The sequence below is a fragment of the Diadema setosum genome, chromosome 9 (assembly GCF_964275005.1).
Source record: "Diadema setosum chromosome 9, eeDiaSeto1, whole genome shotgun sequence".
NCBI lineage: Eukaryota > Metazoa > Echinodermata > Echinoidea > Diadematoida > Diadematidae > Diadema > Diadema setosum.
In genome coordinates, this window is record NC_092693.1 from 37,822,413 (window position 1) to 37,966,591 (window position 144,179).

The window sequence follows — 144,179 nt, forward strand, 5'->3', positions numbered from 1 at the left end:
TGCATTCGCAGGTGCAAATTCAAAACATACCGTATGAGCTTTATGGCAAGATTTGCGACCGACATAACAAATTGACAGCATCTATAATATCACAATAATGAAATAATAAAAAAAAAATATTATCATTCATTGTTTTTGGCATTTAGTGAAAAAAAAAGACATCAACACTATAAAATGGCATCTTTTACACAAGGCATTTTGAATAATTTCGCTTTTTACAGATTTAGAGCGAGTGATCATAATATCGTATAAAATACGAGTTAACCGCTATGATGGGGCTCAGTGACGTGCTTTCGCGCAAGATTGTCTTTTCTTTAAAAACGGCGGGTCGTCGTTTAATAGCCGCTTTGTTCACGCGCTCGTGCGTATGGAGCGCTGTTTGACCGCAGAGCTGAGAGTCACATGACGCAAGGACAAGTAGTAAGGAGTAGTTTGAAAGTACCGCTATGTAGCGAAATAGGGAACCCCCACAGCTTGAAACTATAAGGTGCAAGTTTACAAGCTTTACAGAACGATTACACATCATAGGTATAGAGCGAGTCCACATACAGCCACTCCAAACTACACTTGACATGCTGTAAATAAACAGTAATCCCCCATTATACGACCAGGGAGGTGGATGTTCCATCTCCCTGTGCTCTCATCATGCATCTTCATTTCCCACAGCTTCCGTCTTTTTCGAACATTGCATGATTAAGTTTAATAGTAGAATATAAAAATAGTAATAATGGAGAGACTGTTATAAAGTGCTCATTCTACCTATATGCTATATCATATACACCCGATCAGAACGGAACCATTGCTTTTGATTGGCTTTCAGACGACATCTGGTATATTATCCATTTGTCTAGATACCCTACTAATCTGTAGGCCTTTAGGCCCTATCAGTGGCGGATCCAGAGGGGCGCACCGGGCTCGCGCTCCTTTTTTTTTTTTGTTAAACCCAAAGAAATAAACAGGAAAAAAAAATGACAGGGAAACCCGAAAGTGGCACCAGATTTTTTTTTTTTTTTTGCTCCTCCCCCCCCCCCCCCCCCATCCCTTTACGGATTTCCTGGATCCGCTCCTGTATATTAAATCAAAGTTGAAAACGGTAGGCTCTATGTATAATTTCACTTCGTGTGTATAATCAGGGAGGTGCCCTCACCTCCCTGGTATAATGATCCGTAGCTCCACGGCCACTTCGTCCTCAATATCGTACTCGTGTTATCGTCCTCTTTTGGCTTGTTTCATTTTTTTTTTCTTTTGTGAACACTAATCATTCAGTTCACACGATCGTGAAATCATGATGATGATGACATAAAGACAACAATTCTTAAGTTTTTGGTATTTTTTTTTTCTATTATATTTCAGAGTAAGTATATAGGCTGTATAGTAGAAAAAAGTATAATACACATTTTGTAAATTGTATTTGTCAGAAAAAATAGAGGGCCTATATAAAATTATACCATCGCAAACTTGCATTTTCGGGAGATTAACCAAGCACTGAGACTATTAAGCATTTTGTCACGGCAAGCATATTCGAAGTCGGGTGCTGTAACAGCAAGATACTGTATAATGAAAGCATGGGAATCCGTCAAAAAGCATAACTATTATGCCCCCCCCCCCCCTACACACACACACACAATCGATGCCAAGAACAGAGTTTGCGCACGACGGACGGGGCGCTGTTTCAGCTCTCTTTGAACTTTTTGACTTAGGTGAGATATCCTAGAGGGGGGATCAGTTTATGCAATCCATGTCATTTAAAGTGCCAAAAAGGATAGGAATACAATAGAAATGAAAGACTATCTCAAAACAAAGAAGTTACCTTCAAAATATGTGGAGGGACCCAGCAGGTAGGTCTCTTTTCACTGCATAAAGTTACACCAGGAATTGTTAACCGAAGATGTTAGGCTATTATTCGCCTTGGGAATAACGGAACTTGTTCCGTTGTACAGCAACAATTTAACGCGCTGCCCATGATAATGGTGGTTCAGCATGCTCGTGGGAACTTCTCTGATTAAATGACACTGTGAACGCCGTGTGCAACGTCACGTTCAAGCTGAAGTTCTCTGGTACACAAAGAAAGATAACCTGTAGTTGTATAGCAGGCTAATCCACGTGACTCAATAGCTCCTATGTTCTTGTGCGACGAAGGATCATGCTGTTACTTTGATGCCCGAATGGTCCGATGCATTTTGCAAAGAGTGGCGCTCTAAAAACAGGTTCATTGATCTCCACCCTGCACACAACATGCCGCTACCCACTAATTTATTGTTCTTGTTCTTTTCATCCCTCATCCTTTTGTCTCTCTTGCAGGCCTACCCGTACCTTTTGTTGTTTGCATGAAAGTTCAGTTTAGTGATGTGTGAACTTGGGAAACGTCAACTCGTCTCGCACAATAATAGTTATATAGGGCCTAGGCATCGATAAAGTTCATATGCTTGGTGCATTAATTTAGAAAGGTATATCACATCAGATCCTTGGGTGTATTACATGCAGCTACTATAGTTGCTCAATGATGTAATATAAAAGTGGGATTTCATTTATGTATGTATGTATGTATGTATTTATATACGTATTTATCTATCTATTAATTTTTTATTTATTTATTTATTTATTTATTTATTTATTTATTTGCTTACTTATTTATCTGTCTATTGGTCTTGTTTTCACAGGGGGGCTCCATCAGTAAGTTGGACATTGATGTTCGTGGAGGCCCTGTAATATGGACAATAAACACATGTATTCATTAACATCAAAACAGCATGATATCCACAGGAATAATTTCAATACAAATAGGATACATACACAACGTATGATAACATATAAATGAAATGTAACTATATAGAATTTGTGACTGCAAAACTATGTCTAATACAGTACTTCTGATATACCACGCCACTAACCCCCCCCCCCCCCCCCCCCCGCTCCTCGCGATCGATGTATATACCCCCTCCCCCGGAAAAAAGGTTCATTCTCAATTCTTTGGAAAAATTGCTTTTCTTAATTTGTTTTTGGATATCTCGGCCATTTCTCAACCGATTTTCATCAAATAAACTTTCAATTCCTCTAAGAATTGTAAGCTCTTTTTATTCCTGATAAGTTGTTTCTAATTATCTTTTAGAAGTTGAAACCTAAATCCCCATCTCGACCAAAACCGTTACACCATCCCTTTATAGCTCCATCACAATAATATAGGAAAATAAGAAAGTGACGGGTTTTCAGACCTTGAATTGATCATGACTGTGAATGTGTTCACGAAACAGTAATTCGATCTGTCACTGCTTTCATACAAAAGGTAGGAAAACATATAGGCTTAATCCCTTTTGATAATCCGAAACTCCAAAACTCTATTTTCAGAAGTCATCTGTTGCTGAATCAAGACAATGCTTCTTCTTCTTCTTCTTATTATTATTATATATTCGGCTTTCATTCACAAATTTCATAGTACCTATTTCGAAATCAGAACATACACTGGAGTGGTAAGGGTGCACCAGGTTGGGCAGCCCGGGTCTGCAAAGAGCCAACTAAATGACTTGGGCCCTCAGGCCATCCTCCCCAACCCACCTGGTGCACCCAAAACAGTCAGTTAAAAAAAAAAATACAAATTTCATTAACAGGCGTATATTTAAACAAAAATAAAAACAAAACAACCTTCATTGATCTTTGCGTTTATTTGTCTTATTGTGGGGAGGAGAGAGTATACTGTATGCTAAGTCTTTCCTCTTATATTTCAGTTTATAAGAGTTATGATTGTATAACCTAGAAGTTGCTGACGGTTGATTGGCACATTATTACTGTAACTTCGTTTCGGCAATTCACTCTTGGAAATGTCCCAAACTATTATAAAAGAGCTGGTGGAGTTGTGAATCTCCCAAGAAGAGGAACTTGGACGAGGAGAAAGCTTGTGTGCAGCTGAAGACGTGTCAACACACATGACATATTATAGCTTTATGACGAAAGTACTCTCACTATGAACCCGGCAGGAAATGATCAATTAATGTAAACATGAACTGTCTTCTGACTTCTCATTCTGTGCTAATGTAGCTTCATAGCGGTGAGCGTTTGAGTAACTCCGTCAGCGACAAAGCCAGTGTCAGCTTTGTCACAACCTTACATAGAAGTAAACGTTGATATTAGTGACCAAAAGACCCTACTGTCCGTGAAAACATGTGAAATTCTATACTTTAAATGTTTTTCCGGTTTCTGTTAAATTCAGTAATCTATCTGTCAATACACTCATGCCTGTTTGAATGTGATCATTGAAATAGTCTGATAAAAAAGTAAAATCTTACAAGTTCAACTGTAAAATATTTGACTGAAATCAGATAAAATCGGACACTCGCCCTCCCGGTAAGTAGCAGTCTTTCAGTTTGGACCCAGACTGGATCTTGAGCATTATCAAAGTTAAAGGTCCTGTTTACCTTTGGGAGCAGTAATTCAAAAAATGTTAAAGCTATCACATTATTTTGATGCATATATTATAGGGTCTGTTGTATCACAAAACATCCTACCGTATGAAATTTTCGCAATAAATCCTAGAATATAAGGAAATGTCAGTATTTTTCTAAATAAACCATAACTGCAGACGGTTTTGTAAGGAAACTTTTTTTTAATTATAATTACTTACATTTTGTGTATTTAACAATACTTAACATCAATGATACGGATTCAATTTTTTACAGTGGTTGTTTCTATCCCTAAATCAGACACTTAAGAACTATTTTAAAGCAGTTATGCTGTGTTTTTGTTTCATCTGCAAATAGTAAATTGTGCTTTTATGATGCAATAAAGTCACAACCATGCGTATCAGGTTTGTGCAATCGCCTGAAAACAACTGCGAGTGCTCACAAGATACCAAGCGATCGGTCGTGCGATACCTAGAAAACAAAAGACTAAAAAAAAAAAGAAGAAAACTGTCTCAAACGGTCCCAAACTGGTTGCAGCAAAATCCCCTTGAGAGGGCGCTCTTCCGCTGACGGAACAACATGAAGATTGAGGATGCAGTTAAAAAAAGTGTCCATAGGATCTCAGTCTTCCAAGGACCGCATGGTCTCTGTAGAAATAGGGAGAGCCATCAGTTTTAGAATGATATCAGAATGAAACTGAGCATTTGGACCATCCCTTTAAAGGGATGGTACAGTTTTCCGTTGAGTTGGGACTTCGGGTTTCCAATTCTTATGATGATTTTTTTTTTTTTTTTTTTGGGGGGGGGGGGGGGATGAGACACCCTTTATGAAATTATGAAAGAGCATAATTCTGAGATGAATTCAACGTTCATTTGATGAAAATTGGTTTTGGAATGGCTGAGATATCCAAAACAAAGCGATACTAATAAAAGGTGGGACCTATCTTTTTTAATTAGGATCGCCTTGTTTTACTTAGTTTTTTGTATAACACTTCCCAGTCATTTCAAAACTGATTTTCATTAGATAAACTTCTAATTCCTCAAATAGACTTGTATGCTCATAAACATTTCATGAAGTGGTTTCTAAGTATCTCGGAAAAAGTTAAAAGCTGAATCCTCCCTTAAACCAATATATTCCATCCCTTTAATCCAAAAAATGAAATAAGGTTAGTTATTTCGAAAAGGAATTTTTTTTTTTCAGTGACAAAATACGGTGTTGTAATTTAGAAAATGGTAAGACCACCGTACTTCATTTTTGGGCTATCGAACCTTAATTCGAAATAGCAAATTCTATTTAATTTTCAGGTTAACAAACCTGGGGAATAAAACCCACAAATATAAATATTGAAATTAATGAACTCTATTTCATTTTCGGATTAACGATCGAAGGTTAAAAGATTTTTGTAAATGTCATTTTTCATGAAAAGTGCATTTTCCATTAATTTGATAATGTCTTACTTTAAGGTTTGAGGATAATTCGCCCTGCTTTCTAAAAGAGGTAAGGCATGGATCTTTCATTATGTTGGAAAACTGAAATTATTTTGAATTTTCTTATTTTCTTTATACCGGGATGCAAAATGACGTCATGAAATGTAAAAATATCTTTGTCCAGCAGTGATGGCACCAAAACTTTATAATTTCATAACTTTCGATTTGACTGTCCAATTTTCCTCAAAGTTAATAAAAACATTGACTGATGTGTTCTAGTAGTATTGCTGCGGTCACTCGATTTACATGATTTGTATTAAGGCTTTGGTTTCCATTAATCCGATAATGAAAAATTGTAACCTTCGGAATTAGAGTTTTTCTGTCATTTTTGTTAATAAACCTTAAGAATGACGAGCACCTAATTCAATTGTCGAATTAACGAACCTTAGGAATAACGAACCTCATTTCATTTTCAGATTAAAGAATTTTTGGAATAACGAACCTTCTAAATAACGAACAGTAATCGAAGACTCTTGACTTCTGAGAAACAGTGTATAGAAAATATCTCCGACATCAGGGATCATATCAGTCGATTGTAGTGGTCTCACAGCCTGAAAAATGTAATCTGTATTCCATAAAGGACAAGTTAACTTTTATAGACATGTGGACTGAATGAATGCAGCAATATTAGTAGAACACATCAGCGAGGGTTTGAGGAAAATCGGACAATCCGTTCAAAGTTATGAATTTTTGAAGTTTCTCCTGGATGAGAAGACTACTACAGGTTGTGATATCACATGACATGGATTGTGTAGAACGATATTTTTATAAAGAAAATATATAAAAAGTTCGACACATTTTAACTTTTCTCGCAAAATAAAAGAACACTTGACTTGCCTCTTTCAAAAGACAGGGGAATAATGTTACCCTTAACATACTGCTACGTCAATGAGAAGTCATGGAATCGTGCACTTGAAAAAAAAAAGTAATAACCTTTTGTGAATTTCTCTTTATATTTTCCTTATCATAATTCCTTATAATACCGATGCAACAAACGCACAATAAAGAACAAACAGTTTCTAACTTGTTCGTAATATCCCTTGATACAGATTGAAGAGGCAGCAGAAGAAAGGAAAATGAAGATGCAACTTACACAAAAGGGACGTCTCTGAGTCGTAAATGAGGATAGTTATAATTCATAAAGCGGAAAGAACATTCAGGAACACCAGCACATTGTGCAAATTTCAATTTCAATTTCAATTTAATTGTCAATTTGATTTTATATTTTTCTTTGAAACAACAAAAGTAAACATACATAATAGTTGACAATTTATAAAAATTCGAATCTAAATGAAAATAAAAGATGGGCCTTACATAACGCATAAGCTATATACCTTCTTAAAGGGGATGGCTAGTAACTGATCTGTGGGAATTAGTGGGAATGCTGGAGGATGATTGTTCCAATCCTTGTGGGATTCATTTAAGAGTACATTATATATCTATTGTTGTTTGAAAATCATTTGCTTCAGAATGGTCTCATATTCAAGTAATGTGCAGTTTAATGTTTCCAGGTTAGCGTGCCTGGTCAGTGACGGGGCATTAAACTGCACAATACTTGAATATGAGACCGTTCTGGAGCAAACAATTTTCACACAACAGTAGATATATAATGTACTCTTAAATGAATCCCACAAGGATTGGAACAATCATCCCTCAGAATTCCCACTGATTCCCACTGATCGGTTACTAGCCATCCCCTTTAAACACGGTTTGCTATCTCAAACAAAGGAACATTTTTAACTGTATTGGAAATGACGTATAACTCGTCTAGAAACACACAACTAGTGAGTAGGCCAGAATACAATAGATTAAGATATGAGTCCACCATTCAGACAGAAATGATAACATAAGTGCTGGAGGGGAGACTGACGTCAATGATGGATATAGCTTTAGTGATTTTTTCTTTCTTTAACGAGTGATTGGTTACTTTCCAACATATTTTTTCTTCGCTCTCTCTTTCTCTTTACATCATCACCATGATCACTGTGTAATTCTCACTGCACTTCTCCCCTCCAGCTCTTATATTAAAATTTCTGTCATCATTAACACTATAATTTTGTAGCAGCACTATGGAGGGGTATGTGTTTAATGTTTTCTCTGTTCACTGGTGTAGGAAAACATATAATAATTATTATATGTCCGCTCCTTGTTTTATGGCGACTGTTAATATTGCTTGTTTGCGTGAAAAAAAAAAAATAGGGGAAGACTTTTTATATGGATGAAGAACATGAATTGGATATAGCTTGCGGAGTTCGAAATAAATTTCAAACAAGACCACATCTATCAGAAACATAAAGTGAAGTAATTAATGAAATTCATTATATATATATATATATATGCAATTGTATTTGCAATCCCGAGAGACCATGAAATGTAGAGAAATAGTTTACAAAACAGATTATATATGTGTATATATATATATTGTATATATATATGTATATATATATATATATATATATATATATTGTATATATATATATATATATATATATACAATATATATATATATACAATATATATATATACACATATATAATCTGTTTTGTAAACTATTTCTCTACATTTCATGGTCTCTCGGGATTGCAAAGTTAAGATGCACTTGAAACACAATAGGGAGCTTTAGATTTACGACGCGGACGTTTAAGGCGACGATTGCGTTGTCCGTTCTTCTCTCTCCCTGCGTCTTGTTGCAAAGTGGCTTTCCACATTTCGCGAGGACGCAGCCTAGCGTTACACGAAGTAAGATGGTGTCCCATTGATCAGTGCATCAGGTAGCTCTCTGTGTCATGAAAAAAAAAAAAAAAAAATGGCCCAGGGCCGAGAACGCGCTTCACATACATGTGAAAAATTAGCCAAAGCGAGATCAATTTTGATAAGCGGTTGTGCGCATGCGCAGAACAGTTTTTTCCCTCTGAACGTCTGTGCGCGAAAATCTAAAGCTTCCTCATGAAGGGAAATGAAGATTACAATATTTGCTGAGGAAGGTCTAGGGGATATAAGGACACTTATATATATCTTGTCAGCATCATGAAAGACACTCGTGAGTACTTTAAATACGTCAAATTATTCCCACGACAGGTTACTTGTACACACTATCAGTTTAAATCCCGTATTGCAATTCCAAATCCTTCTAGTAATTCCTATGACGTTATTTCAAAACATCATCTACATTATATCTTAAGTAATTCAGTATTGCGATATTGAGAATTTCTAACTCTATGAAAGACAAGAAGATTGATTGCAGTCACATTAAGTATGCATTCAGATTTATTGCTAATATATTATTTTGCCTCATTTGAAGAAAAATCATCGATTCTAATTGGTTGTGTCTGAGGGGGATAAAGGCTACAATAACTTGCCTTCGCCAGCCCCATAGTACTGAACCACCCTCTTGTGGTGCATAGTGGTACGCACTATATGCCCCATAGTTCGTCTCATAACTGTAAATAATTCTCCATTTACACAGATGTCACAAATTAAAAAAGAAAGCCCAGAAAATCATACGAAAATAAATGAAAGATTCAATGTCTTCTATGTTTCATCTCGGAGTTACACGTAGCTCCATTCTGGTTTCATATTAAAGAGGCGACCATACAGGCACAGGAGCACTCCTTTGATTCCGTCCATACTGAGAGTAATCTCCCCCTGAGACCATACCAATTGGCTGATAGATAGAGCCAAAACAGTCATGATGATTTTGTGGCAACATACCCGAGAGCAGGAGATCTTCGAACACAATAATATCCAATACACATTGAATTCTAAATCCCATTAACACTATATTACTCCGTACTGCTTGTACCTCAAAATATGTTAACATAATTTCTCTCATGTACCTGTACTGTGTCTACGTCTCTGTCTATGTCTATGTCTATGTCTAAGTTCCATTAACACTGATTAAGTTTAGTTATCACCGATTCGCCATTTCAGAGATAAACCATTGCTGATTTGTCACATTTCTTATTTATTTAACGTGCAAGTGGACAGAAACATAATGTACAGCTGCCAGTACATCTCTGTCTCCAAATCTAGGTAGCACGCTTTCAACTCGGGTATTTAAGGCCTACATGGCCGGCGCCACGTTTTTAAAAGTGGCTCCAGGACCATATTTCTGGTCCCACTTCCGGGTTTCCTCAGCTGACAAAAAACAAAACAAAAACAAAAACAAAAACAAAACAAAACAAAAAACCTTCAGTGCAACTTTCTGCTGCCACTTCCGGGTTTCTTCAGCTGACGAGGAAAAAAAAAAAGGAAAAAAAAAAAAACGGTTCTGCCTACCCTGTTCATACGTATGCACCGTAGACAGTCTGTTACCTAGCCTCGAAAGGGGCAAATTTTTAGAGCGCTTCAGGGCCCTGGGGCCCGTTTCATAAAACTTGTTATCAGTGACAACTGCCACATTTCTATGACAAATTTGTTGCCAGCTAATCAGATGCCAGGATTTCAGTAGCTTGTCACATCTATGACAACTTGTCACTGATGACAAGTTTTATGAAACGGGCCCCGGATGTCTGTTCACTTAGAGCGCTCAAGAGCACTTCAAGAGTTTCACAAAACATTTCTTTTCCATTTTTTTTTCTCTTCGCTGTATTCAAGACTGTGTTGAATATGAAAAAAAAAAAAAAAAACAGAGAAAAATGGAATGTGGACTTTGTGGGAGTGGCCAACTTTAGTTATCGGACAGGTGGCTTTAGGACAAAAAAAAAAAAAAAAAGGTTACAGGAAACCCTAAACACAAACCTGCAGTCGTGCAGGCTGACTTTCACTGACAGATCTCATCCATTTCAGTAAGGCATTCAATGTTCCTCCATGTTAGCAGTCAAAATTTGGAAAAAAAAAAATGGGCAACCTGCCTTTGTCGTATTCAAAGTTAATGTGCTCGGTCATCCATGAAATTTATCAACATAAAGAGTTTTTCTTTCCTCACAACCAATATTTCGCTCTCCATTTGTTAGCAATAATGAAATAGCAGCCCTCTGATGTTGGATCACCTTTTTATATGCACTATATATATATATTTTTTTTTGAACCCATTTTCTTTGCTCAAAGTTTTCGCTATATATATATATATATATATATATATATATATATATATATATATATGCATATATAGTGTGTGTGTGTGTGTGTGTGTATGTGTTAACAGGTGTGATGAGACACGCAAGTACAAAAGTACTATCTGTTATATCTTTACTCCTCTGGGCACATGTAAGACAGTAGAGTTGATATGCCGCTGGAGATGACATCGCTGACAGGGTGAACATTATCCTTGTTGGAGTACGCTACAGTCATAGACCACTGGTCAATGAATCCTATGTTGGAGTAGTTTGCAAAGACCTTTCTCATTTTGAGGTCCAGGGAGCGGGCGTACCAGTCGCTGACGGAAAGAGCGGATCCCGTTCGTGTGTTGGCGCTTTTCAAGACGACGAGCGTTTTAGGACTACGTTTGTGTAGTCTTTCCACAGCAGCTCGGATCTGTTGAGCGCGATCTTCGTAGTGACTCATGTTCACAGTGGTGAGATGTGCCCAAAACGTAAAGGAATATACCGTGTCTGGTGAAGCGTCTAATTCATCCAGTGCATCGACAATATATTTCACCTCTGTCGCGTTAGTCAAGTTGTTACGTATAGGATAACCATGATGGCGATAGTGTACCGTGAAATTGTGTGTTTTACTTTCAGCTAACGATGGACCTACCTTCCAATTGGATTGCTTAGTTGGTGGATTTGGGGAGAGTTCCTTAAGGTTGCTGACAAGAAATTCATAGTACTGCCTGGATGTGGAATCACCATGGAAATACAACGCTTTGTTTCTAAGACATTTGTAAGCTTCTGGGCTCTTGAAAGTACGTAGTCGGCAGTAGTTGGAAAACCATCTGCCTTTGAGAAAAAAGCCAGCAGCCATTGAAGAAGAGTTGATGAGAGATCCAATTCGACAAGGAGGAAGGTTCTTGTTTGGGCAACCACGTTCATCAGAGTATTCTGAGAGTAAAAAAGTGTTGAAAGCAAGATGTTATGAAAGCAAGATATTATTCGGGGGGGGGGGGGGTTCAGGTGTGAGTTTCTTCCATTTGTCTCCCTCTACCAATGGAATTTGATTAAGATCGCAACTGCTGATCTGTAAATTAACAAATGTCGGGGAAAAAAAAGGAACCATACACGGGACTCGAACCTGTCATCTACTGCTTTCCGGGCTGCGACACTACCAGCAGGCTGACCCTGGATGCCGGCAGTGACACGATGAATATGAAACATTAATGCCCAAGCTCCGAAATTCCGACATTGTTATGTTAAGTAGTCCAAAGTGGATTCAAAAGCATATTAAAAATGAAAGCAAGATATTATAGGATTATAAGAAATATAGTTACAACAGGGAGGTGCACTTCCCTGGTTAACAAGAATGAAAGCAACAGTGAGAATGGTGATAAAAAAGAGTTAGAATTTGAGGGCAAAATGAAAAAAGAAAAAGAAAAGGAGTGACAAAGATGAACAGGAAAAATCGAACAATCAAAATACACGACATATACTGTATTTGTAAATGAAAGTACACTGTATGCTCAATAATTGGATCAGAACAGACAAGTTGAACCATTACAGTAGTCAGTTTTGTTGAACTGGACACCCAAAAAGAAACAAGAGATTGGGCATGGGACCATCCTGTCATATTTCATGGTCGACCATCCTGTCATATTTCATGGTCGACCGCCCCCATCGCTCCCCCGCTACGTTCTGCTGTGTTTTGTCAAGTATACACTTCCTGTTAAAGTCAATTTGAATTTTAAGTGGGGCCTACGTATATCTCCTGCAACCCTTTAATCTTCTCCATGCGTTTTATATCTGTTTGATGCACCACTTAGATGTGTTTTGTGGGCAATTGAAAAGGAAGATAATCATGAATATAAACAGGTATCAGATTATTCCATGTACTTGGCTTCATCTTATTGCGTCACACAATTCAAAGAGAAAGCTGATGTGTGAAGGTTTCTACAATCACACAGAACGACCACTTGCATGCAAAATTAGGAAGTCTAAGTAATTAATTTCAATTTGTTATAAACCAGAATGCACCTTATTTTGCTTTTTATATATTAAACTTGCTCATGTCACTTTGACCCTCGAATTAACAGAGACGCGCTATCTTATCTTCAGTCCCACCCATGTTTTGCCCAAACGATACAGGTTTGAAATTCATTCTCTGGTCGAGACTTGTTGAAAATCTAAAGGTTATGACCATTTCAGAATATCCTCTACATTACAATCCAGAACAGATATGATAATGAAAAAGCAAGATATACTTTATCTGTGTTACACTTATCATAATCTACTTACTGCTGTACTTGTTGGAGACATTCACATACTGGGGTCCATGCACAGGAATTGCTGCCTTAACACTAAAAATAAATAGTGGGAGAGAACACACGCAATATACCTCGTTAGTTTGTAACATCAGTTCTGAACATGCAGGATGTTACTGGTCGGAAGGGGTGGGCCTACATAAACCCTTACAATAAGTATCGTAATGATTTCTCAGCAAACAAATTCAGACATCTGTTCAAATGTTTTATTTCATGCCATTTATTTAGTGATGATATCTTTGATGATAATAATAATGTAACATACACTTGATTTGTGCTGTCAATTAGGTCATAATAGAAAATACATTGCACCTGTATTTTGCCTTTGTATTCACGTGTACCTAAAAACAAACAGGAGTATACAGTCATGTTTGTGGGCGTACAGATGTATATATATGTATATATATACATTGTCAGCAAAACTTGCACGAGAGACGTGGCTGTGATGTTGAGTAGCAACCCCTTTAATTGAGCTTTCGGGCTAATTGCCCGTCTTCAGAATCTATACAATGATAATGTATATATAACAATAGCATTTCAACAAAATCAACCACAGTGTAAAATCATACTAAACTTAACTAACTTGCAATATATCAATTCTATACACGCAGAAATATACTTAAACCTAACACTAACTACAAAACATATACGAAAAATGCAACACATTTTTAACAAATACCAAATAACAAACAGGCATAATATTACTAAATACAATCACAGAACGGTTGCTGATGAGTACGGTCTCATGTATGTTGTCTGTGTAAGGATTATAACCGGGTGTATGTGTGTGTGTGTGTGTGGAGGGGGATTCTGTGATGAGGCTCGTTCCCATTTAATCTATCATTACCTACAAATACTCTTTTTTTAAACTTCCAACAACATAAAAAAAACATAAAAAACTTTCAAAATGTTATCTAGTACACTGCTTATTATACATACATACACACTCGTGAACATTAATAATTCATACACATAAATCTATTTACCCATATACCTACTTACATACACCAACATTACTTCAAGAACAGTTCAACCTTCCCTTATTATATATGATACATTACATATATATCTACATACATTTATTTAAACCTCTACTCGAAATTCTCAGTTCCTATCTAACCAAAATATATTCTGGGCATCTCAATATATATAAATATAAATATTCATTCCATACTGACATTTGAGTTATCTATATACTATATCTACATAATACACATACATACACCATCTGCTCAATACTTCACAATAATTCAAATAATTAAATACTACACATGATATATTTACATACATACCTGCATCTACTTAAACAATAATTCAAAATTCTCAAAAACATATACATATATTTACATACACACTTACATCTACTTCAACAATTACTCATAAATATCAATTTCTAACAAATAAGAGGTGATATTATGGTTCCACATTGATTCCGTTTGGGTGGAGGGTCTTTCTTGTCAATCCAGAAAGATTCTCTGCGTAGTGTTGTGTCGTGTGTTTTGCTTTCGATTGCTTCAAAGGCTGTGAGTTCTTACTCACAGCCATTGAAGCAATCGAAAGCAAAACACACGACACAACAATGGAGCGAACACACGACACAACACTCCATTGTTGAAGAATCTTTTCCCTCATTTCAGTCTTGTTTTGCTGATGTGCCTTTTTCAGACGGAAAGTCTTTGAATAAATACAGATGATGAGGAGCAGCAAACCTGAGATCATGACAATTTTTTTTTTTTTGTAATTGCTGATTCGCACATTTTCGCACACGCATAAGACCTTGCCTAATGGCAAGATATACCTGTTCTCTACCATTACCGTCCCTATTTCACTTTGCTCTGGAATAAGCTGCGGAAAAGTGAAATATTGAGATCACAAATGACAATCATTCTGCAAAAATGTTAGCTTTCTTTTAAAAACTGCCTGCTTCTTCCCAAGCGAAATTGTTTGAAGTATGATTTCCTAACATACACCACAACTGCACATTCACTTTACTTGTTTTTTGCGAGTTATTTTCTTCTGCGCATATAGTTTTAGATTTCTCAAATCTCTTTCTTGTTCTTCTCCCGGCTTGCTGGCGGTGACGATCATGGGATCAAAGCAGTGAAGCATGCTAAAAATGTCTTTGTGGCGCTTTTGAGATATGTACAGGTGCATTATGCATTATTTAACGATACGATGAATGTCCATGTGTATTAGGTCCATGGTGTATGGGAGTGTTTTGTGATGTGAGGTGTGGTACGTAGTTACGTATTTCTGATAGTGTGTTGTTGATTCTTGTGTACAGTGTTGTTTCTGTTTTCCCGACGTACTGTTTGTGACAGAGGGAGCATGTGAGGAGATATACGACGCATCTGGATTTGCAGTTGATGTGTGAGAAGATCTTGAATTGTCTACCTGTGGTTGTGCTTTGGAATGTTGTAGTTTCTACGATGTGTTGGTGGAGGTTATATCTTCGTGAGTTACAGCGGAAGAATCCTTAGGTTTGGATGATGGCGTGCTGGGAGAGGGATCGTTGGCGTCCACGGCGGAAGGAGATGGTCGGAGGTTGGGGGAATAATTCCCGGGTGTTGTCAGATTGTTGGAGAGTCTGGTGGTGTTTGTGTATGATGTGGGGTAGTTTGGCGGTGGCAGCTGTATAGGGAGTATAATATGATTGGAAAGAATATGTCCTGTTTGTCTGTGTCGTCTCCGTTCCTGCAGGAGAGAAGTTCATCACATGATGTGTGTCTTGCCCGTGTTATCTGGTTATGAACCATTCCTTTGTTGAAACCTCGTTGGGTGAAATGTGGTGCGAGTTGTTGTAGGTGGTGTTCCAGTGAGCATAATATGCGTGTGACGCGTATAAGGGCTTGGCTGTAGACAGTACCCATGAAAGAGTGTGCTGGGTAACAGGATGTGGGGAGGAGGTATGTGTCGGTGTCAGTGGACTTGTCGTAGAGTTCTGTGTGAAGTTGTGAGTCTGCGTGATTGACTGTGACTGTGACATCGAGGAAGTGTGTTTGTTTGGGTGAGGAGTCATAATGTATGTGACTTTTATGGTTGGGTGTATATTGTTCATTTTCTCGGAGTGATGCAAGGGAACGGGGTGAGCCATTCCACGTACATTCAGGAAGAAGATGTCATCAATGTAGCGTCGCCATGAAGTTTTGAGGAGAGGGAGATTTGTCGACGATAGTATGTCATGTTCTACTTTGCCCATAAAGATGTTGGCGTACGTGGGGGCTACCGGTGTTCTCCCATAGCGGTCGCTCCCTTGGATCTGTAGGTAATGTTCACCATTAAATGAGTGTGATTACGAGATGGAAGAGGCGGAGGAGTTGGTCTGTCGGTGGGTGTGTATTTGTTCTCGTGTGAAGAGAGCGGGGTGTGGTGTGTGTTGATGTCGAGGATGTGGTTAAAGAAGTGGGTTGTGTCTTTTAAGTAGGATGGGAGTCGTTGTGCGAGTGGTCTGAGGTAGAAATCTAGGAACCTAGAGATTTCTACAGTTGGGCACGAGCAGCCGGATACGATCAGTCACCCTGGGTTGTTTTGCTTGTGAATCTTTGGAAGGAAGTATAGACTTGGACATACTGTTGTTGTTTTTGTTTGTTTGTTTGTTGCTTCTTCTTTTTTTACCAGATACATCTTTTTTTGTGTGTGTCAGAGTCCAACATCCAATGACTGAACTGCATCTTTCACTTTCTGAAAGTGTTGTGGGGTGGGGTCTGCGTGAAGTTTTGTGTACGTGGTTTTATTATTGATAATTGTCTGTCTCCTTCTGCAATGTATATTATGTGGACATGACGACAACCAACGCACTTTATCAGCCGGTTTGATAATAATGTCTTTATTGGACTTCAGTGCCCTCAGTGCTTTCCGTTGATCTTTTGTGAGATTATCATTGTGTCGCGATGAGTTATACGATTTAGCATTGTTCTCCATTTCTGATTGTATATTGCTGAGGTAGATGCTCAAGTGGGGGTTGGTGATATTATTGTGGGTGACCACAGGTTTGCTGGTTTTGGTGGAATGAACGCGTGTGTGTTGTCTTGCGTGTACCGAGGCAGGTCTGAGGACTGGAGGTGTTAGCGTTAGCGTTTTCTTTTTCTTTTCTTTTTGATCTGTGCTAAAATGGGTTTCAGAGACATTTTCCGTTTAAACGATTCAAAGTCTTTGTTGATAGATTGAACTTCAATATGTCATTATTGTTGTTACATCAAGACCTCTCAACGCAAGCGGACACATGGAAGATTTAGAAGGAAAAGACAAGGAAGAGAAACATAAACATGTAAGAACAGTATTTTTTATATTGTCAAAATGTACCCCCGGACTCCTTAGTTGAGAACTCCAAGGTAGCCACTGTGAACCTCTCTCACCACAAATTATAACTAGCAGAGACGAGTTTACTCTCTAAAAGTCTGAATTTTGTCCCATGCCCCCTCAAATTGATGTATGTATGTATGTAAATAAATGTATATGTTTTTGAGAATTTTGAATTATTGTTTAAGTAGATGCAGGTATGTATGTAAATATATTATGTGTAGTATTTAATTATTTGAATCATTGCGAAGTATTCAGCAGATGCTGTATGTATAGATAACTCAAATGTCAGTATGGAGTGAATATTTTATTTTATCATTTGATATGCTCAGAATATATTTTGGTTAGACAGGAACTGAGAATTTCGAGTATCATATGCATAATCTATGTATTATTGGAAAGGTTGAAGTGTTGTTAAAGTATTGTGGTTGTATGTAAGTAGGTATGTAGGTAAATAGATTTATGTGGATGAATTATTTATGTACGCAGATGTGTATGTATGTATGATAAGCAGTGTGTTAATGTGTAGAAATTGTACATAAAATTTTGGAAGTTTTTTATTTTTTTATGTTGTTGGATATTTAAGAAAAATGAGTATTTGTATAGGTAATAATAGATAAAATGGGAATTCCCCCTCCACACACACACACACACACACACCTATATACACCCGGTTATAATCCTTACACAGACAACATTTTGTTTTTTGTTTTTGTTTAAACTGAACTTCTTCCCCATAGAGCACTATTGATCAGCAGAGTATCATTTATTTCCGCTTCTGACGAATTAAACAACATACCAGCTTACATTTAAATCAGATTCTAAAAATTTTGTATAAGATAAACAAACGGCTGATGTTTTTGACGATCGGGACAAATTCAATTGGTCTGGATTTTCCTAAACTACCAGTAGATAATGTATACAGAATGAATTTTTTTTTATTTTTGTCAAGACAGTGTCCGTACACAGTTATAAATCACTCAAGAATGTCCCGTTTGCACTCTTGTAAACTTGTGAACCCTTTCATTGTAGTTTGACACAAGAATTTTCCTCCAGATGTACATTCCTCCTTCATGTCTCACCTTCACTAGGGAGGTGTAAATGCATAGACGTTCGAAGGGGCTTGTCAGCATGACTCTGTTAAACAACCAATCTAATTTTTTTTTACCTTAACTGTTAGAACACCTCGTTCGTATACTATTATTGGAGTAATTCTATTTCTGTTATTACCATATAAGCGCCTTGTCTTCTTTTATAATCATTGTTATTTCATATTACGCATACGAATTTACCTCACCAACGTTAAGTGTAGGAGGATTCCATTTACTTTTGTAGACATAAATTTAGCGAGACTACATGATGTAACATTTGTTCTATTGTATAACATAAAAATTCTTTATTTTTGTCAAGACTGTGTCCGTGCACAGTTATAAATCACTCAAGAATGTTCCGTTTGCACTCTTGTAAACTTGTGAACCCTTTCATTGTAGTTTGACACAAGAATTTTTCTCCAGATGTACATTCCTCTTTCATGTCTCACCTTCACAAACTATCTCTACGTAAATGCATAGACGTTCGAAGGGGCTTGTCAGCATGACTCTGTTAAACAACCAATCAATTTTTTTTTTTTTACCTTAACTGTTAGAACACCTCGTTCGTATGCTATTATTGGAGTAATTATATTTCTGTTATTACCATAGAAGCGCCTTGTCTTCTTTTATAATCATTGTTATTTCATATTACGCATACGAATTTACCTCACCAACGTTAAGTGTAGGAGGATTCCATTTACTTTTGTAGACATAAATTTAGCGAGACTATATGATGTAACATTTGTTCTATTGTATAACGTAAAAATGTATCAGTATCATTATTGTTATTATCAACGCACATGCACTGCACACCCCCACACATGCACACACTCACATTTACATTCACGCACAGACATTGCAACGTACTACACAAAATACATGGCCCCAGAACAACCATTCTCAACTTTGCACTCAAATCCTCATGACTCATAACAACGATCATCCTGACCAGGGTATCATAAGTAATCACAGTAAATACTACACTATTTCGGATTTCAATAATATGTTCCAATCTTCACTTGATTCCACTGCAAGTCATGTTAATAATTCCTGTAGCAATTCCACAAATAGGAATGATGACACTAATTATAACCCCATTAAAGATTTTAGCTTATTCCACTGGAATGCTAGAAGCTTAAACAAAAATTTTGATTCATTTGAATTACTCCTTCTTTCTTTACAAAATTTTCCCTTTTCCGCAATCGGTATAACTGAAACTTGGCTAGGGCACATGTCTCCAAATTTGTTTAGCCTTGATAGATATAAAATATTTCGCTCTGATCGTAAGAGAGGTAGAGGGGGAGGGGTAGCCCTATATATATATAAGGAATTGCGAGTAAAAATAAGAACTGATATTGATATTGAAGGTTGTGAAAGCCTGTTTGTGGAAATCATTAATGATAAAATGAAAAATAAGATAATTGGTGTTATATACAGGCCACCAAATCATAAAACCGAAATGTTTTTAGAAAATTTTGATGAATGCCTCAACACGATTACACAAGAAAATAAGGAAATTTATATTATGGGCGACTATAATATTGACATGACGAAAATAGATACTTTAGCGGTAAAATTAAAAACTATTCTTTTTTCATATGCTTTCCATTCCCATATTGATAACCCAACAAGAATATCCCAAACATCTAAAACCTTGTTGGATAATATTTTTTCTAATAACTTTTCTGTAAATAAATTCATTAATGGTATCTTATATTATGATATATCTGATCATTTACCGATATTCATTATTCTTCGTTATTCTGAAAACGTCAAAAGTATTTCAAAACCAAGGCCGATAATGTACAGAAAAGAATCAGACGAGAATATTGAATTACTTAATCTTGATTTAGTGAAGGAAGAATGGCAAGAAGTGTATCTTCAAAATAACGCCGATAAAGCTTATGATATTTTCTTAGATAAACTTTTATATTATTATCGAAAAAACATTCCTTTAGTTAAGAAAAAAACACGCAGAAAGAACAAACATCCCTGGATTACAAAGGGAATCATCAATTCAATAAAAACCCGTAATAAATTGTATAAACTGGCGATTACTACCCACAATACAAAATATTTTACAGATTACAAAAAGTATAGAAATATACTCAGTAATTTGATTCGTATTTCTCGTAAAATGTATTATTCCGATAAGTTTGATAATCAAAAGGATAACGTAAATGGTTTATGGGAAACTATATATGAAATAACAGGTAAAAATAATAAGGAAACATCGTCCGTTTTTTATAATGACAACAAAGAACTCATAAACCCTGATGAAATATCTGATGCTTTTAACTCATACTTCGTAAATATTGGCCCCCAATTAGCTTCAAAAATAAAAAACAAACATGTTCATTCAAACTTTACTGAATTTCTTCCACCAAACTGCGACAAATCCCTTTTCTTTACCCCAACAGATGAGGAAAAAATACTGGAGATTGTTAACAGATTAAAGCCAAGTAGATCTAGTGGCCATGATGAAATAAGTGTTTATATACTGAAGAAAATCATCAAACAAATAACCACACCTTTATCTTACATTTTCAATCTTTCACTGTCTTCTGGAATATGCCCGAACTCATTAAAAATTGCGAAAGTAGTTCCAATTTTCAAAAGAAAAGACGACCCTTCTCTTTTAACAAATTATAGACCAATATCGTTATTACCTAGTATTTCTAAAATTCTGGAAAAAATTATTCATAAACGCCTGTACATTTTTCTTCATGTAAATGACCTACTTATACCTAATCAGTTTGGATTTAGAAAGGGCCATTCCACCGATTTAGCTATAATTCAATTGTTAGATAAGATTACTGAATCTTTTGCAAATAAAAAACATTTTATAGGAATTTTCATGGATTTATCAAAGGCTTTTGATACCATAGATCATGATATATTAATTTACAAATTAAAAAGATATGGTATTCGTGGTTTACCACTTTCTTGGATTATTGATTATTTATCCAACAGAAAGCAATATGTACTATTTATGTCATCTAAATCCCCGAATTCTAATATTGTATGTGGTGTTCCCCAGGGATCAATTCTTGGCCCCCTACTGTTCCTTGTATATATTAATGATATAATAAATACATCAAAAACTCTTAAATTTATACTTTTTGCGGATGATACTAATATTTTTTACTCCCATGAGAACCTCGAAACACTGTTTAATACTCTGAACACGGAAATAGACAAAGTCTCCCGATGGTTTATATGTAATAAATTATCTCTTAATGTCTCTAAAACAAATTTTATATGTTTCAAACCTACTGCTTCACAGAACATTAACAGCAGTTATAATATCAATATTGATGGATTATCTTTAACTGAAGTAAGATCTACTAAATTTTTAGGAATCACAATTGACTCGAGTTTAACTTGGAACGATCACATTCATAATATCCACACGTCTGTCTCAAGAACTGTAGGAATTTTATATCGACTGAAAAACTTCATTTCTCAAAATTCCCTGACTATTCTATACAATGCATTGATCTTACCACATATCACATACTGCAATATCGTTTGGGGAAACTGTGGCTCAACTAAAATTAATCCAATTCTTACTCTCCAAAAACGTGCTGTACGTTTGATTACCAATTCCCGTTACTTATCCCCATCCAATCCCCTATTTCATCAACTAAAAACATTGAAAATTGAGGATCTTCACACCTTTCAAACTGCTGTTTTTATGTATAAATATACATTTAATTGTCTTCCAAAAATTTTTGATGGCTTCTTCACTCCAAATTTCACCGTTCATTCATATCCAACACGTCAGTCGTCCGATTACCATCTCGAAAACCCCAGAATCATTTTAGCTCAAAAATCTTTAAAGCACAATGGACCAGATATTTGGAATTCTTTACCCCCTAATTTAAAACAACGTACGTCGTTGAACATTTTTAAACGAGAACTAAAAAACACCCTCATAATCCAGTATACTTCTGACACATAAAAATATTCATACCACCTGGTCAACAAACACCCTAAACAATGAGTTCACGGCCATAACTGAAGTAATATTCACCTCATCACACTGATACACAAAATAACACTCAACGTACAAACCAAGATTCATCCCAACACAATGCACACCGCACTGCACCGCACGCCCTTCGCACAATTACTTCCCACTCAGTGAGTGGCAAGATTTTCTTTATGTATCTCTTCGTTGTGCCCTTTACACAATTACCCCCCACTCAGTGAGTGGCAAGATTTTCTTTATTTATGTATCTCTTTACCTGGGGCCATCTTCCTCGTCAAGCTTAGCTTATGATGATGGTCCCCTGCATTTCATTTTTATCATTTCCTATTGCTTCCTTTCATATATGATATTCGTTCTTGAAAAAAAAAATGTATGTAAGATCCAAACGTTACGAATATTAGCTGTGTAAATGACTATGTAAGTATTTTGTTGATCTGTGGATTTGTATTGATTTTGAAATGCAGAAATAAAAACTGAACTGAACTGAACTGAACATATACCGTACTCAGCAGCAACCGTTCTGTGATTGTATTTAGTACTATTATGTCTGTTTGTTATTTGGTATTTGTTTAAAATGTGCTGTATTTTTGTATATGTTTTGTAGTTAGTGTTATGTTTAAGTATATTTCTCAATGTATAGAATTGATATATTGCAGGTTAGTTAAGTTTAGTATGATTTTACACTGTGGTTGATTTTGTTGAAATGCTGTTGTGATACATTGTCATTGTAGATTCTGAAGAAGGGCAATGAGCCCGAAAGCTCTATGAAAGGTGTTGCTATACTCAACATCACAGCCACGTCTCTGTGCAAGTTTTGCTGCCAATATATTTAACTGTCCTTGCACCGCCCCGCCATGTTCTGGTTTAGTCCATTGCAGTCGCTATATAATATATCATCATCACCATCAAAAACAAAACTGAAACCAAGTTCATGCTGTGTTCACCAACAGTTTATTTCGGCACACCTTTAATTTTCGAGCGATTCGCTCTTTCTCAAGTGTTGATACTCAACACTTGGAAAAGTGCCACTTGAAAGTATCAATACTTCGCAGGGCTGCCAACATTGGCCAACTCTCACGGAATGACCGTGAGAATCACGGATTTTGACTAAATCTCACGTTCTCACGCTGATTTATCATCATCTCACGCACATGTTATGCAAAAAAAAAAAAAAAAAAATCACGGACCTTTTGATACATCCGTGTGTGCAAAAACCCATGTCAGCATCGATCTTTAACGCATCCGTGCACAACGCAGTCGAGTTAGTTTTCCCCCTTATTCATATCACAGGCATACTTTGCTCTCGTACCGCTGGTTTACTGCGCAATCTAAAGACCAAACAATTTGATTGGCGGTCATTACATTATTGTATACGTGTGCGTCACGTTCATATCGGGATCAGAGTCATTTATGTGTTTGATTTCGCGAATAGCACCTGACTCGCGAAATTCGCGAAAAACAAACAAACAAACCTCGCAAAATATTTGGCATATACTCGAAAGCAGTAGGCCTTTTTTTTTTTTTTTTTTTTTTTTTAATGAGACGCGACTCTGGTATTGTCTGCTTCTGGCGGTGTTTCCAATTTCACTCCGGTAAGTTCTTTTTTTTTTTTTTGTTTTTTGTTATGACATTATTTTCTGTTTTCTGTAAAATATACCGCTTTCAGTAACTCATGCATTTTTGGCCCGCTCCTATCCGAGCTAAATTAGCCCGCGCCAAGCCTCAAAAATTGCGTTCAGGAGCTATAGCAGGGCCGCGCTACTTTTACGATGATCCATGCATAAACTCGGTCAAGTAAGGGATAACTGCCATGGTAACTGAACACCTCATGGACAGAGCGGAAGTGCATTTTCGCGCATATTTTTCGCACATAATTTTGATGTGCGTGCCGCGCGCTTATGAGCTGAGCAACGTAAGCTTTGACCTTTGACCGTGAAAGGAATTTTGGCCCGCACTCTGGTCCGCGCCTGGTGCGAGCTGCAGCAGCGCCAAAATAGTCCGCACCTGGCGCGGGCCACTTTGGCCCCATCCATTCATAAACTGAAAATTTTCGACTTGGTCCGCTCCTGGTCCGAGCCAAGAGGGTTACTGATACCACTTTCAGTAACCCTCTGATGCTGAACGAATTTTCTCCTCAAAAGAATATGACTCAACAAACAAAACGTAGATAATTATTTTATGGTCTACATCAGCAACTCCCTCAATTTGATGGAACTAATGATTGATCTGCTGCCGTAACTCATCAAACATTCTTGCCAATAAAGTCTTGACTTGCCGTATCAGTTACTGAATTATAATATTTTATAATGAATTGTTGATTTGACTTAAATTGTCTTACTGTAGGAGGAATGTTAATCTTATGCATACTTTCATTTTCAACTCCTGTCCTTTGGAGTGAGAAATGCACATTTTATTTTTACTACATTGCAGAGGCAGAGTTAAGCAGGATAGACTAGCTGTGGACGTATCGTCAACTCAGGAATACACCTGTACTTATAAATGGTCAGCAAAAATTTTACTATATACTCTGGAAAGGCGTATTTGCTAGTCAGCAACATTTTTTGTTTTTGTTTTTGTTTTTTGTTTCCGATGCAGTTTTAACTTATTGATTAACCATTGTGAACTTGTAATTGGCCAGCAACTGATGTTTTATCACCAATTCCAATATTAATACTAATTTTTATAAGTATATGCTGAAAAAAAAATCATTTTAGTTTGCACCAAATTTTAAGATATAAAATGCAAAAGCTCCCTCCCTTCTTGCCAATATATTCTTGACTTCCGTATCAGTTACTGACTCCTAAAAAGTAAATAACTTATGACTTATGGGTATACAGTGTATGTTGTCGTGCATGCTGAAGGAGGAATGTAATCATTCATACTCTTGTTTTCAACTTCTGTCCTTTAGATTGAGAAGTGCACATTCTACTTTCTTACTGCATACTGAGACAGAGTTACAGGCTGTGAGGAAGATTGACTAGCTGTGGCAGTGGAAGTATCGTCAATTCTGGAATAAATTAGTATTAAAATGGTCAGCAAACCATTTTCTTTAAAACTATGTACTCTGGAAAACTTGTAAATGGTCAGCAATTTTTTTTTTTTTTTTTTTTTACTATTAAAATTACTCTGGAAAGTATACTTGTTGCTAGTCAGCTATATGGTTTTTTTTTCCTATGTAATTTAACTTACGTGTACTTATCAATAGTTCTGGAAGGTGTTTATGTAAAAAGATGGAGAGGCAGAGTTTGTCATAAGTGATGGGCTCTGGGACCACCTATCATCAATGCAGAATGCATGCAGTGACTGGTCTAAAAATGGAGAGAAAAACTTCTTACCCTGTGCTCTGGAAAGGTGTAGCTAGTCAGCAAGGTTTTTTTTCTATGCAATTTTAACTTACTCATACACCATGCAGAACTTGTAAGTGGCCAACGGAGGTTTTAACACCAATTTTAACATACATGTTCATTTTAGGAATATACCAAATTTCAAAAAAGGGCAAATTTGGTGGCCCGCCTCGGACCACCAAAATATCTTGAAAAGTATGTCAATAAACTCGTAACTTTTTGCGCCGGAAATGTTGAGGTTTATTTATGAGTAGATATGTCCAGCTTCCAATTCTTACTATGATAAAACTTTTGACTCATTAAACAAAAAAAAAAGGACTTTTTATGTTTTTTGTTTTTCTTTTTCGGGCCACCAAATTTTTCTCTCGGGCTACCAAAAAATTTGAAATTGATGAATTTGGAGGCCCCATCGGGCCACCAAAAAAAAAAGTTAGTGTGGAGCCCTGACATATATATATGTTATGATACAAAATAATATTTCAACACGTATGCCCCCTTTACTACTGTTTATTTCTGTGTATTTTTCTGTTAATGCGCATGCGCAATTGTTTGTTGTTGTCATAGAAGAAATCATAAATCGCTTTGACCCATCCAGCTTATCCGAGTCCAACGTTACCGGACACCCCGCACTCTCGTTTGTTTTTTGGATAATTAAACCACATTTAACCACAGTTAATATCGGTAAGTTTGAACAAATGTTAAGTAAATATCATTTTATTCATTATGTGACAATGTATGCAAATATTGATCATTTACATAGTTATTTGAAGTAATTTTATTGAAATTTATAAGGCACTCTGATGCTGAAGTAAAGTAGAGTCATTGAACATTGATAAATTACACTTTGTCGAATTCTAGCCGTAATGAATTCATTTACAAGGTTAAATGTGTGCCAGTTAATTCAAGATAAAGAATTTCGTTGACATTTTTTGAATAAGTGCATCTTGTTCAGATCTTTCCTGCCTTTCTGATGATATGATTTAATTGATGTTGTATTGTCAATGCGAAAGATTGAATTGCTGTAAATGTAGATTTATCTAACGCAAAGAATAAGAAATTTGTGAATTTTGCCATTTTCGTGTGCGGTGTGCCGGTGTCCAAATGCGCTGTGTGGCTTACTTTGGGGGCACGCGCGGGGTAGCGCTTTCTTGATGCGCGCATCCTTGTAGGTGCATGCGCGTACCCCTGCTTGCTAGCCTGGATGGGAATATGACGAAATAATGGTGTTATTATGACGTCAACAATATTATTATTATTATGTTAACAATGATCTAATAAAGGTATATTTTTGAAGTTATGGTCGAAAGAAGTAAAATTTTTCTTATTATTCTCTTTATTTTTCTTGACCTTTAATCGCAAATATCTCCATTTATTTTGGCAAATATGGACTTATCGGTTTTTGCAAACAAACTCTTCATATGTTGCGTAATGAAATTCCTTTTGTTTACATTGCATTATTTGCATGTCATCTACTTAACAATAAGTAATAATGAAATAAATATGTTTTACAGGTGGCTGAGGCATACTCTCGCCATCACGGAGCTTTCCAGAAGGACTTTGTTGTCTGTCTCCTGTTTTAACGGTAGTTATAATCTTTGTAAATTGTAAATATTCTTAATACAATACTACGTTGGCGAGGCTTATATCCAATATGATTTTATGAATAGTTGTACCCTTGTTTTGCATAGGTCGCCAATAGTTTGTCAGCTGATGTTAGAGGTTTTGCAGGTCTTTGCTTTCATTGGTGTATTCCCTCATTTCTTGTTAGATGTATCTTATTATCGACACACTATTACGTTAGGTTTTGAATAGTGAAGATAATACTTAAAGCTTGGTTTTTAGAGTTCAAATGAAAATGTATTTCATGCAGGTCAATAATTTTCGTATGAATGTATTCGTAGAAGTAATACCAGTTGTACCATAATGTGTTTCATTGTAATAATTAATGTTATCCATATTATTATTGATTTCTTTTGTTAAAATAAGTGAAAGTATTATTTTACTTCATCGCTATCTTCTTTTCCCTCTTTTTCTTCTTCGTCTTCTTCTACTTCTTCTTTTTTACTTCATCTTATTTCCTCTCTCATTATCATGATTATCTTATCGTGTATTCTTCTTATTACAATTGTTATCATTATTATTAACAGAATAGTTGTTACTTTCGTTGAGACGTGGATCTGTCTCTTATAATATGATGAGATATTCGCTAAACTATTTTTGTATCATTTTGTTTCTTCTGATGTACACAGCCTGGATCGCGATGGAGATGGTTTAGCTCTCTACCTTGAACACAGTGTTGCGTTGTTTTAAGTTTAAATTTCAATTTCATTCTTTGTATTCTTGTATTCCAAAATATATTATTTTGTAATTGTTATTCAGAATTTCTAATAAGTAAATAAATAAATAAATTTGATATTCAATTTAAAAGAATTGCTAATAATGCGTCGTTCTTTCTCCTCCAGTCTTCTTATTTGAACAACGGATTTAGAAAATAGCTCTCCCACTTTAATATTTATATTTCTTTTGTATTTACTTAAATACCGAGTGGACGCCTATTTGTCCCGTCGGTGACATATATATATATATATATATATATATATATATATATATACATATACATATGTGTGTGTGTGTGTTTGTGTGTGTGTATGATACATTTACCCACTTTTTTTTTAATAGTGTTAGTTCTTTATCCGCAATTTGAGTCGTATAGTTTACGTATTGTGTATGGTACATGGATTGTTCTAGGTGTTCAAAACATTTTCCAAGTTTGATCCTGTATTGTTCGAAAATTATATATCAGATAACACTGTCACTGATATGAGTAATAGCTGTGAGAGCATAAATCAGTCTCATTAAATCCGTGATTGATTTTAAAGCTACGTTCCAGATTTTGGTCAAATTTTAACCCTCTGCTCTACAAAACTTGAATTTCACATAGGAACCAATGATGTGTATGTGAATGTGTATACTTACAATGACCCTGAACAATGGTCATGGATAGCACCTGTTCAGAGCTCTGCTGACTACAGGCTTCTGATATCTTGCTCAAAGGAACATGAATGCTTTGTTGATAATTAATGCATTATTGCCCTGGGCACTGATAGTCTGAATTCATGGTAAAGGTTAATATGCCTGAAAAAAGTATGCATATGTTTTCGTGTGGTTGCATACGATTTAAGCTTATTTCCGAATTAACTTAAACAAAATTGTACACTATTCAGCTATTGCTCATATCAATGTCAGTGTTATCTGATATATATTTTTTAAACTATTAAGGATCAAAAGTTGGATATGTTTTTTGTAACACTTAGTATATGACAATAACACCGTTCAAGTTATCCTACTATATAAAAATGTAAGTCATCTTTTATACTTTGACACACTGTTATGAACATTGACGTGTGCATCTTATATTTAGGCCCTGTAGGGCCTATATATTCGGATGTGTAATTTTCATTAAAAACTTGATATAGAAATACTACATAAATCTTGAAAAGTCCAAGTTCGCTACACACACAAGATAGAAGAAACTAACAACCAGTCTGCGCAGCGAAAATCAGTATCTTCTAACATTGCTCGTATACACTACTCTCCCATATTCTTATCAGTGATTTAGAACGTATCGGTTGCATTTTTCGCACTTAATAGCGTTATGTGCCTGAAGTCCAATCTCGCATCGAAAGTGCAAATGCACAGGTTTGTTGCATATACTTGATTTGAACAAAAGATTTGTTAAACAGTTAAAGGCAAGCAAATAAAAGCATAACCTAAATGCTATATAGAAGAGAAGACACACAATAGACAAAACACACATACGCAATACAAACCACTGTAATCATGATATTCGCATTATGGCATGAAACATATCAGAATATCCTGAAAAGTGATATTTTCCATTTACCCGGCAAATAACTTCTTGTCCATCTTGCGCAGCCTGGGCTGTAAAATCTTGCCGGCATATTTCTTATTTGCGCAAGTCCAGGCGAAGTCGGAACAATTGAGCGTTGGCGGCGCTGAGCAGAACCAGGGCCCTCTCGCCCTGTGGTTGCTGAAGTCACACACTGGTCCCTGGTATGTCGGAAGAAAACGATTCATTTAATTTTATCTACTCATTCATTTATTTTCTTCATTTCATTCTGCAGGGGTTGGCCTATTTAGTTGTAGAAAACTGCTTTCCACAGGCACCCTGGAGTTTTAAAATATTATTCTACATCACTAAAATGCATTGAACATGACTATTGTGATACATAATTTACAAAAATAAAACTATATATATATATATAAATATATATATGTATATATATATATATATGTATATATATATTATGTTAAACTACAGATTGTATCGAAGAAAACAGCTTAAAAATGTATTATGTAAATGTGCATGTATCAGAATATCAATATTACAGAAGCGTAAAGAACCGAAATATCCAAGTGCACTCAACAAAATAATGCAGAAATACTACAAAAAGGCAGTGCAACCCATCCGCATTCATCGAACGCACACAGACGTACGCATGTCCTTAAGCTCAAATGAAACGAAACTTTAAAGCTGTACATTAATTCGAAAATACGGACGGATAGGGGATTCGGAACTGTACGAGGGAGTGATTATTTTGAGATAGCGGCACGCGTGTAATTAATTTTTATATAGATATTCCGTCCTTTTAATAGAGAGGCATATGGATATCGTGTTCCCTCAGTTTAGTCATGTCATATTGTTGTCTCTGTTGGTTATTCCATTTTGTCTTAATTATTTTTGTGTTATGTACTTGTAATTGCAGTAAGTATTTTTGAAGAAATTCTTGAATGGTCCACAATCTACAAGCATTGCTTTTTAGTGGACCTCTCAGTTGTTTTTTTCTCCTCTAAACACAACTTTGTATTTTCCGGTATGTATACATAATTTATCTTTATTAGTTTGTTGACTATCGTTTTTTTTTTCGTACTTTGTAATGTATAATTATGTGCTTATGATAGAATTCCTGATTTACCATGTGTTATGTTTTGTTGGAAGAAAAATGAGAATGAAATAAATGAAATAAATTGAATTGAATTGAATATGGCACTTTAATGAGTATCATTGTGTTCTATAATGGTTACTATTGCTTATCAGCTATTCCAAATTGGTGCTAACATTCATTTTGTATTATAAAAGCAAAATCACAGTATTGACATTTGATGCGTTCCTCTTCTGATTACCATTTTAAAGAAGCAACAAACAATGATACTGGGATGGTCAATAATCCTTAATTAAAGTTATTCGCGCATACTTATTCTGAGTTTTCGTATTTCCATTCAATTTCAGTTTCAATCTCTATATATTGTCCATCTGAAAATTCTGAAAAGTTATCCTTTTATTGACAGAATGGAGGCTTTTCTGAATTCTGAATTTCTGAATCATCGGATCATCCTTAACGTTGTATTATTCATAACCTAGCAGACATCAAAGTACGTGTCATCTGTGTGGAATTAGGTGAGTTTCTCTAAAACCTATTTTCTGTATGCCAGTGATTGTTGCAGACTATTTTTTTTTTCATAGTTTCTTTCACATTCTTCGTTGAATGTTTCATATGTAGGGCTCTATTATGATAGCTATCTGTGTGATTTTCTTGAAAACTGCAGTATTATTTCCCCATTATCAGAAAATAAAGTTGTATTTTGAATTCCGATGAATGGAAAGAGATGGTTGTTCTGTTTCAGTGCATAAGAATAGCCTCATCAATCAAAAGGTTTCTGGGTTCAAGTCACCTGAATGCAAACGTTGATATCCTATAGTGGGGAAAGAATATTATCCTCATTGCCTGTATATTGCACATTTATTATATATATATATATATATATATATATATATGTATATATATATATATATACATATACATATACAACCATCCCTTTTGCAATACTGGCACATGCTCATGTACTGGGTTTTCACCGGTTACTTGCCTGTTGTGGTGGTGACTTAACCTGAATGATAACTCGTATTATAGGCCGCTCTGTTCGCTGAGTCGGCATATAGTCTGCTGTCGTATTCGTTTTGGAGCCACCAGGGGCGCGTTTTTTTCTCACATTTTTCGTATAGCTGGCAAATACAGCTGTGGTTGGATATGCTTCTGCTAGGGTTATCTAGGTCTATCATGCTTATTAAAATGTGTATATCACAGCGGCATGGGTTCTGCCAAAATTACTTGAATATTGGTTTTTTTTTTCTTTTCTTTCTTCCTGTCAACATGATGCAAGTCATTTACAAATGGTACAGACCGACACACCGTTTTCATTAAAACATCATGATTATTTCAACTTATAAAAAATATGATAACTAAAAGTATCAGGTAGTATTCTTGTGTTCCTTGAAGTGTTGTGTGTTATATCGAATGTTTGAGCTTTTCTTAATGCGTTGCTGTTTGCTCTCATTTGTCCATATTTTATAAAAATATGTTGTCACTTTCGCAATACGAACATATATTCATATTCTGGTTTTGACAATAATGGCACTGATTCTGTTAGTGTTACTGAATGCTAGTTATCTGTTTGTTTGTCATTTTCTCTCTTTCTTTTTTAACCATCCAATGAGAGTTATTTAATGATAGTAGAGGCCGAGCCGCTGGCCATTATTTGGTTATAGGATTATTACAAACACACACACGCACTACAAAAGGTGTATTGTAGCGTTCTCTTAACTGTGTGTCACTAGCGTAATGTTTTGGCATATTGGGGAAAATCCCAATTGTGTTCTGGCAAGTGTCTGTGGGATGTGCGTGTTGAGGCAGAATCATCTTGTTCTCTGCGGGTTGGGTTTAAATGTAGAGTATATTTACTTTGTTTGTTTTTTTTTTTTAAATAGGAGCATGATGGTTTATACTGCGAGGCATCATTTTTTCCCCTTGGATATGGCCACTACATTATTTAATCAAAGCCTCAGTATTCACCTATTCAATGCTTGGCAATGCTCTATACATTGTTATGATATTACAATCTCCTTCGCGATACGAGCACCCGCTCGCATGCTGCTTTCGAAGATGCTAGTTTCTAGGTTTCGTTTAATCAAGAAACCAAATGATGTGTATTATTTGATATTCACTATTAATTCGTCATTAGTTATGTATCATGTTACTCTTTTGCCATTTGCTTTCGTGTATTTTTGCTTGCTTCTCAGGATTCCGTCGAGGACTCCAGTCATATTACAACAGGACAACAAGATATATCGGAACCCACTATCTATGCCTTTAACTACGCTACCTCCTTATCCCACCACTTTTAATAGCACCTGAGGTCAGGCATTTGTTGTTCGTATACTCCTTCGGCTTCCTTTGCCACCGCTCTACATATTGACTACTTTGTTACATGTCTTGTCTCGGATTGTCGTTCCTTTGTTGTGTTTCTCATCAGGTCTACATCTTAGTTTATCGAACTCGCACCAATGACATAATACAGACTATAGTGTTTGTTTTCTTTCATCATGGCTCAAGCCCTAAATTTTCCTTTTAAATTATTGAATAATGATGAATGTTTTGAAGTAGTCAGGCAGAATCCCGCCACAACTGAGATGCATCATGAATTTTCCAGTTTTGAAGATGTCATTTCAACAACAGCTAACACCGCACCTGATTTGGATTATAATCGTGGCCAAGATGACTGTATTCAACCTCTATCTTATCATTTAACACAAAATAAGTTTTAACAACAAAATATTAAATCAGTTGAAAATTTTATGCTCTTACATTCAAATATAAGAAATACTGATAAACATTTTGATAATTTAATTCATTTGTTAGAAAAGACAAAAGACAATTGTGCGGCCATTGCTTTAATCGAGACATGGCTTTCACAACACTCCAGAATTGATACCCTCCCTGACTTTGATTTGAGTGTAAATAATAGATTAGAGAGAATTGGTGGAGTTGGAATTATTTACCAAAGAAATATAATTACTTAGTTCATGAAAGACTTGACTGTATGAATAATATAGTTGATCACTGTTTACAGAACTTATAATCCCAAATGGTAAAAATATTTTGATTTTGATACAGACCCCCGAATTCAAGCGTCAATGAGTTCACGCTTTATTTGCAGGACTTACATTATTCAATATTTGAAAATAAAGATTCGTATTTGGTTGGTGATTTCAATATTTATTTGATGAAGTGCAACTCCTTGAATACATCACAAGAATTCATTGAATTACTAATGTCCGCCTCTTGTTTTTCATATGATTTCCAACCCACGAGAATCACAGAATTCAGTGCCATTGTAATTGACAATATTTTTACTAATAAAATTTCTCCTCCTGAATCAGCTGGTATTGTGTTATCAGATATATCCGACCATTATCCCATATCTATATCTTCAGTTATGAAGTTATAGCTTCTGTTATTTTCTGTTATGAGTGAGATTTGGAAAATAATAAACACTGCTATAAATAAAGAAAAAGTGACAAGAGACAAGTAACAAGAGTCGAGTTTGATGATAAGGGAATAAAAGACCTTGCGTCGATTGCTAATGAATTTAACCTTTATTTCTCTCAGACTGGACATGATCTCGCCAATAAAATTCCTACATCTCAAAAGAAATATTATGAATTTCTTCAATCACCCCAATCAAATTCATTCTTTTTTGATCCGATAATTAGTTATGAGGTAAAAGATATCATTGTGAGTTTGAAAAGTAACCTGATTGAGATTATAATGTTATTTTGAAAAATATAAATGAGAATATTGTTGAACCTTTAACTTATATTTTTAATTTGTCATTGAGTAATGGTGTTGTTCCGTTACGAATGAAAATTGCCAAAGTAATTAAGTAATTCCAATACTTAAGAAAGGTAACAAAGAAGATATTTGTAATTACAGACCAATTTCATTATTGTCATCGTTTGCAAAACTGTTAGAAAAAATTGTTTATTCAAGACTCCTTAAATTTCTTAATTTTTATTATTTGTGATTCACAAATCGGTTTCAAAAAAGGACATAACACTTGTTAAAAAATTCTCTGCTTTATCAAAAAAAGTAGCCAAAACTGTAGATAGGGATCATCACACAGTGGGTGTCTTCCTGGACCTCTCCAAGGTCTTCGATACCATTGATCATAAAATATAATTTTATAAATCATGTCACTACGTTATTCGTGGTTAGGCCTTGGAGTGGTTCAGGAGCTACCTTACAGATCGCAAAACAATCATACGTTTCTTTATCTGATGGTCAAAATTCCTGCAACCATTCTGTCAACTGTGGTGTTCCTTAGGGTAGCTTACGTGTACCGCTTTTGTTCATTTTGAACATAAATGATATAACAAATGCTTCTAATATTCTATTTTTTGTACTGTTTGCTGATGGCTCAAGTGTTTTTCTTTCCCATTCAGATCCTCACATTCCGGTGGATGTGTAAAATTCTGAAAAAAAAAATGACATGTTGGATAAGGCCAAATAAGTTGTCTTGACATTTTCTTAAAACTAAATGTATGTTATTTAGTAATACTTTGAATAGTCTCCCTAATGATATAAAAATAGATGATACAGTTATAGATGAAGTTTCATCAATGAAGTTTTTGGGTTTGGTTATTGAAAATAAGTCTCTTGGAAGTCACATATTGATAGTGTTTGTTGCACAATATCTCGAAATATTAGTGTCATTAGTCATTTAGTAGAGTTGAATATTATTTTCCCACTCCTACACTTTCAATGTTATATTCAGCTTTAGTAGTTTGCTTGGCCCACAACTCTTTATAATTTATATCAATGATTTTCACAGGTCTTCGAAATTATTATCGCTTATCTTGTTTTCAGATGATTCTAATCTTGTTTTTTTTTTCGTCAAAATCCTTATACTGTCTTGCATACCCTGAACTCAGAATCAAAGAAGTTTCACATTGGATTAAGGCTAATAAACTTTTCCTTATCGCTAAATCTAAATTCATGATTTTTCATTAATTCAATAGAAATACTGCCTGGGGACATATTTATTGATGATTTTTTTTTTTTCTTGAGCAAGTCAGTACAAAATTTCTTTGTATATGTGTGGATGATAAACTTACATTGAAAGACCATGTTGATGTTCTCTATAAAAACAAAAATATAGATGTAATTAAAAGACCATCTTCCACATTAACTATGCTTTACACCAGATTTATTTTACCGTATCTAAACTATGGAATTTCCGTGTGGGGCAACAATTTCTTTTGGAAAAAAAATTTATTATTGCAAAAAAAGTCATTGAGAGTAATATTTAATTTGAATCCCCGTGCTCATACTGAAGTTTGTTTTGTGATAACAAATCATTGAATATAGATGATTTATATTTATTTCAGTTGGGTCAATTTATGTTTAAATACAATGATAAAAATCTACCACAAATATTCGATCAAATTTTTCGTCGCCACGATGCGGTACACAATTATCCTATTCCTCGACGTTCCAGTGAATAACACATTACTACGAACAATTCTCGCCAAAAAATACATTCGTTTTCACTGGCCCGAGGTTCTGGAACAACCTTGACAACACTTTGAAAGATGCTCTGACTTTTCCTTGTTTTTGTTTGTTTGTTTGTTCATTTTCCATCTCAGAAGATGGCTGGATAGCCCATATTCAGCTACGTTAAGCTGGTCTTCCATGGGGTCCAGTTGGATGTGAGGTGGGACCACTTCACCGGGTTAAATACCCTGCTTTTTGCGATGAATGAATGAAGCGCGATCTTTTACGTGCATGAGTTGTTACTCTCTCATACACGGGACGTCCATTTTATGTCCTACCGAGGGACAGAGTGTTTTGCCTCTTTGCTAGAGGGGACGGTATGCTTACACACAACATTGCTCAGTCCAGACTCGGGTTCGAACCCGGGCCGCGTGATCGTGAGGCAGACGCGCTACCGACTGAACCAACTCACCTCCCTTTAAATCCTATTAATCAAGACTGAAAAAATTCTTTTGTCATCCTCACAAAAAAAAAAAAATATATATATATATTAAAAAACTTTGTTAACATAAAAATAAACAAATAAATAAACAAATGATAAGTATTCTTTAAAACATTAAGAATTTGTGTTTTATTGTTAGGCAAATTTGTATAGAATTTCAAGTTCTTACTCGTGCCTTGGTGACTTTTCCAGAAAACCGAAATGTAGACACCTGTTTTTGTTTCTCTCCTTTTCTTTGTTATGGTTATCTTTAGCTTGTTTTCCTGCCTGTTCCGTCCTTGCTTTCGGTCTTGTTCATGTCATAGTCCTTTCGTTCTGTTTGTTTCGCCTGACGTCATGATATCAAAATTTTCATACATGGACTCCTTGACGATCTTGAGATGCCCTCATTCCCTTTCAGAGTAATTCACAAAATTTACGAGCTATGCTTCTCTTGTGAGTTCCTCTTTTCCATAATATAGAGTTACAAAATGGGATTGTATTGCTCACTTGTTTTTTTTTCATCTAAAAAACAACAACCAAAACTGATATTATTACAATATTGCATCCATGTTTTGTTGAAGCTTATGTGATTCAAAGTTCCTTACAATATCATGTACTAGTAAGCGTTATGTATATTGCTTTGTATTACTTTATATAGAAATAAAATCACTTGAATTGAATTGAGTTGAATTGAACATTACATCTGATTTCATGATTATGCTTTCAGGATAAATGGAAATGAATATCGGAGATTAGACAAATAGAAACACTTTATCAGTATTTGCCTTGTCCAATTTTGTACAAAAATTTCCCGGTTTACGTCATTTACAGTAAAGAATGTAACTTATCGTCATGAGGGTCTGGGTTTCCTGCAAAATCTAATTTCGGGACAGGTCATGTATGTGGGACTCTCCTCACACTCACAATAGCACTTGTTCTAAGTCTGCTCCAGACGAGAGTCAGTCAACAATGATTGTCATATGATACATCTTTTAGATCAACATCATACCATCTCGGTGTAAAGTCCATTCTTCCCTATAGGAGACCAGCATTAGATAACAGACTAACATTGTAATCCTAACATTAACAACGATGAAACGCAGACTTTACTTCCGCATAAAGTTTAGATAACAGACATGGGATATATCAGTAACAAAAACTGATTAAGAGGCGTAAACCTATTAGTTTTGAACTCTATCTATTTTAACCGACAGTGGAGAATGTTGCTATGTAGTTGAAAAGCCTAATCGAAATAGAAACTTTAAAAAATATTACACAGTAGTGTCTATCTTGCTAAACTTGCTAAAGATCCAGTTCTATTGCTACGAGCCATTCGTAACCACGCTTTCACAACACTTTCATTGAAGTATTACGCGTATTCAGTGGCGGGTAGGGTGTTAGTTGTTTAAACCCCCTTTGGCTCTTTTTCTTTTTGTTTGTCTTAATTTTTTTTTTATTTTGGTTTCGTTGTTGTTGTTGTTGTTGTTGTTGTTGTTTTTTTGCTTGTCCTGATTTTGCTTGTAACCACCCCCCCCCCCTTTTTGGCAAAAATATAGATATAGATCTGTCCCTGTATTGGCAATTGGTACCATATTACAACCTTTTACAGCACCTATTTTTTTCTGTAATTGGGAATAATACCATGTAGGCCTACCAATGAGTTAGCGTTTGTTTGATTTCGATTCTATTTCTGCAATTCCCATGGAAATCATACTTGAATTAGTAATAAATGTATTTGAACAAACATCTGCAATATAGATTCACAGTATCATAATCACGATAATCTTGGAAGTACTTAAACAAAAGAGAATGAAATCAATAAAGTCAACAAAAAAATCAATTTCCAGTTTAAGAGAGGAAAAATGCAGAAGCCTGTCATTTGAAGCAATATATTGCTTCACAATGATGGCAGCCTTAAAAACAAACAAAAAAGAAACATAGAGACAAATGGGCAATTTATCTTTGAAACTTGTCTCCTGCTAACTTAGAGGGGCATTCCAGACGATTTTCATAATTTCACATCATGTAGTACATAAATCGACAGCTCCGTGTATGGATTCGTGGAATTCATTGTTGTCCTTAAGCAGAGAAACCAATAAACTGAATACACTGAACAGTGATGATGGCATCAGAGCCTCACATATTTAAAAAATGTAGCAGATAATAATTCCATTACAGTACCACCTGCTGTGAAGAATCTATGCATGCCTTGTTCTTTTGTTTGAATTGATTTGATTTGATTTGATTTCTGCCTTTTTCCAAATCACACATAACAAAAGAATACACATATTTAGAAATTAACATTACTCGACACATAAGCAAGCATACTGTCTTACAAATTAATTCAAAGTACATATATATACACACACACTATGAACATGACAGTATTCGATGTATAAGACGTGTAGCATATCATTCACAAAAAAAAAAAAATGTTCAGAGGCGAATCGTTGAATCAACAGTTGTAGATTATGTAAATAATAATTGATTATTCATTCAGAGTATATCATGTCGTTCCAATGAACGAATTTCAGATAAAGAATTTCACAGAGGGGGATTTGAATAAATTGATTTTTAAAATTAAACATTTTTGGTTATCATAATAACAGCAAAGCAGGAGACCGCGATCATAAGCAGCAGCTTGACATGGATCGAGACCTCGGGGTAAAATTCTAGACTTAAAATCGATTTACATATCTGTATGACGAACGTGTCTACAAAATATAATCAAGAGTCAAATCCAAAATATCCTAGTAGTTTATGAAGTCAAAAATAAAGGGAAAATTCAAAATAGTTATCGTTTATTTGTTATTAATAGGCATTTCTTTAGTATAATACTGTGCTGAGGTGAGTGTTGTGCTGTGCTGTGTTGTGCTGTGCTGTGCTGTGCTGTGCTGTGCTGTGCTGAGCTGTGCATGCGATGAAATACAATTTTGTTAATTCAATGTTTGGGCATATATACCTGATAGAGTTGCTTCTGGTGTATCTTTGTGTCACATGTATGTCTGCTACATACTTCTGTATAAAATATCAACAATTTTGATGTGCAGCAAATTACTAAACTGACTATATATAAACTGTTTATGAGTGAACATAAAATCCCCAAAACTTGTTTTCACTCCTACATCATTATATTTCGATAAAAGATATTTAGTGGTTGTCTTGATTTGCTCAGGGAGATTATTCCAAACGTCAGGTCCATGGTGTCTAATTGACTTATGAGCTATCATTAACTTGGGATTGTGGAGGTGATAATCTTTGGAATGTCGAGTTTGGTAAGCATGGACGCTGGAGTTCACAGTGAATAGGTTGTGGAACGAGGAAGGGAGGGTGTTGGATTTGTATTTGTACATGAATATTGCGCATTGTAATGTATGAATATCGTTGATTTTCAGAGTTTTCAATTTAGAGAATAATGGTTCATAGTTTGCAAGATAATGTGCGTTGTGGCAAATGCGGAGTGTTCTTTTTTGGAGAAGGTGAACTGATTGAATTTTTGTTTTGTTAGAATTTGACCATACCATATTGCAATATGTGATGTATGGTAAAATCAGTGCATTATATAAAATGAAAAGAGACTTTTCTATCAAAAGATCTTTCAGTTTGAACAATATACCGATGTTTCTCGATACAATATTACTTATATTATTTACATGTTCATTCCAGGTAAGATAAGCATCAATGTTTACACCAAGAAATTTAGTAGACTTTTTTTTTTCTACAAGGGGTAACCAATCAATATATAAATTACATTCAATATCAGAAGAATGAACATTTTTGAAATATATAAAACTAGTTTCATCAATATTTAAAGATAATTTATTGCATTTGAACCGAGAAGAAACTTTACATAATTCAAAATTAAGTGTGCGGATAAGTATTTGTGGATCTTTATGTGAATAAAATATACTTGTATCATCTGCAAACAAAATGTAAGTTAATATTGGTGAAACATTAATTATATCATTAACATAGATAAGAAATAACAGAGCGCCTAAGATAGACCCTTGTGGTACTCCAAAATTGACTTTTAATCTCCTGGAGGAAGATGAATCAAAATCAACATATTGCTCACGGTTAGATAAATAATCGGTGAACCATAGCAGAGGTATTCCTCGAATTCCATAATATTTTAATTTGCGAATAAGAATTTTTTGATCAATAGTATCAAATGCCTTACTCAGGTCCATAAAAACTCCAACAATATATTCCTTATTAATAAAAGCTTCAATTATTTTATCACAAAATTGAGAAATAGCGTAATCTGTAGAGTGATTTTTCTTAAATCCGAATTGATTCGGAATAAGAATTTCATTTTCATTTAAAAAAAGAAAATAGTCTTTGATAAACAATTTTCTCTAGAATTTTTGATATGCTTGGGAGAAGGGATATTGGGTGGTAATTTTTTAGTTGTGTGTGATCGTCTTTTTTATGGATGGGAATCACTTTTGCGATTTTCAGTGAGTTTGGGAAGCGGCCAGCTTCCTTGTTCTGCTTCCTTGAGCCTCAACTGTTAGTTGAGCTGGCTCAGTCGGTAGCGCGTCTGCCTCACGATCACGTTGAAGTTGATGGAATGTGTCATTTGAGTCTTTTGAGTGGGTGCCTCCATTTTTTTTTTCGCAGAGTGTATAGAGTGTATGTTTCTTTTTGCACTGAACATGTAGACATGACACTGCATGAACATGTTGTTATCCCTGTCTGGCTATGTATATTATAAACGACTCGCATGTCAAATTTATCATATTGTTTCTTGTACATTCTGTTTTTTTTTTTTTTAAGTGAAAATAAAGTTTGAATTTGAATTTGAATTTGACTATAAATTCTGAAACTCCGTACTCAGTTTAAGTAACTTATAGTTGTTCAAATGTAAAAGTCTGAAAATCATCAATGATTCACTCTTTGAGCACAATGAAAGAGCACTTGACTAACAGCTTTCAGGAAGCAGGGGGAACTAGAAAAGCACTCCGAGAGAGCAGACCTCCGCCAAGCATGCAGCTCATTTTCCAACACTAATCTTGTTCTTCCACGAGAGATATCAGTGATTTCTACCCATACGTACAAATGTACTTATAGCATGCATTGGGTGATTTCAAGTTCGGTGCTAGTGCTAGTGCTAGTGCTATCTCAGCACTAGCACCGGCGATAAAACTGAACTTGAAATCACGTCGGTGTTGGGAGTTGACCTCGAAATTATGACGTATTTCCGGTAGTTTGTGCTGGGCTCGGTGTTGAATGCCGTTTGCTGAACCGAGCTCCGCCGTTTGTGTTAGCGATTTACGTGCTCTTTCCTCATTGACTAACACTAGCCCCTAGGGATTATCATTTTCATCATTTCAAGTTCGGTGCTGGCAATAGCGTTGCCGTGCGAGACCCGTATTCACTTCCGTAGTATAGATGCACGTTTTACGTTCAAAGTCTATGCTAATGCAGTGGTTGCCCACGTAACGTACACGAACACTCCAGACATGGCTATTTAAATCTGAGCCTGGGAGCAAAATTAAAATAGTTGTATTTTGGGGAATGGATGAAATTTGTGGCATTTTAATCCGTCTTCCTTACTATATGTCTTAAACTAAGCAGTTTTGGCTACATCTTTTAATATTTGACTGTAATCACGCGCCATCGTTTTTTTTTTTTTTTTTTTTTTTTTTTTTTTTCGTCGCGCAATTCCCGCGGAGCTCGCGGTGCTGTGATTCCAACACCTAGTGCCTAATGCTGGTGATCGGTAATTTTGATCGGTATTGCCTCGTTAATCGGACCGTCGGTGTTGGAGCTCGATTTAACGCTGTTATTTGGCGGCTAGCACTTATAGCACTAGCACTAGCACCGAACTTGAAATCACCCACTGTGTGCTGAAAGTCGCTCGATTTCCCAATATAGAAGCCTTTGTTACGTCATAAACCCTCAGGTGCACGGCGCGCCTCACCCTAGCAATGACAATGACAATGACAGTGACAATGACAATGACAATTTTATTTATCTCATGTCACCCAATCAGGGTATTGGAGATAACCATGTAAATTATACATTTGAGATTACATATCGACAAAAAAAAAAAAAATGAAAAAGTACAATGAAGGTACATAAATTTAGTGGGGGAAAAATCGTATAACGTTATGCAATAAACCAAATAACCAAATAACTAAATCTGTAACATAACTGTACCAGAAAAAAATAATAAAACAATGCAAAAACAGGGATGGTCCTGGTTGGCACCAGTAAATGATGATATAATGCGGAAAATTGATACGTATTCAAAAATGACAAATCAGACAGGAAATTAACATTATAGCAATAATTCAATGTTTACCATAAGTTTTCTATGAGTTCTTGAAGAAAATCATTATTTTATGACAAAACTTAACTAAATTAGAACGTGTTCTGGGATTGCAGGAGTTAAACATTTGTTCCATTTTCAACGTATTGGGTCTAGTAACAAAATACTTTTAAAGATATAATTGCCTATCGTTGTCGAAAACAGGGCATTCAAATAGGTAATGAAATTCGTCACCCAGTGTATTCATAATCACAAAGACTAGACTTCTATCTCTCTTCGGGAGTTCAATCAAATAATTCTCAATATCAGAATTTAGTGATTGTTTGAATATACGATAAGTCTTGGTTTGTGAATTATCAAAGATAGTGGACGACAAATTTTGTTTGTGTATATCAACGAGTCGGCGCTCTACCGATGCTTTGATCCACTCACGACTTAGTTTCACACGTGTTCCGCAGGTTCTTCATGCATATATTATTAAGCGTCGTGTGTATTTTCATGAGCCATGGTGAGCGATAGATATTTCGTTCAAAATGTAATTTCAGTGTCAAGTAGATTTTACCAGATAGTTTACTTTGTCCACTATGTACAAGATTGCACCAAAAGTTTATCATTCTACTTTCAATGTATTTTTCTAATTTCAGCCTTCCTAGCTCGCCTAGAATCATACAATTTACATTATTTTTTCGAACGTGTAATATTTGTTTACAAAATTTCATATGAAATATTTCGATATCATTAACGATATCAAACCCCCAAATTTCGCTTCCATAAGGCAAAATTGCACCCTAAAAACAGATTGGTTAAAAAAATCAACCAATCTCATTGGTTAACCCGATATTGGTTGTTTCAGCCATTATATTGGTTATAAACTAACCAATTCGTTGGTCAACCAGTAACCAATGTAATCGGTTAGGCTAGCTAGGGCCTGTAACCAATCCACATTGGTTGCCGCGCTGAAAGTCATGCAGTAATCTTATTTCTTTATTATTATTATTATTTTTAGTTGTAAGCGACATTTTCTGTTGTTTTGCAGAGTTTGTTTTAAATAGTTTAACCATATAAGGCCGGTTTATCCATCTCACAGTAAAACAACAACAACAACAACAACAAACACTATCAGTAAGTTTTGTATAAAACTTTGTCTCGCGGGAAGTGGGGAAGTGGGTCACTGGACCCACGCGGTCGGCCATTCCTAAATAACCTATACGAGCGCGATATCAAAAGATGCTTCATACTTGATCTACTTCGATTTTCTTACAGAAAATTGTAAGAAAGTTGTGAAAATAAGACGCTACTATTCAAAAATGGTTAAACATATCATATCATAATAAGGGTGTGGGAGGTGGGTGTCCCCCCTCCCACGGGAAGAACTTTTTGCATTTTGATGTTGTAAATGGTGCAATTTGATGCATGTTTTGCGCGTTTTATCGACGAGAAACAGTCCCACTTGTTTAAGGTAGCAGTATATTTTAGTGTAGATTATTATTGAACAATTTGCCTATAAAATTAATGGTATCATTTAAACACACTTCTCAATATTAATTCTTTTCACTGAATATCATGAACGCGACTGAACCCGAGCGAGCGGAGCGAGCGAGGGGTAGGGTGTGGGAGGGGGGTGTCCCCCCTCACACGGTAAGAACTTTCTGCATTTTGATGTTGTAAATGGTGCAATTTGATGCATGTTTTGCGCGTTTTATCGACGAGAAACAGTCCCACTTGTTTAAGGTAGCAGTATATTTTGATGTAGATTATTATTGAACAATTTGCCTATCAAATGGTACAATTTAAATACACTTCTTGTGTTAATTCTTTTCACTGAATATCATGAACGCGACTGAACCGTGAGCGAGCGGAGCGAGAGAGGGGGGAGGGGAGGGTGTGGGAGGGGGGTGTCCCCCCTCACGGTAAGAACTTTTTTGCATTTTGATGTTGTAAATGGTGCAATTTGATGCATGTTATTGCGCGTTTTATCGACGAGAAACAGTCCCACTTGTTTAAGGTAGCAGTATATTTTGATGTAGATTATTATTGAACAATTTGCCTATCAAATGGTACACTTTAAATACACTTCTTGTGTTAATTCTTTTCACTAAATATTATGAACGCGACTGAACCCGAGCGAGCGGAGCGAGCGAAGGGGGTGGGAGGGGGGTGTCCCCCCTCCCACGGTGAGAACTTTTTGCATTTTGATGTTGCAAATGGTGCAATTTGATGCATGTTTTTGCGTGTTTCAACGAGTTGAAACAGTCCCACTTGTTTAAGGTTGCAGTATATTTTAGCGTAGATTATTATTGAACAATTTGCCTATAAAATGGTATATCATTTAAATAATCTTCTTGCATTAATTTTTACACTGAATATCATGAACGCTGTCTGCAGTTCAGCAATCAAACAGAAAAAGCATGCACACGAGGGTGTAGATAGGGGCATATCCCCTCCCACACGAAGGTGTTTTTGCGTTTTCAGACCTGAAATTCAGCGATCTGGTGCAAATTTTTGGTGCAATAGGGAGGGGAGGGTGTGGGAGGGGGGTGTCCCCCCTCCCACGGTAAGAACTTTTTGCATTTTGATGTTGTAAATGGTGCAATTTGATGCATGTTTTTGCTCGTTTTATCGACGTGAAACAGTCCTACTTGTTTATGGTAGCAGTATATTTTAGTGTAGATTATTATTGAACAATTTGCCTATAAAATGGTATCATTTAAACACACTTCTCAATATTAATTCTTTTCACTGAATATCATGAACGCGACTGAACCCGAGCGAGCGGAGCGAGCGAGGGGGGAGGGTGTGGGAGGGGGGTGTCCCCCCTCCCACGGTAAGAACTTTTTGCATTTTGATGCTGTAAATGGTGCAATTTGATGCATGTTATTGCGCGTTTTATCGACGAGAAACAGTCCCACTTGTTTAAGGTAGCAGTATATTTTGATGTAGATTATTATTGAACAATAATTTGCCTATCAAATGGTACAATTTAAATACACTTCTTGTGTTAATTCTTTTCACTGAATATTATGAACGCGACTGAACCCGAGCGAGCGGAGCGAGCGAAGGGGGAGGGGAGGGTGTGGGAGGGGGGGGTTCCCCCCTCCCACGGTGAGAACTTTTTGCATTTTGATGTTGCAAATGGTGCAATTTGATGCATGTTTTTGCGTGTTTCAACGAGTTGAAACAGTCCCACTTGTTTAAGGTTGCAGTATATTTTAGCGTAGATTATTATTGAACAATTTGCCTATAAAATGGTATATCATTTAAATAATCTTCTTGTATTAATTCTTACACTGAATATCATGAACGCTGTCTGCAGTTCAGCAATCAAACAGAAAAAGCATGCACACGAGGGTGTAGATAGGGGCATATCCCCTCCCACACGAAGGTGTTTTTGCGTTTTCAGACCTGAAATTCAGCGATCTGGTGCAAATTTTTGGTGCAATATTATACTTTTTCATCGAAGTGTTAAAATCACGGAATTTAGCTCTTATTCCGAATGTGCACCATCTGTGTGTATGTATAAAGTCTAGTGAGGTAGAGCTTAGGGGAAGGGGGATTCCCCCTCCCGCTCGCGGAGCTTTTGCGTTTTTAGAATTGAAATAAAGCGATCTGGGTATAGCCACAGTCTACTTCTATGCATGGCGGAAGGGGGGGGGGGGAGGGGCGGGCGAGCAGGGAGAAGGCGTGGGCGAGTGTTATCTCCACCCTTCCCTTCCGATGGAGCTTTTGCCTGAAATTGAGATATCTCGTATACGCATAATTGATGGAATCAACATTTGGGAAATCACAAAAAAAAAAAAAAAAAAAACTGATGGGGGGGGGGGGGCTGAGGGAGGAAAGGGTCGATTAAAAGGGGAAATTCCCCTTATACATGAGGGAACCTTGAGTTTTCGGAATATAAGTGATAAGTCTTGCATGTGCACTCAGAATTATTCATATTTTTTTTTTGTGTGTGTAAATCTAAAAAGTGTACTAAGCTAGGGAAAGAGGCACAGAGGGGGAGGGTTTGGGAGGGGGATACCCCCTCCCAAGCACGAGAAATTTTGCATATTTTGAATTGAAATTCAACGATCTGGTGCACACTTTGAGTGAAATATTCAAAAAAATATCTTATTTGATGAAAGGTTGCAAAGGAGACCCGCTTCATGTGCATGCAAACAGTATACACGCATTTTTTTTTTCCGCCTCCCAAATCCCCGGTCCAAATCTTAGGGGGGGCGACCGCCCCCATCGCCCCCCCCCCCCCCCCCCCGGCTACGCCAGTGGGTTATTCCACCCAATCTGTTTTTAGAGTGTGGTAATACTAATTGATCAAATAATTCTATATAGAAGAATGTCAATAGGCAAACGTAAATGATACGTTTTTGATAAAGGCCATACATTGCCCTTCTCGCTTGATTGAGTTGTTGGGATTGTGTCTTACGGAACTTATTATTGTAATTAAAGGTGGTGCCAAGATACACGTATTCATCAACAACTTCTACGATATCACCATTAAATTTAAAAATGGAAATGTTCCGTACTTTTCCACGAGAAAATATGAAAACTTTTGTTTTACTCGTGTTCACTTGGAGGTACAATTTTTTACAATATTCTGATAATGCATTGAGAGCATTTTGTAGTTCATTTTCAGAATTAGCAATTAAAGTCATTTAAGAATAGGGCGAATAACATAGGTGATAAATTTTCTCCCTGACGTACTCCAATGTTGCATTCAAACAAATTTGATTTTCCAGATCCAGTTAATACACATGATTTAGCCTGCTTGTACATATGATTGATTACTTTAAAGAAATTACCATCAATATTGTGTTCCAACAATTTGCACCAAAGAGAGGATCTGTCAACCAAATTGAATGCCTTCTTATAATCAATAAAAGCACAATACACTCTCTTTTTCTTATATAAGTGTAAATAATCAATGAGTGAAGTACGAATATGTGGTCTAGGGTAGAATAACCATCACGGAATCCAGCTTGTTCATCACCGAATAATTCATTATCTTCAAGGTAAGAGGTCAATCTCTCATTCAGAACAGCGGAAAATAATTTTCCAAAACAGCTTAGTCGAGTAATACCTCTGTAATTATTCGGATCATTGGCATTTCCTTTTTTCTTATAAAGTGGACGAATAAGGCCTGTTGTCCATGCCGTTGGGACAATACCACTTTCTAATACAATATTAAATAGTTTGACAATAATTTCCAATAAAGAAGTTGTACTCAGTTTTAAAAATTCATTCAAAATCATATCTTCACCGTGAGCTTTTCCATTTTTTAGACGTTTAATTTGCTTGATAACTTTTTCACTGGCAATGGGACAATTCAATGCATGGTTGGTTGAGGAAATGTTCTTATATTCAGCGTTGATATATCCAGTTAAATTAGTATTCTTAGATTGACTTAAGTCACGAAAATGTTTTTCGAGCGTCTCAGTATCGATTGGAATTGTCTGAGCTTTCGTTCCGCTTGAGAAATTTATAACATCCCAATACGCTTGAGGCTGTTTCTTTTTAAGTCCCCTAAGATCATTCAAGAATTTCGTATCAAATTGTTTTTGGGCAGAACGAAGAGTTTTTTTTTTTTTTTTTTTTTTTTTTACATTTTCTTGGCTTTTGTGAGTGCATTGCGAATACTGATTGAATTTTCCGATTTAACTAGGTTTTTCAAGCGAAAATATTGAGCACGTTGTTTTGCACAAATTTCATCAAACCATGGTTTTGAATTCCTTTTATTTTTGTAGTTATTCTGTTTGGAATAACGGATTATGGAGTAAGATTTTATCATACCACTTTTATGGGCTGCATCAAGATAAATATCTTTGATGGAATGAGCAATATTATCAACAGAATTTTGGTTAACATTTTGACCCTCCATTCTGTTTACTTCTGAGAGCAATAAGTCAACTGCATTGCTCTCAATATTATTAAAAAATTCATTCCCTTCATCTTTCTTCCATTTCACTTTCAAAGTTTTCAACGTCTGAACAAAATTTTCATGAGTTACCTTTTTGCGATTGCTCAGGTCCACAAACTTTAAAATAATTGGATTATGGTTGTCAGAGAGCAGAGGGTCAAAAGTATCAACCTCAAGATTATCAAGGAACTGGACTAAATCTGATGATGCAGCACAATTTAGTGCGCGCATGCAAACCTCAAATACGCGCAGCCCGAACTCCCAAGTTCATTGACCCTACCTGCCAAAATATCAAAAATCCTTCATAAATTCCCCAAAACTTTTTGTATCACTCCCAAAAGTTAATCGTTTGTTACTTGTGTCATTCTCAACCTTTCCTGCAAGTTTTATCCCAATCCGTTTGCTACGTTTTGAGTTATTTTGCACACAGACAAACTAACAAACGAACAAAGTAGAAAAGCACTCCGAGAGCGCAGACCTCCGCCAAGCAATTACTTTCCACCGATGATCTTGCTCTTCCATAGAGATCAGTGATTTCCACCCACTGAAAAATTGCCCGATTTCCCAAAATAGAAGCCTTTGTTACGTCATAAACCCTCAGCTGCACGGCGCGCATCGCCCCAGCAGAAACTAGAACACGAACTTTAGTGCGCGCAGGCAAACCTCAAATACGCGCAGCCTGAACTTCCAAGTTCTTGTCTTCCTTCTCTCTTTCCTTCTCTCTCTCTCTCTCTCTCTCACTCTCTTTCTCTCTTCTGGGTCCTGCACCATTCTGTATATTTTGTATATTTTGTAAATATGCAATTTTCTGTATATATATGTAATTTACAATGTATTAATGTATTAATTAACTGATTTTATCTGTTACGGTGTTTATTTTTGATTTTCTTCAATACCCTGACGTTGGGTGACATGAGAAAATAAAAAAACCATTGTCATTGTCATTGTCATTGTCATTGTCATTGTCATTGACCCTACCTGCCAAAATGTCAAAAATACTTCATAAATTCTCCCAAAATTCTTGGATCATTACCAAAAGTTAATCGTTTGTTACTTGTGTCATTCTCAACCTTTCATGCAAGTTTCATCCCAATCCGTTGAATACTTCTTGAGTTATTTTGCACACGGACAAACTAACTAACTACTAGTAACTAACGAACGAACGAACAAACAAACCGACGGTAACGAAAACATAACCTCCTCCCTTGGCGGAGGTAATATTGCTACTCTTATATAATATACAATATGTCTGTTTGAAGTTGATGGAATGTGTAATTTTCATGAATAATGAATTTTTGTGGAATTCCCTTTAAATTTTCCTTATTATTGTCAACACATAACGTCATAAGCTAGCAGTCTCCTCATCCAGCGGTTCTAACACCAAAACTTTAAAAGTTATAACTTTTGCATCGATTGTCCGATTTTCTTCAAACTTTCACTGATGTGTTCTACTAATGTTGCTGATTTCACTCAATCCAACTTTCTCTATGGGTTTTGGTTTCTTTTAAGTGGGGAAGGAAGAAAAAAGCAACGTTAGAGGCTCAGTGTGCAGAGTCGTGAATTAGGTGAATTATAGGTGCATTTTGATATATACTTATTCTATTACGTAATATCAGTGACAATGTATTTTGTCTGAGTGGACAAAAGCTTAGAGTATACACGGAAGGCCAACATCCAACGCACATGTTACTACTTTGTTAATCTTTTCATATCGCTATCTTGAATCGGTGGTCCATCATTATTCATTCATTCATTTTTTTTTTCATCTCCAACAGAACTTGTAAATACATTTTTTTTTTCACATAAAGCATAAATACATATATGTGTCAACATTACTAAATATGATAAATGAAATTTATGGATAAACAAATGACAAGGTCAAAAAAGCACAAAGATCATTCTGAAGTTTAGAAAATGCAGGAGATGGGGAGGAATGCTGAAGAAGCAATGCTTGTAGGGTGCATTCCCCCAAAACAAAGTAACACAATTATACATCAATAACATTGATCTTCTACTTTGTACAAGAAACTAAATTTATTAAATGAATTACAGGAATAAAAACCTAACTAGCTCTAGACAAACACCCAGAAAAATCCAAACACTAGGTCACTGTCATGCAGAGAATAGAACAGGAAAGAAAAGACAAAGAGATGAAGAAGAAAAGATAACATGGTTGGAAAATAGGAGGAAAAAAGATCACTGTCGATTGTGAGAGTGAACGGAGCCGCTAAGCCATATACGCATAATGTGAAATAAAAAATGAAAGTGAATATTCCAGTACTTCTACAATCATTGAAAATTCAGCAGAATTTTGTCCTTTTTTTATTTGAATATGAATATATATATATATATATATATATATATATATATATATGTTATGATACAAAATATTTCAACACGTATGCCCCCTTTACTACTGCTTATTTCTGTGTATTTTTGTTAATGAGCATGCGCAGTTGTTTGTTGTTGTTATGGAAGAAATCATAACAAAAGAACGATTCCATCCACTGAGCTGATCCGAGTCCAACGTTACCGGACACCCCGCACTCTCGTTTGTTTTGTGGATAATTAAATCACATTTAACACCAGTTAATATCGGTAGGTTTGAACAAATGTTAAGTAAATATCATTTTATTCATTGTGTGACAATGTATGCAAATATTGATTATATACAGAGTTATTTGAAGTAATTTCATTGAAATTTATTAGGCACTCTGATGCTGACGTAAAGGAGAGTCATTGAATATTGATAGATTACACTTTGTCGAATTCTAGCCGTAATGAATTCATTTACAAAGCTAATGTGTGCCAGTTAATGTAAGATAAAGAATTTCGTTGACATTCTTTGAGTAGGTGCATCTTGTTCAGATCTTTCCTGCCTCTCTGATGATATGATTTATTTGATGTTGCATTGTCAATGCGAAGGATTGAATTGTTGTAAATGTAGATTCATCTAACGCAAAGAATAAGAAATTTGTGGATTTTGATTTTGCCATTTTCGTGTGCGGTGTGCCGCCGGTGTCCAAATGCGCTATGTGGCTTACTTTTGGGGCACGCGCGGGGTAGTGCTTTCTTGATGCGCGCATCCTTGTAGGCGCACGCGCGTACCCCTGCTTGCTACCAAAGATAGTAGAGATAATAAGATACGAAGGCGCGCGATAACAATGGACACAAAATGGCTACCCTACATGACGATACAAAAGAGAGGTAAGTACAAACTCAGTACACCTAGGAACATCATTCATTTCCAAAGGTAGTGGTATCTTTATTATCTTAAAAAGATTTAAAAATTATAGTCGTAGCTTTTTTTCGATTAAGGGGATTATTTTGAAGAACGAGATTTTAGAGTAATAAGGATTATTTCGTGGAGGTAAACATTTGGCAACGACATGATCTCACAATCAAAACGCTTGATAAACAACAACATCTTCAAAGACAGCGCGTCTCAGGCAAAGGCACACATCACCTGAGACGCGCTGACCCTGAAGCCGCGCTGCTGTTGTTTATCAAGCGTCAAGGCAGCGCGTCTCAGGTGATGTGCGTATACGCTTGAAGACCGCGCGCTGTCCATTTGTTTTGTACAGGATTAGCGCGCACTTTCGTGTCTTATTAGTTAAGCGTCTTTGCTTGCTACCCTGGATGGGAATATGACGACATAATGGTGTTATTATGACGTCAACAATACTGTTATTATTATGTTAACAACGATCGAATTAGAATAATTATGTTGTGTAATGAAATTTAATTCTGTTTACATTGCATTATTTGCATGTCATCTACTTGACAGTGAGTAATGATGAAATGGATATGTTTTGCAGGTGGCTGAGGCATACTCTCGCCATCACGGAGTTTGTCAGAAGGACTTTGTTGTCTGTCTCCTGTTTTAACCCTATAAAGCCCAAGCTATTTTGACTCTTCCCAGGCCCAAGGGGGGGGGGGGGCACATTGTGCCCCCCCCCCTATATAGATTTGTTATTGTTTGATGTTTCATCGTCATATTTGGCACATGGGTAGAGCAACTCATACTCTACATGACCGCATACTTGAATTTTTCAAGGTCACCCATAGAGGGCGCCATTCACCAAAATATAAAGAAATACATAGGAAATATGCTAAAAACATGATTTTTCTGTACAATTTCTTTATCCCCAGTTTATATGTCTGATCATGGACCAATATTTTTCATATCTGCCACAAATGATGTGTAAGTCAAAGCTCATTTTTTGTTATGGTTGAAATTTCTCAAGGTCACCACATGGGGGCGCTATTCATAACAGAATAAAGAAATACATTATGAGACCTGTGATGTATTGTTTGGGATAGGTACATGCATAGTTATCATATTTCATATTCCCATAATATTGGAATTTTAGGTTTGCAGATTGATAATGTGATAAACAAATGATATTAGAGGTATAATGCGGGTGAATGAATCAAAATGACAAAAAATAGAACAGCAATCTTTGGAAAATACTGTTATTTTCAAGTATCTCTATTGTTTTATGCCGTTGTCATAGAAAAACAAAGGAAATAATAGGAAAAACATTTCAGGGCCATAATTACTTCACATTTTGCTTCTTCAGCAAATTTCAGCCAAGAAATGCCTATTTCATACATTAAAATATTGTTAATTGGAATTGGAACAGAAAAATACGCAAAATCTGACTGACATGGTTGTCAGTTTATGGTTGCCATGGCAACCAGCAATATCAAATATAGCTAAATTATATATCAAAATGTTCGGAATAAGATTTTAGGAAAATTCACCAAATTTGGTTAAGATTGGATTAAGGGCGAAGGAGTGGCGAATGAAAATCTGGTGGGGGGGGGGGGGGGCACAATGTGCCCCCCTTGGGCTTTATAGGGTTAACGGTAATTATAACCTTTGTAAATTGTAAATATTTTTAATACGATACTACGTTGGCGAGGATTATATCCAATATGTTTTTATGAATGTTTGTACCCTTGTTTTGCAAAGGCCGCCAATAGTTTGTCACCTGATGTGCGAGGTTTTGCAGGTCTTTGCTTTCATTGGTGTATTTCCTCATTTCTTGTTAGATGTATCTTATTATCGACACACTATTACGTTAGGTTTTGAATAGTGAAGATAATATTTAAAGCTTGGTTTTTAGAGTTCAAATGAAAATGTATTTCATGCAGGTCAATAATAATTTTCGTATGAATGTATTCATAGAAGTAATACCAGCTGTACCATAAGGTGTTTCATTGTAATAATCAATGTCCTCCATATTATTATTGATTTCTTTTGTTAAAATAAGTGAAAGTATTATTTTACTTCATCGCTATCTTCTTCTCCCTCTTTTTCTTCTTCGTCTTCTTCTACTTCTTCTTCTTCTTTTTTTTTGTACTTCATCTTATTTCCTCTCTCATTATCATGATTATCTTATCGTGTATTCTTCTTATCACAATTGTTATCATTATTATTAACAGAATAGTTGTTACTTTCGTTGAGACGTGGATCTGTCTCTTATATGATGAGATATTCGCTAAACTATTGCTGTATCATTTTGTTTCTTCTGATGTACACAGCCTGGATCACGATGGAGATGGTTTAGCTCTCTACCTTGAACACAGTGTTGCGTTGTTTTAAGTTTAAATTTTAATTTCATTCTTTGTATTCTTGTATTCCAAGATATTTATTTTGTAATTGTTATTCAGAATTTCTTTAAAAAAAAAATAAATTTAATGTTCAATTTAAAAGAATTGCTAATAATGCGTCGTTCTTTCTCCCCCAGTCTTCTTATTTGAACAACGGATTTAGAAAATTGCTCTCCCACTTTGATATTTATATTTCTTTTGTATTGACTTAAATACCGAGTGAACACCTATTTGTCCCGTCGGTGACATATATATATATATATATATATATATATATATATATATATATATTCAATGATGACGTTCAAATGAATTTTTAGAAATATGTAAAAAAAAAAAATTATAGTTGAGAAATCACGACTGTATCAATTAGAAGCGACATTTTCTCCTATTAGACCGTCAGAACTTTGCAAGGAACTGTACCACTCACTCTCTACATCCAATGAAAGGCCATATGGTTGATATACTATGTATGTAAAGGCCTACCACTGCAATGTATAATAAGATTGTGACTGTCGTTATCAATTTGTCGCAAAGCAAAGAACAGATCATGGAACTACTATACAATTCTATATAGTATAGGTCCATGAACAGAATGGACACATGTCGTGACTCGTAAGAATTTAGAAATCATGATTATGAAAGCTTTGATGAGAGCTTACGTTTCCTGGTGGTATGATGTTGCAGAGAGTGTCTTCTGTGATCAGTTTGCCATCGATGTTGCGCTCGAAACGGCCTAGGTAGCCGTACCTTGTTGGGAGGTCCTCCTGAGCTTTTTGGAGGAAACGGACGGCCTCTGCAGAGTGTACCAGTATGACCCTTACGAATGCTTGTCCGGCCCAACGAAGAGTGAAGTATGCCTGTAAAGAGATAAATAGATATATAGATAGATAGATAAATAGATACATAGATAGATAAATAGATGAATAGATAATATAGATGGATAGATAGATAGATGGACAGATAATATAGATAGATAGATAGGGGTCGGGTATCCCAATCATATTTCCATCCATACTCGAACAGAAGCACCATCTATCATCAAAGCGTTGACGATCCATCAGGTCAATAAATCTTGTTAACGTGCAGTACACTAATTTATTTTTGTTTTGTTTTGCTTGCATGCACACATATCATATATATCGGTACATTCATGTAATGCATACACACAGAGCAAAAACGTAGTTACGTAATAGACATGATAGACATAGACTATAAGGCAATACAGTGTCAATGTCAATGTATACCTGTTCGGCTGTTCTTCGTGTCAGTAGTAGCTTTTCAATTCCCTGTCTCCTAATCAATATCATTCCCTGCATTTCTGTTTATTTTGTACAGTAACTTGCAAACAAGCAGATCTATTGTGGATGATTAATGTTTACCACTTTGAAACAGTTGAAACCAACTAATATCGCTTTACCTTGTATCGGCCATCGCCAACGTACTCCACATCACGGTCGGCTGACGCACCGGCCTTAAGTTTGTCGTTGAATAGTCGGACACGAAAGTAGTCCCCTCCCGTCAGCTTTCGCTGGTTTTTCACATCCCGAGCTTCGATTACTACCTCAATTTGATCACATAGTTGATACTCCTTGCCGGGATCAGAAATCATGAAGAACGAAAATTTGGGGCTTGTGATTCCGTGTATTTCAGTGATATTTGGCTGTAGGATAAAGACAAAAGATGAGAAAACACGAGGTCATTATGGGGAAAGTTAACTGAGAGACAACAAAATGACTGGAGACAGTGGGGACTACTACAGGATGTGGTGTTCGCACTGGTTCTTGTAGAACACGGCATTTGGAGTCTAAGCTTCAAAATGTAATTTAATATCAAGTTAAAATCGGACAATTAAACTGCTAAAATCGGACACAAAATAAAGTAAGTTATAGAGTATTTTATAACAGGTTTTCTATTTGGGTTGAGACCGTGAATGAGAAGCAGCTTAGAATTGATGATTTGTTAGATCACAGGGAAACATCATTTGATTGAAGGTACATGTTATTACAAGTGTTTCGTAAAAAAACATGTAGAATTATTGAGTTATCATTAGTGTTATAGTTTTTGTCAATATTATCATTGGTATATTTTTACCAGGCATTTATCGTGAGACAAAACAAACAAGTCTGTCACAAATGTACACACAAGTAGTTATGTACATGTATCAAGGCTGTATGCATGGTTGTTTTAATGTGTATGTACACAGGTGGACCAGATTAATGGAGAACATTCTATATGATATAGATATAGTACATACAGGCTGACCAGATCAGTTGAGAATTTTCTACATGGTATATAATTTAGCTACAGTACACGTATGCATGTGGCAGGAAATACATTATAGCTCACTCAATCTAGAATGATTTCACCCATTCCAGAATATTCTGGGAAGTGCGTACATATTTGGATGAGTGAGGCACTGTCCCTGTAGCCCAATGTGATTGGTAGTTAATTTTGGCAATTATGTTATGCACATAGTTAGACAGTGAGTCATCCAGGATTCCTGGAATTTGGACTTGCTAGTATGTTCAGGTATGTGGCCCCAGGTTGGAGAAAATGACAGAATGTACTAGAAAGGGGTGAATGGATAGTATATAAGCTGGAGAAATTCTGCAGTAGGCAGAGTACCCAACACCTCTGCTCTGAGAGTTACGTCACTTCTGGCTCTGAAGCGACTTGTTATAGTCAGTCCTGTGTTACCTGCTGACCTGCTATACAAACTGTGTTTGTGGAGATAAGGCCTGGGAGACATTTTGCCTGCAGAGAATTAATTTGCCTACATTGGAGAGAGACTCCATATTTTAGTGTCAACGGACATTATTACGGCAAAGCTGTGACGGGCTGGATTCCTTGCTGGACATTATGAAGTGAATCATCATTCAACGCATCAACTGGACGTGGTCGTCATAACATTTGGATTCTACACGTTTCGCTGTGAACATTATACCGTGGACCTACATCGTGGATTTTACCCCGGATTTATACTGTGGATTAATGCAACCTGTGCCTCTGGAGTTACGTCGGAGGAATCATTCATCGGCACGTCAAGGATTATTCATTTGTGCATCGAACATTGCATTTGGACCTTTTCAATTAAAGGATTACCTGATATCAGCTACGTGTAAGTGATTCCACTACTGATTTATACTTGTTTTATTGATCATTATTGTACTGATGTGAAAACCGATTACAAATCTGTACCCACGATATCACTGTTAATAAACCGCCTGAACATTAGTTGATTGTTTCTTTTGTGCGATCATTCTCAGAGTGATTTTGGTCGTAACAAAATTGGGGGCTTGTCCGGGAAGTGAATTTAAAGCCAAAACTTAGAATTTGGAACGTTCCGGAATCCAGAATATTGGTACAGACAAAATAGCAGTGAGTTGACTGTTCAATTGTATATTGTGTGTATACATTGTGACAATGTCAATCAGTACAATGGATGTTCAGGCATTTGTTCAGAGGACAGATTTGTCCCTCAAAGATTTGCAAAGGTTACGCAAATGTGATTTGACTGCTATTGCACAGCATTTAAATGTTGATGTTCCACAAGGTGTAAGAAAGGCAGAGATTCTTGACTTAGTAGCTAGTCACATGGAGCTCAAAGAAGAAATTGACACTTCAGATCAAGCCCAAATGTCTGATCAAACACGGCTTGAGCTTGCTAAAATGGAAATGGAGAAAGAGAAGATGAGATTAGAAATGAAGAAACTTGAAATGGAACAGAAGAAATTTGAGGTGGAGCAACAGGTGAAATTGCGTGAGATGGAAATGGCTCATGAACAGACTGTTGGAAATCGTGAAAGGGCTCCCTCTGAATTTGATTTGGCCAAGAACATTCGATTGGTGCCAAAGTTTGAAGAAAACAGAGTTGATGCATATTTTGTGTCATTTGAGAAGGTGGCTAACAGTTTGAACTGGCCACAGGAATTTTGGCCCTTGCTCCTTCAAAGTGTGTTTGTCGGCAAAGCTGCCGATGTGTACTCATCTCTCTCTGAAGAGCAATCACGTGACTATGCTACAGTCAAGAAGGCAATGTTGAATGCTTATGAGTTGGTGCCAGAAGCGTACAGACATAAGTTCAGAAATTCGTACCGCAAACCAGGCCAGACACATGTTGAGTTTGCTCGTAAAAAAGAAATGATGTTCGATAGGTGGTACAGTTCCCTGAAAGTGGGTCAGGACTTTGATAACCTACGTGAGGTTGTTCTCTTGGAAGAATTCAAAAAGAGTGTTGCTTTCAGTGTGAGGTTGCATCTGGAAGATCACAAAGTGACAAGTTTGCATAAAGCAGCCTTCATGGCTGATGAGTATGAGCTGACCCACAGACATGAAAACAGACCACCTTTCAGAAATTTCTCTGGAAATAAGAGAGACAAAAATCAGTCGAGCAACCAACAGAATGCTGGTTCAGGAATGTTGTCGGCACCAAAGCCTCAATCTGACAAAGGGTCCAGTACAAGTGCAAATGTCATCAAATGTTTTCACTGTAATAAGACAGGGCATGTGAAGTCACAGTGTTGGAAGTTGCAAAACAAAACAAAGAAGGACATGGGATTTGTCATGTCAAAAAGTGTCCTACCCGAAAATAGTGTCCCGTTCAGTGAAGCACAGGCCATTGAAAATCGATCTCCCAAATTCAAAGATAGGACTAAGCAGGTGGATGAGAGCTATCGTAGCTTTTTGTTTGATGGTGAGGTGACCCCATGTACTTCTGGTGAGGCAGGTAAGCCAGTAGTCATCCTGCGGGATACGGGGGCCTCTCAGTCGTTGATGGTGGATGGTGGTATGACTTTTCCACCAGATAGTGCAGTAAATGCAAAAGTCTTGATTCAGACTGTTGATGGCAGTTATATGTCAGTTCCGCTGTATAGAGTGGATTTGAAGTGTGACCTAGTTTCTGGTCCTGTGACTGTTGGAGTTGTTCCTGAGTTGCCCATGGTAGGCATTGACTTCCTGTTGGGGAATGACTTGGCTGGGGACAAGGTGGTTGCGTGTCCAGTTGTTTCGGATAAACCAGTGGTGGTTGCTGAAACTGAGCAGTTGCAGGAGGAGTTTCCTGGGATTTTCCCAGATTGTGTTGTGACTAGGTCTCAGGCTCGTAGAGCTGTTCAAGATGATGCGGATTCTGTTGATGTGGAGGAGAATTCCGGTGTTTGGTTGGCAGAAACCTTTTTCAAGGATTTGAATGATGGGGTTGCTGTATTAGGCTCCGAGGCTAACAATGATGGGCTGTTTAGCAAGTCTTCCTTGGTTGAAGCACAGCAGGCAGACTCTGAGTTGAAAGGCTTGTCTCAGACGGCGTGTTCTGAGGCTGAGGCTGAAAAGGTCCCTGAGTGCTATTATGTCAAAGATGGCATTTTGATGAGGAAGTGGAGACCTCCCCATAGGCCAGCTGATGAGGATTGGACAGTGGTCCGTCAAGTTGTTGTCTCTCCCAGTTGCCGCAGTGAGATCTTGAGGATTGCTCACGAGTTACCAGTTGGCGGCCATTTAGGCGTCAGAAAGACAAAAGGATCGGATCATGAGGCATTTCTATTGGCCAGGGTTGAATGTGGATGTGGCTGAGTTTTGCAAGACTTGTCACACATGTCAGGTGACTGGTAAACCACAGCATTCAGTGAAGCCGGCGCCATTGATTCCGATACCTGTGTTTGAAGAACCATTCAGTCGGGTTCTAGTTGACTGTGTTGGACCTTTGCCTAGGACTAGGTCGGGTCATAAGTACCTCTTGACAATCATGGATATGTCTACACGGTTCCCAGAGGCTATCCCATTACGAAATATCACTGCCAAGACTGTGGTAGATGCTCTAGTGCAGTTTTTCACTAGGTATGGGTTGCCCAAGGAAGTGCAGTCTGACCAAGGGTCAAATTTTATGTCAGGCATATTTCAAGAGGTGATGTATCGTTTGGGTGTGAAGCAGCTGAAGTCGTCAGCTTATCATCCCCAATCCCAAGGTGCGTTGGAGCGCTACCACCAGACCCTAAAGACAATGATTAGGGCATTCTGTGAGGAGTATCCCGAGGATTGGGATAAGGGCATCCCTTTCCTGCTGTTCGCAACGAGGGACTCCCCAAATGAGTCGACGGGTTTCAGCCCATTTGAGTTGGTGTACGGTCATGAAGTTAGGGGCCCATTGAAGCTCATCAAAGAGAAATTCATGACTGAGGATGATGAGGTCCACCTACTTGACTATGTGTCAAAGTTTCGTGAAAGGCTTTCAAAGGCTTGTGAGGTAGCTAGGGAACACTTGAAAGTGTCACAAGACTCTATGAAGAGAAAGGCAGACAAAAATGCCAAAGCCCGAACCTTCAAACCAGGTGACAAAGTTCTTGTACTGCTGCCCATACAAGGTGAACCACTGAAAGCCAAGTTCAGTGGCCCATACTGTGTCAAAAAGAAATTCACTGATGTGAACTACAAATGTATGTGATCAGCACACCAGGCAGATGGAAAGAACAGAGAATGTGTCATGTCAATATGTTGAAAGAGTGCTATGACCGAAAGTCAGTTGGTGTGACATAGATAATGGATAGCACAGTAGAAGTTAAGGGTGAAAAGTTTTCACTGGCATATCACTTTTACAGTGTATGTGTTTAGCATGTCCATTAATGTATGCAAAACAGTTTGACATGATTGTATAAGCTTCAAGAATCCAAGCAATATCAATGTAAATGGTATCCATGAAAAGAGAACATGGAATTAATGCAGCTATTCAAAAGGCATGTGATAGTATGTGATTATTGTTGCTTGACTTGGATTTTACCTCACATTCGTTGTAAATAACAATGAAAAATTGTGAAGGTAAAAGAAACCCTTGCTACGGCAAGGCTTTCTTTTTCCCATGGGGGATGGTGTCACAAATGTACACACAAGTAGTTATCCGACAGGAAATACATTATAGCTCACTCAATCTAGAATGATTTCACCCATTCCAGAATATTCTGGGAAGTGCGTACATATTTGGATGAGTGAGGCACTGTCCCTGTAGCCCAATGTGATTGGTAGTTAATTTTGGCAATTATGTTATGCACATAGTTAGACAGTGAGTCATCCAGGATTCCTGGAATTTGGACTTGCTAGTATGTTCAGGTATGTGGCCCCAGGTTGGAGAAAATGACAGAATGTACTAGAAAGGGGTGAATGGATAGTATATAAGCTGGAGAAATTCTGCAGTAGGCAGAGTACCCAACACCTCTGCTCTGAGAGTTACGTCACTTCTGGCTCTGAAGCGACTTGTTATAGTCAGTCCTGTGTTACCTGCTGACCTGCTATACAAACTGTGTTTGTGGAGATAAGGCCTGGGAGACATTTTGCCTGCAGAGAATTAATTTGCCTACATTGGAGAGAGACTCCATATTTTAGTGTCAACGGATATTATTACGGCAAAGCTGTGACGGGCTGGATTCCTTGCTGGACATTATGAAGTGAATCATCATTCAACGCATCAACTGGACGTGGTCGTCATAACATTTGGATTCTACACGTTTCGCTGTGAACATTATACCGTGGACCTACATCGTGGATTTTACCCCGGATTTATACTGTGGATTAATGCAACCTGTGCCTCTGGAGTTACGTCGGAGGAATCATTCATCGGCACGTCAAGGATTATTCATTTGTGCATCGAACATTGCATTTGGACCTTTTCAATTAAAGGATTACCTGATATCAGCTACGTGTAAGTGATTCCACTACTGATTTATACTTGTTTTATTGATCATTATTGTACTGATGTGAAAACCGATTACGAGTCTGTACCCACGATATCACTGTTAATAAACCGCCTGAACATTAGTTGATTGTTTCTTTTGTGTGATCATTCTCAGAGTGATTTTGGTCGTAACAAGTCCGTTTGCCTTGATTCGAGATTATGATAATATGGATGCATGTATTTTAGCCTCGTAACAATGTGAATATAAGGAGACAAATGAAATCTAGATAGCTATGTGTATAAAGAGCATGATCCAGCTCTATCTCTCTCTCTCTCTTTAGTTGGCAAGACATTGATTGCCTTTATGAGTTGTAACAATCGAAGGCCTTATCTACATTGATGATACATACAAAAATAATAATGTGTGACTTATAATGTGCCACATCCGCTCTTTGCGCTCTTTGCACATTCACACACTTTGATAAGTGTCTGAAAAAACAAACATACTAAAGATACTGTATAGTGCCATTTATTTGATTGCAAACAGGATATAAAATATACCCCATTACTTCTGCCAACGTGGTCTTGCACATGATTTTTGTTTTGTTTTTCTTCATTTTTTATTTGGAAATGGATTGAACGTGGAACGGTGTGGGACGGTGTATACCCTTTTGGTTAAAGTTATTCCGAAGATTAGTTATTCCGAAGGCTCGCTAATCCGATCATAAAATAAGGTTCGTTATTTCAAAGATTTAAAAAAAAAAACCCACCGAAAATGCCTAAAAGGGGGCCCTTATTCTCAAGGTCGATTAATCCGAAAACAATGTAAGGTTCGTATTTCCGATAGTTCGTTAGAACGCACATCCTTTTCATGTTCACTTCGAGACTAACATTCGGAGTTATTAAAGAATCTTCGAAACAACGTCATGTTCGGATGAAAGGAACTTCTAATACGGTCAAATCTGTCTCAGCGACCACCTGCTGTATACGACCATTAAAAGCAAAAGCAATCTCCTCAGAGAGAAAAAAAAAAAGCATCATAACGAACCTGTCTGTATAGCCACCTGTCTATAACGGCCTCCTTTTTTCACCCTTAGATGGCCGCTATAGACAGGTTTGACTGTATGGGTTAAGGGGAAGACACAGTGGTGTGTTTTGGAAAAACGAAAAAACGAACCTCACCTCCCTTTCACCTGGGACTCAAACACTAATAGCAGAATGTTGTTTAAATTGAATAGTACCACAGTCAATTTATAGCGTGCTAAAAGTTGGAAAGGTATAAACAAAATAATCATTGATAGCGCTCCTTGAAGAATGACTATAATTTATTGATAGTCTAATTAGTCAAAATTTTCCCTTTCAAAAGATTAATTCCCTTTTACAAGATTCATTCAAGTATCAGTTTTCTTTTTCAGAGCAATCAAATTCAGAGGCACATATTATCATTACCTTAAAACTCCTACGGTTTTTATGTCAGTTATCATTACTATTACTACTACTTTACAGTCATGTACACTCCTATTTATATTTCCTCACATTTTTTTTAGAGGGGGGGGGGTGGTACTTTAATCGATATCTGCTTATATGAGCTTTAAAATGTTAGCAGGAGTATACTAGCTGTAAAGAACCTTATTTGAACACGAAAGACCGAGACTATATAGGGGTAAAGAAACGCTCTGCTTGCTGTCTATAGTGTTGTGACAATAAGAACAAGTGTGAAGTCTGATTGGTGTGATTCCTATCGGTGAGAACTGCTCATTCACTTCTCTTTGATTAAATTCAGTCACTTGACTTCAATACACACAGTCATTACAGGAAGTAAATGTTCAGCGCTCTTGCTTTGAACATTTCCAGGTCTTGCTCTCTCTCATTTTTTTTTTCCATCATGATTTTTTCTTAATGTATAAATTCCGTTTGTGCTGATATCACAATCTGCTTCGAATCTGCCTAAAATATTGGCCATCCTTTCACGTCCTGTCACACCTTTCCGGGCAAGTTACGCGGGCTTGTTGCGTGTATGGATTTTCCAGCACGCAAGCTAATTTTCTGTGGGCGGACAAGGATTTGGGCGAGTTTCGCGTGCGTCTCACCTGCTGGTCGTGTGCTACTTACGTTATACTCACGTTCTAGTTACGGGCAAGTTGCGTGGGAGTTGCCTGCGACGTGCCCTCCGGCCCTTCTGATGTTCTGCGTGGACCTCTGCGGGCAACCCCCGCGACTAACCTGAAGCAAGTTTGAGCATGCTCAAGACCCGTCACACCTTTACGGGCAAGCATTTTTTCTTCTAGTCTGCTGCATCATTAGCACTGACACTTGACAGTGAGGGTCTTATCGTCAGCGTACATATCTGTAAATAATAAAATGACACCTTCTTGAGTACACTCAGGTAGACTGTTGACATAAATTGCAAATAAAAGGGGACTGAGAATTTATTGACCCTTGTGGTACACCTAATTTGATAGTTGATGGATGGGACTTGGCTCCTTTGAATTGGGTCACTTGCTGTCTATCACTTAAATATGATTTGAACCAATCAACAGTCGTCTTGCCACACCATCACTTTAATTAATGTAAAAGTAGGTCTACAGTATCAAAATAACGCCTTCCGAAGATCTTAGAAGGCAACTCTAGAAATATGATTATTATCTATATTCACTGACAGCTGATCCACAAGTTTTGCACGAGCAGTTGTTTTGGAATGAATGGTCTAAAACCTAGATTTTACATTTTCAGACCAGAAATTATAAGCAATTTGGTAAACACTGCATATAAGCGATTTTTTTTTTCCTATATAAAAAAGTAAGAAAAATTAATATTTAGAGAAATGTCATCGATTAAGTGGCGGTATCTCGGCTCTTGTTCCGCGTGTGCGTCATCACTGTGGACTACGTGTGCGGGGTTGATGGGTATCTCCATCCCACTCGAACGGAGCTTTTGCATTTTTAGAAATGAAATAAACATATCTCGTATGCACATTTTGATGAAATATTTGGGAAATTCTTTGTTTGTTTGTTCATTTCCATCTGAGAAGATGGCTGGATAGCCCATATTCAGCTACGTTAAGCTAGTCTTCCATGGGGTCCAGTTGGATGTGAGGTACGTGGGACCACTTCACCGGGTTAAACACCTTGCTCTTTGCAATGAATAAATGAAGCGGGGTCTTTTACGTGCATGAGTTGTTACTCTCTCATACACGGGTCCTATCCGAGGGACAGAGTGTTTTGCCTCTTGCCAGAGGGGACGGTATGCTTATACACAACATTGCTCAGTCACGGGCCAGACTCGGGTTCGAACCCGGGCCCTTAGAATCGTGAGGCAGACGCGCTACCGACTGAGCCAACTCAGTCAATCAAAAAGGTGATGATGATGATGATGATGATGATGACGAAACAGCATTTATATATATAGCGCCATTTATCTGTAGAAACATTCAAAGGTGTGCTATAGATCTACGGTTGGGAAGCGAGTAGGGGTACTGGTTAAACAATAATAGTAAGAGGATATCCCCCTCCCACATGAGGGAACTTTTGACTTAGTTGGAATTGAAACAACAGATCTGGTGTACTATTTTTACTTAGATATTCGGAAATTTATTACAAGGAGTGTTTAGTGTATGGAGGTATAGGCCTAGACCTAACAGGGGAGAATGTATCCTTTCCTCATAAGGGAGATTTTGCATTTTCAGAATTGAAATTCACCAATCTGGGCCCAATTCATAAACAAGTTCATGACAGCAACTCTTGAATGGCAGTTGTCAATAATGACAAGAATCTAGCTTCTGGATTGGCTGTTGCTATGGAAATTTGCCATTCCAGCACGATTTGCTATTCTAACATATTTTATGATATGGGCTCAGGTACACAATTTGGGTGAAATATTTGTCCCATGGCTAGCCCACTTTTGATGTAAACGCACGCAGGTCCAAATGCGGGACCAAAATACATCAAAAATGATTTAAAAATGTAGGCCTATAGGGCTATACGTATCCGGCCAATTACCCCAATCACAGAGGGCAATTACCCCCGGCTAAATACTGGTTAGTGGTAAGGTTAGAGTAAAGATTAGGGTTAGGGTTAGGATTAAGGTTAGGAGTTTGAGTTAGGGTTAGTAGGTCCAGGATTAGGATTAGGATATAGCGTATGTATAGGGCCAGGGGAATTGTCCGGGGTAATTGCCCAGGGGGTAATTGCCCTAGACCCCTAGGGCTTTATACTTACGTGGGGCAAGTCATGCGCATCATGATGCCATGATGGCAATACAGTACCACAGTCTGATACGCATTTTGCAAAATGTTTAGGTCAATCCAATCCCAGTTCATTTTCTTTGCTCCAACTACGAAATATGAAATGATAGACATTGTTACTGTAATGAATAATAAACGGAGTGCCGGTTATAATGATGTAAGTAATTTCATTATAAAGGGAGCATATTGCTGATCCACTTTCTCATATTTTTAATAAATCCATATTACATGGTGTTTTTCCTGATTGTATGAAAATTGCTAAGGTTTTTCCTTTATTTAAAAAAGGAGGCAGTTTTGATGTAAGAAATATTACAGACCTATTTCTTTACTTTCATCCCTATTTATACTTTATATCTAAAGTTTTAGAAAAATTGATATTCAGAAGAACGATTAAATTTCTTAATTATTATAGTGCTTTTACGAATTCCCAACTTGGGTTTCGTCAGAAACACAGCACCATTCATGCTCTTTTGAAGTTTATTGATAACGCCGCACATATAGATAACCATTCTCATCTTGTTGGTATCTTCCTGGACTTCTCCAAGGCCTTCGATACAATCAGTCACGAAATTTTACTTCTTATTGTCTCATTATGGTATACGAGGGAAGGCCGTGGAGTGGTTCACGAGTTGCCTGCAAAACCGAAAACAATATGTATCTTTGAACGAGCACAGCTCTAGTCTTGAAGTCATTGAATGTGGCGTCCGTCAGGGTAGTATATTAGGACCTTTACTTTTCATCATTTACATTAATGATTTTTGCAGATCATCCGACATACTTTCTTTTATACTTTTTGCCCATGATTCAAATATTTTCTTCTCCCACCAAAATCCAATTACTCTTGTCCATACTGTCAATTCTGAATAAAAAAAAGTAACTCAATGGATAAGAGCCAATGAATATCACTAAATCTTCAGAAAACTAAGTATATGTTATTTATTAAGTCTATAGAAGTTTATGACGTTCATTTAGAACGTGTATCTCACATAAAGTTTTTCGGTATCACAGTGGACGATTAACTTTCGTGGAAGCCTCATATTATTAATATAGTGAAATAATTTCGCGTAATATTGGTATTATTAATAGACTTAAATCTCACATCCCGTTGTCTTTTTTGTTGACGTTGTATTTTTCATTAATATTACCTTATCTTAATTATGGACTTTTAGCATGGGGTAGTGCCCATCAAACTTTATTAGATAAACTATTGTTATCACAAAAAAGGCACTTCGTATTATTTGTGGCGTTTCTCCACGTTCTCATGCAGATCCATTTTGTTGAATATAAGATTCTAAAAATTAAAGATTTGTTTTTCTTTCAGCTGGGTCAGTTTATGTTTAATTATAACACAAGTGCACTTCCCAGCATTTTCAATGCAATGTTTCCACGAAATCAATCTTTTCATAATTATCCCACCAGGCGATCTAATGAGTTTCATTTACCCCTTCTGAGAACTTTATTGGCTCAAAATACATTTATGTACACTGGCCCTAGATTCTGGAATTCTTCAAGCTGTGATATAAAAAATTTATTTTTGAATTCGTTTAAGCGTAAGTTGAAACATTTTTTTTTTGGTTGAATTCATACTAAGATAATATATACTATTCATTACATAGCTGGTCTCTACAACCTAAGGGTTCATCGTCAATCATTGAATTCATCATTGTGTATTTTTTTTTTTACATTATCTTATTTGTACAAACTTTGCTCTCAGCTGCTCGAGCTCTGAAGCACCTCAATTCCCTCTTCCGATCCCGATGTTCAGCGTGTTGGCTTTTCCTTTCATTTCCTTTTTTCTTTCTTTCCTTTCTTTCCATTATTCTTTTGTGCTTTATTACTGTCATTGGTATACCTTTCTGTAAAGTCATGTAATGTCGTTGTGTTTCTCCTGTCTTGTTCTGTCCTGTCTTTGCAAACAAATATGTTCACAAGAATCCTTTGAGTGGTTCACAATTTACAAGCATGCTTTTCAGTGGACCTCTCAATTCTTTCTTCTGTTTTGTCCCCGCCGAACGAGTTCGAGCAGGGGACTATGAAACGGGCTCCGTACGCGTGTGTGTCCGTGTGTCCGTCCGTGTGTCCGTGTGTGCGTCCGTGTGTGATCAAAATGTTCAATTTGCTACTTCTCTGTCATTTATGAGCCGATTTTGATTCTGTTTGCTTTATATGAGAGCACTACATGGGAGCTTTGAAACTTCTACACAGAATTTCAGTTGTGACCTTTGACCTTGACCTTTGACCTATATTGTACATTTTGCTACAAAATGCTACTCCTTCGCCATTTCTAACCCGATTTCGATTCCGTTTACTTTATGTGATGGCACTAGGTGAGGGCTTCAAAACTTCTACACAGAATTTTGACCTTTGACTTCTTTGACCTTTGACCTTGAATTTTTTACCTGTATTGTACATCTTGCTACAAAATGCTACTCCTCTGCCATTTCTAACCCGATTTCGATTCCGTTTGCTTTATGTGATGGCACTAGGTGAGGGCTTCAAAACTTCTACACAGAATTTTGACCGTTGACTTCTTTGACCTTTGACCTTGATTTTTGACCTATATTGTACATTAGCTACAAAATGCTACTCCTTCGCCATTTCTAACCCGATTTCGATTCCGTTTGCTTTATGTGATGGCACTAGGTGAGGGCTTCAAAACTTCTACACAGAATTTTGACCGTTGACTTCTTTGGTCTTTGACCTTGATTTTTGAACTATATTGTACATTATAGCTACAAAATGCTACTCCTTCGCCATTTCTAACCCGATTTCGATTCTATTTGCTTTATATGATGGCACTAGGTGAGGGCTTCAAAACTTCTTCACAGAATTTTGACCTTTGATTTCTTTGACCTTTGACCTTGATTTTTGACCTATATTGTACGTTTTGCTACAAAATGCTACTCCTTCGCCATTTCTAACCCGATTTCGATTCCGTTTGCTTTATGTGATGGCACAAGGTGAGGGTTTCAAAACTTCTACACAGAATTTTGACCTTTGACTTCTTTGACCTTTGACCTTGATTTTTTACCTATATTGTATATTGCATGGCTACAAAATGCTACTCCTTCGCCATTTCTAACCCGATTTCGATTCCGTTTGCTTTATGTGATGGCACTAGGTGAGGGCTTCAAAACTTGTACACAGAATTTTGACCTTTGACTTCTTTGACCTTTGACCTTGATTTTTGACCTGTATTGTACATTTTCTACAAAATGCTACTCCTTCGCTATTTCTAACCCGATTTTGATTCCGTTTGCTTTATGTGATGGCACTAGGTGAGGGCTTCAAAACTTGTACACAGAATTTTGACCTTTGACTTCTTTGTTCTTTGACCTTGATTTTTGACCTGTATTGTACATTTTGCTACAAAATGCTACTTCCGGCGGGGACATATATTACGCACCGCGTAATTTCTACTTTTCCTTGTACAATATGTACAATAATGTACAATATAGGTCAAAAATCAAGGTCAAAGGTCAAAGAAGTCAACGGTCAAAATTCTGTGTAGAAGTTTTGAAGCCCTCACCTAGTGCCATCACATAAAGCAAACGGAATCGAAATCGGGTTAGAAATGGCGAAGGAGTAGTATTTTGTAGCTAATGTACAATATAGGTCAAAAATCAAGGTCAAAGGTCAAAGAAGTCAACGGTCAAAATTCTGTGTAGAAGTTTTGAAGCCCTCACCTAGTGCCATCACATAAAGCAAACGGAATCGAAATCGGGTTAGAAATGGCGAAGGAGTAGCATTTTGTAGCAAAATGTATTTACAGGTAAAAAAATCAAGGTCAAAGGTCAAAGAAGTCAAAGGTCAAAATTCTGTGTAGAAGTTTTGAAGCCCTCACCTAGTGCCATCACATAAAGTAAACGGAATCGAAATCGGGTTAGAAATGGCGAAGGAGTAGCATTTTGTAGCAAAATGTACAATATAGGTCAAAGGTCAAGGTCAAAGGTCACAACTGAAATTCTGTGTAGAAGTTTCAAAGCTCCCATGTAGTGCTCTCATATAAAGCAAACAGTAAAAAATCGGCTCATAAATGACAGAGAAGTAGCAAATTGAACATTTTGATCACACACGGACGCACACACGGACACACGGACACACGGACACACACACGTACGGAGCCCGTTTCATAGTCCCCTGCTCGAACTCGTTCCGGCGGGAAATATATTATGCACCGCGTAATTTCTACTTTTCCTTGTTTTTTCTCCAGACATAACTTTGTATTTTGCTGGTATGCATGTATAATTTCGTATTCACCATGTAAAGTCGAATACATGCCTATGTTATATCTTCTGATTCATTTTGCCGAAAAGAAAGAAAGAATAAAATAAAATAAAAATTGAAATGAAATGAAAATTTAGCTGTCTTGATTTTCGTCCGTCTGAATTTAATACTCACATCAAAAAAACATTCCAAAAGTATATCATAATTTCAAGGAATCACTATTATCATTTTTTTTTTAAAGTCGGTTAGGTTTCGTGTTCTTCTTTGCGGGAAATTTCGTTGATCAACAGTTACTGTGTGTAAGTCGCATTTGCAAGCATGTTCCAAACTCGACACCATTACATCATAAAAACTGTATTACTAAATCAATGTCCCACGCACCTCTCTTCATGTAATACACTTAAGTGTAAAACACAATTTACTGAGGGCGCAGGTGCATGACTTGCAGTGAAAATCGCAGGAAAATACAAACTGTAACTCGAGATAATAAGAGTGATGATCATTCGATCCATCATCGATGGACTAAGTAAATATGCGAGTAAACAAAATTCTCGTATATTACCACCGCATGGCATCACTGCCAGGAAAGTTGGCCCGAAATCGTTGGCGTAAACGCACAAATTTCTGACACGAGTACCGCAATTGGAGCGTCCAAGTTCTTGATCAAATCTGTATAATGTAAAAGTGGAAATTTTCGCGCATTTCGTGAAACCAGATACTAGCGCGAAAATAAAAGCACGCGAATATTTTTGCTTGCCATATGTTCCTGTTCCAACTGTCTTGATTCCGCGGAATTAGAAACACGTGGAAACTCTTCTTACCAGGTAAAGCGAGAAAAATTAGTCGCGCGAAAATATCCACTTTTACAGTATATTAGCGAATAAGAACTCTCCCGGAATGCATTGCGTGTCAATTGCGTGACGCGGGCAGGCTCACTTCAGTGTATTGCTGCAATTAAGTTAGAAACACTCGAATCCGAAAGTGTATTGTGCTTTCCTGATATCATTTCATTACACAAAGCTGTACATTTCGATATTTCGAGGTGAGTGAAAAAAAGATGATATGATCAGACACTATAATTATTTCATTGATTCTTCTATCATGTAATCATTGACTTGCGTTGAGGTATAGGACAGAAGAAAGGGCAAACGGAAATTAGAGGTTTGACTGCTTTCATCAAGATTTAAGGAAAATGCAGTATAGAAAAGCCCTTTTCATTCTTGTCCAAACATTTGCGTTTTTCGGAAATTTAGCTTAAAGTCTTTATCACAGATATCAATACGAGTATTTTGTCTATATGACAGAGAAAGGGACGCCTATCCCACCTTGCAATTTCGAACCCAGAAAACGAGGTGAAACTGAGGATTGGGAATTCTGTGGATCAATATTTTATATGAATCCTTTGTGAATCGGCATTCATGCTAGGTCGCCGGATCTGGATCCGACACGGATGCGGACCACATCTTTGGAAGAATTCCATCACCTTGTTGCATATCTGTTTGAAGCATTGCTCCTCGGAAGGGTCTTTACAGACGACCTGTTTCTTGCGAAGTGCGTCCGTTTCTGTGTCGTATTTTTCGTACCAATATCGCACACCCGTAAACATGAACAACTGGCATGTTGATGGTATGTGATAGCCTACGCCTGAAGTATCAAGGTAGAATACACGAGAAACGTCATACGTCACAGGCACGTCACACGATCAAAGTCATGAGAAAAAAAATGCAGGCATACAGAAAATTTGACGTTAATAATTACTGACATAATCCGATTGCAAATCATTCTGACGGATCCATTCTTTAAAAATAAAAAAGTATGTCGAATGTTCGATTTACGTATAATCTGGTGATTTTGCCAAAAATCGTAGGAACCTATCCTTTGAAATAATAATTAATGATATTTTTGTAAACCAAGTTGAAAACAACAAATAAATATATGCCATATCTCCTCACATAAAATGACACCAAGGGAGCAGAAAGGAGCAGGATACGAAATTCTTAAGTTAGACGCGATAGTTATCATGACAGTGGTCAACAGCAAATGAGAGAAGGAAGTGTGTACATAAGGTCAACTTAAAGATATCGTTCCTTGTCAGTTGTGTGTGTCCGTGTGTAATTTTGGAAGTGTATAATGGTGGGTATTTGTGCCCATGTGTGCAAAGGTTATATTTGAGTTATATCAAAGTCCATTGATCGTATATAGTGAGGTCAGCCCTGACGTGACTAGTGTGAAATGCATGATGAAATGGTGAAAAAAGTTTGGAATTCCTACAGTGTTAGCCCATATTTTATATGAATTAACAAGCTGAAACATTTGTGTGTGTGTGTGTGTGTGAGAGAGAGAGAAAACATAAGTCAATGCATTAAGAAAATAGCTGCATTAACATAGTCAACCTAGCTGTTGTAAATATCCGAACCTGACCTTGATCCAATCTTTGCTCGGATATAAAACTTTGAAATTATTGACCTGACCAGTTGGAATTGTGATAATGAGCATTGTGATTTGATGTGCAGAATTGTCAAAGAGTGTAGGCCTATAGACTTGAATTATTTTCGACATGGATTCCGGTCTGTGATGCAGATGTTGTTGACTTTATGTTTGTCTGGTCGATATGATATTCAATCGATCTTAAATTGCTCTGATATAATCGGGGGATTATTGGCCTGATCAGTTGGACTTGTGATATGAGCATTGGGATTCGATGTACAGAATTGTCAAAAGAGTGTAAGCCTGTATATACTTGAGTTACTTTCGATATGGATTCCCGTCTGCAATGCAAAGATGCCATTTGCTGTATGTTTGTTTGCTCACATGGTGCTATTTACTTTGACGAAACAGAGAATGACAGTGCGATAGGCCTATGTAGCGAGATAGAGAGTGCACATTCGGAGAGCTCACGTTTTAAATGCTGATTTATTTCCAGTTTGTTTATGCTGCAGCAAGTCTAAATAAATTTCAAGTAAACAGTTCATTTTATGAAGGTGAAAGAGAGTTTGAACCCAGTCAGGTACAATACATTAATTTTCTTACAAACGAAAATACAGCATTCATTTTTTTATATGTGTGATAGAACGACACTTCCTTAACCAATATGTTCATTTATTTTCCGATGATTCAAATTCAAAGGTTTTATTTTCACTTCTTTCAACAGAATGTACAAAAAGTATAAATTCGACATGCGTTTGAAGGAATGATACATAGAGAGCAAAAAAAAAAAATAACATTTAGCAGTAGTCATTGCAAAATGAGGCATTTTCAAACAAACATATTTATACATTCTGCGAAAAAAAGTGGAGGTACCCACTCAAAAGACTATGCTTGTACAATGTGGGCACCACACAGGAGAAAAAAAAAGGTGAAAACTTAACTACAAGTGTGCGGGATGAAAAAAAAAAAGAAGTGGAAGAGGGGAAAGGGAGGAAACAGAAAGAGAAGTAAAGAGACGAGACAACTAAAAACAAAAAGCCTAGATCAATCAATACATTCAAGATCAAACCAACAGAGACTATTAGCCATATTAGAAGTGTAGAGCGTTGAAAGCGACGAGAAAATGATATACATATGACAATTGTATGGAATTGCTGATAGCGGAACATGTTAATCAGGATTTTGTTCTGTGAAGGCACGTGTAATAGTATACAAGTATGCGATAAAATAATCAAGGGATGTGATAGTGGAATGCCGCAAAAGACGCGTCCTAACATGCCTACGAAATATCAATAGCATCCTGGTGCTTACAAAACCTACTAAAAAGATTAACATACAAACTTAATTTCCTTCTGTTACATTATAAGACTTTAGGAGGAATAATTCTCAATCTTTTTTTTAAACGAATACAAAGAAGGAGCATTTTTTATGTCTGGACTAAGGGAGTTCCAGACCTATATAACCTGTATAAATAAATGTCTGCTGAACTAACACAGTTCTAAGCAGGGGCAAATGAAATTCATTAGACTGTCTTGTTGGGTAACTATGATATGTCAGGTTACGAGGAAACATAGAATCAAATATAAGCGGAAGACAGTTGTTATTATAACTATACATAAATTGTCCTAAATAAAATAAGAACAAATCTTTAATTTTCAAAATCTTATTTTTAAAAAACAAAGAAGCCGTATGAGAGCAAGGAGCGGCATTACAAATGATTCGAAGTGCCTTCTTTTGTAACAATAAAGCCCTAACTAATAATGTTTGATGCGTGTTTCCCCATGCTAAGATTCCGTAATCTAAATAAGGTAATATCAAAGACGAATACAGTATGAATAATGAGTGTTGGGGAAGAAACAATTTAAACCTATTAATGACGCCTATATTGCGTGAAATAATTTTACAAACATAATCTATATGAAATTTCCAAGAAAGTTTATTATCTACTGTAATTCCAACAAATTTTGTATTTGAAACACTTTCTAAAACAGTATCATCAAAATGAATATCCATATTCAAATTATCTAAAGTGTTGCTAAAAAACATATACTTGGTTTTATTAATATTCAGGGACAGCTTATTAGCTCGTATCCAATCACGTAAATTTTGTAACTCCGAATTTACTGTGTGCACAAGAATATTTGGATCTTCATGTGAAAAAAAGACATTGAGTCATCGGCGAAAAGTATGAATGATAACACTTGGGACGAAGCACATAAATCATTAATATAAACAATAAACAACAACGGCCCCAATATACTACCTTGTGGCACGCCACAAATTAATTCTCTCATATCAGAGTTATGAAACATATTGTTTACGATCAGTTAGATAACTCCTGAACCACTCCAAGGCCTTCCCACGTATACCATAGTGGGACAACTTATAAAGCAGTATATTATGATTAATAGTGTCGAAGGCCTTGGAGAAGTCCAGGAAGATACCGATCAAATGAGAGTGATCATCTAAAGCATGTGCAACTTTATCAATGAAATTCAAGAATGCATGAGAAGTGCTATGCTTTTCTCGGAAACCAAACTGGGAGTTTGTTAGAACACAATGCGTCTTCAAAAAATTCATTGTTCTTTTATATATAATTTTCTCTAAGATTTTTGATAAACAAGATAATAAAGAAATAGGTCTGTAATTACTAATATCTAAGTTATCTCCATTCTTAAATATAGGAATAACTTTGGCTATTTTCATTTGTTCCGGAAACTGACCATTTAACATTGACAAATTGAAAATATACACCAAAGGATCCACAATAGAATATATAGCTCCTTTTAAAATCATACTGCTTATATCATCATAACCTGCACTTTTTTTATTTTTCAAACCAGAAACAATATCAATAACCTCATGCCTAGTGGTAGGAGTAAAAAATATAGAATGTGTATTATGCTGATTCAAAAAATCAGTAAAATGTTTATCAGTATTGGGAATTTCTTGAGCAATATCTTCTCCAATAGCTGTAAAATATTTATTGAAAATATTCGCAATATCCAGAGAAATATCAATAACCTTGTCATCAAATCGAGTTTTCGATATACCAGACATTTCTGTAGAAATATTCATAGCTTGTTTTAATACATTCCACGTACTTTTTATATCATATCTATATCTCTGCAATTACTTATGATAATATTTTTTCTTTTCTATACGTAATATTTTTGTGAGGGTATTCTTATACAAAGTATATTTCAAACGTGCTTGCTCAGTTCTTTTCATCTTAAATGAATAAAACAATTTATTTTTTCTATTAATAGATCGCAAAATGGACTTTGTAATCCAAGGAAGCCTTGGTGTTGTTTTATAATTCCCCCGTTTATATTTTCTTTTAGGAATACATATATCCAAATGATCATTAAAAACATCAAAAAAAAAAAACAACAAACAAACAAACAACTATTCAAAGACAAATTAATGTCATGTGTTTTTAAATCAGGACATCAACTACTGGAACATATGGCATGCAAAAACATTTGTGTGCTTTTATTTTTGCGCTAGCTTCTGGTTGCGCAAAATGCGCACAAAATACAACACCGCGAAAATTTCCACTTTTACAGTATACTGTGACAGTCTATGTATTGCATATATGAATGGAATACAAAAGACACTCTGCTTTGAAGCAATCTATGTGATCATGATACAATGCTGAATGAATAGGCACATTTATCCCTTCAGCCATTTTGAATGAGAAAATCTCTGACAAAGTATTGACCGCGCCATTGATGCTAACAGGGAGAAACCATATAACAGGAAAGTCGACGCGACAGACACCGCACCGGATTTTGCGCAAAGTGAGATGGTAGGCAGGCGCCATGTGCGACAATGAAGGGTACGTGCCTTTCACAGGCATGCAAACAAGATGTTCGGGCTAGTTGGCTATCAGCAAAACCAGGGGTACAGATAGGGTAGTTAAAGACAAAGAAATAAGAGGAGCATTGAACAGTCAAGATAATATAAAACATGGCTAATGGCCCTCATGGCTCTGTAGGCTTACAGTTCGTTATAAAACACAACATACATAGAAAAGAAGAGAACAAAATGTTGTAAATACACATAATCATTGATAATGGACAATGATCTTACACGATACACTACAGTACAGGTAAATTTCTCGTATGTAACGAGGGTGTAATCCCAGTTGTAGGTAGAGCTCCCGCCAATAAGTGTTGAAAAAAACATCAACAGCTGATTTATAACGACATACACAGAATGAGGTAGGCCTTTGTGAAAAGGAGAAAAAGAAAGTGGGATAATTGATCAAGAGGGTGAATAGTGAGAGTATATCATTGTCAGAGTACCTTGTATTTTGAAAAGAAATAAGTGCGGCGGGGAGAGTCTCGTCTCAGTGGACTTGGAATGTACAGAATGACACGAAATGAACCCAAGGGCTTCGAAAGGGTAGAGATTTGGGGGACTTTGACGTATTCTTTGTTGAGTAACAACAGCAATAAAAAGAAAAGATCAGGAGAACTCTATACGGGTTAAGAAAAATGTGCATACCGTGTAACATGTAATAAAGCATGTACATCTGAGCAATTTATCGACATCACCAATCATCGATAGAAAATCATCAAGCATCGGTTGACTCCCAATAATCAAGTTGGTCAGTGATTGGCTATATTTTGTTATATCAAAACCAATATTCTAATTTCAGTGAAGTCAAATAATAAAATATTGTGCGAAAATCAGCACGAAGATAAGACGTCACGGTGTGAACTCAGTGGCGTGAGCAGATTTAAAAAAAAAAAAGACGGTTTTGTTTCTCAACAATGGATGAAATTGCACGTTTGCGTCTTTTGAAATATAATCAAAATTAACCATACGAGTAGAGTCGACAAAAAAGCAACAATAGGAATACCACAAGGTGGGGGTTCTCGGACCAGTACGTTCTTGCTCTTTATCAATGATATCAAATTAGAGTGTTAATTCAGGTGTCTGCAACATATACGCTGACGACGTTGCAATCTACACTTGTACACACATTGTGCAGGCGCAGTAACATCATCAGGAAAGGCGTAGGCCCTCCTGGCACTCTTTGCTGCAAGTAAAGGGGATACTGTGAGGCATCGTGCTATATTTCAATATGAAGAAGATGAATATACCATCATAATTATATATATATATATATATATATATATATATTAGGAAGGGTCTCGGAAGGGTCTTTACAGACGACCTGTTTCTTGCGAAGTGCGTCCGTTTTTATGTCGTATTTTTCGTACCAATATCGCACACCCGTAAACATGAACAACTGGCATGTTGATGGTATGTGATAGCCTACGCCTGAAGTATCAAGGTAGAATACACGAGAAACGTCACACGTCACAGGCAAGTCACACGATCAAAGTCATGAAAAAAAAAATGCAGGCATACAGAAAAATTTGACATTAATAATTACTGACATAATCCGATTGCAAATCATTCTGACGGATCCATTCTTTAAGAATAAAAAAGTATGTCGAATGTTCGATTTACGTATAATCTGGTGATTTTGCCAAAAATCGTGGGAACCAATCCTTTGAAATAATAATTAATGATGTTTTTGTACACCAAGTTGAAAACAACAAATGAATATATGCCATACGTATCTGCTCACATAAAATGACACCAGGGGAGCAGAAAGGAGCAGGATACGAAATTCTTAAGTTAGACGCGATAGATATCATGACAGTGGTCAACAGCAAATGAGAGAAGGAAGTGTGTACATAAGGTCAACTTAAAGATATCGTTCCTTGTCAGTTGTGTGTGTCCGTGTGTAATTTTGGAAGTGTATAATGGTGTGTATTTGTGCCCATGTGTGCAAAGGTTATATTTGAGTTCTTTTACGTATAATACTCGTATAAGTCTTCAGAGGTTAGCATTTCCCAGGCGTTTAAGGCAGTGAAGTCACATAATGAAATTCAAAGTAGGTAAAAATTCCAGGCAGTCCCAGTTGGCTATAAATACCCATGTCAGTGAGCAGTAAGCATCTTTTTCAAGTGTGACGGCAGTGAATTATACCAGGGAGGTGAGACACCTCCCTGATTATACATCTCAAACTCCAATGTCTAGTGATCAGGAAGACGACGCTACCTCTCAGCCCCCATCCCCGCGGGGAGATCAGGGCATGGAAGGCCGCCTTGAAGCTCAACTAGAGAGACCGAGATACTCTCCTGCTTCATGGATAGGGCGGCGTAGTCCCGATACGGGACTCTTTTCTTTTTTCTCACTCTCTCATACGCCCTCATTGGCGGTAGCGCGAAGTCTTCTCGATCGCGACAGTCCACGCATCGCGCGAGTCCACAAATTGCTGCCCCCCGAAAAAAAGATGTCTTCGGGGGTCTCTCTCCACTGATCTCCCCTCTACACACACACACACACACACACACACATATATATGATAATTGTAGTCCGCGTGTTGGTACCAGTATATAAAAGATGAAGAAGAAGTAGAGTGGTAATGCATTTTGACAGTCCAACAGTGCTATTTATTCGAAAATTTGGTCTGAATGAATAGCACTGTTGGACTGACAAAATGCATTACCACTCTACTTCTTCATCTTATATATATATATATATATATATATATATGTGTGTGTGTGTGTGTGTGTGTGTGTGTGTGTATTGTAGTACCCTTTTCTTTTTCTTGTGTAGAATACATTCCCAAACTCTGTAAATTTTAGATAATCATTTTGCCCCTCAGTCGGGCAGCACTTTCAATTTAAATGTGCTTTGAAATCGTTTCATTCCTTTGCTCTTTTGCTGCTGTCTTTCTTACAGTAATCCCCTGTGCAGGAAACGCTAAAACGTCCTATATAGATGATAATAATGATTATTATCATATATATAGGACGTTTTTGCGGCGCATTAAGAACGCGTATTGTAGTCCGCCCAATTTTTACTGTTCAGTATCAGAGCATATTGAACGAAACGCATAGGCCAACGTATTAATTCCCCATAGGCTACCGTTGTTACTTGCCGTTCAAGATTATACAAAATGATGCACAGGATAGAGTGTGTTAGTGAAGGTGCGGCGCGCTCGAGAGTATTGACAATGGTGCGACATGCACGAGGCGCAGCCGAGTGCATGTTTGCAACCGTTGTCAATACTCGAGAGCTCGCCGCACCTTCACTAACGCCACGAAATAATCCTGTGCATCATTTGTTTTATAAAATGGGTCGAAAACTAACAACATTATTCACGTACCTTTGTGGGTCAATACCAGTCAGCTACATGTAGCACTCGCTCAAAAGTCAAGATGTCCGAAGGTGTTCGTCCCAAACATTTACGCACGTCGCACTCGGAAATCCCGCACATAAGTACTGTACGTACGCGTAAGAGTATACGTACGCCACGTACTGTTATGCACAAGAAAGGCCGCCGGCTGTTGTGGCAGCCCGCGGCCCGAACTAGAAGTTGTTTACAGGATTGACAGCGCGTATAGTAGCGCGTGACGCACTTGTAACAACTGATTGAGTGCGCACTGCCAGTGTAAACATTGTGACGTACGTCAGGCCAGGGAGGTGGAAGAGAGACTCTTCTTAGAGTGCATACCTGAAGAAATTAATGCACGCACACGTGACTCATTTCAGCGCTTCCAATTGGCTACATTCTTGAACCCATTTTATAACATACCATATTCAATTCTGTCTCGTCTATTGCGCGAGCGCTTGCTGAATGCGTAAACGCTTGTTACTAGTGCGCGTCGTTTTTGTTACAATTCACAAGCGCGCAAGCATCTTGCTAGCTGTTTGTTTCATGTACGCAGTTTTAGGGGCTTCCCCTTTTCAGCGCTGGGATGTGACTGCCGAGTCACTTCAAAGACGAGTAGAAGCCGGGTAATTTTGTGCAGTTTATGCTTGCTCTACTTGATTGTATAGATGATAATAATTATATTGGATGGCCTTGATTCATGGAATACCAGGGAATATTGCACTCGTTAGGGCCAATATTGCACTCATCTTCGATTCGTGCAATATTGGCCCTAACTCGTGCAATATTCCCTGTTATACAACACATGTATGGAATCTTGCCATCTGATTGGATAAATGCTGGTCACATGACATTCAGAGGAATCGGCTATCCAACGCTCACACTCGATGGCAGTGCAATAGTCGACTATTGAACGGTACAAGAGAGCCGGCAGTGCAATAGACCCTAGGACACACTGAACTTGTGTATCGTACAGCTAGCTGGCATTGATGCATACGCGCACCCGTAGGGTTTGCGCTACGCCAGCACGCAACAACCGTTTATGTGTACCATACCACCACCGGTCACCTACGCACGTCGCACGGCCATGCCACTACGTTATCATGGCTACGCAGACCTACCTCTTTTCACCCGAGCTTTGTTCTCGTCTCTGATGAGGATCTCAGCGCATTGCTAATCATGAGTGAAATGCAGCAGCAAATACTAAGAAAGTTATCAAATACAGTATGCTTTAAATAGAGGTAAGCAAACTCTCTAGACCTAGCTATATAGGGTTTAGTTAGACCTTTTTCAAGACCTAGGGGGCCTACCAGAGATCGAGCCAGTGGCAGTACGCTAGTTGGCCTAACGTTAGGCGTAGGCTTTCGCATACGTAGTTCTCGATCTACAACCTGGTCCAAACTGTAGGCCATGCCTAAATATTTCGATATCATGTGTTGTATAAAACAAATATTCAATGTTTATCATTCGTGCGACGGTACCGAATATTACATTCGGTACAAGTTTAACCGTTCTATTCAACTCCGCTTCGCGTCGTTGAATATAATAGAACGGTTAAACTTGCACGCTCATGTAATATTTGGAACCGTCGCACTCATAAACATCGAATATTTGTATAGTATCCCATTCATAGTCATCCAATATAATATAAATATTACGATAATGATAATAATGATAATAACAAAGAATAATTCCTTTCACGAACATAGCTCGTGCGAATATAACATATCTAGCTATAGCTTTCTATACTGCTTCCAGTTCTCTTTTGGGTAGCGTTGTTAGGTTAGGATGTGAGAAATTATAAACAAACAAACAAACAAACAAACAAACACACGGAAACATGAGACAGAGAAAGCATTATATACATGTATACATGCCGCTGTCGCGCTGGTCGTCATCTTGCACAATAAATATGTTTCTAAATAAAATTCTCAAACGCTATGTTTTGTCCATTACAATTTGCGTCCACCAAAATCGTTGGTCGGTAGAGACGAAACTCCTTATAGTCTATATGCTTTATCTGTAAATTCACACAATAAATTCTAAAGATTTATGAAATAACATGATCCGCATAATTGGCACTATTTTATCCGATTCATTTATACTTGGTACGACACACACAATCCCTATAAACATATCACCAAAATATTTTTCCTTACCTATAGGTGATTCTATGGTACATATAGGCAACACTACACCGTTGTCATAACGTTTCAGTTAAAAAGAGAATGGACTTACTGAATCCTGATCGCTCGTCATGTTTGTCATTCCTGCTCTTAGTAGCGACATTTCTGACTTTGGTACTGGCAGTTTACTCCGATTATTAAAGTGCGATGAGTAGGATAAAAAGGCGCTAATCATGAAGACAGAAGTCATAATATTAAGGACAAAGCAACTCTGCTTCCAGTGAGTATCCATCGTGCCAGGATATACAGTGCCCACAGATAAGTAAACCCAAGCAACAGCGCCCCACTTTACAACACCATGGGGTCGAGCAGACTCGAACTGCGCAGGCGCAATGACATTCTCAGGAAAGGCGTGGGTCCCACTGGCACTCTTTGCTGCAAGTAAAGTGGATATTGTGAGACATCGTGTTATATTTCAATATGTAGAAAATGCCCAATCAAAATATGTCATCATATATATATATATATATATATATATATATATATAATGATTTTATACATTAAAATGTATCTCAATTTATAGATATACTTTATGCGATAAACGAACCATTGCGTATACCTTATGGAGTATCATGTCTCTATTTAATGTATGTAAACTAGAAAAGCACTCGGAGAGCGCAGACTCCGCCAAACAGCTCCCTTCCGCCCACAAATATGCAAATACTGAAAATCGCTAAAACGCAGCTTGAACTCCCAATTTCACTTGACCCTATCCCCCCTCAAAAAAAAAAAAAAAAAAAATCCTTCAAAAATTCGTAAATACTACGGATCAGTACCAAAATCTATGATCTGTTCCTTGTGTTATTATCAACTTCTCCTGCAAGTTTCATTGAAATTCGTATGCAACGTTTTGAGTTAGTTTGCAAAAAGGCAAACTAACGCCGACACTTGCATAACCTCATTCCTTGGCGGATGTAATACTGTAGTATAGGGGAACTTTACATTTTCAAGACGCGGAAGTTCAGAGGAAAAAAGAAATGTTCTGCGCATGAGCATATTTGCTTATAAAAGTCGACCTCGCGTCGTGAGCATGGTGAGAATTTGTTTGCACGGTCGGTTTATACGCCGATTGTTCTGATCCATTTTTGCGTCCCCTCAAATTCACATCGCAGAGAGCTACTTGATGCAATGATCTTATGGGGGCGCCATTTTACTTTGTATAGTCTGCCTCCTCGCGGATAGCCTGAACCAACTTCCAACACAACGCAGGGAGAGGAGAGAGCGGCCAACGTTAATCGCCGTCTTATACGTCCGTGTACATGTCACTGACATTTTCACTAAGTGGAACGATCGACCAAAATCCCCTAAATTTTTAATTTCATGATTTCGGCATATACTGACGGCCCATAGCAAGATCTGCAATATGATAACTACTTTTTTAAAACTCAAAATCAAGTTATTGTGTAGCAATCCCTTTAGTTTCATTTCGTGAAAAGTCAGACTCCGATAGCTGGACCGGATGGCGAAGCGGCACCATCGCGTATACTTACGCCAAACCTCAACAAAATCCAAATGCATTACCCCTTCTTGCACATTATTATCAACCGACTTCGTACGCGCACGTTACAAAATGGATGCGACCATGCACATGAGAACCAGACAGACAAAACTGGCAATGGTACATATGCACATTCTTTTATCTTGCCTTGTATTTTTTGGGGTAATCTTTCATTAGGAATTAGGAACTAAGGGGTAAAATATTATACAGTAGACTTTTGGTAGTACAGATCTCGATGGCTTCGGTTGACTTCGGAGCAGAGTGGATCAAAAAAGTTTCTCCAGCCAAATCATTACTATACAAAGCATAGTAAAGCAACATATTATAGGTTTACAAAATAAACTTCTGTTATAATCTATATATCATATATTAAATCTATACATTTCTTAGGACTACTTGTTACGAACGACAAGAACTAAGAAATATAGATTCTCTAATTATCCGTTTTATCATATACTATATCTAAACTTAACAACAACAAAAACCAACAACATCAAATTCCAGTTTTCCCCGAACCGTAGGTGCAAAGTAAAAACGAAACCGGAGAAATAGGCACTCGTCTCCTAAAGGTTGTCTCCAGTGTCCAAACTATATACATACCTCCTATATACCAAATTTCAGTACATGCACAATGCTAGTGACATGGCCTTTCAATGTGTGCACAGTTTGGCATGTCCTGTTTCCTTTAAAACCTATCAAAAAAGGTTTCTTATCTATATGGAGCATCTATACATGAGATGTTTTTAACGTGTTATGATTACGACCCAGAGCCACAACAGCATAAATTATTTAGCTTACTTTTGTTCAATTCCATAAGGGCAGACTGGTCAAGGCTTTTTAACACGGATAATGTGAGTAAATCAGATATTTTTAAAGATATTTCCTACACAAGATAAAAGAGGAGCTAAAAATAAAAGAGCTCAGAGACTTCTGAGAAATTCGAAATCTATTCTTAGAAATGGGTCTTATTATAAATGCGAGATTAGAAACAAAACCGGAAGAATCTGAAAAACAAATTATGTAATGGAAGAAAAATATTCGATTCTATAAGAAAAATCCATACTTGGAAGATACTGTAACAAACCATGGATATTTCAAAAGAGAAACGAAATTTTACAAATATAGGATTTCAAGAGGAAATCCACCTCAGAAATAGATAAATTTCAAAAGAAAGAGAAATATATTCCCTATATCAGAATGATACAAAAGAGGACAAAAATCAGATAAAAAAATGAGAAAGATATGACATTTTGAAATTGCACATTTTTTCAGGAAACATTTCTTGACCAGTCCTTACGAATATTCAAAATAAGCAAGTTGATGACATCTTGCTTTCACAATCCTTCTTATTCATTTCATATACAGAAATGATGAAAATCTCATACTTCAGTTATATGAATATAACACTTGCCTTAAAAACCACCCAAAACAAAAGAAGAACAAAATGTTAACTCTGACATATCATGGTATGAGAACATGCCTTTACTTGTATTAGCTAAAAGGAATCTTTTTTTTTCCGAATTCAATACATAACATACATGAAAAATTGTGAGGATAATATGACATCATCAATTCGCTATTTGAATATTCAGAAGGACTGGCCAAGAAATGCTTTCCGAAAAAAAGTAAAATTTCAAAATCTTCCTTATTTCATATCCATTTTTTCCCCATTTTTTGTATCTTTCTGTAGGGAATATTTTTCTTTCCTTGAAGTTTATTTATATTTGGGTGGATTTTAACAATGAGATTATTGGAAGCTTCAGCTATATAGTGGATATTTTTATTCTGTATATAAGCAAATAAATTGGTTTAATTTTTTTCAAAACATCCAGCAGTCTGATAAACAGAGTTTTCAAACCACCTTAAAACTAATTCCTTTCTTGATTCCACCAGTTGTGGAGAACGGGTTACTGCAATGAATAACAAACACAGCGCAAGCGTTGATGATAAACCTAATATTCATTCTAACAGACATGTCTTCCATTCTCTCTTCTCTCTTCAATTAGATTTCATAGGTCTATTATGTTAGATTTTGTTATCATGACCAGTTGAAATTTGCCGAGGTTTTCCATTGTTTCTTTGCTTTCATCATTATAAAAGTCTTTGAAGAATTACTATTAACAAGAACAATAGACTTTGCAAAAGGATATTAAAAAGAGGGATGACCGTTGAGGTTTGAAGTTTCTTCAATTTGTCTCCCTCTAAGAAATTAACTTTGTAAGATCGCAGTAGATGATAGGTTCGAGTCCCGTTGTTCCTTTTTTCCGACATGTTTGTTAAATTACAGATTTATAGCAGTTGCGATCTTACAAATTTCAATTGTTAGAGGGAGACAAATATGACACTTCAAACCTCAAGAACAATAGATTTTTTTTTCAATTTTCATGACGTTTCACCAGTAATTTTCAATTTGCATTTCGACAGAAACACGGCAACATTTTCGCTCTTTTGCACTTCATTGATATGTCGCACATATTATTTCAGATAGTCATCTCTTTTCCAAGGCATTTGATTGTCATGAAATCTTACTTCACAAGTCAGCTCATTATGGCATACGTGGCAATTATATGCTTTTGGGTGGTTGTGGATTACATCCAAAACAGATAATAATAAAGATTTCATTTGATGCCGAGTTCCACGGGTAGTTTTCTAAGCCCTTTATTGCTTAGCATTTATATAAATGAATTTTGCAGATCTTCGAATATCCCTTCATCTAATTGTAGAGTAATGATTGAATTAGTGTTCTTCTCTCGTCACAATCCAATTCTCGTGCGTACAATAGATTCTGAATAGCAAAAAGTGTTCTTTAGTAGATGAGAACAAATTAATTGTACCTAGTTAGTACTTTTTGAAAATGAATAAGTATACATGCTTGTTAGCAATACGTTAGATGTTCTGCCAATAAATATCTGATGTCACTCCTTTGGAAAATGCATCTGAAATTAAATTTCTGGATGTCACTGTCGACAATAAAGTACAATGTCTACGAGAGCACGTATAGTCAGTATCAGTAAAACGGTATTACGTGGCATTGTTATTATTAACAGACTAAGCATCCTTTTCTTTGTTGATATTATAATCTTGCTTAATTTTACCATAAATCATTAATTCTCAGCCTCATAGGGAAACACCCACCAGAATTTATCAAGCTGCTGTTATCACAAGAAAGGCGCTGCGATACGCGCTACGCGTTATAATATACCTTGGATAACATGTAGGGCCTACCTTGGATGTTATCCAAAATTTATGAAGTTGCTGTTATCACAAGAAATGCGCTACGATACGCGCTACGCGTTATAATTTAGATGCATCATTCTTTGATGTAAGATTAAAAGATTTTAACAAAGATGTCAGTGTCAGTTGAGACAATGCATGTTCAATTTATAGTAATAATACACTCCCAAGTATTTCAGCAACGTCTTCCCGAGAAACTAATCATTTTATAAATATCTACAGAAGGTAACCTGACGACTTTTATGCACCTCTTTTAAGGACTTTATCAACTAAAAATACATTCATAATACGCAGGCCGTATAAATTTTGCAATTCTCTGGACTCCGAAATAAATCATTGTATTCTTTAGGTGCAAGTTGATTTTTCTTTTTTTGTTTGAGTCCTACCGACGGAGTTTTATTTCGACGAATCCATTAAAGACGCAATTGTCATCATGCCCAGATAATGAAAGACATACTTTATTCCATCAGCAGCTCTTTAAGCCACCCTTTTCTTTTTCATCCTTGCTCCAGTTCCTCGGAAGCAGCTGTTCGTCTTGTTTTTGAATCATTTTATAATATCATTTTGTAGGATTGAATGAGTTGTCGATCCACAGTATATAAAAGCTCAGCTATTTAGTGGACCCCCCCCCCCCTTTCTCTTTATGTTTCCCTCGCAGCATGGATAATTTAACAAGTTTTGATATGAAACATGCTTTCAATTCATTGTCTGTATTTTTTATTGTAAAGGAAACTATTGTGTATTCAAGATCATTCGTAATTTTCTTATACCATGTAAACTATATTATTTTCCTTGTTTGAAGAAGAACAATAAAATAAAAATGACATTGAGCTGAATGGGAGCGAATTAAGGAAAGCGCAGCTGTGCTTGTACACCTGCATGCACTGTCCACCGGGAGCTAGTCACATGGCTTCGAGCGTCGCAACGCATGTGGCCATAGAAAACTTTAGGGACAGATATATTGTGAAGGAAATTGATTACCCATGTTAAAGCCCATGATCTCGGTAACACCAGGGAGATGATCTTCCATTTCCCTGGTAACACTGAACGACCTACCATTAGACCAAAATGCTAGTTTGGGAGAGTATAAAGGTGAGAAATAAAATGTTTTTTTACGTTGAAATGATAAATTCTGATGAAAAACGACGAAAATATATATCTGTCTTCCAGCCTTGCAGCCTCGTGATCATCTCTGGCACTTACACTTTCAGCTTGTAAAGAGAAATATTTTCATAAAACCTAGAAAACTAAAAATCTCTGAAACCAACGTTCTTCTGACAAACTCTGCTGATTACTTCTACGCTAGCAGTTTCTCACCATTTTAAGTATAAATTGTGAGAAAATACAAGCTAATTGTCCTATAGACTAGAGCAAAGTGAAAAGATCCGAGGGAAACTGAATTGGTGTTTCATTCTGCTCCATCTACTTTAGCCTGACCGTGTGATATTGGACCAGATGTGCATCACTGTCACGACAGTCCTATAAGTGCCATGTATGAGGGAAACCCAAGCCAATCCATTACTGATTTGACTTTAGAGATAATTCAGTATATTTTAAGGCACGGTGATTTAGGAGATAATACGTTTTCAACAATTATCAATTTTGATGTAGGTGTTATAAAAACAAATCTCCCGCATTTGATCTTTAGTATATCGATAACTATCAGATAACAGCATCATTGGTGTGAGTAATAGTTGAAAAGTGTACAATTTAGTTGAAGGTGATTTGAATATGAAAGCAAATACAGTTTCATTAAATCCATTATTAATTTTAAAGTTAGGTTCAAGATTTGTGTCGAATTCAATCATCTGTACAAAAGTTGAACTCTACACCAGTGTTACACAGGAACTAAAAATTTGTATGTGAGTGTGTGCTTACAATGACCCTTAATGGGCATGAATATCACTTTTTTTCAGAGCTCTGTTGACTATTATTATTAGAATGGTTTATTACGTAAAAATTTGCAAAATCGTAGCCCGAAGGCTAAAATACATTGCAATGACAACCAAATACATTGAACTGTCGTACATTACATCCACATTAAAAATCACAATTAGACATAAGATATATTGCACAAGACAATTACCACACCTTACTACACAAAAAAAAAAACACAAATGTACATAAAAATCTATTCATATATCACAAATGTATAAAATTATATAAATCTGTTTCAGTCAATAATTCTTTACCATAAATATTTATAACTACATACTACTAAAAAAAAAAACATAATTTCTTTAATCCAACAAACCATTTCAAATTTACGCAGGCATAATCACATATCAACACTTGCATTCGCACATTTGCTCTAACTCATGTCAAGACACTTGCACGCATATACACACAAACATACTCACATATACGCCCACGGGCGCACGCAACTGCAGACAAGATCCAGCACATGGAGAGATCCAGAGACACATACCCGCACACACTCGCACACACTCACAAGTACATACCTACATATATCTATAATAGTAAAATTATTCATATAAATGTACATAACTTTCATACAGACTACAAACTCATGATAATCTTTAACTAACCCATTAATACTATACAGTAATCACCGTATTCAATCAATATTGTGTTCCTGAATGGGATAAAATACTGTGTCTTCATGTTTCCGTGCTGCATCTCAATATATAAAAAAAATAAAAAATTATTAATTTATATACCACAACTTAAAGAAAGAATATATATATATAATATTCCAAATTGCAATTATACATTTTTGTGTGCATTGCAACATGATTGAGATCTCAAAAAGGCATAAAACTGTCCGTGGTCAACCGGGTAATAACAGCATATTATACAAACAGATTTTAGAGGTATCTCATCACCATATGTTTCCTTTGATAACAGTAGAAAAAAAAGAGAGAGAGAGAAAAGAAATCATACAACCATTATACTGATACATCACAAAAAAAAAAAAAAAGAAGATATGAATGGGGAGAAGGTTCAGGTGCAAGCCTCCCCACTCTGCCCCCTCCACCAACCAAACCTGCCATGATCGCCACCGCCGACCCGCAAACCAACAGACATGTCGGAAAAAAAGGAACCAGTGGTTCCTCTCTCAGACACGCCGGCCAATCCGTAGATCAGCGGCCGCGACCTCAACAAATACAATCCGTAGAGGGAGACAAACCGTAGAAACCCGCACCTAAAAGATCCTTTTGTATGTCACGACTTTAAAAAACAATATTCTTAATTACACTTTTTAATATATAATCGTGTGTGCACAACGTGATTGATATTGCGAAAGAAAAAAAGTTAACGCTGACCATATGGTCAAACGGTGTGCAGGCTTCTGGACTCTTGCTCCGCGGTTCCATGGTGTATCAATAATTCATTGTGGATTGCCCTGGGCACTGCTAGTCTGAATTTATGGAAAAGGGTAAACTGCATGCGAATGAAAAAAAAAAAAGTAAGCACATGTTTTCATGCGCTTGCATATTGCCCATTCAAATCTTGCCCATTCAAAACCAATCTTTCATTTGTATAAGATGCTGCAATTTTATGATATTTATCTTTTACAGTTGGGTATTTTTATGTATTTATGTTACAAAAAGTTCCTTCCAGAATCCCTTTTAGATTATTTTTCGCTGAACAGCACTATCCATAATTACGAAACAAGAAATTCTGCAAACTATCATCTATATCACATGCGCACCTCATTTTTCAAAAATTCAGTTATATATCATGGCCCTCATATATGGTATTCTATCCCTAGAGAAATTAAAGCATCAAAATCCATAAATAATTTCAAAATTAGATATAAACACTTTTTATTGGAAGATTACAAACATAATTAATTCAAGGCGTATTTTTGTTGTTGATGTTTTCTGTGTTGTTATCGTTCATACCTCCGTAGTTTTCTTTTGTAATTATTGCATTGGTTTGACTTGTTCTGTTTTGTCAACTTCACTGACATTTTTTTTTTCTTAGATATGTCAAAGGTATGTATGTTACAGTAATATGGGTCAGCTACTCACAAGGGCTTTTCCTTTCTTGCTGCTTCCCCCACCAATGGCATTGTCTCTGTATGTAGTCATACCGCCACATTATTTTTACTTTTATGTCGTAATTCTATGTCCTATGAAATTTTCTCTCTTTGTATCTCATTTTGTACACTCATGTTTTATTGTATGCTCTGTATATTTTTAATGCTTGGTGCAAATAAACTAAACTAAACTAAACTAAACTACACTGCATAAAGGATGAATAAAGACTGCATTTAGTGGAATTGCTCGTGAATAAATGATATACAAATAATGAATGTTTATGAGTGCAATGGACAGAATATATCATGAGGTGAATGATCCATTCAACGAGGCGCAGCCGAGTTGAATGGATCAAACATTTCATCTTTCACCGAATGAAATATTCTGTCCATTGCACGAATGAAAAACATTTATTATTTGTTTTATATAACGCCTAAAATAGATCCATGTCATTTGATGTTTTGTAATAATTAGGAACAAGAGAGATCGCGAGAGTGCTCACTGAGCGCTTTACGCTGCGCTAGCGCGCTGTCGCATCTACTATCTTTGCACACTGCAAACGCAAGCGTTTTACACGCGTAGTTTGTCGGGTTCTCAGAGAGCGTGCAATGGAGCAAATCGTATGGATCCAAAATTGCACGGTAAATGGAACCATAATTGCACGGATGATGACGTCATAGTTAAATGGGCAGAATGATCAATGTCAAACAACCAATCAAATGACAAGGATCTGTTCAGGCGTTATATAATAAAGCATTCAAACCCTGACCATTGTCTGGGTGTTAACCATGGACACTCCCATACCCACTAACTGATCCCTGTGCAAAGATAAAGTTTTGAACAGAGGTTGAAAATAGAGCAAAATCTGAACCCTAACTTAAAATTAATCTTTCATTCAATGAAACGGATTTATGCTTTCATCTTTAAATTACCTCCGACAAAAGTGTACACTATTCAGCTATTGCTCATATCAATGTCAGTGTTATCTGATATATAGCTTTTGAACCATTAAGGATCAATCATGGAAAAAGTTGTTTGTAACACCCAGTATGAAGCAGAGATTTTCATAATCCTACATACATGACGATACATGTATCCCTGCAGGGTTCTTGGCGCATGAGGTTATAAAGTAAATTGACAACAGCGTACGTACAAGGTAGATTAGATGAATGTGTTCCGCTTTCACCTGTATTCCTCCCTGCCGAGGTAATTCTGCTGGTGCACGTCATTTTTTTCACCCGACAACCATGTGTCATACAGCCCACGAGTCATACAACCCACGCGTCTTATACAACCCACGAGTCATACAGCCCACAAGTCCCACAACCCCCGAGCTAGACACTAGTGGGCTTTATTTGCCTTGTGTCGAGCTGACGGTCCTTTCTTGCTTATGCGACGTTCCCACAATCTCGATTGGCGCCACTTACTGTAATCGTGGTCTCAATCGTGCAGCAATCGTGGTGATCTTATTAGATCGTATCAGATCTTGAGGTCAATCATGGCAGTCACGTTCATCGTAGAAAAAAAAAATTGGACGGTTCCTGAGAATTTCTGCGATCAGCACAATCAATGTTTAATCGTGATTATCGCATCAGATCGTCTTGAATCGTAACAAAACGCACAGGATCTCATCTAATCGTGCTTCATAATCGTGTTGATTAGGATAAACTTTTTCACTTCCTTTCCGCTCATTTTTTTTCACATTTTCTTTATTTTACTTACAGTCTATGTTGTAGTCCCCAAGGTGAACCCAGTGGTAGCCTGCATCTTTATCATTTCCAAAGGATGGGTTTGAATATAGAATATTATTTGTGAGGTTTATGTTATAACTAAATTCTTAATTATTTCTTGAGATTAGTGTTGTATTAAAAATTGTTATATATATTTTATATACATATGTCATTACTATTGTTATCATGTCACTATTATATAGATACACAAAAAGTAGTTCCCCCTTTTTAAAACGACGTAACTTTTTAAAGAGAAGAAATAGCAGCCCCCTCTCAAAACTTGCATGTCTGCACATATTAACTCAACATCAGTACAGTATAGAAATGAGAATGATTTCCTAAATCGTGTATGCAACGGTTCCGTGCCCCCTGTATTGACATGCACATGGTCATTTCACTTGAAAGACATTATCCTCACATATTTCTACACTCTCTCGGGAGAACGCTCATCTTGTGCTCAATCAATCAAAATTTCCCATTAGTCCAACTCATCACCGAATTATATACGTGACTATTGTACATGTATAGTAGCTCGTCGCGGCGCCATATTGCGTTGGCAGGCACACAGCGCCGTTGATGCAGACACTGATGCTAATACTGGCCGTGTGTGGACGTGCGGTATGCAACGCATGATACGCCATTATAGCACAACAGCGGGTGATGCAAAGGACTATCCTTCGTGAGTATGGATGTTGTGTATGCCTGCAGAGTGCATGAGTGAAATCCTGGGCAGGACACGCAAAACATCAAGCAGCTAACAGAGTATCAGGACAGCAAGATATCACCAGAATCAAAGAAGTAAGTACCCTTATGAGACCAGGGTGCATAGTAGTGATGAGGTTCTTTGATGTTATCATGCATGGAGGTTTCATTGCTTTATTCGTATGAAAAACATACTGGGGAGCAGCTATACAGAAAGCGTTCCGAAGAATATGACTGTATGATGCTGAGACGATATTGCAATAATACCTTTGCAAAAGCATGGAGGTATATCATGTACAAACAATGCCAAAAGCATTCGTAACATTTATATGCCTGTCCCTGCTGCAGGCATTTTATAATGTTTATCAGCTAGACGGAATATCGGGGATTTTAGTGGAGAGTAATATTCACCACCGCATGTCTCATCGAGATGTCTGGTATATATTCATCACTTCAGATATTCAAAGGTGATGGACAGTGCTAGAATTGACGCTGCATGGAGACCATTTGTTGTAATAGACGATATTTAGTAAAAATGTACATCAATATAACCTTGTCGAACGCTGTGAAGTCTGAAATAGTTCTATTTTAACAACTAGTACTACATGCATGATTCTCTTTTTTTTATATTAGTAATCGAGATTGACGAGAACCTATCGTGCATATACATATACTGCAATACTGCATGCTTACACATTGTAAAATTTAGTTTATTTAATATTCTTTTCTGCAACCTTCTCACGGTACAAAATATATCGAAAGAAAATATAAAGGCCATAAAGAGCAAACGTTTTGCGTAAATGCATAATGACCAAACAAAATATACATTGATGAATCAAAGACGTACATGAAAATATACATGTGTCTATGTTTCATTTTGTTTCCATTTAAGCAAAAATAATTATGTAAAAGAAGAAACCGTTTAATGACGTCACAAAGAGAAAGTTGCTTGATTGTATAGATGTCCACCCTACATACCTAATAGTACATTGTAGTAATAAAAATATGGAAAGTTAATCTATGGATTTAGAGACAAAAACAAAAAACAAAACCGGATCTCCCACAATCCAAAGCTTCCAAAAAAATACCTGCATGCGTGTTGTAATTTTGCAATCCTTATGGCAGTGTTTGACGTTTGAGGTCACCAGAGCAAATTCAAACGTACCCAAACTGATAATAGTAACTGACACGTTATCCATGTCTCTCGTAATATTAAACTTGTCACTATACCCTTAAGGCAAATCTCAGAAATACACCTTAGAATTATTATGCACCTTAAGTATTTCAGGGGTAATATCTACTCTCACATGTTTAGATCAAAATGATGAATGTGTTAACATAATCTATTATACCCTGTTTTGACCATGATATTATAGCAAACTTGTACAATGGAAATACATAACTTGATATATTTTAACATTACACTGGTAACTAATACCGTATATATTTCCATCCGTTTGTGTAGAAGGACAGTATAATGTTATACAGAATTACGTTCATGTCAGTATGATAATCAACGATTCCATCTTCTCTTAGGTGTGTCAAGATCATTCGGCTGAATTACAAATTTGGACATTGCGTTATTACTGACATTGGACAAATCTTTTAGGAAATATTCTATATTTTTAATACCTTCTCTTCTAGACCAGTTACGTCTATTCTAATTCCTTTCACACATAATCATAAAACGAGCTACATAACTTTGTACAGCACATCGATTTTGATACATCGTTTTTGTGTAATCATGAGTGCAGTTGAACAGCCAGTGACAGCACATGCATGCATTTTCTATATTATTGTACATACAAACAAGCATATTATGGCCTACACGATATTCAGTAAATTTAGAATAGGCTGTCGTAATATTAAAGCTATACTTCCTTGGTCCTCAGAAATTACCTATTACGTCATAAGCGATAGAATTTTCGTCAACTTTTTTCTTCTTTTTTAGCACTTGGAAAATTTTGAGGTGATGGCATTATTACCTCACTCATTTGCATATCTACATCACATGCTCCTGTGCTGTTTTGCATAAATCAGGAAAATTGCCCAATTTCATAACTTCCCTGATTTTTATCCGATTTTGATCAAATTTTCAATTCTCTATGAGCACATATTATATCTATTTTGTGCTCTTGTGTGTCATACTTGCATACGATAGCTGTCACTCAAAATCCAACCTTCATGTACATTCCTCAGTATACCGATAAGAAGCTGTAAAGGGAACTCATAATGACTTGACTTTTTTTTTTCTTAAAGGAATATGGCATATAATATTGGTTAAGGTGAGGATTCAGCTTTTAATTTTTGGTGAGATACTTAAAAATCACTTTATAAAAGATTTAAAAAGCACATAATTCCAAGAGGAATTCAAAGTTTAGTTTGATGAAAATCGGTTTTGAAATGGCTGGGACATTCACAAACAAAGTAAAACAAAGCGATTCTCGTGTGTAAGGTGGGTCCCACCATTTATTCCTTTTATTAGGATCGCATTGTTTTGGAGATCTAAGCCACTGCAAAACCAATTTTAATCAAATAACATTTAAATTCCTTCTAGAATTATACGCTCTTTCCTGTTTCATAAGAGGTTTCTCATTATCTCAAAAAATTGTCATCAAAAAAGCGTTGGAAACCCAAAGTCCTATCTCAACCGAAACAGTACATCCCTTTAATGATGTAAAATTAGTACTCATAATTTTGAAAGGATGTCAACTATTATTTGAGCTAGCTATTTCGTATAGTTTTATTAAGTATAACTGACAGAAAATGAAAATAACCAGTTGACAACAAGGGTTGCAATAAACAAAAAAAAAAAAAAAACCCACAATATTTCATGATTAAGTTGTGTGCATCACAATTGTGTGTCTATATTGTTATGTTTGTCTTTTGCACGTTCTGATTAATCAAGAGGCTAAGTCCGCTATATCTTATCTATATCTTTGACACTCTGAAATATCTTCAGCAATAGAGACTAGGTGGACGTGGTGGAACACTCGAGGGGCCAATGACAACGTTGGTAGTCGTCGTCGTCTTCGTGTTGGCAGTCACTGACCTCACACTTGCCCAGCGTAAGTAGGCCTACTTCCAGTGGCCGTATCCCCTCGGGACAACAAAATATATTCCTTTGCTTTCCATAAAGTGTGTTTACAAGACGTAAGGTAACTTTCAAGCCGACGAAAACTATTTTGATCAATAAAGTTGACAGTCCTATGTCATCAACATGATAAAGTAGTTATCACGTATAGATTAATAGAAATCTCTTCATCGCAAATTGACCTATGAGGAAGAGTTTGATTTGATTTGGTATTTGATTTCTGAATTTCTTTTTCATACATAAATGAAATACAAAGTCAATTGAACGAACGAGGTTTGGGTACTTTATTGCATTGGAATTCATCAGTTCATTTTTCCCCCATGGGCAATCCTGAATTTAGTTTTGAATTCTTGTCCTTTATTTATGGAAGTCATCATTTTATTATCAAGAGTGTAGAACATTAGGAATGAACTTGTAATATCTGTTGCATGCAACCATAATGCTTTGTTTAACCCTATGTAAGCTAAATCTGGACGAAGTGAAAGTAGTTTGGAGTAAAATCATGGGTAGGTGTATTGTAAGAAACTCTTTGAATGAACATCGAAGGACGCTACTTGCTGACGTCAGTGAAGGAAGAGATGACATTTAAAAAGTTTTTAAAAAATCCCCAAATATAACATTTGCAAAGATTTTGGTAGGTGCCATATTGTATGAATTCACCCTTTCTGCTTTCCCTTTTAATAACTAGGAGATGGTGACGTGCGGTTAGTCGGCGGTTCATCCCCTCGGCGCGGTCGCCTTGAGATGTTCGGGGGTTCCTCCTGGGCAACGATATACAATGGAGGCGACTTCGGACGTCGAGAGGCACTGGTCGCCTGCAGGCAGCTGGGCTTCATCGCCTATGACTCCGACAACGTCGACGTGTATGATAGCGGAGTGTACGGCAGTGGCTCGACCGGCATGAGGTTGGAGTGGGTGTATTGTGATGGACGTGAGAGACGATTGTCGGATTGCATGTACAGCCTTTGTGAGGAAAAGAAATGCCCTGGCGGAGAAGACATAGCAGTGGATTGTGGAAGTGGTAGGTTTTGAGAATCTTATATTTTATCGTGGGTGCGTTGTGGCATAGTGGATAAGACTTTCGACTCCCAATCGGAGGATCCGAGTGCTTACATCCTTGGACAAGATGTTTTTACCCACCATGTCCCTCTCGACCCAGATGTATAAATGGGTACCTGGCAACGCTCGGGTAATAATAATGGCAGGGCCCTCTGCTAGAACAGTGGCAACACTGTAGAGGCTACCCTGGATAAATAAGACCCTATTATCATTATTATTGTCATTATTAATATGGATATTATCATTATTATTATTATTATCGTCTTTATTCATTTTTTTTTTTTTGCTTCGATAGTATTTTTTTTTTGTATTTTTGTAAAAATTCAAATCTTCTAAATACTGGCCTTTCTTGTTTCCACAGTGTTCAACCTCCTCGTCATTTATTTCTGGCAACTTCCGGTCTTTACTTCCAGCAATTCTTCTCTCTCTCTCTCTCTCTCTCAGTTATGAAGATAACACCACTGACGTTTTGGGGTAAATTAATGAGACCTTACAGACATGACAAAACAATAGCACAATACGTGAAAATACTTCTCTCAATTATCTCTTGGTTCGTCGACATATCTCAAACATCAGATATTCTAATTCTTAATTTATTGTTCTTAATTGTTCGACGAGGAGAACTGATAAGAACATTGAGTTTAAACATCATAACCTCACCCATACAACTAAGGTGAACAAGTTTTAGATCCTATAGGAACTAGATAAAGTGAAGGTTTAATTATATAATATTAAAGAAGGGAAAACCTTTCGGTTAATTGAGGAGATTATATTTGATAATGACCTCTTCTTTTACCAATTTATTACGAGGGAATTTTTAATCCCGAATCGATCAATACATGTACTTGAGTTTTCGTCAGTAAAACGTTTCGGTAGATTCTTTATGAAGGAATTTAATGAAAATGAAACAATAACTTTGCATTGAGCCTCCCCATGCTACGTCAGAAGTGTTTTAGTGTACAGATTATGCATTTTATGAGAGCAGTCCAACTGGTTCCAGCGCAAGCGACAAATTGCCAACAATAACAATCATAATCTTACTTTTAATGCTTTAAATAAAATGCTGAGAAGTGCATAATGTCCTTCAATAACATTTTTATTTGTTCGTAAAGGTGGCAGAGTGTTGAGTGGAGCAACTGAGCCTGGTCGTTTGAGTGGCTTCATGCTGCTGACGGTTGTAGTCTTCTTCTTTGGCCACGCCTACATGCGCCGCAGAGAATGGGGTCCCACTGGCCGATCCCTCCTACCAATCCCTCGGTACAGGCGCGGGCGTGTTCCTGCCCCAGGTTTGGATGATGCTACCACTACATCCCCGTCGCACGAGGCTCCTACGGGAACAGCTGAGAATCAGGTTCGGGATGATAGAGGGACCGCCGTTGCAGCCGCTACTTCCTCGCTGTCGACGTCCGGGTCCGACGCTTTACTAAGAAGTTCAATGGTTTCCCCGGTAGTGCTTCAATCTTTTCCTGCGACATCGCCGACTGTTTGTACTGGACCGCCACCTAGCTATTCTGACGTTTCAGCACACAGTTACTTGCAGAGCCCCGACTGTGACTTAACACAAGAAATGATGCCCCCTCCCTCGTATGACGACATAATAGCAAAATGATGCAATGCTTACAAACCAATCTCTAGCTAAATCTATGCTGGACCTTTTACCGATCCTGTTTTGGCCGTTGATGAACAGTGTACATCTTGGACATTCATTTTAGCCCTGGTTTGTACATCTTTCTGTGAATGAGTGTGAGTTCAGCGTTCTGCTCTACTTCCGCTTGTTGAAACGATATTTTCATTGAACTGACGTGGCCATCATATATTTCCATAACTCCACTGGAAAAGTCGAGCCTGAAGTCTTTTCAAATCTGAAATTCAAGATTGTCCGACTGCGGAAATCAGCGGAGAAACACACTGCCCCTGAAGAGGTCGATTAAGATGTCCTGTGAACACTTACGTTGACTTACGTTTTTCCCATGCTCCCCTACATTATCTCCAGCCTGGACAATGATTAACCACAAGTTTACTTTTTCTGGAATAATTCAAGATAACATACGTTGTACAGGCCTACATTGCAATTTTATCTTCAACGTGTTATCTAATGCTTTGGTCAGGGCTAATCATTGGCAAAATGAATCTCCACACCATATCAATATTCCGAGCAGAACCACGGTCACGATATATGGCAGCAATGGACTAAACTTAAACATGGTAGGGCGGTGTAGGCAATATATATACCTATATATATATATATATATATATATATATATATATATATATAATTTATTTGTTTATTTATTTATTTATTTATTTATTTATTTATTTATTTATTTATCTATTTATTTATTCAATGGGACAGGAATTAAACCATCTTATCCCGTGAAGAAGTAATGATGGCATTCGTTATCACAAAGATACACACAGGTCAGATTTACGTGTGCCACGTGCGGCACCCTTTTCCACCAAGGCCTTCTTGAAGAATGCGAAATTCACACCACATCAGACTATGCCTCTTTTCAAACAAGTGTATTGTTTTAATGGTTGATTTCAACTTAGAAAGAGAGTGGGAATATCGTCCTCCGTCCAACCATGATTACTGGACAGATCAATCTTGATCTGTATGCAAACGTTCATTTCAGAAATTTCATATCTTCACACATAAAGTTTTCTGCTCCCACTATAGATATGCAAGAATTTTGCTCTCTCTCTCTCTCTCTCTCTTTTTTTTTTTGTGCAGGATCAGTCAAGTGGAGGATAGCAGCAACTTCACCTTAAAAGGTGTCTGTGACAATTATTTATCTATTTATGTTTTCTTTAAAAGCAGGGTTGTCCCGTTCAGAGCCACAAAGGCCTGCTTTACAAGGGAGCCCTAAAGTTACAAAATAAAATACGGACTTACAAATAATATTATTATCGAGTAACATAACATTCATATATATACAAGTGGAAAATAAATCAAAAAGATATGAAAACATTCCACATACTGCAAGTGGTGGTCACACAAAATGATAGTGAAATCAAAAGATCAACTGGTAATACCGGAGGCTTTTCTTGAAAATATGTAATGAAGGGAATGATTGAACGGAAATTGGTAATGAATTGAACCTTTTACTACATGGCGGAGTATAAGAAAAAGAAAGTTTTTTGTAGTTGTTGTCTGTTTTGGCTTAGATAAGTATAACTGATTCGTTAGGAAATGTTTGGTATGTTATGGTTATGTTATGTCTGGTGTGTCTGGTATATATATGTTTTATTCAGTTATTCTCAGTGTTATTTTTCCGTTATCCTTGAAATTTCTTGCATAAGTTTTATTGTTTGCAGTGTCAAAGCGAAACATGACACAGTAAATATTTTTCAAAAATTTGGCCTATGAATCAACTCATATGAATCACAGCTGGTTTCTATTAGCCTATAATTGCCTTCTATAAGCAGACAATATAATTCCAAATATAGACTTGATATACTGCATAGAGTGATTAAAGTGTTTCCTGTGTACAACTGGTATAACTTAACATATTGTGTGAGGTACATTCTGTATTTATGGGATTTTATGGAATTGTTTTATGGGATTGCTATTATTGTTTGATCTGTAGATGTTTGTAAAAAAAAATGACATTACATCTATTTGATAATCATAATAGTGAGTGTGAAAATGTATCGGGAAAACTTGTTATACATGTTAAACCTGTACATGTTAAGTCTAATTCAATCTGACGCCATGATGTGTTGACTTATGTTACTGATCAAAACGTTTTCAGGGATGCCAGTTTTCAGGCAAAGGCCTGATGTATTTCAGGCCCTTTCTTTCATTCTAAATGACATCCTATGATTTAAGCATTTGTGTGTGTGTGTGTGTGTGTTTCTGTGTGTGTGTGTGTTTCTGTGTGTGTGTGTCTGTGGTACTTAATAAGATCAACTATACAGAGCAATGTAATAATTGCAATTCATTTGACCGAAATCATCCATATACAAATAGAAAATTGAGGCATTTGAATGACAAGATGTCAACGTTATTACTTATTCGGCATCTGATTACCTTGTGAAATACAAGTTTTATATCACGCTTTAACTTAAGCGGGAATTCAATTCTCATCGAAAGAAAATCTTAATATGAACATTATGATCGTGCAGTAATGCATACTCATGTAGGCTTCGCAAGAGACGAGAATGGATGTTAATGTCTAGGCACACATTGTCATGAATAAATGTATGAATTTAGATATTATATGATCAATTTAAATTGATCTCTTCTCAATTATAGTTAGGATATAACTTTCGAAGAAAGAAAATCAGTGAATGATGTGTGTGGTGTATTGACCCAGGAAGAGTCATGGATTTGAATGTCATGTCTTTATCAGAAAGTCGTCCTGAGCAATATACAATTTTGTTGACGTATCAGAGGTAATTATAAAAGATCATTGCTGAAAGCCTGCAAAACACATTCATTTCTAGATTCATGCTTAGACAGATATAAAGCCTCGTTACTATCTGAAGACATACTAAGTAAGTCAAGTCCGCCACAAATGCATACATGTATACTAATCTTCTCTCTCTCAATCCATACCTGAAGATAATTACAAAAATTTTCCTTGTTATTAACATATTTGGACTGTCCCTAAAGATCATAATATTAAAAGTATTTTTCCTTGTTGATAAGATTGGACTGCAATGTATCCGCATAATGATTGTAGGAAAAAGAAAAAAAAAAAAAAACCTGCGTAACAGCTGTGTACATGTATTATCACTTCACCCAGCGCAATCCCGTACTTTGAGAAGAATACGTATTTAAGCGAGTAAAAGCGTACATACAGTGTCTCATACAGGACCTTGTGTGGATGCTTTTGTAGTGATACCAAAATAATTATTTACTTCATTCAAGCCAATCGTTCTTTTTCTTAAAGACCTCTTAGTAATCAGATGATACTCGGCATTGCTCGGGTTGCAAATATGAACAGAGGAGAAATAATTAAAAGCATTTTACCACGAGCTCTGTGGACTTCACAAACCTCTCTCTCTTACTAATATTTTCTTTGACTTCTCCTCTGAAAATATTGCTTTCACAACCATGAATCTAATATTTTAAATCACCATGGTGATCCGTTACAACAGTAATATCAAATTTGTCATATATGCTATGTTTGGATCAGATTGTCATAATTATATGGACCATGTAATCTTGAATTCATGGACATGAACATTTACACTACTCACATAAGCTTCAAAAATATTTGATGGAGCAGTTCATTATGTACTTCAGCAAGCATTAAACAGAATAACGATTATTTTATTACATTCTTTTATTCATGATAACATTTCACCGTATAAACTGCAGTCTAAAAACAAAAACAAAAACAAAAAAAAAAACAAAAACCCAGAATACCTGTATCTCATTAAAGTTTCTTTGGTTTGTGATACAGTGTATCCGGTTGAAGTCAGCAGTGTTCTTCAAAAGATGTTGTTGCACATGCAAATTAATAGTGAAAAAAGTACTTGCGGTGTTGCTGTCAACAGCAGCCAACAGCAGCTAAAAAACAGCAATTTTCAGCCAATGATCCTCAATTAAAGAATTAGATACCAGAATTTGGCTGATGTTTGATAATGTGTTATTCTATATTGCTGCCAAACGTTCAAGGCTGCTGGACAGTTTTGCCTTAATTGTTAACCGAACAACGTTTGAATTTGTTAAGTAAAGTTCGTGGTAAAACACAAGCAGATTGTAATATATACCTGAAGTCGCCTGAACTAGATGATTAATTTAGCGCTGTATTGCTATTTTATCATTGTCTAAATGATACCATAGTATGTGCCAAATGAAAGATAATGTCTAGTGGACAATGACATTCCCACTTTCTTTGATGTTTGCATTGAAGCTGTATTACTAAACACTTGTTTTAAGAATCATCACATTTTCACTTCCGTGTATGTTTCTCAGAACGTTTACACAATTTTATCACCATTGTAATGGTTGAAATTAGACTAATTACTACCTGGTCCCTTGAACGTATACACTTATACACTTATATTTTTATGTTGTTGCTAAAATTCTGTGTTTTCTTCTCGAAAAAAAAACACAAACAAACAACAACCCATGAACACAAGTACAACAATTTATGAAGTGACATGCCATTAAGCATCACTCAATAGTTACACGAACTTACTCGCAACTTCCTCGGATGAATTGTCAAATACTGTATTATTACATCATGACAAATTCATCGCATTACAGAAAGGAATATGAAGAAGTGTTGTAGACATTCATCATGAGGAAACCGTGACTCAGACCGTGGCCTCGAAGCAAATGAATAATATACCAGAAAATAAAAATTTTATGATTACAAAGAGCAAACCTGGATGTGCATGTATGACAGTCAGTAAAAGAACGCAGCGTTGAATAGTGTGCGTGTTCGTGTGCGTGCGTGTGTGTGTGTGTTTGTGTCTGTGTGGTTGTCCGTGTGAGTAGCGTTTATCATGTTGAACAAATTTTAGGTAAGGGAGACCAGAGAGAAAGTCTTTATCCCGTGGTGTAACTGGGATGATATTCCTCATTCGTAAGGTTCCTTAACCCGAAATTGAAATGAGGTTCGTCATTCCACAGGTTCGTTATTCTGAAGAACACGAATTCCTTATAACTAGACATTTGTTAATCCGGAGATGAGAAGCATACTATAACATATAACGAACCTTCGGAATTGCCAACTTTATTTTCGATGTCGGATTGACAAACCTTCGGAATAAGAACCTTATATCATTTTTGGACTAACGAATCTTTGGATTAACGAACCACGTCTGCCGGTCAGATCAACTCGATCAAGACCGATGAGGCCCGATCGTTCCATTAACCACCATCAATCTCGACCATAATGCTTGATTGTTCTTAGGAATAACGAACGATGTTTTATTTTCGGAATTATGAACCTTCGAAATAACGAACCTTCGAAATAACAAACCTTCGGAATAACGAACTGTTACCGTCTAGTATTTTGTTTTCCAGAAAAGGCTTATTGTGAAGTTACGAGCAGAAAAATCGGATGTCGTGCCTGCTTGAAACTGATTTGATTAGTTGTCAGCGCAGTGTTTACCCCTTAAGTTTCTGCACCATTTAATTACCTCCGCCAAGGAGGGAGGTTATGTTTTCGTTACCGTTTGTTTGTTCGTTTGTTACCTCCGCCAAGGGAGGAGGTTATGTTTTCGTTACTGTTGGTTTGTTTGTTCGTTCGTTCGTTTGTTCGTTTGTTAGTTTGTCCGTGTGCAAAATAACTGAAAAAGTAGTAAACGGATTGGGATGTAACTTGCAGGAAAGGTTGAGAATGACACAAGTAACAAACGATTAACTTTTGATAGTGATCCGAGAATTTGGGGGGAATATATGAAGGATTTTTGATATTTTGGCAGGTAGGGTCAATAAACTTGGGAGTTAAGGCTGTGCGTATTTGAGGTTTGCATGCGCGGACTAAAGTGCGTGCTCTAGTTTCTGCACTGCTAGGGCGAGGCGCGCCGTGCAGCTGAGTGGTTATGACGTAACAAAGGCTTCTATATTGGGAAATCGGGCGGCTTTCAGCACGTGGTGGAAATCACTAATATCTCTGTGGAAGAACAAGATCAGTGGTGGAAATGAGCTGCATGCTTGGCGGAGGTCTGCGCTCTCAGAATGCTTCTCTAGTTAGCTCCGCCAAAGGGAAGGTTATGTTTTCGTTACCGTTGGTTTGTCCGTGTGCAAAATAACTCAAAAAGAAATTAACGGATTTGGATGAAACTTTAAACAGGAAAGGTTGAGAATGACACAAGTAACAGATGATTAAATTTTGGTAGTGATCCGAGAATTTTGGGGGGATTTATGAAGGATTTTTTAAATGATATTTTTTCATTTTTGAAGCGCCATGAGCACTGAAAAGTGGACCTGTGCGCTATACAAGTAGCCACTATTATTATTATTATTATTATTATTATTATTATTATTATTATTATCATATTTTGGCAGGTAGGGTCAATGAACTTCAAGGGAATTCAAGCTGCGCATTTTTGAGGTTTTCAAGCGCACTAAAGTGCGTGCTCTAGTTTCTGCTAGGGCAAGGCGCGCCGCGCATCTGAGGGTTTATGACGTAACAAAGGCTTCTACATTGGGAAATCGGGCGATTTTCAGCATAATAACAGTGAGACTCTTATAAAGCGCTCATTTCTACCTAAAAAAAGATACTCAAGGCGCTATACATAGAACAGAGTACATATTGTGTCACGTTACAACAGTATCACAGAAAATGATAAGACAATAAACCAACAAACAATATATACGTACACATATACATACAGGTATGGTCAATTTAAATTGAAAATGTATGTCTTGAGATTCTTTTTGAAACCATCAATGGAAGATGCTTCTCTAAGAGATTTTGGTAGGCCATTCCATAGTATGCATACGTATGGGTGGAAATCACTGATCTCTTCTTTGAACAGGTAACTGGTTAATCTGTCTGAAGATTCTATTATACGGAAGAGTAAGATCACAGTGGAAAGTAGCTGCTTGGCGGAGGTCTGCGCTCTCAGAGTGCTTTTCTAGTTAGTTAGTTTGTCCGTGTGCAAAATAACTCAAAAAGTGGTGAACGGATTTGGATGAAACTTGCAGGAAAGGTTTAGAATGATACAAGTAACAGATGATTAAATTTTGGTAGTGATCCAAGAATTTTGGGGGAATTTATGAAGGATTTTTTATATTTGGCAGGTATAGGGTCAATGAACTTCAAGGGAGTTCAGGCTGCGCGTATTTGAGGTTTGCATGCGCGCACTAAAGTGCGTGCTCTAGTTTCTGCTAGGGCGAAGCGCGCCGTGCAGCTGACGGTTTATGACGTAACAAAAGCTTCCATATTGGGAAATCTGGCGACTTTCAGCCTTTGCTTTCAGCACACAATGCTATAAGTACGTATGGGTGGAAATCACTGATATTTCTATGGAAGAACAAGAATAGTGGTAGAAATGAGCTGCATGCTTGGCGGAGGTCTGCGCTCTCAGAGTGCTTTACTAGTTTTGACTGTTAAGGAATTAAAATGTCTGGACCGTGGTTTGTGACTTTCTGAATGGGATCATTTTGTTGTTGATGTTAAAGTACGTTCAAGGTCGTACAGGATAGAATTCTATTATCATATTATTTTCATTATCATAAACGAAATCCCAAACTCACGTCGGTTTGGAAGTCGTATATTGCGTTCAAAACATCTAAAAATAATTTGTATTATGTTTGATAAGGATGGACAAATATGACAGTCCTGTAATACGTATGCAGCACATAAAAATACCTTCACTATGTATTAAATGCAGAAGCAAAGGAATTATCTTAACAAAATTGACTTTGTTTACAATGGTATGCGTAATATTAAAGATTTATTAATGATATACTATGAATACTTATAAGGGAGGAAATACTAGTTCTAAAATCACGTATGATAGGTCTGAAATAAAAGATCTACGTATGATAGTAGAAATATCAATTCACATTTTTCTACTATTGGTCAAAACCTTTCTAAACACATTCTGTGGTCATGTAGCCTATATGATTATCAAGATGACCGTAATCAATATTCATTATTTTTTCTTCCACACATCAGTATAAGAGATTCTTTACCTTGTTCATACACTTTACCACCTAAAAGTAGTTCTGGTAATGATGACATTGATAATATTATGCTGACAAATACAAAATAATGTATTGTTTTAGCCGTTATTTCATATTTTTAAGGAGTCGCGAACATACCTCTGATCTCTGTAGGAAATAACATGTCTCTAGAAATCCAGTGGGACATTCCCTGCAGAACCATCCAGTTCAACCTGCTACTTCTTTCGTCATTAGAGGGCGTTAATATTCTGGGAAGCAACATTATAGTAGTTGGTCTGGAAGCCAGACTAACTTCATGCCAGTGAATATCACCTCGATCATGGAGCTATAAAACTCCATGATGATTACAAAGGTACATCAATCGGATCTTCACGTTCATCTATAGCCAGGCTGGAGCCTCTCCCATCTCTTGATTGCTGCGAGTATGTTTGCTCATAATAAAATCGGTGAGTATCATGCCTGAAAGACTCCACTCATCGGAGGCCTTTGTGAAGATTTATAGCTTCGTAAACCACAGAAAGCAACAATCTGTAGGACTTATTGATTACGATCATTCTCACAAGCTTTAATTCCACCTTTTTTGACGAGAGAAAGACAATGTCTGTTTATGTTCAAATCTTTATTGATATTATCCAGTTCCGACGAATTACATGTTAAAATAACGAACATTACCCCGATTTACTCCACTTTCCCCTATATTGTATCACGTAGCCCGCCTATTATTAACAGCATGAAACTTTATACATTATGGGTTCTGTGATTTAGCTCGGAATTGATGGATGCGCCTCACTTTAGATCAGTATAGATGTATTTACGGTCATTCGGTCTCGATTGCGGTGCCATATTGTGAACAAGAAATACACACTCCATGTCTCCTCAGGTGCGCTAGGCTTAATTGCCCTGACCGTCAATGAAAAGAAGATGAGTTCCATGAACAAAAGCTGTATAGGATTATTCTAGACCATAGAGTTCAGGGTAGTCTACAAGGATATGTGCCTACATACATCGAGATATAACCATAGTCCCCCCCCCCCCTGCACCTGCAATAAGACTCCAAATTGATTTCCACCTTTACAAAAAAAGTTAGAAAGACGTATAGATTTACTTTCGAATGACGTGTCTAATGGTGAAGCTGCACAGGAGATTAACTGAGCTCCCTCCTCCCTGAGCTAACTTTTCTACCCAATACAATGTCAAGTCAAGTGTCACTGTCATGATTGTGTTTTCAAAAAGCAAATAGCAAGGAAGCTGGTTTTGTTTTAATAAAGACTATGGCATCATTTTAGATAGACAGAAAAATCCGTCTGTCCAAATGAGTTGTTTTTTAAATCATTTCTTGACATTTACGGCTCTCCTCCGTAGGCAGGAGGGGATTCCGCGAGATGAAGTTAGACGTCGTCTCTGCGACGACAAGATACAGACCGATCATTCGGTCAACATTTTACCTACCAAGCGGCCAAGCGGCGCGAACCTTTTTTTTTGGGGGGGGGGGGGGGGGGTGGGGGTGGGGCAAGACTAAGGATGGTGATTTGGTCGAGGTCAATATCGCCTTCCCCCACCCCTACTTTGACCGGAAACGTGTCGGGCGGAATCGGAAAGCAATGGATTTGTGTGTGTGTGTGTGTGTGTGTGTGTGTGCGCGCGCGCGCGCGCGTGTGTTAATTTTGTCTGTATTATGTCTCGATCTTGGGGGGGGGGGGTGGATAATAGCAAAAAAAGTGTTGGGGATGTGGCTGCAGCCCCCCCCCCCCCTTCAGCAGCCCGCATGCATATCAAGTAGGCCTACTGCACCCGCAAGTTGGCAAGCCACAATCACCATTCACAGCAATTTTCTTTTTTTTTTTCTTTCAATTATACATCGAGTGACCTTCGCTTGTACTTTACTGTGTGCCGTAATGACAAAACAGTATTCATTTTCAATCATCAGAATCACACTATTCTGTCAATGTGCAAACTCATGCATGCGGACACACAGGCTCTAGTATACATGCATGTAATAATTATGAAGCTGCCTCCTTCTCATTTAAAATGATAATTATGCCAGAACTGAAGTGTATGTTATGAGCCCTATTAGGCAATGTACAAGGACATCTCCTTCATAGAGAGAAAATGTGTGTGTATGTGTGTGTGTGTGTGTGTGTGTGTGTGTGTATGCTCATTTGACTCATCGGAGTGATTATAATTAGGAGAGCTGTGTCCTTTTTGTGTGTAGTTAAAATTTATCATATCATAGTTGATTTCAATCATAAGTCTATACGGCAGCATGTGTGCTGAGGAAATTTATAATCGATTACACGTATATCTTTTCATAAAACGGGGCCCAAATGTAACTGCATGTGTTTCATTGTGTAGCGTGACCAAGGGGGTTCAAGAGATGGAGCCACAATAGTTTAATTCCCTTTGATCCCATGTTTGATTCCGCCACTCAAAAATATTTGAAGTATGAGCCAAACTTGGACTGCCCCACAGATAGGAAGACAATGTTTCATTGATTTATGTGCAACTGCATAATGACCAGTCGCCCTCTGAGGAAATTATGTCTTTATGACGGTAAATATACTTTTCGCCGTCCTTTCTTATGAAAGATGCGCTGTACATACTGGTTCAGACATGGAAATCGCGCAAAGATTGATAAAACGAAAAAAAAAATACTCGAATTTACACTAAACTATAAAAATGAACGAAGAAGCACACTTAAAGATGATACCATATCAATTTCTTTTGCCGGAAGTGCCCGGAAATGATGGAAAATAATTTTGCAGTGAAGGTATACCGTTTCAAATACTTTCACAAAATACGAGAGCTCAGATTTATAATTCTGTACATATTATTGGACGGGATTTACCTCGGTTTCATTATGCTTTATCATTAGGTGATATTTTATTTTACTTCATATATAAACAAGCAAAATATAGCCGTCTTTAAAATGATTCTTCAGATTGCTCAGACAGACGGTGCCATCACGAAAGGCACAGATGCACCTATGGAATTTTTTTGTGCATCTAAAGAAAACTGACAACTGTTTTATTTCAGGCTGTGGAACCTCCAGATCTTCAACCTCCTTGGTGTGACTGCTGAAAGACATATCATTTACTGGAGTACTTTCATGGTAACATGACAAATTGTATAGAAATGTCCTAAGATCCTGCATTTCTACAACAGAGAGGTTCACAGGGTGAAATGATAATCCTCATAATATACGCAGAGTATAGTTGACAATGACTGACATATTGGGGAATTTTCGCAAGCTCAACGCGGACGGCAAATCTACGGTCCGTGCGCAAAATCGAGAGACAACTGTAGTAGCATTCATGAAATAGATCGGCTGTTATTCATCGGGGTTGAAATTGTCCACCAGGATCTCAAAATGGTATAGTACATCCATCATACTGGAAGTCCAGGTTGTCGTGTATAGATGTGTTGATATGACGAAGAATGCGACCTGGTTCCATACGACGCACATAACCCAACCACTTGCCCGGCGTCTCTGGCTTCGGAGCGAAAACATGCTGAGAATGCCGGAACGTTTGAGGACCTCTGCGTTTGTCACCCTATCCTGCCACTTAATGTGCATGAGTGATCCATTAGGCAGCACTAGAGGTGGAAAGTGTTGAGCCTCTTCTCCCGGCCTGCATATTATGTTGTCCAGGACACAGAGCCGTATAGCAGGGTGCTAAGGACGCAGGCTTGGTTGTTGTTGTTGTTGTTTATTTATTCCCGTCACAATCAATCAAACATATACAAATATAAAAATAATACAATGTTGAAAGCGGCTGGATAAGCCTCACTCAGTAAATATTGCCATCATGGCTTACTGTTTTTCAGGAGGGTCCAGTTACATTTACAAATCATATACTACATAAAACTACTTATTACACAATTACACACGAACAAATCAAAAATAAAAAACGTCCTCCCCCCCCCATCCTAACAAAAAACCCAACATAATCAACTTTAAGCTCAAGCCCTGCATAGAGCATTATACCTGTCTATAATCTGTCACCTTTTATAAACATGTACTTTTTACTCTATTACCGTTTTACTCTGTAACATATATTATATAATCTAATAATTATGAAACACAAATCAAATCTATTAGCCGGAAAGACTCATTAACGAATGAATATGCTCTTTAATATACCTTTGAAATATATTAAAAGTTGTTGCCTTTTTTACATTAAAAGAAATCACATTAAAGTGAAAGCTCCCTCTATAAGAAATCATTCTCTTACAATAATTAGTCCTTGGTGTTGAAATCTTTATGATATAATCAGATCGCAATAAATATCTGTTCTCTTTAACTTGAAAAAAAAATTCACTTAAATAAGGCGGTGCCAATCCATTCAATGATTTATAAACTAATTGAAGAAGATGCTTTCTTCTTCTCGAGGCAAGGGAATCCCACTTAAGAATTTCATGCAACCTAGAATTAGAAGTATGAGAAAAAGGATCAATTTTCAAAATGATTCTTCCTGCTCTATTCTAAAGTTTTTTAATCATATCCATTTGTTTCTTTTTGCCAGAATCCAAACAATATCAGCATAATCTAACTGGGGCAATATGAAAAACTTATATAACATCTTTAAACTTCGTTCATCAATAATACGACTAAGTCTTTCCATAAAGCTTATCATTTTACTCACTCTCCTACAAACATTATCAACTTGCATATTCCAATTTAACTCTTCGTCAACTGTAATACCCAAATACTTAACACACTTCGTCTATTACCAATTAACATACAAACTGTTTTGTCACTATTTAAACTGAGTCTGTTTGTACACATCCAATCATAAATATTATTCAAATCTTTTTGCAACATTTCAACTTTTTGAGGATTTGTGTCAGCAAAATACAATACTGTATCGTCGGCATACAGGTGGATTTTACATGCATCAACTTTATTTACCATGTCATTTATATAAATGACAAACAATAGTGGTCCCAAAATCGATCCTTGAGGGACCCCGTAAGAAATATACTGTTCATTTGATAATGTGTTGTTTAATTGCGTTACAATTCGCCGATCACTTAGATATTCTCTAAACCATTGAATGCTTGTATTACTAACACCTAACTTTACCAATTTATCTAACAATATGTCGTGCACCACCGTATCAAAGGCTTTTCGTAAATCGACGAAAACTGCACCAATATAACAATGTTTATCCATTGCATCAAGCCAATCATCCGTGACCTTGATGAGAGCCGTTAACGTTGAATGTAGTCTTCTAAAACCAGACTGTTCTGATGCTATTAAAGCTCTGTGTTTTAAATAATCAGACCACTGCTTATGAATAACTCGTTCCAATAATGTTGAGACTACTGGTAGCAAAGAAATAGGTCGAAAATTATCTGGTTGACTCCTATCACCCTTTTTAAACAAGGGAATTATTTTAGCTACTTTCCATCGGGCGGGTACTACTTTCTCAATGATAGACCTGTTGATCAAATAAGTAAGAGTTGGTGCAATCTCTTCTGCTGCCAATCTAAGTATACTAGAAGATATTCCATCAATAACCGTTGACCGTTTATCTTTAAGTTTCCTAAATTCCAACAAAACTTCATTTTGAGATACACATTTCTATTCAAATTCATTTTCAAATAATTTTTCTTCATTTACAAATAATCTACCTTGCTTTTTATACGGAATTGATTCAGACAGCGTCTGGCCTACTTTAGCAAAGAATGAATTAAATTCGTCAGCTAATTTCTCATTTCCTTCATAAACTGTTACATTTGAAGATTTTTTTACCTGGGAACAACGTTTTCGTTGTTTTCCACGCTTGAGCAGAATTACTTTGATCACTCGTTAACTTCTTAACATAATAATTTCTCTTTGCTTTTCTAATTTCTCCTGTTACTTTGTTTCGTAATTGCCTATACTGACTCATCAAATCATCATCCTTCTCTTTGCAAGCTCGTAGTTTCAGCCTATCACGCTTTTTAATGAGTCTATGAATATGAGAATTCATCCAAGGGGAAGGCTGTTGCCGTACTCGCTTTTTTCTAATTGGCATGTGTTTATCAACCACTTGCATCAATAATTCTTCCTATCTGATGTACACAGCATCATCTAAACTGGGGGACTCTTCAACAGTTTGCCATGGTTGTTGAATAAGATCACGTCTAAAATTATCCATATTTATTTTATTCATATTTCTGTACTCAATATACCTTGGCTCAGCTTTTGGACGATTCCATTTCCAAATCAAGTAACTCATGGAATGATCACTCAAGCCGACATGTATTACTCCGGATGATTTCACATAACTAATGTTGTTTGTAACCACATGGTCTATCAAGGTTGCAGAGCTGTGAGTACGCCTAGTGGGTTCACATGAATTAACTTGTTCCATAGAATACACATTATTCACATTCATATATTTAACACGAGTAGAATTATATTTCATATCCATAATATCACAGTTTACGTCCCCCATAATTATTATATCAGCATTAAAGCTGTCCAGAAATTGAAGTAAGTTTTCATACAATTTTAAAACTCTAATCTTGCACTTGGTGGTCTATACCAATTCACGAAGAATATGGGTTTTGATTTAAGTGGACATAATTTGATACAGATTGCTTCTAATTTGGATAGGGAAATATGTTCAATGACCTGAAACTCAATACTAGATTTTACATAAATCGCTACGCCACCACCCATGCGGTCTCTGTTTTTTACTTCTTTCTCTATAACACTGTCGTCTAATCTTGTTTCATTTAAAGCAAAAATATCTACATTATTTTCGTTTAGAAAGAAACGAACCTCATCGATATTTTTCAACAAACTGGTAATATTAAAATGAGTAAACTTTAGACCCTTTTCAGACAACTGTTGATATTTAAGGACCCGACAATTATCATTAACATTTTCAAATTCATGAGAGATATTGGTAAACGTGGAGCTTGCAGGTGTTCTTGGTCAGCTGGCTGTTGTTCCATACACGCTTGATAAGTTTGACCGTGATTGCGGTAGCTTTCCCTATCCTATTGCTTATCTCATTGTCAAGGGAGAGGGAACTGGAGATGGTTGAACCAAGATAGGTTAAGGAGTCCACTTCTTCCAGATGCGTGTCATTGATGGATATGTCTGGAGGAGAGTCGGTGCCTTGGGTCAAGTTTTTTTTTTTTTTTTTTTTTTTTCAGGCTGATGGTTAGTCCAAATTCTTCACAGGCATGGGGCGTACGATCAACCAGCCTCTGCAATCCGACCTCTGTGTTCGATATCAGTTCAACAGTCGTCTGGAAACAACATCTTTCCGATATTAGAACCTCAACCTTTGTTTTAGCATGCTTCCCGTCTGCTGTGGTACTGATGTAGATGCCTTCTGTGCCCGGCTTCTGTGGAGTCTTCGAAATCGTGCTAAAGGAGCATGGAGAAGAAAATTTCGAAAAGTGCGGGATGTCAGTGCAAGAACGCAGCCCTGCTTCGCACACCGCTGCGCTGCTCACAGGCAAGGCATCAGAAGTTCCATCGTTATAGCAGACTCTACTTTGCATGCTCTTGTCAAAGGATGTAACAATCCAGTCTGGGGGGGGGGGGGATCATATTGCTGGAGGAGACTGAAGAGTCCACTTTGGCTGACTAGGGCAAAGGCTTTCGTGAGGTCTATGATGTACAGCGGCTTTTGCTGCTCCTGGTACTTCGATCTCCTGGGGTCGCCGTAGTGAGAAGTTCATGTCTACTGTAGATCGGCCTGCCCTGAAGCCGCACTACGACTCTGGGTACATCCGGAAGGCAAGACGCTGCAGACGTGTCAGAACTAAACACGTGTGAAGACTTTCCCCGACAACACTGAGAGGGAAGATGCTTCGATAATTGTTGCAGTCGCTGCGGTCTCCTTTGTTCTTGTAGACAGTGACGATGTTGACATCACGCATGTCTTGGGGGACATGGCCTTTTTTTCTCAGCAAAGACACACGATCTTGTGGAGGTGTTGCATTATTAGTACTGGCTTGGAACTCACTCAAAAAGACTAGGCCCTGTGCCTATCCTTTGTGGGTACCTCGATGATATGGTAAGATGCATGGGCGTAAATCCCGGGGGGGGGGGGGATGGGGGGGATATATCCCCCCCTGTAATGGAGGAGGGGGGATGGCCTGTACAATCATCCCCCCCCCCTGAATTTTGAGGAAAAAAATGGAGGAAGCAGAAATGTGATTGTAACAATTTTGACATAATTATTGCATGACGTTTGTACGCCGGCCTTCAGACAGGTAACATAGCTGAACAGTATTCTATCTTGTAGGAAAATGTATACATAATTTTCTCAAGCGCTCGCTCGCTCGCGAAGAAAGTAACATCGCCATACAGTCACTGTAAGGTAGGGCTCAGACGTTGACAACGTCAAATAGTATAGGCCTACATGTAAACATGCTATGACGCGAGTAACTGGGGACCATCTGCAAAATATGTACGAAAACAAACAAACAAACAAACAAACAATAACAAAAACTATATCGTCATAATTGAACCCTCTCCATTTCCTGAATCATTCCTGAGAAACGACAGTGACTGATTACTCAGTCAGGATACATCTATGGGCATTCCCAGGGAAGATCAGGGGCGTCAAATCTATCTCGAGGGGGGGGGGGGGCAAAGGGGCATTTGCCCCGCCCCTTTGGAAGTGTTTAGGCAGACAAATCATTTATCCCCCAAGCAATTCCCGAGATGAGGACAAATCTCGAACTTTCTTAATGGAAAATTGTCCAAATATCCCCAGAACTATGCACCAGATCGTTGTATTGCAATCATAAGCATGCAAAAGCTCCGCTATATACAGGATCCCTTTCGATAAACTTTGTACACTTTTGACATTGACGTATATATCCCTAATTCATCAAAGAGTGTGCAACAGATCTTTCACTTATAACAAAAGCACCCTCATATGCAGAGGCGTCGATCGGGGGGGGGGGTGGTTCTCCCATAAAAGTGGGACAAACAAAAGCGAAAAATGTAGCTACAAACGGCAGTTTTTGGAGTGTAAAATATCAAAATTTTAAAGCTCGCTCGCTCCGTTCGCTCGCATTCAACCATAATGCCATTCTCCTGATGTTGCTGCCAGTGACTGACAGCAGTTTTCGGCCGGTGCGCCCCCCTCAATTTCCAAAGCGAAAAATATAGCTACGAACGGCAGTTTTGGGACTGTAAAATGTGAAAATTTTGAAGCTCGCTCGCATTCAATCATGCCATTCTCCTGATGTTGCTGCCAGTGATTGACAGCAGTTGCGCCCGGTGCGCCCCCCTTAATTTCCAAAGAGAAAAATATAGCTACGCGGGACTGTAAAATGTGAACATTTTGAAGCTCGCTCGCTCGCTCGCTCGCATTTAATTATTATGCCATTCTCCTGATGTTGCTGCCAGTAATTGCCAGCAGTTTTCGCCCGGTGCGCTCCCCTTTATTTCCAAAGTGAAATAATACAGCCACAAACGGCAGTCTTTGGACTGTACAATGTCAAAATTTTCAAGCTCGCTCGCTCCGCTCGCTCGCATTTAACCGCTATGCCATTCTCCTGATGTTGCTGCCAGTGATTGCCAGCAGTTGCGCCCGGTGCGGCTCCCCTTAATTTTCAAAGCGAAAAAGTATAGCTACAAACGGCAGTTTTTAGACTCTAAAATGTCAGAATTTTCAAGCTCGCTCGCTCCGCTCGCTCGCATTTAATCGCTATGCCATTCTCCTGATGTTGCTGCCAGTGATTGACAGCAGTTGCGCCCGGTGCGGTCCCCCTTAATTTCCAAAGCGAAAAATATAACTACGAACGGTAGTTTTTGGACTGTAAAATGTGAAAATTTTGAAGCTCGCTCGCTTCGCTCGCTCGCATTTAATCATTATGCCTTCTCCTGATGTTGCTGCCAGTAATTGCCATCAGTTTTCGCCCGGTGCGCCCCCTTTATTTCCCAAGCGAAAAAATACAGCCACAAAGGACAGTTTGGGGGACTGTAAAATATCAACATTTTCAAGCTCACCCGCTTCGCTCGCTCGCATTTATTCGTTATGCTATTCTCCTGATGTTGCTGCCAGTAATTGCCGGCAGTTTTGCCCGGTGTGTCCCCCTTAATTTTCAAAGCGAAAAGATACAGCCACAAACGGCAGTTTTTGGACTGTAAAATGTCAAAACTTTCAAGCTCGCTCGCATTTGACCGCTATGCCATTCTCCTGATGTTGCTGCCAGTGATTGACAGCAGTTGCGCCCGGTGCGGTCCCCCTTAATTTCCAAAGCGAAAAATATAACTACGAACGGTAGTTTTTGGACTGTAAAATGTGAAAAATTTGAAGCTCGCTCGCTTCGCTCGCTCGCATTTAATCATTATGCCTTCTCCTGATGTTGCTGCCAGTAATTGCCATCAGTTTTCGCCCGGTGCGCCCCCTTTATTTCCCAAGCGAAAAAATACAGCCACAAAGGACAGTTTGGGGGACTGTAAAATATCAACATTTTCAAGCTCACCCGCTTCGCTCGCTCGCATTTATTCGTTATGCTATTCTCCTGATGTTGCTGCCAGTAATTGCCGGCAGTTTTGCCCGGTGTGTCCCCCTTAATTTCCAAAGCGAAAAGATACAGCCACAAACGGCAGTTTTTGGACTGTAAAATGTCAAAACTTTCAAGCTCGCTCGCATTTGACCGCTATGCCATTCTCCTGATGTTGCTGCCAGTGATTGACAGCAGTTGCGCCCGGCGCGGCCCCCCTTAATTTCCAAAGCGAAAAAGTATAGCGACAAACGGCAGTTTTTAGACTGTAGAATGTCAAAATTTTCAAGCTCGCTCACATTTAATCGCTATCAAATAGCGGCCAAATAGCGGCACATCTCCTGATGTTGCTGCCAGTGATTGACAGCAGTTGCACCCGGTGTGCCCCCCTTAATTTCCAAAGCGAAAATATAGCTACAAACGGCAGTTTTTGGACTGTAAAATGTCAAAATTTTCAATGCAAAAAGATTTATACCCCCCCCCCCTGTTTGCTTCGCTCCCTCACATAACCGCTCCTCCTATAGGTCAAATCCTGTCTACGCCGGTGATAGGCCCCATTGTTTAGTAGGCCTTCACATTGATGTCGCACAGGCGGAGCAAGAGCTGAAATACCACGATTTAGTCTTTCAATAATATATTGTGAATATTTCATTTTCTTATTTTTCTTTTAAGAAAAGAAAAGAAAATTTTCACCAAAGTATGCACTAGATCGCTGAATTTCGGGTCTGAAAATGCAAAATCTTCCTCGTGTGGGAGAGGGATAACCCCCCCCCCCCCTACACACCCTCCCCCCATTCGGTCGCTCCGCTCCCTCTCACAGATATTTAAAAAACAAACAAAAATGTCTTCATACTTTTAAGGTCTGATTTTCCGTCGAAAGTCATCTGACAAGCAAATAAAAAAGCAACAAGAACAAAAAGTCTTCATATTTTTGCTGCCACTTTCCTCCCACTTTATATTTCATGCAAAAGAGTGGGACATCCGGTCCCTGTAAAGTGTGTGTGTGTGTGGGGGGGGGGGGGGGCACCAAGCTTCTTTCCCCCCCCCCCCCCCCCGTCCGGTTATGGGCTTGTAATCGTTGTGATGGTGACCATCCCCCCCCCCCCCCCACTCCTCAGTACGGATTTACGCCGTTGGTAAGATGATATAATTCTGTATAGAAAATAAAACTAAAAATATTCAAATATGTCATCATTTGAAGTGAAAATGAATTGATTTCTTTTTCTGTTCCTCATCTCTTGATATTTTCATCACGCTCAAGACCGATGATGGCTCAGTTGCAATGGGATATGTCGCTGAGAACGAAAAGTGTTCCGTTGAAGAGGAGACGCGGTATAAACATACATTGTACAAGCTCTCAACTGGGTTTCAAGTTGTTAGTCTTTGCCTTCTGCTTCAATCAAGTCGTGTCTCAGAGTAAGTTGACAAATAGCCTACTACACAGTTCTTTTTTTTTCAACGTAGAGCTGATAATGTGCTTCTTTATGTCATAGATTTCCAATTTACAAACAATGTAAGACTAGCAAATATCTGAGCAATTGTAACGGAAATAGTGCAGAATATTATTTGAAAGTCATCTCCGACGAAGGACATAATAATGATTCAGGTGTGCATGGGACCTAACGATAGAGGACTGCTCACAATGTCGGCACAACAAGTTTCTATCATACTAATGACTGTTGTCCTTTATTTCAGCTGTAACAAGCAATAATGCAAAAAGGACGCATTGGAATGCAACATGAGACTCTAAGTCTTAAATGCTGGATTCTGAGAAATATATTAATCACCGTTTACACAACATCCTTACATAGACCTGCATTTAACCTTTTTTTTTCTGATTATCAAGACTTCATTGCAGTTTATGATGTGCCTAAATTTCCACTTCTAACACTTCTTTTGAAATTTGGTCAATATCTATTAAACTAATATCCAGACATGTACATACTCGTGCATAGTTTCACAGTTTGCTCATACGTGTGGAGGCAACTATATTACGTATGATGTCCTTTATGCTGATCAAAGTCTTATTTATTTACATATCTGTGTTCGTTGCTGCCACCTGCATCACCCTGTAAGAATCGCGTCAGGTCTGAAAAGCTCAAAATAACCGGTTGATTTTTACATAAATTAGTTTATGACTGCTTCCACTTACTGATAATGAATAGTCATTCCTGAGATTGAGTCGCACTCGTCGTGCGTGGCTTTTTGTCCATGGTGTCTAGGTGAAGGCGACCTAAGGCTGATGGGAAGCATCCGCCCCTATGAGGGCAGGTTAGAGATCTACCTCCAACGGCATTGGGGAACCGTGTGTAGTAGGGTCTTCAACGACACTGACGCTATGGTTGCATGCAGGCAGCTGGGTCTGGATTTCACCGGAGCCAAAGTAGTGACGGATCATTACGCCTTTGACCACGGCGTCGGAACGATGTGGTTTACCACGCCCTCATGTAGCGGCAAAGAAGATCGTCTGACAGATTGTTTTATCCGTGATTACCAGGAAATGCTTTTTGGGTGCGACTTGATCATAGACGTCGGTATCAGGTGCCTGAAATCAGTGAGAGGTAGGTTTTAATTAAAAATGTCAGTTGAATGTAGTAAATTGCGCCATTTACATAAATGAAACGTATGATATGTCATGCATGAGAAAGACAATACATCCACTTGGAAGGACTTCACGGAAATTGCCCGTACAAAACAAAAATAAATAGGTCGGCCTTTTCATTCATTCATAATATATCACGTCATAAATTTGATTGGTTGGTGTTTTTTTTTTAATCTTTTCACTTTCTCGAGGAATATGATGCAGATATCTTATCAGTAATCATGCCTGATGTCTTCTTTTTTCTTAATACATGATGTACGTGAAGTTGCCGAGGGAACCAATGAGGGATTTCAGAACAATGGTACGTAATTTTTTCCCCATAATATTTATTCACTTCCATTCAAATGATACCAAAAACAGCAATTCAGTTTAGTATATACTGTGCAGCGTATAATATAAATAATTCTTATAGTAACATATTTTCAAACTTGGAAATAGAAATTAACAAAGATAACTGTTGATACACACATCTTATGTTAACGAAGATTATTATTGAGACACACATTTAGTTTTTCAATAACAAATTGAACGACAGAAGTACAGAAAATTACCAATCAAAAAAGGCTATTTTATCTATATTTCATTTCATATCATAATTAAAACCATCACCATCAACTCCCTATAACATCTACTCCTGATAATATACTTTATAATAATTATCCAATACATCAAAAACCCTCCATGTATCTTCACCTCCCTCCCCTTTAAATTACAAATATCAGACTGGAGTCTGTCATTGGTCCTATTCCCATCTTCACTCCGCGCCTCAGTATTGCATAAGCACCTATACAGGGGCGGATCCATTAATTCCGTAAAGGGGAGGCGCCTTGACAAAATCAAAGGCATAATTTACCATTTGCAAATGAAACAAAAACACAGCATTAGTGCTTCAAAATAGTTCTAAAATGTGAGTTAGAGATAAAAACAACCAACGTAAACATTTGAACTAGTATAATCGATGTTGAGTATTTTTAAATATACAAAATGTGAACAATACTTATAATAAAAATGTTTCCAGATTAAATCGTCTACAGTTATGGTTTAATGAGAAAAATATTGATATCTCCCTATAGGTTAGGCTTTGTTGCAAAAAAATTTATATAGTAGGGTGCTTTGTGATACAACTGACCTACTGACATAATATGCATCAAAAGTGATATCTTGAACATTTTTTAGATCACTGCTTCCAAAGGTCAACAGGACCTTTAAGGGGGCGCACGCCCCCTCCCCTTCATTTTTTCTTTTTATTTCTTTTGTTTTAACAAAAATTAAAGAGGGGGTGCGCCCGGTGCGCCCCCCTCCCCCTGCATCCATCCGCCACTGACCTACCATTCCCTTCCCTCCACAATCCGCAGCCCACCCATGCTCATCACACTACCTAACCACACACGCACGTAATGAATGCTCAGTTACACACACAAACAAAACCGTCTCATCTTCAGGAATCAGGCACATCGCTTTTCTAAGTCCATTCTGAGAACTTCTTAGGAGCATCCCTTTCAGTTCAGATGCACATGTGAGGGAATGCGGCAATATTAGAAAACATGAGCAAAAGTTTAATGAAAACTAGACAATCCGTTTGATTGCTGGATGAGAGGACTACTAAAGTTTGTGATGTCTTGTGTAGAACAATATAAAGAAAATATAAAGAAAATTCAATTTCTTCGATTCAATTCACTTTTCTTGCATGATAAGTGAGCACTTGACTTGCCTCTTTCAAAATGCAGGGGGAATAATATTACCCTTAACATACATCAGTGACAAGTCGAGGGAATGTGTATTTTTTTCTAAAATATATTTTGTGATATTCCTTTTATATTTTTCATGTCTCGTTCTACCCACATGACGTCGTCAACAGTACGGTAGTATAGTTTTCTCATCCAGTAATGACTGCGCAGAAACTTAGAAACTTTATAGCTTTTGAACAGATTGTCTGATTTTCGTCAAACTTTCGCTGATGTGTTACTAATATTGGATAAGGCTGATGGAATTCACATCTTTACAATGATTACTAGTCATACAATCACACACCATTAAGGCCTTATGCAAATTGATAAGAAATTGATAATTGATATGAAAAGTCTTCATATCAAAACATATCAGTAGAAATAGATATGTATCTAAATTTATCTATTTTGTTTTCATTTCCAAAAATTTCTTGCCAAACATAAATCATCTTTTTTTTTCTGACTCGTCGTCAGCATTTTGGATACCAGCAATCCCGATTTTGGTCGGCATCGTGATCATATTTGGAATCATCTGCACCGTTTACAGAGCCAGCCGATAGAGGTCGCCATCTCGTCTACAAAAATACACCGTTATTTCCCAAGCTGCCAGGACCAACGCGACTTCAGCAACGGCCAAACCTGGGGAGCAGCGTCAAATCAGGGAGGTCACTTTATCACCTACCTGATCAAATGGTGCTGATGTAGCAGTAAACTGTGCCTTAAAAGCTGAACGCCCGCACAGGGCCGGTATTCATAAATTTGTAGGGGACGTACGGGCCCAGGCCCTCACCACTAGAATTTCCAGTGGAGAGTTACCCAGTTAGGCCCTTTGAGTGAGCTGGGAACGGGTGCATCTCGCCATCCTGAATGCCTCCCCCAAAACCAAACAAACAAGCAAAGCAACTGTGAACTGCAACACTATTCAAAATGTCAAACTCTAAACATAACTTTACTACATTCATTGTAAATACACGAGCCCCGGGACATAAATCATTTTAGAATTAATCAACAGTCTTAGGAATCAAAGATGTTCGAGGCGTTAACATTACTTTCAGGGACAAGCTTCGGTTTCTTTACACCTGAGTGGTTACATCGTGAATCAGCTGAACTGTTACCAAAGTTTGCCGCAACAATAGTATCCTACTAGAATTATGGCATGTCTCATCATGTTATTAGGATGTCATCTCGCGTACTAAAGATGTTGATTATCTCAAAATCTTTTTTTTTTAAGTAAAAGTCAAACATGTAGCAAGACAAAGATCTAAGATGTATGGCTCATGATTTGACAACGGGAAAAAAGTGATCGAAGGGCTTTCAAAACAGCCACCAAGATGGCTGCCAAGACATAAAATGATTCTATTTGTAAATATTGTTTGGCATGTTGGTATGCATGTCAGACAAGATATTGCCGGTTGATAATCGACAACTGGGTATAGCACGTCTCGGTTTCTCATAAAACTCATATAGCACATTCTTGTTAAATACATCATAAATGGCTGCTATCTTAGGAATTGGGGTTGGTTCATAAAAAAAAAAAAAAATATATATATATATATATATATATATATATATATATATATGTCAGTGTTCAAGCAACACATAATTTGTATCATGTCAAGTAAATATCATCATTAGGAAGAAAGATTTGCGGTGACACCATGTGTATGTAGTCCTTAACCGGATCGTTGTTTGGCAGAAGAGCCTAGAAAGAGGAGAAACGAAGAGGGAAGCGACATATGGGGGTTGTGAGGAGGGCAAAAAGTGAGGAGTGGGAGACAGTAATGGGCTAGAAGTTGAAGTTGCACTAGTGGAGACAGTGAAGAAAAGAACACAGAGAGTGGTAAGGAAGAATAGTGTGAGAATCAAGTAAGATGTTCGGACATCGTTAGACATCGTTTTGCCCTCCTCACAACCCCCATACACGTGTATGTCGCTTTCCTCTTCGTTTCTCCTCTTTCTAGGCTCTTCTGCCAAACAACGATCCGGTTAAGGACTACATACGCATGGTGTCACCGCAAATCTTTATACCTAATTAACTTCACCATGCAAACCTTCAAACAACACATAAATATCATCATATTTGGAATGGTACACAATTATCTTCTTTCAGAGTTGTTTTTAGGATGTGGAGTAAACTCTCAAGCTGGTAAAAGTAACCATAAGTGAAACACACACATCAAGTTGTCAATACGCACTTCAAGGTAAAAATCACCAAACATGATGTTTGCATGTCATAATTAGAATATGGCTAAAATAGTATCAATTTGTACAGAATAAACTCTTTCAGAAAATATAGGTGAATTAGGTAGTGCGTTCATGATGTGCATTTTATTGTAGACACACACAACCTTTTCACCTTTTATGGTCAATAACCTTCAACATGGCCTTGATGTCAATAACTAGGTAACTCCCACAAAGGCTAACCCATTATCTATTTTCTCTCTTGATATTCAAGACATGGTTTGTCGCTGCGAGCTATGTGTTAAATATGAACAGAGAAAAATGGACTCTGGGGGTTTGTCTTTGTGGGAGTGACCAAATTATCGGACAGGTGGCCCATGAAATGTTAGACGAAACCCTAAACACAAACCCCAAACACAAACCTGCATTTGTACAGCTACTAGCTGACCGATTTATTTGGCCACTTTCATTAACAGATCTCGTCCATTCAGTGGGACATTCATTGTTTCTTCATGACACAAACTTGGAAAAAGTGCAATTTGTCATTGTTGTATTCAAAATTCATGTGCTCAGTCATGCATGGCATTTGTCAACATAATTAGGTATCACTGGAAAGAGGAAGAGTTCTTCTCTCTTCACTATCAACGTTGTGCTCTCCATAGCTGACAATTATGAAATAGTAGCCCTCCAAAGTTGGTTTACCTTTTTTTTTTTTTTTTGATACGCACAGTATAATCGACCTCTTTGCATTGTGTCACACAACAGAAGAAGCAACTGTATGTTATTACGGTGTAATCATATCAGTGCAGCTGTACGTAAACGATAGAGACAGCTGTTGTGTTATATTATGTTCATATGTTGTCGCTATGTACACATTCTATACTCAAACAATGCACAGAGTGGAAATCGTGTTGTGGCGATTATACTTTAAATAGTGTTGATGTGTAAGTCCGTTGGGCCATGGAAGCCAATTTAAGTTAAATCTGTTGAACATCAGGCCAGTGTTTCCTAGTGTTCGTCTAATCAATGGCCACTGCTGTGATTCGGTGTGGTACACTAAAAGAGTACCATTATGTATCGTAAGAGAAAATCTCGTATCAAACATAGTGCTCACTACTACCAGGTCCTTTCATTACTAAAAGAATATCCCCTAAATACCAGCGCATGTACTCTTCATGTGTCACTTGTTGCAATGTATTATTTGTGGGAAATAGTTAATATGAAACTCCCGTGTTCAATTAGTAAAATGACAGAAATCTGTTATCACTATTCATTATTAGTATCATTATCATCATTTATTCGGTATTTGCAAGACAATATACATAGTGATAACAGATGAACAAACAAAACAAACAAAATACAAGGATACAAGATGCCAGGCTTTCCCTGGTGCGCTGCCCTAAGTTGCCGGGTTGGAAAAAAAAAGCAATCAAAATCGCTATTTTTGACATCAGTGTAATATTTTGCGCCTTCCTTTTAAGCTTAATTACATTTATGTGCTCTTTATAGTTCACGTGACGTTCAAGTCGGAAACGTTTACAGGAATATCAACTACATGTACGTGTATAACATTTTTAGCAAGATATTGAAATGTGTATAATATTTGTAATCAATAAATTGATAACACAGGTGGAGACTTGCACTGCTTTATTGTTTAGTGTTGTCGCTGTCCCATGATAAAAAGCTATTATGTCCATTCACATTTTTGCTTGAGGAATTACATGACGCCACATCTGAATCGTGGTGGAGAAAAAAAAAATCATTTAGGAATCCGATGAGGTGATGGTATAAGACTTATTCGATACATGTGCTTAATCTCATGTTTTCACCCCCCCCCCAAAAAAAAAAAAAGAATCTTTACCAACACTTCATATTGTAAAGTGTTAGCTTATTGATTAATGTAACAAGTCCTGGCACTGATATATTCAACTCATGAATGAGCGAGTCTTTGTTTACAATTCAATTCATTTATTTATTTCGTTCTCATTTTCTTTCCAACAAAACATAACACAAGGTAAATCAGAAAATCCATCATAAGCATGTATACAGTACAAAGTGCGAAGGATTAACGATATACAACAAACTAATAGAGATGAATCATGTATACATATATACGGGAAAATACAAAGTTATATTTTGAGGAGAAAAAAAGAGAACTGAGAGGTCCACTAAAAAGCAGTGCTTGTAGATTGTGGACCACTCAAGAATTTCTTCCAAAAATACTTACTTCACATACAACTACAAATGCATTACACACACACACACACACACACACACACACACACACAGACAAAACGATTTAGACAAAATGGAACAAACAACAGAGACACAACAACATGACATGATTAAACTAAGGAGATACAATCGCACGGAATGGGACAAAAACAAAATTAATGGAAGAAAGGGAAAGGAAGAAAGAGAGAGAGAGAGAGAAATGAGAGATGGGGGGGGGGGAGGGAGGGGGAGAAAAGAGAGAGAATGCCTACACGCTGAAGAAGAGAAACGGAAGAGAGAATTGATGAGGTGCTTCGAACAGCTGGTAACTGCACGCAGCTGTGTAAAAATTATGCAAGAGCAGCATCCAAACCAGAGTGTATGCTCGCTACTAATCTCTCGTGGTATATACAGGGATCAGTGATGCCCGCTGCCCGCTTTCTCAATTACAACTCTGTCATGTTTGCAATCAGAGCGGGTTAACCCGCTCTGGCAATAATGACATATACTGCCACCTACGATGAAAGTTTGTGATCGCGCACTGCAAAAACATCGGTGTTAGATTTAACCACAGGGGTCTACCTTAGGGCCTTTGTTGTTCACAATATGTTTATCAATGATCTTTGCCATGTCCAGTTTTCTTCATCCACCAAGCTATCATTGTATGCTGATGACACGGTTATGTTCAACAGGGGAAAGTCATTACAAGAAATAGAATCTTCGCTACAAAGCCAATTTAATCGCACTGTTAACTGGATATATGCTAATGATATATTAATATTGGTAAAACAAAGGTATACTGTTCCGGTCAAGAAATAGAGTAAGAATTTTTTTTTTTTTTTAATGAAAATAAGAGTCTGGAAACAGTTGTAACCATGAAGTATTTAGGTGTAATTTTAGACACATTTAAGTTGGCCTAGTCACGTGGATCACAGTGTAAAAAACAAAAGTATCTAAAACATATGCATGTTTCCTCAAAATTAAGCTCTATGTTAATCGGAAAATATCAATTGATTTGTATTTTTCTCTAATTGTCCCTTATCTGGATTACTGCTGTACGGTCTGCATGGGGCAACGTGACTAAGACATGTACGCAAAGACTGCAGAGACGCCAGAATAAGTTTGCCCGGCTGGCCTTAAATGCCAATAAATTCTCCTCTTCTTCTCCCCTGCTGAAAACGCTTCGGTGGCAATCAATCGAACAAAGACTTAAATACCAGCAATGTATAATGGTTTACAAGATCTTAAAAGACAGTGCCGTCTTACCTAAAACCACTCATTACCATTAGACCAGTATACTACCATACCAGATACGCAGTCAACAGCCCCCTCTTTGTGCCTACACCACGGACAGAATATAATATGCGAACGTCCTTTTCTTACCAGGGAAGTGCAATATTCAACTCTTTACCAGTATTCTTACAAACTTGCCCCTCTTTTGAAAGATTTGGAAAATTATGCCGTCAGTACGTTTTAAATAAAGACTTATTATGATACAATTCAGAAATGGTTATTTATTGATTGTTTTAACATTTTTTTTAACTGTTTATATTGTTTTTAATTACTGTTCTTTTTTGGTTCCACTAACCACTTACATGTGTATGTGGTATTCTAAACTCAGTTCTTATTTTTGGTGTGTCATAACAGTAATTGCACAGTTTTTCTTTTTAATGATAACTTTGTCTATGCTGAATTTAGTATACATTCTATGTCAGTCTCCGTGATTTAGTATCTTTAAGCGTGTATTGTTTTGTGTATAATGGTGTTATACTTTATGTGATTTTTTTTTTAATGAAGTTTATTGTAATCCAGTGTTTTATCATGTATAATATGTACACAGGGCTCCCCTGGAAAGCAGTTGAGAAACTGAAGGGACTACCCTGTTTAAATATGACGGAATAAGTAAAAACCGTGGGTGTTACATCTAACACCGATCAAGTGTCAATTGAGGACCACACCCACAGGTGTAGAAAGTATGTTGTAATCGGTGTTGAAAAGTGTTCACCTTACACTTTGTGCTGTCAATTTGACACTGTAGCTGGTGATATATTTTGACACTGCATTGGTGTTAATTCAACAATAACACAGTATGATGTTGATTTGTTATTGCTGGTGTGAATGTCATTGGTATGACACCCGTCCAGCTTCAACAGGAGACTGTATATTGGTGTTACTGTGGTGTAAATGTGTTCACACCTTTTTTGATTGAAAAATCAAGTACTTTATCAGAAAATTCTTGATCGTCTTGTTGGAGTTCAAAATCATCAAGAAGAACAGAAACAAAGAAACTACATGTATTTAAAAAACCCAATTTTATATCTTGATTTTATGACACCCGAGATTTCAATCTAACACCATAAATGAGCACCGAAAATTTAACACCAGCTCGGTGTTTCACATTTAACACCGGACTTTTTGCAGTGCGCGATGTTTTAATCCCCAATTGTACTTTGAGACTGAGGCGTACAGTAACAATAACACGTATACATCTGAAAAAGAGTCATTCATCTCTCACAGGAACGTTTCTTACGTAAATTATATTTGCGCAGCATAATAATAATTAGTTATCACCAAATTCAGTTTTAATCCCAAACGTTATGATGTACAGTACACTCTGACAAAGAAATGCAAGAAAGAGAAAAACGCCTCTTTTGTACAGTGTATTTTGACCCTTTGGATTTTTTTTTCGGGGGGGTCGTAGCTATTTGTTGAATTGTTTCATTTGCCAGTTTGTTTTACGTGATCAAATAAAATTTCAACATTCATGAAGCAAAAGTAAAACAAGAAATCACACACACACACACACACACAAATATATGGTACTAGAGCATCGGACAGAAAATTAAAGCAAAATGCAATGCCAAAATGGTGATGATGGCCATGATCATGATGACGATGGTGATTTGGTTTGTGATGGCGATAACATAATATTTATATAATAATATTAAAGGTCAGTTTAATATCAAAGGAATTTCCCCTGAGGCTTACGACATTCACCCCTTTGTTCGGATGACGATTACATTGTATATACTATCAACAGACCAGTTCGCTGTCAGATGACGTAATCTGTATACAGAAATTCTACCCACTGTCATCATTATGGAGGAAAATTAATATTTGAAGAGTTTGTTCGAAAAAACCGATAAGTCCATATTTACCAAATGGAGATATTTGTGATTAACGGTCAAGAAAAATAACGAGAATAATAAGAAAATTTTTGCTTCTTTTGACCATAACTTCAAACATGTACCTTTATCTGTGTAGTGACCAATATATCATTTAAAAGGTATTATTTTGTACTTTATGACAGAGACCGTACTTCAAAATCTTCAAAAATGGACTTATCGGTTTTTGCGAACAAACACGGGACTGGTGAGAAAATCCACCGAATTTGTCAATCGGCTCCCAGTGCAACTTCAAAGTAAGCTACTTCGAAATTATCTGTAGCGTCGGTGAAGATATTTTGAAAAATCAGATAATCCGTGATGCACGAAGTGTAAACCTACTGCAGGAGTCGATTGCATGGGACGCCCTCTCTAGCTGGAACCTGTACATTATAAGAATCAAGTATCATCATAGGGTCCATGGTATAATCGAACGATAAAAAGAAAATAGTAAAGAAAGGAAAGAAAAAACAAACAATCAAACAAGCATTCTTCTTTAGATTGACATCGAATTAGCACTTGACTTATAGCTGTTCTGGAAGGCATGGAGAATAACGTTTGCAACTTTATCCCATGAACAAATAGGCCTATCAATGTTTCATTTTGATTACAGAATAAGTTCAGACCATCTGATTTTGCTCGCATTATCAAAGCCAACTTGGACATGGCGGAAATAGAAGAGTATTTTCTCTTTCATCTATCTCAGTAACAGGTCATGGTTACGTTTTCTCTTGCTTTTTTAAAGAATGTATATTCCTGTCTGAGTTTCTCTCTATATATCCTGCTTCTGGTTGCATAAAGTTGCCGTCTAGTCCACGGGAATTAGCCAAATTACAACAACAACAACAACAACAACAACAACAACAATGATCATCATCATCATCATCATCATCATCATCATCATCATCATCATCAACACATTGTCGGATTTTCCTTAAACGTTTAATTTAGCGTTTAACATTTCCACTTTCCTCGACACGTGCAAGCGCATGGTGTGTTTACAAGTTTGATTGTGTGATGTTTGTATTTGTGCGTGTGTCCGTGTGCAGGTGTGTATGTTTGTGTGTGTGCGTGTTTGGGATGATAAAATCAGGCATATCATTATGGTAGGTCTACAACAGGTTCGTTTCGCCTGTCATGCCGTCCCGGCCTCACAATCAACGAGGAAAGATAATGAAGAGCTTGATTGCCAAATAATTCGTGCTAGTGTGAAATAATTTTTATTTGCTATTAAAGCTGCGATTTACAGGAGACAAAGAAAATAATAGGAAATTTGAATATTTGATAATAACTCCAAGAATATTCCTTGATACTTATGTAGGCCCTATATAAATAAGTAATGGCCTACTATGCTGGAAAAGTTTAATTTTGCTCTATCTGATGAAGTTATAATAGTTATACTTTGAAATATTTAAAATCTACATATATAAATCTGTGTTTTGTTAAATTCTTCATAAACAGGGTAAAAGTCAAGAGCCGAAGGCCTTGTGTTGTGGGTATAATGAAATTATTGTGTTTCGTGCCATCGTGCCCCACATAAAACGGTCCTATTGACATATCGACATGAGATGGTTATACACACATGCAGACATCAAGTTGTTATGGATAAGGAAACGCTATATGAATTGAATCAATGAGAGAGAAAAAAAAACTGTTAAAAAAGGTCCATCCAACAAAACAAGAAGTAGAAAGCTAACAAAAAGGCAAAAAACAAAATCATAACCCACCCTCTGACCCGAGTTCGCCTCGGTTACGGATACGGGCACTCTGACAAACCGAGGACCCAATGAAGAGGTTTCAAACACATACCTCTCATCCTAGAATTCTGCACCAGGAATATACTGTATAGCTGTAGTTGCAACTGGTTGACAAATTGCCATACATCGATCGGAAGATCGTTTGTTCGAATCCAGCCCTAGTATGAATGCCCATGTTTGTTTGTTTGTTTTTAATTATGGCTACTACTCAAGAACACTGATTAATTCGACCCTTATTTACATCGATGCAGGACAACTTATCAATCAGTTGCAATTAAAAAAACAACTCGTGGCAAGAATTTCATTAACTCGAATATTCGATGATTTTTGAAGGAAGGCGTTTGCATGGTGGTGTACATAGCATATGCTCGGTTTTTGGTTCACCATGGTGAACCGAAAACCGAGCATATGCAATTCGAATATTGTTGTTATTGTACTTAAACAAATCTACCCGGGAGGTTCGCCTCACCTCCCTGACAATATACCAAGTTTAGTCTGGACTACTAGTATTATGCCTTTGCGTCCCAGAATATTAACGCCCTCTAACGACGAAAGAAGTAACAGGTTGCGCTGGATGGTAGTCTTGCAGGTTTGTAGCTAGGCGGCAAAGAGATTTTTCTCAATCTCTTTGCTAGGCGGCGACTTCTTCACTAATGGGAAGGCGCATTTTGTGGAAGGGACTCAAACAGTTGGCACTTGGGTCTGGAACGCATCAGACTTTACCAAGCTTGACAAAAGCGGGATGGGGTGTTATTGATCCTGATTATCGGTCAAAGTCGACTGTTATGCAATCTTTGAATCGCCCACGCCTCGGGAGAAAAGAGGCAGCGTGGGCTTTTCCAGGAAAGTTGAATGGGAGGAACAGAAGAGGAAAAAAAGAATCGGAAAAATAAACACAATGGCAGAGAGATAGTAAGCAGTGATGCGTAATATTCTTCCTCTCTAGGCATAAGACATCAAGGTAAGGAGTTGAGGTATGAAAAAAAGAATGAAAAAAGATGAGCTAATTGGTTGCCTAAAGAGAGGTCTTTGAACTTTGTGTCTCTGTTGTTGTTGTTATTTTAAAGATCGAAAGAAGAGAGAGAGAGAGAGAAATGGGGCCCTATACAAATAATTTGCCCCAGACAGCACTTATAACATAAAACAAACATTATAGATCTTAAAGAGATATAAACAAGAATATTAAATGCATACCAACAAGTCTCCTCGAGGGAGCTCATCGTCTCCACGAGGGAGCTCATATTGTCTCCACAATATTGTGTCTCTGCAAGACAAAAGAAGAAGATTTGCCGGACCGACTGCTATTATCATTGATTAGGCCCTACTTTATTTTTCCAGAACTGATGAATAAAACAAATTACTTGGACACAAGCATTACAACTCGGACACGCGTATCTCATAGGCCCTTGTGTAGGCCTGGTATCCTACCCAATTCCTGACTGGATAGAAGTGTTATACATTTTACAGAATTGAAGATTCTGAAAGTGCAAAACAGACAGGTCACTCGACTGCCGAAATCTAGTAAAATAAGCAAACGGAAAATGATTTATTGATGAATGGATATAGGCCCTTTCAAGTCAGACCTAGCATGTGGGACTCATTGTATCACATATTATGCCACGCTGATAATTATGTGTACATGTAGGCCTATACATCAAATGAGTGGGTATTACTAATGTCCTATAGGCCTACTAAAAAAAAAAGAAGAAGAAGAATCGTGCAGTTATGATGGGAAATCACATTTTTTCTTTCATGGAGCACATAACTTCAGACGCAGTCTGAAAACCAAAGTTATGTTTGCTTTTTCTGTGCTTGTACAGAGCTTAATAATTTTGATTTTTATCCTAAAAATTCATTTTTTTTTTACAACGACCAAGTTTTTTTTTTTTTTTTTTTTTTTTTTTTTTTGTAGGGCCTATTGCACAGAATGAAGATGACAAGACACAGGGGGGGGGGGGGGTGGTGGGTGGAATTCTTCAGAAGTTACGTCATAATGTGCGCGAGCCACTCTGTTACAATCGTACGGTGCTAGCGATAATAAACAAAATTTGTGTTCATGGGGAGCAGTATAAATCTAATACACCGTATCGGCTTAGATTATAGCAATGTTTGGGTGATTGATTGATTGATTGATTGATTTGTGTTTGTTTGTTTGTTTATCCGTTTTATTTCGTTCACACTGTGGGCTTTTGATACCGATACCGATGTGACCAGTAAAACAAAAAGTGATGAAGCCTCCAATTTTCACTTCTTCTTTTCGTTGTTCATGGAAACACAATTTGCAAAGCCGAATGCATATCATTACCATCAATGACCATGGCATTTGGTCAATGAAATTTATTCAGGTCGGATCAGAGTTGTAGGAACGGGGTCAGATTAATCATCAGCAAAAGGGAGAAGTCACACACACACTTCACGAGTAGCTACTGCTGTACATAGTGTGATTGTGTTTTACTCATGCAGTGTTTGTATTCATATGGCACGGGATGAGCTGCGTAGCTGTTACACACATACACACAAACACACGCACATCCTCTTGGCCTTACACAGTTGGGGCTGTTCGCTCACTCACACTCGTACTCTCTTATGTGAATCCGACCGACCGACCTCATCCTACTTTACCCACTCATTGATCTCGTGTGTGTATAGGTGGTGTGTGTGGTGTGTGTGTACGTGCGTAATACTAGTACACTGTACATAGCAGTAGTGGTCGCTCATTACATACACACACACTGAGTATGCTAGATCTTTGATGCTAGATAGACAGCGTGTGTATAATGCAAGGATCGGACTAGCTAGCAAAGAACCTCGTAAAAAGAAGTACGCTGTAACAGCAGTGGCGACGAACGTTGTTTTCGAGCTTATTTTGAATGCCTTCCGCCGAACTATGTCTCTTTCATGAAGGATTAAACATTGACCGAGAAGATGGTCTTGATCCTGGACTTAGTGGCTCTACTGGCCACAAACAAAACAATATCCTTTGGGGCACTGTAATTGAACGACATCGTCAAGAGGAAAAGCGAAGCCGAATGTACGAGACAGAGCAAATTGATCGCAAACGATCGGGCAGTGAGACCATTGGCAGGCAGCCCAAGCCCATCGCAGGTTGTGAGCGAGAGTATGAACTTGACGGTACGTTGTTGATTAGATCTGTTTTACCCGAAACATTGTGTAACAGATACCCTACTTATCATCTCATTATAGCTTGTTCAGCAAGCTCATGGCCACTCCAAATGAGGTCGACGAGTTCCATGATTCTCAGCAGTGGTGTCCGTTGTGCTCCGAGCGCATAACAGACCCCAAAATATTGCAATGTTTGCACAGTTTCTGTCGGCCTTGTTTGGAAAAACGTGTTGCTGAGCCAGATCGTGTCAAATGCCCGGTTTGCATGCATGAAACATCACTCGGGGATATGGGACTGGATGGTCTCACCTCTAGTATCCTCATCAACAATATCCTTGACGTTGTTAGCAGCCATGATGATGAATTGGACGGCAGAATGTTTGGCAGTGCAGACAACCACAGGCGACAGTGCAGCTCCTGCGAAGAAGGTCAGATCGCTACAAGGGTGTGCAAGGACTGCAGTGAGGCTCTGTGTGAAAGTTGTGTCCTGGCTCACCAGCGTGTGCGCCTCACAAAAGATCACACAATTGTGTACTTGGAAGGGGTAAATGGCAGCAGACCCCATGCCAAGGTCCCAATGCTCTATCCCTACCATCAGTATGGCCTTGGGTACCAGCCTCCGAAGATGCAGCCAGTCTCAGACAGACCACCAAGCTACTGTGATATCCACAAGGAGATGCTTCGTCTGTATTGCGACACCTGTTACAAGGCCATCTGTCGAGAGTGCACCATGGTAGAGCACAGTGGCCACAGCGTAGTCTACCTCCAAGATGCTGTTCAAGATAGCAAAGCCATGACCATGCGCATGCTGAATGATGCTAAAGCCAGCTCCAGAGCACTGCAGGAAAGCTTAGCCCACACACAAGCAATGGCAGAAAGAGTTGAGATCAGGTGCCAGGCTGTGGCCTCTGAGGTGCGCTCAAATATCCGTCGGCACAAAATGGCACTGGATGAGAGAGAGAGGGAATTGCTGCGCAAGGTCGAAGTCATTCGGCAAGTGAAAAGCAAATCTCTTCATTCGCAAGCTGATGATATCCAACAGGCAATGGAGAGCTTGACAGAGTGTATGGGAACTGTTGAGAAAGCTCTTGAATCGGGCACTGATGTGGATGTCCTGAAAACAAAAGAAAAGATCACATCTGAGATGCGTACACTGAAGAGTCTGAGGGGCTATCTCCAGCCTCAGGAAGATGATGGGGTCTTCTTTACTCCTCCTGATAGTGTCCTGCACACTGCCATACTATCAATGGGATACATCAGCAGTAGTGCTTATCCCCCAAATTGCTTTGCCACAGGTGATGGATTGAAGCGCGCCTTGGTTGGAAAGATTGCTTCTTTTATGGTTCACTCTAAAGATCACAACAATGAACCGAGATGTGTAGGCGGAGAGGTCTTGGAGGTGACAGTACGAGGTCCAGACGGGGTCCTGTATCCAGCAGAGGTTATCGATCAACAAAATGGCACATACCTGGGCAGCTATCGGCCTACTCTCGAAGGACAGCATTACCTGTCAGTTACCATCAAGGGGAAGAATATCATGGACAGTCCATTTGTTATCACAGCACGAAACGCACGCAACTTCACCACCATTGGTCCAGCCCTCATGACTTTTGGAGGTGAAGGAGAAGGAGATGGACAGCTTTGCCGACCTTGGGGGATTGCTGTTGATGCTGATGGCCGTATCATCGTGGCAGACCGCAGCAACAATCGCATCCAGATATTCAACTCAGATGGCTCCTTCAGTCATAAGTTTGGCTCACCAGGAACGCGTAATGGACAATTTGATCGCCCGGCAGGAGTTGCAGTTAATGGTGAAGGCAACATCATTGTGGCAGACAAGGATAATCACCGCTGTCAAGTCTTCACTGTGCAGGGCCAGTTCCTTTTCAAGTTTGGTGAGAAGGGCAGTAAGAATGGCCAGTTCAACTATCCCTGGGATGTTGCAGTGAACAGTGAGGGGAAAATCCTGGTTTCAGACACCCGGAACCACAGGATTCAGCAGTTCAACCCAGATGGCACTTTCATCAATAAGTTTGGCTTTGAAGGAGCACTGTGGAAGCACTTTGATTCGCCCAGAGGGGTGGCATACAATAATGATGGCCACATTGTTACTACCGACTTCAACAACCACCGCTTGGTAGTGATTCATTCTGACTTCCAGTCTGCTCAGTACCTTGGCTCTGAGGGAACCAACAATGGCCAGTTTCTGAGACCTCAGGGAGTGGCTGTGGATCAGGAGGGTTATATCATCGTTGCCGACTCGCGTAACCATCGCATTCAAGTATTTCAGCCAAATGGCAGCTTTTTGTGTAAGTTTGGCATGCCAGGTACAGGCTCTGGGCAGCTTGATCGCCCATCTGGTATTTGTGTATCTCCTGATGGTGTCATACTGGTTGTAGATTTCGGAAACAATCGTGTGCAAGCATTTTGAAGTAAATACGGGTACTTGAAGTAGGCCTTTTGTGTTACGAGGTCTGAAGTATTTTATTGGAGGATAATTCCGGGCTTGTGATATCCCCACATTCTTTTGCATCATATGCCTGTAACACTCTAAAATGTTGTGTTTGTGTGTAAATTAAAGTGCTCAAAGCAAAGTGTTTAACATTCTCTGACTCAAACTTCCAGGCAGGTTAGCAATTATGATCTGATCAACAATGATATGCGGGTACTCAAACAATGATGAGATGTTATATTTCTGCTACATATCTGCCCTTCATCAATTGAATTGTAATGGTGTTGCAGTTTTATTCTAGCAATTTTAGGAAAATGAAATAGAGTTTCATCTTGCAGAACAAACTCCTCATTCTGTGTATGTTTGTGTATACCATGACCTGCACTAAGGCCATCTTGTTTCAAGTACAGCTGTATAAGTCTCTGGTAACAGTGATTGCTTTGATATTATGTGCTTATTGTGATTTAAGGTAGACAAAAATACTAAGGCTTGCTGCGCATTCGAAGTATGGGCAAAGAGTTTCCTTGTTACAATTAAATGACTGGAAACAGCTTCTTTTTATCTTTTCAAATTCAGTGTCAGGCCATACAAATATTTTGAATGAACAAGAGAGACACATTGTGCTTTATGCTCAGCTGAGTGTAACTTTATGCGTTTTCACATATTGGCCAACTTGTGCGGTAGGCTTTTGCTTGAATACCAGGCATGAGAACGCATCATTTTAGCTGGCATCAGTTTTGTGTCGAGATACCAGAGCATCAGTCCAGAAAATGGCAAGAACGGACATAATCTGCTGTGTCTGGCATCATGTTCCTGCTCTTCTCATGTATACTTTAAACCTACTCTTTTTTTTTTCTGTGCATTATACAATACAAACCAAGCAGATGTTTATCAATTTGACGTGTAAAACAAAAACGAGTACCCAACTACAGTGTAACTTCTGGATTTAATGGCATGATGACATGAGTTTCAGACATTGAAATTAGTAGGTTTTTTTTTTTTTTTTTGTTCATTTTTTTAATGGTTGTTCAGTGCAACTTGTGCATTTTCTTTCTTTCTTTTTTTGTCAAAATGGTTGAAAAAATATTGCACTTTTGTACACCTTAGTATGCCATGAAGGCACTACTCGACCCAGACTTAACTATTTTCTTAAGATGACGTGCTTTGCCTCGAGTTCAAACTGATTACGCTGAATTTACATCAGATAATGCATTCACTCTGCCGTCACTAATAAGCCAGGCTTCATTTCATTTTGTTACCAAATCATCAAAGGGCATGCCCATGACAACAGTTGATTTATTCATTGTTTCCCCTTTTTTTAAATTTAGTTTTTATTTTGACTGAAAGGGTAAGGGTTGAAAGGAAGGAGATGAGATTTCTTGATGTGGTTGACCACTCCCAATAACAAACATGGCTGCGCTTGGTATCTACCTCAATGTGATTTGGTGTGCTCTACCTCAAGAAGAAGATTACATGTGGTTCAAGATTTCTTTGTCCACGTCTCAGGTTCAAGAATGATGAAGTGATTGTAAATTGCTTATAAAACATGCATGTGTTGTAGATTACGAGGTAAATTGTTTATCCTTAAATTGAAGGAAAAAACTGTACAAACTTGCAGCTGCATTTACTGATATTATATGATGAACAGGCTTCAAGTGCAAAGCATTTTGTTGCCATCGCTTGATTAAAAATGCAAATTTATATTATTTAGATATTACGATATTCATTTATATGTATTGTGACTTAGCAAAAAAAAAAAGGAAATTGTTGTGCAGGGATTTGTGTGGGTTCATTTTAGTTGGGCATGTAAATGTGAAAATATTAACTACAATAGTGAAGTTTTGCTGTCATTTTGGGTGTTACTCCCCAGTTGTTACTTAGTATTACCACATAAACCTCTGATTGTCATAGACAATTAAAATTTTGAGTATTGAGCAATGCATCACACAGAGTCCTGAATATTGTACAGCTACCTTCATTTTCAGCTAATCCAAGTGGCATTACTGCTGACAATATGTGAAATGTTTTTCATACCAAGTCTTGCAGCAGTTATATTGTTATGATTTGATTATTGTGTGCATGCATTATTATATAAATGTGGCTACCAATTGCACATTGTTTGATACAGTGTTGTACATGTACCAACCACATTTGTAAAAATTGGAGGCACTTTTATTTCATTCTTCAGGTTTATCAGTTTGTTATGCTCAGGGATGCCTTTTTAACTGATAATGCTCCAAATGAAATCTAAGCTATTATTGCAGAGGGAGCCTAAAATGTAACACTAAATGTTTTTTTAGTTGAAATATGCCACCTTTTCTAACATTATGCTGACTTTGCCAAAGATGATGTAGTATTAGCTGCCAAGGGAAATATACTGCAGCCTGAGTCAAAATACCTTAACTGTCCACTGTAAGATGTAAGGTCACATTTGTTTATTTATTTGTTTGTTTGTTGCAGTTACCTTTCTTAATTTCATCAACATTATTGCCCACTCATTCACAGCTATGACATTATTTTAGCAATCCCTCCATTATTTAGTAAGCTCAGTCGGTGTGCATAATTATTTACCATATTCAAATTGTGTTTTTGCAGTGATACTATGTGTTTGCATGATGATTATGAAATACCCCACTTTTGACAGTACATGTACCATGTCGAAGCATGTTGGTCCAGTCAGGCTTTATTTAGAGTGATTTTGTTTGGCATGTAAGTTGTAAAATGTCATTGTTTGAGCCCTCAAGATTTTCTGTATGTACGCGTTAGACCCAGTAGCGAGGGGATTCAAGAGTAGCAGTTCAATTAATTTGCTGCCCACTGAGGTACGAGTACATTCAAAAACCACAAATAGTACCGGTCAGCAAATACAGTATATCGAAGCTTAAATGCTCACTACACATAGTGTAGTAGTGGTCAGTCATGATTCTTTGGCTGTTTGTGTTAAGTGTACTTACACAGAGATCAGTGATTACACAGAGAAAGCAGTACACAATTTGTTACACCATGGAGCTACAAGGTTACACATTACTGACTATGGCATACAATGTATTTTCAAATACATCCAAGACGGGCCAGACTTTACTCCTTGGTATCCCCATGCTACCAGATCTTGAGTTTTAGGCAACTTACCTGAAAATCACAGAACTCCCATTTTTGTAATTTTTGTTTTTTAAGTGTGTTTACATGTAACTGCCACACTGCTATAGTGGAGATTCATTGGTTTTTGAAGCACAGCAGAATATGATAACAGGAGGCTTATGATAGTAAGTATAGAATGAGACATGGCTAATCGTGGATGTGGGGAAAGTGGCTGATGTCACAATAGTAACAAGGCTAGGGTATAGTTAGTGCTAAACTTTAGAATATGATTCAAAATAGATAGCTTTTATCAGATCCATCATTTACCACAATGTGAAAATAGTAAATGTGAAATACTGCAGATGCTGAAATTTCACAGTTTTTAAAAAGATTTTGTAAATGCTCTCCCACAAAATAATGATAAGGATAATAATAGTACAACAGTAGTAGTAATAATAATAATGATGATGATGATGGTGATGATGATAATAATAATGTTAATAATAATAATAATAATAATAGCGCATTGAACAATCTTCCAAAAGATCACCCGCCGGTCACATGAGTACAGGTAGGCCTACAATGTATGAAGTACAAGAGAACTGTATATGTACAATGTACTTGTACATTCAACATGGCCTAGCATCCTGCTCTGTGTACATGCAAGCCTACATGTTTAGTGCATGGGAGCAGAATATTCGCATTCCTGATCACAAATATAACCACCTGCAAAACTGTCTAACAACTCACAATATGCATTTTGTTTTTTACATCAACAGAAATCATCAAGGCATACTGGTTTCCTAATTATCAGCTAAGAATGTAGAGGCCATTGCATATCTTTGACTGCCTTGCCACAATTAATTTATGAAGAAGGGTAAAGATGGGGTCTGTCTTGAGTTTTTCTGTTTCATGAGACTGGGATCAGTTGCTGGATGTTATGTGTACCAAAGCCACCAACAGTCATATTCACCTGGCATTTTCTGTCGTTGTAGGTGAAGTTTTTGTTGTTAATCATTACTCCTTAAGTCACTCACTCCAGTGCACCAGTTCACATCTGAAAACAGCTGAATAACTTATGTTAAGTCTTTTTAAAGTTTGAAACTACCATTGTGAGAATTAATGAGGATTCCTTGATTTCCTCGGCATGAAAAGGTCAGCTGGCCTTGTGTTGCAATGCTGACTATGCTGATAGCAGGCATTTCTACCTCAAGACTCAGTATTACCAGTACCCACATATCCTTTTTTTTCCCCATCCTGCTTTCCACCAAGATAGTTGTATTATCTATGCGATGAATTAACAGACCTATTCACAATTTGAGTGATAGCATCACTGAAATAGAATAAACTCTTATTGGTAGCTTGATTGGATACATTTTCAGGAACAAGTCCTCAATCCATAGGACGTACGACATTCAGCTGCTATAAGCACAAAAAGTATTATGACAGCATCATCCTCCTTCTCATTGTAACATTCATCAATATCAGATAGTCTTTATCTCATGCTTTCACAATAAGGCACAAACTGCTTTTTAACTTTCTGTAAACCAAGATATTAGAATTTTTGTGATTGCATAATGAGAAAATGGGTAGTGTCAATCACAAAATGCTTGATTACGGTGCAGATATGTTCATCCTAACCTACACATTACCGTAAATGAATAGAAATGAGAATTTCTGTAAAAAATCACTCAGGTTTGATTGAACACAATATAAATTGTACCATCAGCATGAAGGGGATTTTTTTTTTCTTTCATTTTTTAAGTCATATGCCAATAAAGATACCGAACAACTGACACGCAACTTGAATAAGATTCATGCAAAATAAGACCATAAACTCAGTAAACCTACACTCATACTGTGTATACTGCCTGTACACACATGTGCTGTGTCATTCAGTTATTAAACTGATTTAATATGCATTAGGGGTATCAAAATGTCATCAATATTTTCTGAAAGTATCTTACAGTTTGATTAGATATGTGTTAAATGAGTTGCCTTCATAATTCAAATGTTTGTTCACGGTTCAAGGAGTCTTTTTTGTGTTCTGACAAGTTTTGGTTCATTTCATTTCACACAGTGTACACAGCACCTCCTGCACAATTTCCTTTTCTTTTGTATGCCTTTGTCTTTATTATTGTATGCATTATTCAGTATTTGTAGAGTGCACCCAGTTCATGTATAATGTATGTTTGGTCAGGTCAATCAAATCATATTGATATATTTGTGAAAGACTTGTGCTGCAGGAGAAGCGATTTGTGGGTCTGTCCCTATCATTTTAGATCTCTTTAACATAGACGTCTAGTTGCTCACCTCATACACCTAAATGTTTATCTCGTATATGAAATTGTTAATTAAAGATTGTCTGAATTTGCAATTGTTGTGCTACCTCTGAAAAAAAATGACAGCTTTTTAAAAAGAATGTCAATATATTCATGTTCAGTGTGGTAATGTGATGAGAGTATTTGAATTTCTAAGAAATGACTTTTAAAAATGATGTGTATATCCATGTTATTTGTGTATCGTGATCTGAGGTGCAAAGTTGTGTAGATGGACTAGGAGAAGAGACTTTACCTCAGACACACACTGGTAAAAGAGACAGGAAACTATTATCTCAGGCTAAAACTCTAAGGTAGTTATACCACAAAGAAATACAGTTGAAGCAAAGCTTATGTGCTGTTGTGTGCTAGTTACCGCAAACAGTCTAAGACTGATGTGCTCAGTTTTCAATGTTTCATGCATGTATCTGCTGTCATTGCTCTAAGCAAGATGGGTGAAAAAAGCCCAGCTGCCTACGCCATAGTGTCGCCTTCTGTGCTTGCAATGTAAAACAGCGCTTGCTTCAAAGTGTACCCCCTCACTCTTGTTCCTGCCATGTTATATGCTTCAGGTTTGCTCAGTAAGAGGAAAAAGTGTTGTGATAGTGTTGTGTTTTTTTTTTATATGAAATGCTGCAAGAGTGATTAATACAGGGTGCCATTCCTGTTGTGAACATGCTTATGTTTTGTTTGATTTATTTCATAGTTTGCTACATGTTTGTTGAATGAATACAGTAACTTTCTTTGGAGCAGTCTTATTGCTTGTTCTGAAATATCTAAACAGCACCTGATTCTGTGTATGGCACAATGATTTTCTGGCTTTGAAATAGTCCTTGATACAGATCCAAAATGGATGACAGATTCCAAACTCAGTATATAGTCCTTTGATAATGAGTAGATTTATTTCTTTTGATTGGATTTGTGATTTGTTAGAGAAATGCTGCAGGGTGCTAGAATTTCTTCAGGCCCAGATAATGACTGTAAGTTTGTAAGTTGTGACCTCATTCACAGAGACTTGCATTGTATCTACCATGGTGGATGTACACCGTGTACATGTATGCTTTAGGTTTGTCTGTTTTTTATCAGAGAGAAGCTGTTTCAAAGTGCATGGTGAGCGGCTGTTCTGTACAAAATCAAAACTAAACTGATTCACCACTTCCTACAGTATAGAGCTGCAGCAATGTGTATGGATATACTCTAGCATCAGTGAGGGGTTGATGGTATTGTTGATTATTTCTCTTTTCTCTGTGTTTTATTAGCATGGGTTCACATGGTTTGTTAGAAGATTCTGGGCTTTCCAGAAATTATGAAACGTCACAACTTCTTTCCATTCTATTTGTAATACTGAAGGATCATTTCAGTTATAGCATATATTCTATTTGCCCTTAAAAATACATAATTTCTTTCACACGAGTCTGACATGCCAGTATATATACAAAGATAGAACAGCAAACAGATAAAGAATCAATGTTTGTAATGAAGTATGCAGCATGTGAGCATGTGAACCTCTGCTGTTTGTACAGCAACTGGTAAGTGACATCTCATAGCAACTGGT

General features: G+C 37.4%; 3 protein-coding genes and 1 long non-coding RNA gene across 4 annotated transcripts; 3 read left to right on the forward strand and 1 right to left on the reverse strand.

Moving 5' to 3' along the window:
* Positions 1-11,071: 11,071 nt before the first annotated feature.
* Positions 11,072-82,845, reverse strand: LOC140233063 (NXPE family member 3-like). The gene is made up of 6 exons (XM_072313182.1): positions 82,666-82,845; positions 56,087-56,329; positions 55,329-55,526; positions 29,868-30,034; positions 13,210-13,271; positions 11,072-11,862 (listed from the first exon to the last, which is right to left on the reverse strand). Exons 1-6 carry the CDS (start codon positions 82,843-82,845, stop codon positions 11,072-11,074), a joined length of 1,641 nt encoding a protein of 546 aa, XP_072169283.1.
* Positions 26,562-28,343, forward strand: LOC140233065 (uncharacterized). Its single transcript, XR_011901521.1, has 3 exons — positions 26,562-26,644; positions 27,475-27,545; positions 28,213-28,343. It is a non-coding gene; the product is annotated as an uncharacterized lncRNA (long non-coding RNA).
* A 13,916-nt stretch (positions 82,846-96,761) lies between the features above and the next one.
* Positions 96,762-123,042, forward strand: LOC140233371 (scavenger receptor cysteine-rich domain superfamily protein-like). Its single transcript, XM_072313477.1, has 6 exons — positions 96,762-96,852; positions 97,567-97,899; positions 99,050-99,288; positions 114,863-114,995; positions 120,231-120,569; positions 122,885-123,042. The coding sequence occupies exons 1-6, from the start codon at positions 96,789-96,791 to the stop codon at positions 123,040-123,042; spliced, it is 1,266 nt and encodes a 421-aa protein (XP_072169578.1). The 5' UTR covers positions 96,762-96,788.
* An 11,660-nt stretch (positions 123,043-134,702) lies between these two features.
* On the forward strand, positions 134,703-137,610 carry LOC140232638 (E3 ubiquitin-protein ligase TRIM71-like). Its single transcript, XM_072312739.1, has one exon. It carries the CDS (start codon positions 134,874-134,876, stop codon positions 137,205-137,207), a length of 2,334 nt encoding a protein of 777 aa, XP_072168840.1. The 5' UTR covers positions 134,703-134,873; the 3' UTR covers positions 137,208-137,610.
* The last annotated feature ends 6,569 nt before the right edge of the window (positions 137,611-144,179 follow it).

Coding starts and splice junctions, on each gene's coding strand:
- LOC140233371 (XM_072313477.1), top strand. CDS start 96,789: ATGACAACGTTGGTAGTCGTCGTCGTCTTCGTGTTGGCAGTCACTGAC. Junction 114,996..120,230: donor CACCGCTGCGCTGCTCACAG/GCAAGGCATCAG, acceptor CATGGTGTCTAG/GTGAAGGCGACCTAAGGCTG. Junction 120,570..122,884: donor GTGCCTGAAATCAGTGAGAG/GTAGGTTTTAAT, acceptor CACCGTTTACAG/AGCCAGCCGATAGAGGTCGC.
- LOC140232638 (XM_072312739.1), top strand. CDS start 134,874: ATGGCCACTCCAAATGAGGTCGACGAGTTCCATGATTCTCAGCAGTGG.
- LOC140233063 (XM_072313182.1), bottom strand. CDS start 82,845: ATGGATACTCACTGGAAGCAGAGTTGCTTTGTCCTTAATATTATGACT. Junction 56,330..82,665: donor TGACGAGCGATCAGGATTCA/GTAAGTCCATTC, acceptor TTTATCCTACAG/CCAAATATCACTGAAATACA. Junction 30,035..55,328: donor ACATCATACCACCAGGAAAC/GTAAGCTCTCAT, acceptor CCGACATACCAG/GGACCAGTGTGTGACTTCAG.